Genomic DNA, 144,179 nt, shown 5'->3' on the forward strand with positions numbered 1-144,179 from the left:
TAAAATCTTTAGATGAAATGAGTGTTACTGTTACAGTTTTTCTTTGTGTGTGTATGTGTGTGTGTGTGTGTGTGTGTGTGTGTGTGTGTGTTGTATGTAGTGTTCTTGGAGACAAGGTCTCATAAGCAGCCTTCATTAAACTCAAACAACAACACTTCTGCTCCTACCTCCTGAGAGCTGAGACTACATGTGGATGCCACCCTCCTCAGCTATAAAGTGTGACTGTGGAGGACATCTTCTCTTCTTCTGATGACAAACAAAAAAATCATAATAAATGGTACTCTAAACTAAAAAAGACAACAGTTTTAACTGAAAATACTGTAGTCTTCATATAGTTTGATGCTAATTGGAAGTCAATTTTCTGTAGAATATGTATCAATAATGAGATGGTTTAACTAAGAAATACAACATTACACTTGATCTTAGCCAAAAGGCTGGGAAGGGATGAAATACAACATTAAAGAGATAAACTGTGCTACACATAGTGCAGAGTCACCTGGGGAAGTACTGTTACATTTAAACAGGGTGGCCCACAGAAGAAAATAATTGCACTGTCACCATTTTCTGGAGGTGATTATAAAGTTACAGCTTCTCAAACTACTGAGTATCTAATCAAACATGCAACCCCAAACTGCAACATGGTGGATAAATACTAACCAGATATGTGGCAAGACAAGAAAGAAAATGAAGCCAACTTAGTCGAGGGAAAAAAAACGGGTAGTTTTAAAGGGATAGTTTTGAAACGGAGTGTGAGTTTGGTAATGTTGAGAGAAGGGAGGCAGAGATGGGAAGGCACAGAACTGCCACCATCTGCTGGAGCTGTAGGTGACTTCAGAGTCCAGTAGGTAGTTTGCAGCTTGCCCAACCAACGATGCGACCTTAGCCTGAGCGTGAGGTTAGCCCTCATGCAGTTCTTGCTATCGTGCATGAATTATTCCAGTTTTCACAGCAATCCTGGCCCAAGTTATAACCTCACTGGGAGCAAAACATCTACTCTAGACAAGCAGAACTGTCACATTATGGTAGCTGGGTGGATGTGTGTGTGTGTGTGTGTGTGTGTGTGTGTGTGTGTGTGTGTGTGTATGCGCGCGCTCGCGCGCGCATGTGTGTGCATAAACAATGTCAGTTCAATGGAAGAGCTTGAAGGGGCTCAGGACCCCATATGTACAACAATGCCAAGCAACCAGAGCTTCCAGGGACTAAGTCACTACCTAAAGACTATACATGGACTGACCCTGGACTCTGACCTCATAGGTAGCAATGAATAGCCTAGTAAGAGCACCAGTGGAAGGGGAAGCCCTGGGTCCTGCCAAGACTGAACCCCAGTGAACTAGACTGTTGGGGGAGGGTGGCAATGGGGGGGGGGGAGGGAACACCCATAAGGAAGGGAGGGGGATGTTTGCCCGAAACCGGAAAGGGAATAACACTCGAAATGTATATAAGAAATACTCAAGTTAATAATAAAAAAAAAAAAAGAAAAATAAACAATGTCAGTTCAAATGCCAGAGTCTTTAAACTATTTGTATTAAGTAAGATTCTGTAATTTTTCTTTAAATAAGTGCCTAGAATTCTGTGGAGGTTGTTTTTGACAATATTTTTTTGTTTCTTTTTTTGTGAGATAAAATTCAACCTTAAACAAAACAACCCCCGCCCCTTGCTAGAAGCTCCACATTTGATTTGTCAAACACCTTATTTTATACTCTCTCTTAAAGGTAGGATGATAAAGCCAAAGAGAATGCCTGTGTCCATGGAGAGGGAGGGAGAGGAAGCCGTGAGCACACCAAGGGCTTGTTTATGTGAGGAAGGTGGAGTGCTGTGGGACTCCTTATGTGAGTGTTGGACACTGATGTCCAACCAGAGGGGAATCAGAGTTTGAGAAGTGGTGGGGGGGTCACATGTGGTAGTCACAATTAACCTGCGTCCAGGGACCCTGGAGGACCAACGAGACTCGTTCATTCTCTGAGGCATTTGGTTTTGACTCCTAGGAGTTTTATCCTCGTCTTTTTGATTTCTAGACGGCATCTAAAGCTGGCAGAGTAGCCTTCCATGGGGTTTATGCACATTGCACAGCTTGTTTTGAATTCAAGTTTGGGGCCGTGGTGGTTGTTTCAGAAATTGAAAAATTATAGCATTTTCAAGCCAGGTTAGTAGTTTTGTTGCGAATAGAATCCCATCAAAATTTTGGCTTTCACTTAATATCAGTTTCAAGTCAAAATCTCTTCTGATTAGTGTTCAAGCAGCCAGCGTAGTGTTCTTGCTTGATTTTGTGTAGCGTATTTCTTACTTTAATTGTGTCCATTTTAAGGACTTCTAAAACAATTGGTTAGAATAAAAATGATAGTCATTTTGACAGGGATGTTTTGAGAGAGGCTTTCTGGGCTCTTGGCCCAGAGCTTGACCCAAAGCTAGTGTGTCTGAGGGTCACCAGAGCCATCCTGAGCCAGTGGCTGAGTAGATTAAGGGAAAATGTGAACGAACTCTCAAGAATAGGAAGGCTTCCAAGGGAGGAACGCTGTGGCACTGTCCTGTGCAGGCATCTTTTCCTGGCCTTGTCTGTCTGGTTGTGAACCTAAGCTTCAAAGGCTGGGCCCTCTCTTATGGGTCTTACGGCAGGAATGGGAGAGTGAAATTATCTTTGTTGAGACTGGTCACTTTGAGTAAAATGTTGGGTAAGCCAGCAAGGAGTCTACATGCCCTGCTCATGCTGGTCAGTCTGATCAAAGAAAACTCATTAAAATCAAGAAGCACATTTCATCTAATGCCCAAATATAGCACAATTAGAATTTAATCAGTTGTCTGAATACACACACAAATCAGATTAAAGACAGTGAGGCTAACTGAAGTATATAGCTTTGCTAACTGCAAGGAATTGGATTTAGTAACCTTAGGGAGGAAAAGGTTCATTTGGTTTACAATCTCAGGGTACAGCCATCATTTTCAGGGAGGTAAAGGCAGGAACTCAAGCCACCTCTCATCCACAATGAAGAGCAGAGGGAAAGTCAAGGCTCACTTGGCTTCTCCAGCTTCTCCCGTCTGGTTCAGATCAGGGCCCACCCCGCACTGCTGGTAGCTGTGTGAACCGTACCTGGCTCATGCCTCCAGGGCCATGGGATTCTTGAGCTGGGTGGGTCTGTGGTGCATGGACAGTTCACGCTAAGCGAGAGGTGCATCACTGCAGTGAACGTCTTAGATGAACAGCATTTACCTTCTAGGGATTTAATCCTGGAGCCATTTTCCTTTTCCCCAACAACTATTTGTACACATCTGCTTTTTTTTAGATTCTCTATGTAAAGTTCTAGAATACACATAAACAGCTGTAGCTGAGCTGTGAAACGTTACTCAGCCTGGCTGATTCTGCTCTCATGCAATGAATTGACTATGGCCATGGAGAGAAGTCAGTGACTTCTGTGGCTGCATGTTGATCCATGTCTGTGAGAAAGCAGGAGTAGCAGATCAGGAGGAAGTGTCCTAGTACAGAGCAAGATATTCATGGCACCACTTACCTCGCAAGGCATTTAGAAAGGAGCATATCATGTGCGCTCTTAGAATGCTTATCCTGAGAGAAACGCTTTTCCTCAGGAGAAAGATAAATTAAGGTTCAGATTCAAGGTAATGAGGATCTAGAATAAGGTGATTATCCAACAAGAGAGAGGAATGGAGAAGAATTCAAAGGCATTAAGAAGAACAAGTAGACCAGGACCAGGCACACATGTGGGCCAGGACCAGACACACACGTGGGCCAGGAACAGACACACACGTGGGCCAGGACCAGACACACACATGGACCAGGGTCAGGCACACACATGGACCAGGACCAGACACACACATGGACCAGGGTCAGGCACACACACATGGACCAGGACCAGGCACACACATGGACCAGGACCAGGCACACACATGGACCAGGGTCAGGCACACACATGGACCAGGGTCAGGCACACACATGCACCAGGGTCAGGCACACACATGGACCAGGGTCAGGCACACACATGGACCAGGACCAGACACACACGTGGGCCAGGACCAGACACACACATGGACCAGGGTCAGGCACACACATGGACCAGGACCAGGCACACACATGGACCAGGGTCAGGCACACACATGGACCAGGGTCAGGCACACACATGGACCAGGGTCAGGCACACACATGGACCAGGACCAGGCACACACATGGACCAGGGTCAGGCACACACATGGACCAGGGTCAGGCACACACATGGACCAGGGCCAGGCACACACATGGACCAGGACCAGGCACACACATGGACCAGGGCCAGGCACACACATGGACAGGCACACACATGGACCAGGGTCAGACACACACATGCACCAGGGTCAGGCACACACATGGACCAGGTCAGGCACACACATGCACCAGGTCAGGCACACATGGACCAGGGTCAGGCACACATGGACCAGGGTCAGGCACACACATGCACCAGGGTCAGGCACACACATGGACCAGGACCAGGCACACACATGGACCAGGACCAGACACACACATGGGCCAGGGTCAGGCACACACATGGACCAGGACCAGGCACACACATGGACCAGGACCAGGCACACACATGGACCAGGGTCAGGCACACACATGGACCAGGGTCAGGCACACACATGGACCAGGACCAGGCACACACATGGACCAGGACCAGGCACACACATGGACCAGGGTCAGGCACACACATGGACCAGGGCCAGGCACACACATGGACCAGGGGCACACACATCAGGCACACACACATGGACCAGGGTCAGGCACACACATGGACCAGGGTCAGGCACACACATGGACCAGGACCAGGCACACACATGGGCCAGGGTCAGACACACACATGGACCAGGGTCAGGCACACACATGCACCAGGGTCAGGCACACACATGGACCAGGGTCAGGCACACACATGCACCAGGGTCAGGCACACACATGGACCAGTTTCAGGTACACATGTGGGCCAGGGCAATGCACACACATGGACCAGGGCAATGCACACATGTGGACCAGGGCCATGCACACATGTGGGCACAAGGAAGGAAGAAAATTCTTCTGATGGCAGTGACTCGGTTCCATGCTTTGAAGAGCCAAAAATGAAGGTGAAGATAATTATTATACAAATTACATCCATTAACATCAATTCAATATTAAACTAATATCTGTTAACTGTAAGTATGATAGTTATACAAACTGTCTAAAGAACTCTTGTGGAGAGCTTTGGGGGCCCATTCTAGGAATTTGGGAAGGAATTTGACATTGGGCTGGGACAATGAAGCAGGCTCAAGGCAAATACAGCCGAGGAATGTATGGTATTCCTTGTATCCTGGTCATTCTGATAAACCCCTAGACACAGTGACCAGGAGACTTTTACTGTCATCTTTGACTACTTTGTTTATGCCTTAGGAATGTGTGTTCTTTGGATGTACCTAGAATGATATAAAAGCAGGAAGAAAGGGGAGAGCCAGACCACCTCTCTGAGTTTAAGCTTCAGCACTGCCTGGGGTCATGTTATAGAGTTGTCTAATTGTCTTTAGGGTTTTTGTTGTTTGTTTTTGTTTTTGTTTTCCTGAATCCTTGCTCCCTTCCTGGAGAACCCATCAACTGACTGAGCTGGCTCAGTCAAATACTTAAAATACAGATGTTAAACATCAGGGCTCCACTCTCATGTGTCAAAAGCTTGGAAATCATTGTAACCACCCTTGCAACAGGCAAACAGCTCAACAGACAGGCAACAGTTCCTGGGTACATCAAAGAACTATGGTAATAGGGTCATCTCTAGCCCTAAGCTGCGGACAGGAAGGTAGGCAGGAACAGAGAGCCATAGCTTACCTGGTACGCAGCCCAGAGCAGTGAGGCTGGCTACAGAGCTAGAACTCTCAGTGGTTCAGCCTTAGGATGGTCTCACTCTTCCTTGAGAGGCTTTTGATTTTACTGATTTATTTTTGTGTATGAGTGCTTTGTTTGAATGTGTGTTTGCATGCCATGTATTTACCTGATGTTGACAGTAGCCAGAAGAGGGAGTCAGATGCCCTGAGACTGGAGTTACAGACAGCTGTAAGCCACCGGGGCACTTGGACTTGAAACTGCATTCTCTGGTGCGCCAACTGCTGCGCCATCTCTGTGGCTGCATTTCCTTGAGTTTTACCCCCTTGGAAACTCCACGCACTGCTGGGAGTGGGGAGTAAATCGACCAATGTGAGATTACTCAGTGCACTGTGAACCAGACTGGCCACTAAAGGTACAACTGTACTAGAACTGTACTGTAACATAGGAGGATTCATTTTGTTTGTTGTGCTGTGTTTCTGTTTTTGTTCTGTTTTTGCTTTTCTTAAACCAATGCTCCAGCGAGCCTCGAAGAAGAGAATCACTCGGTTCAGGCTCATTAAAACACTGAGACCTGACACATTTCCTTCTTCCCACTTAATGAGGTTTAACAAGAGCTCCAAGCCCTCCATACTCCTGTGGAGGCGTCAGGAAAACCAATAACATCGACGACAAAAATGAGAGCATAGAGAAAATTTCAGACTCTTCTACCACAGTAAGTTCAAAATCGCTGCCAGTCAGATAAACAGCTCACAGTTTTATCCATCACCGTCTCTGATACCATGGAGATCATGTCTTGCTTAAAATTTATAATACACTCAGCACAGTCCAGGCTTAGCAGCACCTGAACCAGAGATGGTAGGAATGTTGGCACTGCCAAGAGGAGAAGCTCACGATGACTGCATTTAATGATTAAGAACTTTAAAAACTGGATGATAGCAGAGCAGTGGATCTTTAATCCCAGCACTCAGGATGCAGAGGCAGGGGGATCTCTGCATTTGAGACCAGCCTGGTCTACAGAGAGAGTTCCAAGTCAGCCAGAGCTACGCAGAGAAACCCAGTCTTGAAAACAACAACATGGATGATGAATGTGCGTTACGAGGACAAAGGGAACAGAGTCGATAAATAGGGTTTTGGGTGGCCCATGAGCACGACTGGCAATGACACACTGGGACCAGCTTCAGGTAGACGGGTCAGCTTCACTCGGGGTGAGTCGAAGGTTAAGTAGTTTGGGGGAAAGGGATTATCCAGGGTAGGCGAAGGTCATGGGTTGGAGGCGTAGGGTACTGGGAGCCCTCATCTGCATGGTGAAGCAGTGGTCTCAGACGCCAGCTGAACAGGTTCTTATTGGGAGAAAGGAAGCTGAACCAGCAACCTTAACCAAGGCCCCATGACATTCCGAATGTATAGGCATGTGGGGGTTTCAAACTCCTTAAAAACGGTCAGAGAAATCGAAGCCCTGCTGACAAAGGGAGTCTGCCATGTTACTCTGAGCTCAGAGGGCTATCCAGACAACAGTACATTTCGACATTAATCAGCCAGGGCAACAGGAAATGAGATCAGAATCATAAAGCAAGCACAGAGAAGAAAATGTCAAGGAGGAATCAAATGGAAACGTGAGAAAGAAAAGAACAGTAGCTCAGACAGGAAGGCCATCTGAGGAATTTATCTAGAATAAACACTGATGAGGAGAGCCGTGGGGCCGAGCTTGAAGAGAGACCAGTGGAAGCTTCCAAACTGAGAGGCAGAGAGGGAGAGGACAGTCTCTCAGGGCCAAGGGACAGGACTGAAGGTGGCCATGTGCAGGAGGGAGAGCAGAAGGCACGGGCTGGAGCAGAAGCTGTGTCACAAGGGAAAAAGGAAGGTGTGCAGGCTGCAATTTTCCAAAACCTACTTTTTTCCATGTGAGAGAGGTTTTCTGTGGGGGAAGAGGACCAAGGGGGTGACGGAGACAAAAGGGGAAAGAGAGAGGAGGGGGAGAAGAAACCTACTTTAATAAGGGTTCTTAAACACCCCAACCTCTCCTCCAGCCCACCACCCACTGGAGGAGTGGAAAGAAAGGTTATTAGCATACGAGGGAAGTGGACATGTTTAGAAATGGTTCTTTGGGGGCGATTTCAGTCATCGCTGTCAGGATGTCAGCAGTTCAGTTCACTAGCAAACACCAAACAAGCTCAGCCCACCGCATCGGTGGGGATCTGTGGAAGTGGCCACAAGCTGCCAGCATATCATAAATTCATTGCCGAGTTATTCTCTGTGAAGTCGTGACAAGGGAAGATCGGCAACGAGCTGTCAGGTGAACGAACCTGTGTGAGCGTTGTCAGCAAAGGCCAGGGCAGATCAATGCTCCCCTGTCTGTGGGCCGTACTTAGATTCTTCCTAAATGTCACAAGTCCTTTCATGTGTCTGCTTCAGCAAAACCCCCCTTTCACCTGTCTGCCTCAGTAAAACAGAGGCCATAACTGAGTGCCTAGAGACGCCAGAAATTTCCACCTCAAAGGTTTCCTAAGTTATTTGTCTCAAATGAACCTGCTTTACAAGAAATGTCAAAAGAAGTTCTTATAAGGGAAGAAAATCTATGTGGGTTAGAAACTGTCTGCATAAAGAAAGGAAGAACATTAGAGAAGAAGTAAGAAGATGATATATATTTTATTTTATCTTACTTTGGTTAATATTCTACAGGGCTTGCACTCTTCGGGAAGCAGCCCAACACTGTGACCAGGAGTGGGGTCTCATTTGCTGTAATGAATATTAACGACTGGGAAAAACAACTTATTGGAAATTATACCTAACCTGTTGAGAGAACAGAAAATTGAACAACGGGAAAACAAACAAATCAATAAAACCTCAGCTGAAGCGGAGGAGGGAGGAGGATTGGAACCCTGAGGCATTGAGCTCTTTCAGGGCTTTGTCAAACAGTGAGTCCCAGGGCCACGGCATAGGGTGCTGCGGCACAGTGCAGGGACATTCTCTCTAGCAAGGCGTGACAAGCCACACCTTGTCTGGCAATCCCAGAGACTCAGGAGGGTCGAGGGCAGCCTGGACGCACAGCAAGATCCTTGCCCTGAAGGAGGGACTCTCAGGAGCTTGTCATCTGCTCTGCAAATTCCCTTCTTTAGAGGAAAGGGGACCTTAGAAGTATGTCATTCCCTATTTAAAGTTCCAAACTACCTGGAGGATTTGGGATGACAGTTTTATCTTTGAAAAGACCTCTTGGGACTGTGTGGGACAGTTTCTAGTCTGAGTCGTAGTCCTCGGAGCGCTTTAGTTATGTGGGTCACAAGGGTCCCTCTCAGGTCTTCTTTTACGTGTTGTCCGGTTCTCCTTTGCCGCACGTGGAGCCCATTTCTCAGCACCATTTCTTTTGACCCTAACAGTCTGCATCAAGAGTAGTCTGTAGCGCAGGTCCCAGTTAAAGCCACTGAGGTGCCTGGTGACGATGGAGGCTCAGGAGTGCCCCTGAATAGCTGGAAGGCTTGCATGGAGGGATCCAAGGCACCTGAGATGCTAACCCTCGCCGTGTGGGTCCTGTGGGTGCTGCTGTGTAAAGACCAATGCTTCCACAGTTCATCACAGCTGAAATGGAGGCGGAGGAATAGGCACACCCATAACCATCCAGTGAATAGATCTGCTAACCAGATATGCCGAGCCTGCAAGGGATATCTGCTGACAGACTACACATGCTTTTTCCTTAAGGAGTATGATAGGCACAAATCTTTAATTCATCTAGCCTCTAAAGTACTCTAAAGTACTCTAAAGTAAAGCGGACTATCCACACCGTGGGCATTCGGCTTCTCAAGTTAGTTTAACAATTAGCCTAAAGAAATCCTGCAAAAGAAAAAAATGCATGAAACCAAGACGCATAGAAAAATAAATCCAAACAATCGTCATTGAAAACGAATAAACCAACACACGAAGCTTGGCATCGGGAATGTTCAGGGCACTATGACGTTAGCCTAAGAGGTAGGGGCTGGGAGAAGGTGCCTGTCAGGACTCAGTAGGAGAAAAGCAAGGTAAGCAGCCTAAGAAAGTTTGCCCTACTCCCCCAGTCCCCATCCTTTAAGAGCTGGGAAGTGGAATTCTGAGAAACCAGGTTAAGGTGGGGGATAATGAAGGAACTTCACTGCTTCTTGGAGTGTTTGACTGATTGCTGACACACACTGTGGCTACACTGCTGTGGAAATGGCTAAACTAACAGGGAATCCAACCAGAATCCTAGGGCTTATCAGTGTCTGTATGGAGAGGGACCCGGCTTGGTGTTCGGCTCTGCCTGCCAGCCTAGATGGATTTAGAAAGCCTGCAATTCTTCCTGAGAGGAATTCCTTCTTGGGAGCCGGTACCATCAATCAGAAGATAAGCTGTTCCTACCTTTTGGTTGGGTGGTGAGGCATGGGTGTGAGGGGATGTGGTCTGGGTTTTGCCTGTGTGGGAGGGAGTGCAGTCAAAGGGAGTCTCACAGGCAGACTTACCTGGTACTTGAAGCTGGAGGATGTGAGCCCGGACAGGAATGCTGCTATCCTGGAAAATAAGAGACACGTTAGGCACAGATCTCTGTCTCCTCTTTGGCAAAGGAGAAATTCTAGAGACACAGAGAGACTGAACATTCTCCTGACTAGAGGGTGAGGTGGTGGTGGGGAAGAGTCGGGGCCTTGGGCTAGAAGGTTAGGAGAGAGGCAGAAAGGCAAGAGCTGAAGGCAGACGATCATGGGGACTGACTCTGGATGCTGTGAGGAGACACATTCTTCTTCAGAGACAGAGCGGAGCCAGTGGAAGGCTTAAGCAAGTTTGTGAAAGATGATGTACCTGCACAAGGCAAAGGCAGGAGTGAAGCACTCGTTGCAAACACCGACATTATTCTGTCATAGACAAAGCAGCCCTGCATACAAGAGGCAAACATTACCTGTGAACATCTTTCTTTCCACTTCTTCTTGAATTTTCAGAAGAATTCGCTCTTGTTCCAAGGCTTCTATGTACTTTGAATAGCACCAAGTGGGCTAAAAAATAATTTTCAAATTTAATTATGAAAAAGTTTCCCAGATTGCCCTCAAGAAAGAAACACAAGGTAACATAGATCTTATTCTTTCATTTAAACTTTTATTTCACATATAACACATTCTAAGAAAAGTACATCTTAGCCAGGTATGGTGGCTGGTGGCTGTAATTCTAGTGTGAAAGAGTCTGAAGTAAGAGGGTTAGCGTAACTTTTAGGCTAGCCTGGGCTACATGTAAAGTCCAGGCCAGCCTGAACTATGGTGTGATATTTTGTTTCAAAAACAAAACAAATCAAAACAAAAGGGGACTATATTTGAGATTTTCTATCATATTTCTCAAGTGATAATACAGATTTTCACAATGTACATGTTAATCTCTCGCACTGTGTCCCACCATGCACCCACTGCTCTAGAGAGGAGTGTGTCCTGAAACCTTACCTGTCGGCCATAGGACTGCAGGACTAGCAAGGACTCGCTGCCTAAAGTAGGTTTTGTAAGAGAGCCTGTAGTACTTGCATACTGCTTGACTCCAGACTGCAAGTAAGAAACCAGGTTATTCCAAATTGGATAATGCCACCTTAAGCAGTTATAATACCACACACGAACATAAGCTGGAGGCTTTGCAGGTAAGGACACTTGCCACACAAGCCTAGTGACTTGAATCTGACCTTTGGGACTGGAATGGTGGAAGGAGAGAACCTACCCTCTGACCTCCACATGCACACTGTGGGGTAAAAAGCTAGGCATGCTCAGATATTATTAACCCCATCAGCACTGCAGGCACAGAGGCTAGAGGATCATTGGGCCAGGCTAGCTCCAGGGTTAGGGTAGGACCCTGTCTCACAGGAATAGAGCATGAAAGATCAGTAGTTCCTACTCTGGCTTCTGCATGTGCATGCATAGGCACCATGCACATACATGTCTGTCTGCCTGTCTGTCTGTCTCTGTCTCCGTCTCTTTCACACACACACACACACACACACACCCACACACACACACACACAAAGAGAAACGGATCACTCCAGTGAATGGAAGCTGCTGGTATTGTCTAGAGGTGTCAACAAAAGCCTTCATGAAGAAGGGAACCTATCTGACATCAATTCTGGGAGATTCAGATGGGATGAAGGAAGGCTTTACAGTCACTTCTGTAAGTTCTCTGCACATTTCCCCAGCCCACATTCTTCTATCAACAACACAGACTACCTTATGGTTTAGAAGTGTGATTGCGTCTGATGGATTTGGTCTTACCTTTGCAGCTTTGTCCTCTTCTAAGTCTGACGTTTTCCTTTTCTGCTTATATTCTTGCCTTCTTTCTAAAACACTCATGATTTTCTCATCAGTTAAATTCTTCCTAAATTCACAAAACTGTGGCCAAAACTTAAACAGAACCCCAAAAATTGTCATCTGTATATAAAAAAAAGTATGTCTCAGATTATGATTTTCTGCAGATGTACCGATTTCACTCTAAAACGCCACAATAGAGCATTAACCTCTCTATTCTTAGTCTACACCGGGCCTCCCTCCTACACCCCGCCTGCAGACTTCACAGCACACTGAGCTCAGCACATGCTTATCGGCAGAGTTTTAACCACCAATGAGAAGCCCTTTAAAACACTCACATAGTACACTTAAAAGTGGCTTTATGCTTCCCTAACCGACTGGTTGCATTAATAAAGCCCCCATTAGGTCTTTTGAAATGGTCAGCCACTCTCTGCAGTTTTATGCAAGTATTCAAAGTATTCAGTTCATCAAGAGAAACTCCCCCACACCCTCCTCTGACTTTTAGAGAAAGGAAATACCATTTTGCCTCTGGAAAAGCTCTTAAACAAAGCTGCAGATCTAAGAATAAATCTTGAGTAACTTTTAAATGATATAATCTCTCCTTTGTGTGAGAGGGAGAAAAAGTAACATTTAAAAAGCAAGCCGGCATCCTAGACCAAGCCTCTCTAAGGGGACACGGCACATTAAGTGATTAATTATGATATTTATAGAGATAAGAGTGGCTGCTGTAATTCCTGTGCTGAAGTTTTACATTAGCTCCACAGGCATATATTATTTCTAAGATAGGACTTGCCACATCAAATCGAGTCTAGCCTCTTATGGCTAAGAGTAGCTTTTACTTAATGCCTTGAAGAAAAATGAGCCATCCCATTAGGCTCCAAGCCAACTCTTAGAGTAAAAGAGGAACTTTTTTCAAAGTCAATGTTTGAGTCCTGAATTAGTAAAAGTCACTACTCATCTTTTCTAGGTACAAATATAGTTACTTGCTAAAATTATTCATTCCCTTTGAAGTACAATCTTGTCATTGAATTCTGTGGCCTCCTGGGAGCATGGATGTAAAATTTGGAGGGCCACGTCAAAGGATGCCTTAGTAGACAAAGCATTAAATGGATTCCAAATGACATCATTACCCCCATGGCTCAATGCAGCTCTCAGCTCTCCTCATCAGAGAGGCTTCTATTTATTTGCAGTAGACGGTGCTCAACACAGAACCTCACGACTGTCCAAGGTGCAGAGAGAAGGAAACTATGAAACGCTCATCCCTAAATGGAGCATACATACCACACCCCCTCCTACAAAGGCTCAGGAATCATTGCAGAGGGAGGGGAGAGAATGTAAGAGTCAGAGGCAGTTGATTATTGCAAGGAAACTGTCTTCAAGATAGAGCAGGGCAGCAGTGACAGCACGCACGACATCCGTGCAAGCCCAAACCAGACCAAATTCAGGCATGGAGATGGGAGTTGGGCACACAATTCCATCCCTAGAGGTGGAACTGCTGGCAACTGTTAGTGGCTGAGAGGAGGAGGGAGAGCCTAAGAAGGTAGCCCCTGATAGGTTGGCTATACTTGAGTAGAAGGTCACACATCTAAGATTATTTGGGCAGCACAAATTTGGTCTTGATGGGTGGGGAAAAAAAGGAAAAAAGGAGAAAAGACACAAAGTTGGGTGGGTAGGTTGGATCTGAAAAGAGTCGAGTGGGCCTGTATACATGACAGAAGCATGTTGTATGAACTCTTGACTATCTATCAATCGATGGGTAGACAGATAGAGAGTGGATACATCGATGACAGATAGAATGGTGCCATAAGTCTCTTCAGCTTGAATGCCTGTCTTCTTTTATTTGGCATCTGTAAACCTACTTCTCGGTTATCTCTGTAAATCCCGAGGCAGTCTCAGCTTAAATCCATGCATGCCATATGTCAGCCTTTCTTCTAAACGTTACTTATTAGGACCCATGTTTTCAATGGAAAGCATGAAAATTTTATAATCCCCCAAGAATTAATTGAGATTTGAGTCTAATATTAAATTAATATCACCCCCCTGAACCTATAGAACCTTAAAAGACTACCAAATTCTAAGAAAAAAAAAAAAAACCTAATGTATACAGGACTGCCTTGCTCCCTCCCTGCCAGCAGGTGAAGCATGTCTCTTTATGAATAAAGGGGGCAGTGAGAGCCTGGCCGAGTAGGGAAACCTTCAGGCTACGGTAGTGGGTGTGGGGAAGACAGAGGCTCTGCTGACCCAAGGCTAGACCAGCAGTTGTCGCTCAGGTCTTTGGCTGCTCTTGGCTCTCATTTCCAAACTGATCTTCCAAGCTCTTCTGACATGAGATTCGCCATGTCCTTCCGGTCAGAAATCACTACTCTGCATACAGACATGAAGATCAGTAAGAACCGCACACTGCTCTCCCAAACTTTACAATCCAGTAAGTCAGATTCGAGGACGGCCATTTGGAACTTAGCGTTAGAAATCTTATGGCTGGTACGAATGCAAGGGAGAGAAGATGGGGCTGCACGAAGCTCAGGACTAAAGGTAGGAAAGACCATTTATGGACTACAGCTATTTCAGTGACCCTGGAGAAGAGCAGACTGTGGTGCTGAGAGAGATAGCCATGAGGCAACCTTGGCTCTCTGTCGCAGGGAGGCAATGAAGCATTTTGAGCAGAAAATGGCATAGTCAAACACCATTTTGAGAAAAAGTGCTTTGCTAGCAGTACATTGGTTGGAGTAAGCCCAGAGACAGGAGCTTTCGTGGCTGTGAAAGGTTTTACAGATCTGAAGTGGCATTGGGGTGAAGAAAAAATGGATAGTGGTCACAAGGAGGCACGTGATTATGTTTGAAGAATTGATCAAACAGGAGGCTAAGGAAGCAAAGGAGAGGGAGAGCGGAAATCTCTGGCTCGCATCTCTGGGGTAAGGGATGCCACTCTCAGAGCTGCCCCTACACAGACAGATAATTGTAGGTCTGGAGGAAAGAGGTCCTCAAATAATGATTCTCTATTTAGGCTACCTCAGGAAACCAGACACTGCAAGCATTAGGACAGCGATCCCTGGCAGACGAGCCTCTTTGGACCCTCTTCTCAGACACAAGATCTTGAACACAGAGAAGCACGCCTTGCTCTAGTTTGTCAGGACTGCAAGGCGAGGCTGAGTCACTGAGATCATGTCCTTGGTAGTCACCATGTTTTCTGCTTCTCTCGTGTACATCCTTAATCACTCCTCTGCCAGTTTTAATGCATAATGTGGACTGTGAGTCCACCTCAGGCCCTCACAGTGAATAGTTAGGGGACAATGCTGTTTCCACGCTCCAGGGCAGTCACAGTCATCCTCCAAATCTGGTTCACATCACTTCGCTTGTGGCACACTGTTCCTCATTACCCCGATGAGAACTTACTTTTCTTAAGAAACAACATTGCTGAAAGGGTTTGCAGAATAAATTATGCCCATCCAGTCAGTGTTTTCTATTATTCATCTTAAAAAGAAGTAATGTCAGCAGGTTAAAAAGAGGCGTGATTTCCCTTTCATGAGTACATGTACTGTATGTTGGTTGAGGTTAAGTTCCACTTATTTTATGAGCTATGTGAATATTTTAATCTTTAAAAATATACACATCTTACTTTAAAGGGGATGTGAACAGTGGGAAAGGCAGGAGAAATCACGAGGAGTATTTTTATAATTTGCAGATAAAAGTGGACTGTGAAAGTCAAAGTACATTATTTAATTTTATTTATGGCATTACGAGGAAAAGAGTAGGTAAGTCACTAGTTTTGTATATTTTAGTGATGTAGGCAAATGATATCTACATTAAAGAAAGCAAACCACAGAACCAGGAGCATTAAGATCTTCTCGAGCATGAATGGTGTAAAAGCTTTAAAAGGCTGCCTTGGCTGCTGGTGTGTTTCCGCACGTGCCCAGTCATTGCCTTCACCTCCTACCTGTGCCTCTCGGAACACGTATGGCCCCAGCTCCTTCTTGTGTTCAATGATCTTCTGGGCTTGCTCAACTGGAATATCAATCTGTAGAGCTGGTGGGATACAGGAGTTAATGAAGCAGTTGATGATGGTCGTAATCTTCTTATGGATGATGGACTCATCACAATGTGAATGACACAAATCCTGAACAAAACAAAGTGGGACTGTCCTTTATCAGAGCACTCTACAGTATGTACCCCCTACCTTCGTCTTGTGAGGGAGGGCCTGCAACACCTCAGAACTATCTAAAGCCCTTTCCTTCAGGCTCAGGAGCCTAACGCTCTGCCTTGCTTTCATTTAATTCTGTCACTTGTGTCCCTAGGCAGGGACAGTGTTAGCACCTAGTATGACTCCTAACAGCTATGCTAGACACTGAGTACCTGCTCCCTGCCAGACATTGAGCTGGGATCAGTCTCCATGGAAGGGACAATGAAAGACACACTCAAGTGTCATGATCAAGTCCTCGCTGAACATTGGGGACATGCTTCGAATAGGTTACCAGTAGACGTAAAAGCTTTCTATCCCGACTGCTGCCACACTAGGACTAGGACACTAGCAGGACCTGGCTGTTGGCAAACAAGAATGCCCTTACAGTTACTTACTGTGCATCCTACTCTAGTCACCCCATCTGCATGAATTACTCTTACAACACTGTGAGAAAATACAAGACACTTGCTGGGGTGAGCAACTTGCTGGTGAAGGGGATCCTCCGTGTGATGTATGGCTACAGAGGTTCAAGACCACAGCCCTTGGCTGAACGGAGTCTGGCTGCCCGTGAAGCAGAACCTCAAGGCTGAACTTTCTTACCTCTTGATGGATAGGACGAAGGAGGGAGGGGGGCAGGGTTGAGGTTCATATCAACAGATGTCCTTCAAGGTCACACCCTAGTAACCCATCCTCAGCGAGGGCCCCATCTCTGCTTCTCAGAACAAGGCCTCCAACTGGTGACCAAATGTTCACCTTCAGCACGCAGGCAGGGCCATTTTGTAGCTCAGCCATCAGCTCATTATTCCTTTTAGACGGACTTTAAAAGTAGTGGCAGTACATTAAAATATACCATCTAGCTTTAAAGTCACGGTTGGCAGCCATAATTTTGTAATAGATAGCGTGACTTAAGTTACAGCATTTTTATGTCTTTTTTTCTTTGTAAATCAGCTGAAAGCAAACAATTTAGAAACTTCTAATTCCAGGCCAGAAATCAGTAGATAAGCTTTACTAATCATACTCCTAAATGAGTTTTATTGACTGCAGAGATGAATCAACATCTCAATTAATGACCCAATATCTTGTTGTGGATTTAGTGCTTCTGATTACTCATAATTCAGAACACTGTTTGGCCAAAATGTCCTTAGCTGTCCCTGCCTGTTTCCCATGTCATACTAGGATGCAGCTCTGTGGCTGCCATTGGTTTCAGTCGTGCAGTGACTTGGTTCAAAGTCCAGCTCTCTTACTTCATGAGCTCCACACTAGATGTGTCTTAGCGTTTCTGTGGTTTAGCATCTGCACTCATAACATGCTACTTACCACACCTTTGCTGTCCTAGAATTCTCGTGAATGATAAGCCGTGATCACAAGAAAAGCATTAAAATGATCCCTGGCAGATGGGAAACAAAGTCCTGTGTGTGAAGGAGATCTGACTGTGATATGTTACCACATTGACTGGGGGATCTAGATGGCTAGCTGGCGTCCATTCCTCCATGACCACTCCTAAGCTGCATGGTCAGTTGTGGAGAATGACCATTCTTCCATCATGGGCTCCCCTGCTAGAAGCTCCAAACAAGTTTTTAAAATAAGCTATTTAAGGGTTAGTCCAGGGGTTGGGGATTTAGCTCAGCGATAGAGCGCTTGCCTAGCGAGCGCAAGGCCCTGGGTTCAAGGCCCTGGGTTCGGTCCCCAGCTCCGAAAAAAAGAAAAGAAAAAGAAAAGAAAAGAAAAGAAAAGAAAAAAAAAGAGTTAGTCCAGCAAGACATCATCAGGTAGAACGCCTTGCAACTGCCACACTCCCTCAACACCTATTATAGATGTCAAGATTTCTGCTGAGACCTTCCTGACCTACTGTCGCTTCATCTCAACCATCACCCACTCCCAGCTGAACTGCACCTCACCAGAACAGAGCCACGAAGACACCTAGACCACGAAGGCAGCTGCTTTAATGGACCCAGAGCATAAAGTCGTTATTGGGAGGTGCTGACTCTGGGGCCTGCCTAGAGGAAGTAGGTCACTGGAATCTGTCACTGGGATTATTTTGTTGTATTTTCCTTCCTATGTTTTTTTTTTAACCTGTCTCTGCTTCTCATCTGCCAGTCTCTAAGGTTCTTCTTTCACACTCTGTTGGGCATGCTGGACTGAATATCTCAAACCTTGTGCCAAAATAACTACCTTCTCTAAGGTGCCATTTTCTATGTTGTGGTCATGGCGATATAAAGTCGGAGTGCCATTACTGACGTCACAGCTGGCCAGGTTGGTAGCACACACCTGGAATCCAAGCACTCAAGAGGCTTCTTGCCCTTAGGGTGTCTATTGCTGAGATGAAGCACCATGACCAAAATGCAGCTTGGAGTGGAAAGGGTTTATTTGGCTTACACATCCACACTGCTGTTCATCATTGATGGACATTAGGATAGGAACTCAAAAAGGCCCGGAATCTAGAAACAGGAGCTGATGTAGAGGCCATGGAGTGATGCTGCTTGCTGTCTTATCAGCCTGCTTTCTTATAGGACTCAGGACCACCAGCCCAGGGATGGCACCACCCACAATAGGCTGGTCTTTCTCCATCAATCACTAATTAAGAAAAACATGCCTATAACCTGATCTTTTCGAAGCATTTTCTCAGTTGAGGTTCCCTACCTCTTCAGTGACTCTAACCTGTGTCAAGTTGGCATCAAACCAGCCAGCACCACTGACCCCAACTTGACACACAAGCACATCACTGTTAAGCCTTTCCCAAGATCTTAATAAGAACGCGATATAAAATATTCCAAATTTTAAAAGTCCCACAGTATTTAAAAATTTAAAAACCTAAAATCAGTTTCTTTAAAAATAGCCAGTCTCTTTTTAAATTCCAAAGTCTTTTCAAATTCAGAGTCTCTCAATCGTGGGCTCCTGTCACATCAAAAATAAGTTAACTACTTTCTTACCTCAAGAGGAAAGAACCAGGGCACAGTCATCGTCTGAATAAAACCAAACAAAACTCAGAAAGTGTAAGCATTGAGACATCCAATTATTCGGGATTCACTCACTCTGGGTCCTCCCAGGGGCGTGGGTCACGTCTGCAGCTCTGCCCTCTGCAGCACACAGCTTGTCCTCTACTCCATACCTAATGCTGTTCTTGGTCATCCCATGGTAGTGGCATTTCTAAAACGCTGGGGTCTCCTGCTGCAACTGGGCTATACGTTCACCAATAGCTCTCTTGGGCTCTCTTCAGGGACTCTAGTCCTGCACATGCTGTTAAGCCTCGGCTGTTCTCCATGACCCCTTCATTCCTTAGACCAGAGCCACCTGGGTGACACTCACACTGCCAAGTTTGGCTGCCAACACGGGGACACAGCTTCTGTGTGTGACTCTGAGGAAATACTTCTCAAAAGATTTCACCTCAGTGGTGCTGGTCTCTTTTTAGTCACCTCTAACTTCCTAGCTCCAGTTAACCAGCATCAATTGTCCCAGTACAGCTAAGTTTTTACTTCAGTAGTTCTGGTCTGTTAATCACTGAACCTTCCGCCCCAGCTCACCAAATCCACAGATTCTTCACTCAAAATCGCAAAGGACCTAAGAGTCTTTAAGTGACTCTCAGACTTCCCTCAGGAATTCGCAAGCCAGGTCTCTGCTCCCGGTGCTCCTTTGCTTTACAGATCTGCATAGGAGTGACCTCTAAGAACCACTGACACAGCCAGTATCAAACTGTTTTGAAATCTCCTTTGCAGCTCTGCAATTTAGCCTCAGGCAGACTTTGGATAAGGGCAGAAAGCAGCCATGTTCTTATTCAAACTACCACAAGGCCAAGGAGGAACATCACCACAAGAGATATTAAAATGGAGACTAAGGAAAGTGACAAAACTAAATTCGTATGTTGGAGAAAAGTTGGATTTTCTGAGCAACTCATCAGTGTTGTCCAAAACACACGTAACCTGTGAGCCCACAGACATCATTCTCTCTCAACTGAAGGTGTTCTCTTCCTGCACTTTTGCATGAGACAGAATAAGTCAATTGCTAGGAAATGAGCCTATGCCCCCGGAAGCATTTAGGCCTGGGCTAGACATCTCTCCGTCCAGTCTAGACAGCAAAACAAAGAACGCCACCTCCTGCTCAAGGCAAAGATTCCATGGCTTCCATGAAGAGGTAGCCTGGAAATGAGCCGCACCTGCACCTAACTCCTCCGTGAGCTTCTTTGACTCTGAACGTGGCCACTCTCCAGCAGAAAAGCCTCCCTGGTCTCCGTCAGGCCACCCGTGGCCGGTGTCATGGCTATCATTGGTACACTTGGCCAGGAAGAAATCTTGTAGAAAAGTCTTTCTCCTATAGATATACCAACTAGGGACAGTTCCAGGAAAAGCGTGCACTACGGTGAGGTTATAGATGCACGAGGTGGAAACACTCTTCAGAAATGTCCTCACTGGACCACACGGCAAGTTCTTGTCTCAAAAACACAAATGTTTGAGGGCCACCCTCTTACTCATCATTGTAGAGCAAGAAGCGTGTCTAGAGAATGGACGGTGAGTGTATCAGTGGTTGGATACTAGCATGAAAGAAACTGGCAGTCTCAGGGTGCGTTACGCAATCCCATAAGCTACGGATATGCACGTCCTATCTTAAGGCCCCGCCTCTTCAAACAGAAGTGGTTTTCTCCAGTTCCAAATACAGTACCTTAAACTTTTGTACTTCTTGCCAAAAAAGAACTCCATTTTCCAATAAATCTCCTTTCAGGGCTACAAACCGTTGAAATTGCCTTGCGATGACTGGATTCAATAATGCTTTACGGAAAGCAATAATCTCACAGGATGAAGATATCCACTTACTCTCCACAGGCTGTCCAAATAACACAGGAAATCAGACATGTTCCAAAAGCAGCAATCAAGTCCTTAATTAGACTAAAACCACCAACTCCATTTTTCTGATTTGGCTACTGAAGTGTGTACTATGGCTGTAATGGAATCTGACAGCTCTCCTCTCGGACTCTCTGCTTTTTGTCTCTTTTTTCCCCAATGGCTCCATTGTTTTTAGAGACTAGGAAGAAAAGTTACCTGCTGACGTACATGTAACTACATTGTTAAAATTTTTTAATAGTCATTACAGTTTGGGACCAGTGAGAAAAGAGACCAGAGCAGTCACAATGCTATTGTCAGAAATAGTTACCTTGTGATTAACATGGTTGCATGATTTCTAATTATTTCTTTTATTCTTTTAGATTATAATGTTTCTAAGAAAAATAAAAAATTCTATTTTATTTTATTTTTTTTCCCGGAGCTGGGGACCGAACCCAGGGCCTTGCACTTGCTAGGCAAGCGCTCTACCACTGAGCTAAATCTCCAACCCCCCCAAAATTCTACTTTAACCCATTTTAGTAAAGTATACCTCTAATGGATAATTATATTGCTTGTTGACATATTTATGTCATGCTGTTAGGAACGGAAACCAGAGCCTTGTGCATGTAAGGCAAGTGCTTGACCACTGAGCTTCACTCATGGACTACTAATAGTTATTTTTGTGGTCTTGACACAGAACTTCATTCTGTATTCCTGGCTGGCCCAGAACTCACTATGAAGACCAGGCTGGCCTTACCTTTCTCTGCCTCTGCCTCTTGAGTGCTGGGATATTTTTGTTTTTCTCTTAATAGTAAAATTCTTCTGACTGAAGATTTATTTTATATAATATCTTAAGATCTACAAGTACACATGATATCTCAGTACTGTTCAAAGGTATTTTATCTACATCTATTTTATATTGTAACAATTTTGGAGTTAACTTTAAAAAATATTTTACCCAATTAAAGTCACATATTCAACCTCTTTTACCCTCTGATTCAAAAAGCAAATAGATTTTATTAAATTATCAAATTTATATATTGAAAATAGATTTCAACCCTGCTGGGGTTCCACCGAGTCACTGTCTTTAAGTAGGCAGCCATGCAAGGTTGCGGTGCTCCAAAGGTACCATTGTAGCTGGACACACAAACTACAGCAATGACCAAATGCCATAGCTGACAAGGCACCAAATACGTTCCCTGAAATGAATCGCATGTGACCTCAACACGAAAGTTGGAGAGAGCTCTGCAAGAAGTGCCCTAGGAACACGAGGAAAGAGTAATGAATTCCGCCTGGAGGGGGGCCTTGAGTTGGAGCTGAAAGGGGAGAGCAACTCCAGGCTGTCTGGGTGAGTAGTGGACCATTAACCCAGGCACAGGCATCGATGCCTATCACGCCTTAGTGAGGCACATGCCATACTCTCTGGACAAAAACTTAAGACTCTCGACATCTGCTCCATATTAAGATTACAACCCTATGAATAGGAACAAGTATGGATTAAAGTGGGATGTTTATTTAAAACCCACTCAACAAAGACTGTTTTAAAACCCGATTCTTAAGACACTAAAACTTAGCCATTTAACTAAAGCCTGTAATTTAAATAAATAGAAAATAATGCAAAAATATAAATCACAGTAATATAAAATATAAGCTCACTATACTTAGTATTTCAATAAAAATATAACAAAAGCAAACTTTTCAAAAGGTTTCAACAGGCCGATGGGGAAGGGAGCTGTCTGACAGATCCAAGAATTCCTCTAACGTTAGGAGAAACCTTCATCTTTGCTCTAATTTGAAAGGATCACCTGGGTCTCACTTTTCATGACCCAGTTTCATGACAAACCCTCAGGAGCTCACAGACTCACTAACAGGACTGTGTTCATCATCCATGCTAGAAAGCACAATAAGCCATTATACAAAAGCATCCCATCACAGTAATCTTAATAATCTCCAAAATTACAGCTGCTGTCCTTGTTTCCCAGCTCAGCTGTGGTTTGAAGTCAGGGGTGGGGGAGGGGTAATGAAGAATGACATAACTCGCTGTTTGTGCCTTGTGTGTTGTGTTCTTTCTGTATAATCCACTCTCCTGGTAAGTAAACGGCCACATGCCGTAAGAACAGCTTGTCTTGACAAACCCAGACTTGCATGATTAAATGTACATATATATGTCCCCAGTGCTGGGAACCGAACCTGGGTTTCAAGTGCAAAGCGCATGTTTAAAGGTCAGTGCTGTGCTGAGAAGTCAGGAGCTCTGAGGAACAGAGCTCTGTGGAGAACACTTCCTTAAGCTCCATCTGTCAGGAGGATCACAACCGGGCTCCAGGCAGAGGTTTTGACAAAGATGGTCAGGGACAATAAGTGTGTTGTGGGGAGGGGAGTATGCGAATGTGTGTATAACACTTTGACGGTGTAGAATCTATAAGGGAAGAATATAGTTACTTGCCTTCCAAACTCCGATTTTCCTGTCATGCCTCTGCAGTAACAGCTCATCTGCTATGTCTTTCATCCGTATCTAAAAGCAGAATCAAAGATTTTATCAACGTACTCAGAATTGCCGAAGTTTGAACTGTTCAGTATTGTAACAGCTAAGAAGCGAGGCGGCGGTCGGTTAGACAGGGAAGTGTTGCTGCAGATGAAGGGACTCCGGCAGGAAAGCCCCACAGGCAGCGTTCGGTGACTCCTCGTCTGCTCCATCACTAAGTACACTGCTCTGAACGGCGGCAACAGTGTGCAAGTAAAACTGTCCTCGAGTCAAAACGGAGGCCGTGGAGGAAATGACAGTTAGTGCTGTCTAGCCACTTTGTATTTCCCACAGGTGATTTAACAAGAGACCCACGATTCACGGGGACACAGAAGGTGTGGCCATCTTCCATACCCATGGGCTGCTCATCTATGGATGCAAGAACTTCAGATGCGAAATATCCAACTAAGAAACTGACTCTGTACGAGCACGTGCAGGTGCTCTCCCCTTGTATTTATTTCTCCAGATGCACTTAGCATTATAGTGTATTATGATTTTGTAATTAAGCTAAAGATGATGTCAAGTATAATGGGAAATGTATGCAGTCATATGTGAACATAGCCTCATTTTATTGAAGGGACTTAAGCATCTTCAGGTTTTTAGTATTCTATAGGTCCTCTCTGAGTACCAAGGGACAATTGTATTTGGAGGGCTTCTGATTATGAATTCTATCTCCCTTCTCAGGATACTACCTCTGCCAAATCTATGCTGTGTGTCTTTTCTTTATTATATATAACACATCTTCTTAGCAGTTAATCTAAAAAGGCCAGGTCTGTAAATCAAAACAATGTCACAGCTTGAACCCCAGGTCACATGCATACCAGGCAGGCTCTGAACCACCAACCTTCTCGCCATGCTGTGTCCTTGTGACAGTCACAGGTCAGCGGAAAGAGACCTGGTCTTTCTTGCTCGATTCCCAGAGCTAGCCCTGACTATCTTTTATAAAACTTGGACACCAATTCCCCTCCTAAGCATGGGAAATGCCCCAGCATCATTTATTAAGAATTCTCACTGCTTTGCATCTTTGGCTGAAGACCGATAGAATCAGTTTGTTTTGTAGGCCACCAAAGAATTCCAAGTCAGGAAATGACTAAAAGTTACAATAACATGACTGTGGTAAAGATAACGAGAAAATGTGGTAAATAATATCAGTCAGCCAAATTTTACTTCACTTGGGTTTGGAGAGCTGGAATTTCTCTAAAGTCAAAGACTAAGGAGTCTTTAGTTTTCCCAAAGCCTAGTAACATCTTGCCAATGAGTCAGCTCTTCCCAATACTATAAATTCTGTGTTCTTACTACACTTTTCTCCTAACTTGCCCAGCACAAAAACTAAGGCTATCTCCAGACAAGAAAATCCAAGGAGTTTGAGAAATCGAAAATAAGATAGAGGAACAGTTTTCTTTTTTTCTGATCAGTATTAATGACATATGTTTAAAAATCAAAATTATACAAAACAGGTTAACCTCTTTTATGTATACTGATGATGTTTTAAACAACCAAAGTAATATTCACTTCATATAAATAAAAAGAAAGCAAATGACCAACATGCTTTACAAAACAAAAAAAATGAATGTCCTCACTCTCTAAATTAATTCTCTAGGAAGAAGATCTTTCCAGAAGCTTTGTTTCATAAATACAAACATCTAGAAACACAGTGATGGATGCACGTGTGTGTGTGTGTGTGTGTGTGTGTGTGTGTGTGTGTGTGTGTGTGTATATGCATGTGTGTATGGAGGACGACCGTCTCCTGTGTATGTCCCACATCCTCTTAGCTTCTCAGTACCTTTCATGTCGGTATGTGCGGGCAACTCATGTTTATCTCAAAACCACATTTTATAATCTTATTTTATATGGGAATCTGAAAAGCTTTCCACAGAACTGAGCTATCGTTAAGTAGTTTAAGTCTCTATCCCTCTATGTGATGCTGCAACGAATGTGTGAGAACTTAGTAACATCCAAAACATCAACTGCCAGCCACGAATGGTGGTGCAGCACTGTGAATTCAAGGCCAGCCTGGCCTACAGGGAGTTCCAGGCCAGCCAGGCCTATGTGGAGAGACCTTGTCTCAAAAACAAAAACCAACCGAACGAAAAACCCAAACCAAACAATAACAACAACGACGAAAACCAAAACAAAGCCCAATTGCACTAATAGATACTATGTGAGCCCTTCTCTTTGCCAGGCGCCATGCTAAGGAGCCAAGCACACGTCTGGTGTGTTTGGTGTCACTCTTGAGAGAGGACTTCATTCTCTAGCTGTAGCTGGGCCTGAGCCTTGTAACCATCCTCCTGCCTCTGCCTCCAGAGTCCTGCAATTACAGACATTTGCTTCCATGGCCGGGGCAGTTGCTGTGGAGAGTCTTGTTTTTCAAAGAGAAAAGGAAACTAAGGATTCTCAGAAAGAAACCACAAGTGTGGCCGCCATGGGGGTCAGAACACGAGAAGCCTGCGCTTCTCTGTTCTCATTACTCACTGAAGGGTCCTGACTGGTCAGCTCGTGTTTCAGGTTTGGCGAGGCCCTGCCAATTGCTATTCCAAGATCATTCTGTCCATACCTTTATCTTCTGACGGGATGCAAACTGCTCACTCGAAAGAAACAATGGCAGCCACACGTTTTCCAGCCTATGCAAGACGTGCTTCTGGATCTCTACCAGCACAGATGCGTCAAGCTGCTCATGAAGAATCTTGCCCCAGCCACCACTCAGAAGCATTATCTAGAGAATAAAACCAAAACAGAACCACATGCTTTTATTTTTTAAACCAGTAAAAGCCATTAATTCATTCATTCATGTCAGGCCTTTTGTAGCAAACTGGACATGTGCCACCATTTCCATTTTCCACAGAGCATCTTCTGACTGTATCGAACACGATAGTGGTGTATGTAGCAGGGGTTGATATGGTTTTGCTTCCTATGCAATACTGGAAAAAGTACAGGAGTGAGGTTGGATTTTACTTTGTTTCTGTGTCAGGGCCTCAGCAACATTAGGCAACGGGTCTGGCTACTGAGCTCTCAGGAGTGGGAGTACATGGTATGGGATGGGGCCTAAGAGTTTTCCCTCCATTGTCTTGGTAACTATAACACAAGGCCAGTGAATGTTTCTTTTCTGACTTCTGTTCTAGACCTAATATTCATCCAACTGATCCATTTTTTTGTTTGTTTTTTTTCTTTTTGTAGGTAAGGAAAATGAGGCATTGGTTAGTTAAGAGGATCCCAACCCAGACACTGACGATGCACTCGGCAGAAGCAAACTTGGTTGTTGGGCAGTGGTAGGTTGACTGCCCTGTGGGTGTTTCTCTGACACGAAGAGACACAAAGGGCTGACATAAAGGTGGCAGCAGGCAGAGGAGAGCCTTGTGTAACAGCCGCCCACCAGATCTGTGCAGACAGCACAGACATAGCTGGTGAAACTATGGCTTGAATCTCCATAGCATCTCCGCATCCCTCTCATGGCCATTTCTGAGTGCAAATCACTGCAGTTTCCACCTGTGTCCATGTCTGTCAATCTTCTGTGTCTGTGTCTGTCAACCTTCTGTGTCTGTGTCTGTCAATCTTCTGTGTCTGTGTCTGTCAACCTTCTGTGTCTGTGTCTGTCAATCTTCTGTGTCTGTGTCTGTCAATCTTCTGTGTCCGTGTCTGTCAATCTTCTGTGTCTGTGTCTGTCAATCTTCTGTGTCTGTGTCTGTCAACCTTCTGTGTCTGTGTCTGTCAACCTTCTGTGTCTGTGTCTGTCAACCTTCTGTGTCTGTGTCTGTCAATCTTCTGTGTCTGTGTCTGTCAATCTTCTGTGTCTGTGTCTGTCAATCTTCTGTGTCTGTGTCTGTCAACCTTCTGTGTCTGTGTCTGTCAATCTTCTGTGTCTGTGTCTGTCAATCTTCTGCTCCCTAAAATACGCCCTCTTTATTTAGTTCACCTTTTATGGATAAAATTTTAATACTAATATTTTCTGTTAAAACAAAGCAGAATATTAATATTACGTAGTAAAAATAAGATTGCTTTTTCTTGAAAACAGAAACCCTGACTTGCTAATGAGAGAGCAAAGTGGCTTCAAACTCAGTGAGGAACAGGAGGCTCTGTCTAAACTGTGCTGTAAAATCCCTAAGTATAACTAACATAGATAGAGCTAAGGAAGACAGTGGCCGAGACAAAGGCCAGCCTGGAGGTACGTCTGCTCACAGCAACGGTGACTTTCCCTTCCAGCACCCTGCATGTACTATATATAGCATGCTCACACAGTAGCATCGGATGCCATGGACCCTCACACAATGGAGCACAAGCCAAACAGAAGACAAATGCTTCCCATGTGCTTATCCCAGACATCTGCTTACTGAGATACCCAGCCATGTCTCTACCGTGCCCCAGATCTGTATTTCTGGGAACTAACAGGAAGGTATTTTGTCAAAGTTGCTCCCTTCTAAAACTGCTTGCCCTTCTTTTTTTCACAGCTTTCTGCTCCTTTTACCCCCACCAAAGGGACAGTTTGTTGGCCTGGTTGCCTGTACTGTAAATATCTATGAGTTTTTTTCTTCAATGAACTTAATATTAATCTGAAATTTCCATTTTCTAAGTATAAACCACTAAGAATATGAATCCTTGTAAACTTGTAAAATTTACAAAAGCATAATACGCGTGCTCTTTAAATAGTGAAAGAAAACCAAAAGCGACCCTCATACTAAATAAGTTACTTTTAATTCCAATTTTCAAAAGCACAAGCACCGAGACTTACTTCATAGATTGAATGTGACAAGACACTCAAGCCTCACAAGGTCACAGCCCATTGTCCTGTAACTGACGGCTTTATTGTCATCAGAATCTGTAATCAGGGTCACAGCCTTGGTATGATGAAGTGCTTAGACCTACGTTCATAGTCTATGGAAAGTTTCTAGGCTGGGCATGATGGTGCACCCTCAATCCTAGCACTTGGGGAGGCAGAGGCAGGTAGATGTCTATGAGTTTGATGCTAGAATGTAGTTCTAGGATAGTAAGAGTTATATATAGAGAGACACTGTCTCAAAACACCAAAAAACAAAAAAACAAACAAACAAAAAAGAAAAAACAAAAAAAAAACAAAACTAAAACAAGAAAAAAGAAAGATAGAAAGAAAGGAAGACAGAAAGACAGACAGACAGGAGGAGTAAGCAACCCTTTTTAGGGCAACATAATCATAAACAGCATTTTTAAAGATCAAATGCCTTTTGAGGTTAGCAGGTTAAGAGAAAACAGGGGTAGAGACTAGGCTCCGTGGTCAAAATGGCCGCCTCCCTACTGTGGAAGATGCAAGGGCCTTGTCCATGCAGGTTCCCACTTGGTCCTGAGCAGCCAGAATAGCACCTGACATGGCAAAGGCACATGTTCACTCAGTGAATGAGAAATGCAAATCAGGTGAAGCTGTGATTGGACCCCCAAACTTACGAACACTGCCCTAACGCAGTCCCAGATGAGTGCTGTTTTAGCCAATAAAGCAACTTTTAAAATAATATATTTTAGAGCATGTATTACTTGAGTGAACTTTAGATGTCTATAGATACTCATGAATACCTAAACCAGACTGCTCTTCCAAAACAGCAAAACAAAAGAAAAAGAGACTGTTATACTGTTGGCTAAAAGAAAGGATTGCTTTTACACTTCAAAGTGTGCCGACATGCTCATACCTGGTTCTGTTGCTGTAAAGAAGCTGGACTTCTGGGTCCGAAGAAATATTTTTTATTAAGGTACTTGTTTTTAATGTATATAGACTTTGCCTCTCTTTGCTTTTGGTCTTTAAAAATGATTCTTCGGAACTGTTCGATATCTATCCAACACATAAGGTCGATACTGGAAACAAAATAGATTCCTTCTTAGTGATTCCTCTCCATTCAGTTAAACACCAGTCAAACTGCTGACACTCAGGAGGTGGCTGTCTGATTAGCTAACTGACTGATCAGACCAAGGAGCCAGAGGACAGCACAGCCTCATCCCCACCTAGCACAGTCAGATGGATCTGCTGTTGCAGCATTCTCAATCCTTGATAAATCTGACTTCTGGCAAGGAACACTGGGGACAGAAGTGATTTCTCAATCACTGGAGGTGTCTCAGAGCTGTCAATGCTAAACTAGTGTCTTCAATTTCAAATACGAGGACCATGGCACACATATATCATGTGATTTAATAAAAGGGACAGCTGAGAATAGTCCTCATCTTGATGAGGAAAAGGTGAAGTTTGGCCCTGAGTTCAAACTAGTTTGCCTTAAGGTGAGAGAGAAAAATATGATCAATATTTCAGTTTAGAGAACACACATTTCCAAAACTACAATGTTTGATTTATATATTAGTTAATAAAATTGAGACATTTCCCAGAAATTCTAACATGAACACCAGAAAAAAGGAAAGTTTTTTTTTCAAGCTAGCTGGTACTAAAAATCCCAGCAAACCCTGCATAACTGCTTAAAATGCCACCTGGAAGGTTACTAGCAACCGGCCTTGATGCAAAATTATCTAAACAGACCTCAGATATTTTTGTTTGGTTTTTATTGACAAAGACATAGATCTACTAATGGGAGGTAGGTGGGGAGAGCTGGACTCTCAGAAGTGTGGCAAATCTGAGAGCTCAGGGGAGAACACCACTTCTGCTTATATTCCTGGCCCAAGAGGACCCGCCTAGCATCCTCTAGACACAGAAACCTAGGAACAGTCAGGGGTCAGACACTTCTGGTCTCTGCCTGCTCCCAGAGCAGAAAACCAGTCGCCAGGATGGGAGAAAGCCAGTCTCAAGGAGTGCTGACACACAAGCATACAGGAGGGTCAAGTCACTGTCAGAGACATCAAGACCAGCTAACACCAGAGACAACCTGATGTCGAGAGGCAAGCGCAGGAATCTAAGCAACAGAAACCAAGACTATTTGGTACCATCAAAGCCCAGTTCTCTTACAGGAAAACACAACCAAACAGGTGAAGGAATTGAACAAAACCATCCAGGATCTAAAAATGGAAATAGAAACAATAAAGAAATCACAATAAGAGACAACCCTGGAGACAGAAAACCTAAGGAAGAGATCAGTAGTCATAGACCTAAGCATCACCAACAGAATACAAGAGATGTAAGAGAGAATCTCAGGGGCAGAAGATACCATAGAAAATATTGACACATTGGTCAAAGAAAATGCAAGAAGCAAAAAGCTCCTAAATGAAAACATCCAGGAAATCCAGGGCACAATGAGAAGATCAAACCTAAGGATAATAGGTATAAAAGAGAGTGAAGACTCCCAACTGAAAGGGCCAGTAAATATATCCAACAAAATTATAGAAGAAAACTTCTCTAACCTAAAGAAAAAGATGCCCATAAACATACAAGAAGCCTACAGAACTCTAAATAGATTGGACCAGAAAAGAAACTCCTCCCATCACATAATATTCAAAATACCAAATACACAAAACAAAGAATAGTAAAAGCAGTAAGTGGAAAAGGTTGAGTAACATATAAAGGCAGACCTATCAGAATTACACCAAACTTCCCACCAGAGACTATGAAAGCCAGAAGATCCTGGACAGATGTCATACAGACCCTAAGAGAACACAAATGCCAGCCCAGGCTACTATATCCAGCAAAACTCTCAACTAACATAGATGGAGAAACCAAGATATTCCATGACAAAACCAAATTTACACAATATCTTTCCCACAAATCCAGCCCTACAAAGGATAATAGCTGGAAAACTCCAATACAAGGAGGGAAACTTCACCCTAGAAAAAGAAAGAAAGAAATCTTCTTGCAACAAACCCAAAAGAAGAGAGCCACATAGTTCCACCTCTAACAACAAAAATAAGAGGAAACAACAATCATTATTCCTTAATATCTCTTAACATCAATGGACTTATTTCCCCAATAAAAAGACATAGACTAACAGACTGGATACAGAAAGAGGACCCAGCATTTTGCTGGCTACAGGAAATACACCTCAGTGACAAAGACAGACACTAACTAAGAGAGAAGGACTGGAAAACAACTTTCAAAGCAAATGGTCTGAAGAAATAAGCTGGAGTAGTCATTCTAATATCCAATAAAATCAACTTTCAAAAGGATAAGAAAGGATACTTCATGTGCAAACAAAAAACCCACCAATATGAACTCTCAATCCTGAATATCTATGCTGTAAATGCATGGGGGCACTTACATTCATGAAGGAAACCTTACTAAATCTCAAAGCACACATTGCACCTCATACAAAAACAGTGGGAGACTTCAACACCCCTCTCTCAGCAATGGACAGATCATGGGAACAGAAACTAAACAGAGACGTAGAGAAACTAACAGAAGTTACGAACCAAATGGATTTAACAAGCATTTATAGAACATTTCACCCTAAAACAAAAGAATATACCTTCTTCTCAGTACCTCATGATACCTTCTCCAAAACTGACCATAATTGGTCACAAAACAAACCTCAACAGATACAAGAGGATTGAAATGATCCCACGCATCCTATCAGATCGCCACAGACTATGGCTGGTCTTCAATAACAACAAAAACTACATAAAGCCCACATACACATGGAAGTTAAACAACACTATACTCAAAGATAACCAGGTCAAGAGAGAAATTAAAGACTTTTTAGAATTTAATGAAAATGAAGGTATAACATACCCAAACCTATGGGACACAATGAAAGCAGTGCTAAGAGGAAAATTCATAGCTCTGAGTGCTTCCAAAAAGAAACTGAAAAAAACTTACATCAGCAGCTTGACAGCACACCGAAAAGCTCTAACACACACACACACACACACACACACACACACACACACACACACACAAAAAAAAAGCAAAGCACCCAAGAGAAGTAGATGGCAGGAAATAATCAAACTCAGGGCTGAAATCAACCAAGTAGAAACAAAAAGAACTATACAAATAATCAACAAAACCAGGAGCTGGTTCTTTGAGAAAATCAACAAGATAGAGAAACTCTTAGCCAGACTAACCAGAGGGCAGAGAGAGAGAGAGAGTATCCAAATTAACAAAATCAGAAATGAAAAGGGAGATATAACAACAGAATCTGAGGAAATTAAAAAAATCATCAGATCCTACTACAAACGCCATAAGAACAATATCAACCAACCAGAGCTCCCAGGGACTAAACCACCACCCAAAGAGTACACATGGACAGACATATGACTCCAGTGGCATATGTAGCAAAGGATGGCCATGTTGGGCACCAATGGGAGGAGAACCCTTTGGTTCTGTCAAGGCTGGAATGTAGGGGAATGTCCGGGTAGGAAGGAGGGAAGGGGTGGGTGGATGGGTAGGGGAGCACCCTTATAGAAGAAGGGGAGGGGAATGGGATAGGGGGTTTATGGATGGGAAACCAGGAAAGGGGATAACATTTGAAATGTAAATAAAATATATCCAATAAAAAAAAAATCTACTAGCAAGCTATTATTACAGCGTAAATAAAAAGGAGTACCAAAAAGGATTATTGTTTTTTTACTGATAAGTGTATTTAAGAATACATATTTCCTCACCTTGAAGAATGAGACTCTAGAAATTGACGGAAATGTTCGAATTCCAGTTTGTTGTTAAGTAAGTCATTAAAGGTAAAGTACTTGTATTCCTCAGGAACATTCAGCCAATACTCTGTCTGTTTAGAGATGTCTGAGAGTGACAGTGCAGCCGTCACAGACCCGGCAGTGTCCTGTTGACAAACCCTCCATGAATAATCTTGGAATGCCACAGATTATTACAGTTTGAAACAGAGAAACCGAAGGAAACGCACTGTCTGGCCAAGGTCAGTTAGCAATTGATAAGCTGGCTATGTGAGCTCCATGCTCACATTCTGAAGTTCTGATTTTTTTTCCTGTGGCTTTTTACCCAATTCCTTCTTAATGAATATTTAGTAAACATTTACTAGACATAAACAAGTATTCTGTGCACATGTGTGTGTGAGCACAAGTTCATATGGATGGTCATGTATAAAATAATTGCTTCAAATACTACTTTTATTTCTTAGTAATATGGAAATCCCTTTTATAATAGAAGCAAAATTATAAAATTATACTATCACCCAGAGATAACTACCATCCCCATGCTTATATAGTCTCTTAGTCTCTCTATATACATAGTTTTCAATAACCTACATATGTATACATATATAAATATAAAGATCCTATATTTATATATTTATAAATTTAAAGTAAAACTATATTATATTTAAATATCTTAAGTATATAACTATAATAAATAATAAATATATTACATTCAAATATCTTGTATTTAAATATTTATAAATACATTTATTTTATATTTATATATGAACATAGCATATAATATAATATATTATATATTATATATAATAATATATAAATATATGATACATAAATATAACATGCTTATATAATATATAATTATATTTATATATTAGATATGTGCGTGTATAGTTTATTAAAATGAGGACATGATCTTGTACCTGTGGCTTTGTAATATATTCTTTATCTTAATAATATGTAATGGACATAAAATATTTTTCTATAACTCCCTGGGAACTGGAGTTACAGACCCTTGTGAGCTACCTCATGACTCCAGGAATTGAGCCCTGGTTCTCAGTGGCTCTCAACTCCTAAATCATCAGTTAGTATAAAACGCATACAATTGCCAGTGTAGCCAACTGACCTTGAACTCACAGAGATCCGCCTGCCTCTGTCTCCCTCCTGAGTGCTGGGATTAAAGGTGAGAGGTGTGTGCAGCACACCAGCTTGACGTCAGTGTTTTTATTCCATGTACTTTTATGTAACTGTGGGTCCTGAACAGTAACTCAACTTCTGTGTAGCTGCATACATTCGGTTTTACGTTTTTGTGGGTCTATTATGATTTATGTAATCAGTTGAGCTGGGCATGATGGCACACGCCTAAGACCTCCCAGCCCGTGGGAGGCTGTAGGAAAGGGTGGTGGGCTCTGGCTATGCTCAGCTGCATGCTAGGGAAAGGCCACTTTGGTTTCCATGAGATAGTCTCAAAACAAACAAACAAATACCTGTCTCAATTTTGTAAATAAAATAAGAGGTAATATCTTAACCAATCCTGTGTTCTTTTTACTAACTTTTCCAACTATTTATTGTATTTTTCTTTTTTAAAATCTGTTGCTATAGGCATGATAGCTTCCTTTTGTTCAGAGAATGCAACTGAACTCTTGTAACTTGACAACAAATGTAATTCCAGGAAATAATGGGTACAGTTTAAGAGAGTATCCTGCGGTGTAGTTCCCGATCTTAGGAGAAACAAATGGCTTGACTCCTCGTGTGGCTCTGACTTAGTTTTCTCAGCTATGCTGAACATGTCTTTATAACGCTGTGCCCTGTCAAACGTAGCAAGCATGCTAGGCAAAGGGGCAGCAGGATGGTGATTCGGAGTCCCCGTCTCACTACTGTGCACCTTATTAAGGTCTCCTCCCAGCAGGACAAATGGTGGTGAGTGTCCGGGGATTCCAAATGGAGATTTTCTATGTGTAGAGTGTCTTACCTCAGCCTTCTTGGAAACTGCTTCTTTATGCAAAGCATGTAGCTTTCTGAAGGATGTGGAATCCAGCTGCCGAGTCTCTTCTTGTAGTTCCACCTAGAAAACAAGACTTATAATACTAGTAGAGTGTGCATTATGAAAAGGGGGACAGAACACACAGTTTACCAAAATCAGTGGACTCTTGGAAAGAAGTAAAGTGCTTCCGAGGCAAGAGCAGAAAGCTCTATGTCAGGCTGGAGAGATGGCTCAGCGGTTAAGAGCACTGACTGCTCTTCCAGACGTCCTGAGTTCAATTCCCAGCAACCACATGGTGGCTCACAACCATCTGTAATGGGATCCGATGCCCTCTCCTGGTGTGTGTGTCTGAAGACAGCTACTGTGTACTCATAAACATAAAACAAATAGATCTTAAAATAAGAAAGCTCTATGTCATTAAAAATATTAGCTACAATGAAGTGACATCAGATATACACAAGGAAAAATGGACACAGTTGCTGTCAATGTTCTCTTCCTCTCTGGGCACACCACAGATAATGTAAACGTGTTGATCACAGGTTCAGCTTCAGGGAGACAGTCAAGGCTGCAGGCTGTATGAACCTAGTACTTCACAGGAGGATGACAAAAGACAGTGTTGTTTCCTGGTCTCCTCCTAAATGTATGTATTATTGCTATAGCAAAAGAGAAGGCAGTTGGTCAAATTACTGCTCACAGCAGCAGGTCTGTCTTCCTACCATGTAAGGTACCATGTTTTCTAGGCAGAGAACAAGACACTCTCCAATTTTCTATTGCAGAGAAAAGCCCATTTGGCTGGCTGGCTGCCTGGGAACTTTCTGTATTTATATAGGGTAGCTTGGATGTCTATTTGAAACTCCTGGGGACAAGTCTACATTACATCATCAGTCAGGCTTTTAGCCCTCTGGACTGAAGTTAAGGAAGATTCTAGAACTAAGAATAATTTCCCCTCTTTCATTAAGAACAGTACCTAATCCACCTTACACATTTTTATAAGGTTCATTTGCTAATACCAAAATTTTTCAGTTCAAAGCAATTATAATTCCAAATTTCCTTTATAATCCAAGGGTCCTATAGACTTCATATTTCTTTTAAGAAAGTTAGTAATATTATAAATGAGTCAAGAGAGGCTTTTAAAATATCACATGATATTCTAATTTTTGTAGTGTAATCTATACATTCATAGAGGGGATACTATGTTAATTTTTTAGCATGGCAAGAATTAAGGAGTAAAAATCTAATTACTTTGGTTACTGAATTTATTAAGGTTTTAGAGTTGTTTTAGACACAACCTAATAGGGTAAGTCTATGCAAAGTGTTTCTCTATTAATTCTATCATAATTGCTTAATTTATCCTTCTTGGTAGACATTCAAGTCCTTCGGTAGATACTAATAAACACCCTACCCCCACCCCCAGCCCCCACCCTCCACCCCCACCCCCACCCCCAACTCCCATACACAATGACCTCACACACCAGGCACCTGTGTTTACCGGATGGAAAAAAGACCCAAGGGCAGTGTTAATATGTGATTCAAAAGAAATATCTCAGGACTTTTTCTCTATCCGTCTCTGATGGTAATAAAAGTATTCCAGTGCAGAGGTTTAAAATGACATCTGTTGGGATGTAAAAAGCTGTGTAAAAACTTATCCTGTGAAGCATTAGGATTTGAAGAACTCCTGTACTTTAAATGGATGTGATATTTATTGCAGCCCATGCAGCATAAAGTGAGAAGGTTCTTTTCTGTTTGTCATGCGACCATGGTGGGGAAAGGTGAGTAAAAGACAACACCCATCTGGCCAGTTTGCATAAAGTAAAAGCTCACATTTTTCTTTTGAGAACTTTTGTGCAGAGAACTAAGGACGACAGAGATGAACTCTTTTAAGAGACAATGGGAAAACTAGCAAGAAAAAAAATATTTAAAAATAAGCAGTTAATAAGCATTTTCCTGGCTGAGCCTCAGGCCATCAGAGGCCATCGCTCTCCCACAGCACGATTGGACATCACACCTTTCTGTAAGACACCTGGTCTGACATCACCATCTGTGTCCAGGGTTCCAGAAGGTTGAGAAGGATAAACTCCTCTGCTGTGTCAAAAAGGTCTTCGAATGGGGGCTGTATTTTCATGTAAATGTCTTTCTTCTCTTCCGGAAGGAGTCCAACGTCGAGACTGGCTGTCGGAGCGATGTATGTGGCAAAAAGATACTGAGAGAGGGCGTGGGACAGAGGGAAGGGGAGAAGCACAGTGGTTAGCACACACACAGGCAAAAGCAGCAGCAAAACCACGTACGGCACAGCAATGCTCCTCCTCTCCCTTTCCACTAGAAATTAGCGACCAGACATTGTGTGGTCAATTCAATCCTGTATGCCAGGCAAATCCTCTACCACTGAGTGACAGACACCCCAGCCTTCTAAACTGCTTTGAAGTATCCTTTCCTAGTCCGCCTGCACTCCCAGCACTCAGGGCACAGAGGCAGAAAGATCAGTTCAAGGTCACTTCAGCTTCATAGTGAGATCATATAGTGAGTTGTCATAGCCAACATGGGGCTACAACACTGTCTCAAATGAAAAACAAACAAAAGCCTTAAGAAACAAAAGCCAAGGTTATATGAGCTGAAAATCTGACTATCTTCTAATCTAGATGCCAAACTCCCAGCCTGCTTAATTGCTGAGTTCCAAGAATGGCTAATTGTCCTTTTTTTGAGCATAAAATGTCTCCATCTGGTGTCCAAAGCTGTGGGACAGATATAGGAAGGTGGTAGGAGTGAATAGGAAGATAGGCCTAGGACTTCCGATGGCCTCCCACAAATGTCCATCCTGCCTTCTCAGTTGACTTGTTGCTCAATCAGTTAACATATCTAGGAAGCAATTTGATAACAGTCATATCCCTCCCACACACACACACACACACACACACACACACACACACACACACACACACACATATTATATAATTATATATGTAAGTGTGTGTGTGTGTGTGTATACAAACACACGTTTTAAGGCATAGGAAGTGCTGTTCTTCACATGACTCAGACCTGTAGGACCAGCAGAGGCCAGGACCAGAGAAAAGGTCCAGAAGAGTCCCAGAGGAGCCCACAGAGGTTCAGAAATCCAAGGGAACTATGGGGAAAGAATTTACAGGCTCACCCTGTCACCTGCAGGACCCCAGGGACTCTGGGGCTCCCACCCTACCTCCCCACATCATAGCACTTGGAATCTGCTAGAGGTCCAGAGGACTCGGAGACTTCCCTGTTCAGCTCAGTTCCACTCTCCATGCTGTTCACTCTAAGGCAAACTTTGCACTTCACCACTTGTACGTCCATCTTATTCCCACGCCTGTTCTTCCTTCTTCCATCCTTACCCCCCTCTTTTTACCCAATTCTAACTTTCCATAGACTTAACAGTGTCTAAATCTGTGCCCCCAAGAGCATCCCAACTCTCCCCTCTGACCTACTTTATTGAACTCTGGTTATTATTTTTTTTTCAAAATCAACATTTAGCCCGTATACTTATCCACCTAACTTCCTTCCCACTCCTGATCCTAGTAACTAAAATCCAAGCATCCCCACACTGTCTCTGATTGCTTATCCTCCCACAGGTGTTGAAAGCAGAGGGCCAGTGTTGCCAGCTGCTAATCCAGTGTTCGAGTAGCTCTATTACCAATGAACAGTGGCTGTTCCGGGTGCCCACAGAAGAAGACATAAGCTTACACCAGACACCCCGAGCTCCTGAGTAAGCAATTACTCTTCTCAAGGACATACTACCGCTGCCACGCCTCGTGTGAGCATTGTAAATATGTCAAGTTAAAGAATATAACTGATAAAACATAGAGCAGGCAGCAATGTTATGTCTGATGTGTAAATTCCCACACAGGAGCATAAGAAACACAAAAAACCAAGTCAGTCTAAGTCTTCCAAAAATCATTAGCCCTCATTCATCTTGTGAGAGAGAGAAGACATCCTAGACAAAAGTAACATGGTTATAAATGTGTGCGAAGACACAAAAGGTGATGAGAGAAGACAGGCAGTGGGTGATTGGGAAGAAACAATGAAGAAAAACCAGCCTGAAATGTTGGGGATAAAAAGGCATTAAGTCAACAGAACATGGGACGGTCGTAGTGTCAGATTGGCTAAGGAGAGGCAGAGAAGCCATGTCTGCAAACAGGGGAGAGAAGGCGGGCAGCACAGCGTGGACACAGACAAAGTGGAAAGAAGGTGCCAGTGCACAAGTCAGGATGGACAGGACGGTCTGAAAGACCCAGTCTGTGGGAGTGAGCACAGAGGGAGAATGTCGTTCTGAAGGCAGAACGGTCCGAAAGGCTCATGCAGACAGTATGCCAGTTACGAAAAGAGATGCGGACTAGACACTGGAGACGGCTAACGACCAAAGACAGAAGACCAGAAATAGGGACTGCCCCTCATATTATAACTAAAACACTGAGCATGCAGAGCGATATCTGAAGTTGCAAGAGAAACATTAAGTCGCATACAAAAGCAGCTTCATCCAAATAATAGCAGAGTTGTTAACTGAAACTTTGAAAACTCAAAAGATTCTGGGCAGGTAGACTTCGATTTCTGAATGGCAGCTGCCAACACTAACTGCTGTACCAACTCCTATCACGGCTGAAGGAAAAATAACTTCCCATAGCTAAAACAAAGAGCCTATGACTACTTAACCATCTCTACCAAAGACACTTAAGGAAATCTTACATAACTAAGAGGGGAAAAGCATCCAACCATGATCGACAGGAAAGAATAAACCACACTAGAATATTAAAGCAAGAGGAAAAACCAAACACTGCAAAACCAAAATATGACAGGAATTAATGCAGATCTCTCAGAAACAGTTTTGAATATTAACAGATCCTAACTCCTCAACCAGAAGGCACTAGATCACAGCAAACACTGGGAACCATGTGTTTGCTACCTCCAAGAAACACACCTCATCACAAAAGGTAGATAACTGCCTTCAAATAAGCAGATGGAAACAAGGGTCAATAGACCTAGGGATAAGCAAGGGTCACTGCTCTAACATCTGACTACATACACTTCAAAAATAGTAAGAAAAGAGAAAGGTCACTACTTGTGACTAAGGGACCAGTCCACCCAGGGGACATTATGATTCTAACATGCATGCTAAAACATGCTGCGGCCAGTTTCATGCAAAACAGTACACTAGATGTAAAGTGACAGACTGACCCAAGCACCAAGGTCCCGGGTGTCAACATCCCACCCTCACCAGCTGACCAGTCGCCCACCAAAACACAAGAGAAATACCTCAATTAAATGCATTATGGACCAAATGGACTTAACAGGCGTCTCTAGAATTCTATTCCACCCAAACACCACAAAACACACATTCTTCTCTGAGGCCCATGGAACTTTCCCCAACATAGCTTATATTAGGGCACAAAACAGATTATGAACAAATTCAGGAAAACTGAACTAGTTCCCTGTATTCTAGCTGATTACGATGGAATAAGGACATAAACCAACAGCAAGAGAAGCTCTAGAACATGCTTAGGCCCGTGGGGGCAGGGAGCAGGAACACACTATTAACAATGAGTGGGTCCCAGGGAATCGAGAAGGAAAACTTTCTTGGAATCAAAAATAAAGCCACGGCATCTGAAGACTCATGGGATATACTGAGAGCCATTCCAAGAGGATGATTTTTAGCTCTAAGTGCCTACAAGGTCAGCGTGAGGGCAGAGAGATGCTTTAGAATGGGGGTAGGGCGCGTCCTGCTCTTCCAGAAGACCAGAATTTAGTTCCAGGGACCACACTGGGCAGCTCACACCTGCCTGCCTATCGTTCTAGCTGGAGAGGATTTGACACCCTTTTCTGGTCTTAAAAGGCAAATCTTTAGACAAACTAACCAAAGGAAAGAGAGAAGACCCAAACTAATAAAATTAGAGACAAAAGGCAGCCATTAAAATGAACATGAATGAGAAGATCATTAGATGTTACCTAAAATACAGATTTCACTAAATTGGAAAAAATGTTAAGTAATGGATAAATTTATAGACACATGTGACCCATAAAAATTAAACCAGGATGAGATAAACCGTTTAAACAGATGTATAATATGCAATGAAATTGAAGCTGTTAATTTAAAAGTCTCCCAACTAAAAAGTCAACACTATTTCTATATTGATTCACTGGTAAATTTTACCAGACCTTAAAGAAGAATTAGCACCGATGCTTTCCAAACTAGTCCATAAATAATGAAGGGACATTACTCAACTCCCCTTACAAAACTAGCGTTTTCCTGATTCTAAAACAAGACAAAGATAAAACAAAGAAAATTGCAGACCAATCTCTCCTGTGAACATAGAAGCAAAAATTCTCAACAAAATACTTTCCAACTAAATTCAAGAATACATCAAAAAGATCATTCATCAGAATCAAGCCGGTCTTGTTCCAGAGTTGCAGGGTTGGCCCCATGTAGGTGAATAACAAATGTAAGTTATATGGATGGGTTCAAAGGCAGAAATCACATGCTTATCTTGATGGATGCAAACAAAAGCTTCTGAAAAAAATTCCAACACCACTTCATGTTAAAAGTCCTGAAGAACTAGGAAAAGAGCTAGAGCTCTGTTTCGCAGGTGATATACATGACTCTATCCCTAAGAGATCCTAAAGACTTTCCAGACAACTCGCAGAATGGTGGCACGTGACAAAGTTAATATACAACAGTTAGTGGACTCCCTACATACCAATGACAAACATACCAAGAAAGAAATCAGGAAGACAATATTATTCAAATTAGCTTAAAATATCTTTAAATAATCGTAATATGGGTATTAAAGACTATATCTTAAACTGTAAAAATGCCTTACAGTTAAGAGAGATTCTGGGAGACGGAAAGACTGTGGAAGGCTGGGCCCCTGCTGGATGGTTGGGCCTCAGTGTGGTACTTATTTTTCTGGTCTCCTCCATTCTTTTGCTTTCTAGCACCTCAGGGATACTATTTATTATGGCCAAGTCATTTCTCTTTGTTTAAGTAGCAGCCACTGCTGACAGTCAGCATAACCTTTAGAAGTAAAGTTTGCTCTTCTTACTGACACAGTTTCTTGCCTTCTGTTAAGCTCCTTCTTGCCTCTCCAAGGTGACACAGGCAAAGGTGATAAAGGAATAAAAATAGGAAGAAAGAATTCAGTTGTTGATTCTTTTTTTTAAAGATTTATTTATTTTATGTATATGTATACACAGTCACTGTCTCCAGACACACCAGAAGAGGGCATCAGATCCCATTACAGATGGTTGTGAGCCACCATGTGGTTGCTGGGAATTGAACTCAGGACCTCTGGAAGAGCAGTCAGTGCTCTTAACAACTGAGCCATCTCTCCAGCCCCTCAGTTGTTGATTCTTAAAGGGTATGGCATTAGTTGTCCTGGGAGATGTAAGGACGTACAGTCTCACTCTAGATAAGACCAATGACAGGTCAGAGAGGATCAACTCTCTCACCCAGTTTACTCACCCACGGTTACTGGGCCTATCTATAGGAGCACAGGTGAGGAAGTCCTCACTCATGTGTGGCCGACCTTGTATCACTAAAAAGTATCCTACTAATGTGGCTGACTCCCAGAAGCTACATCTATAGAGCCCTCCCCTCCCTCCCTCCCCTCCCTTGCTTTCACTAATTTCATTGGCTTCCAGCGTTAACATCGGAATACAAGGCTGGACAGCTTGTTGCTCTTCAGAGGACCTGAGTTCTGTCTCCTGTACCTACATGGCAAGTGACCAGGGGATCTGGTCCCCTCTTCTGACCTCCGAGAGCACCAGGTATGTACGTAGTGCATATTCATCACGCTGACAAGCATTCATAAACATAAAAGAAATGCATCCTTAAAGATGCATCTCAAGATGCCCTCTAGTAATCAAGGAACACCTTCATGACAGATGACAAAGGGAGGAGATATATATATATATGTATATATATGTGTATATATATATATATTTATACATACATATAAAACATACCTAATCAAAGAGCTAAGCACCTTTATAATTTTTATAAAGATGAAATAATTATAAGTTGATGCTACCTAACTTTTTTTAAAGATTTATTTATTTTTATGTGCTTTGGTGTTTTGCCTGCACGTATGTTTGTATGAGGGAGTTAGATCCCATGGAACTGGGAGTTATAGTCAGCTGTGAACTGCTGTGTGAGTGAGTGCTCTTAACCACTGAGCCATCTCTCTAGCCCTTTTTGATGAACTACAAAGACTATATCATGTATTTCCTGAGTAACGTGTGCGATTATGAATTAGAGCATTATTGCATTACTTCGGGTCACCCGACTCTTTCTTTTCAACCACAGAAATAGCTAACAACACGGCCTCTGTTAGAGAGAAAATGCTCCCTTCATGTTCTGCACGGTCACTCTGATTAACCATAAAGCAGAGATCCACGCACAGCTGTGGCAGACCTGATTCCAACTTAAACCTATGATGTTTTCCCCAGGCCAGCAGGGATACAGCATTGCCTGTCTGTGATCAGACTGCCTGGCACTGTACACAACACAGCTCTTAGCTCCAACTCTCTCGGAGACGCTCAGAGGTTATATAATCAGGAAATGCATGCTGCGGCCTGCCCACACCTCTCTACACCTGCGTCTGTGACTCATATTCTTGGCAAGTGTGTCAACTGGGAGGGGGGCGAAAGGCCTCTCTCATAAAAAAAAAAAAAAAAAAAATCTCTTACAGCCAGGAAATTCTGGGAGTCATTCTCTTGTTGAACCAAACTCTTAATTAGACTATTTCACTGCTAAGAGGACGAGCAAGGGAAAAGGATGTAGGGTGGGTACCACAAGACAGGAAGGAGAGCTCAACAGAGGCAGGAGAGGGACTAGCAAAATAAACTCAAAGAAACCAAGACCAAAACCAATAAAAAGAGCATGGAAGAGGAAGGTTCTGACAAATCCTTTGCTTTGTAATGGGCATTACATGAAAGTAACGCTCACTTTGGGGGTGATAAGAAAAGATCTCACTAGTAGCCCAGGCTGGCCTTGGTTCTACAATCCTCCTGCTGCTGGTTCTCTGAGGACTAAATAGCCTCACACCCACTGCACTCATTTAAATAATTTTAAGCACGTTAGTTACTTAATTTGTTTACAAATGGGGAGTTTGCATTTTTTCTTCCTTAAGGAAATCCCAGTTCATCCTTAGAAAGGATGCCTGCAGGTCAGTAAGTACCTGAGAGACGGAGCAAACAATTCACGCAAACAAACAGATTTTATATTTCCCAGGCTATTTTGCATGCTGGATTAAAATATCAATTAATAATTTTAAAAGTCATGTTGAAAGTTAATAAACATCTGTAGCATTTGCTTGCCCTGTGTAGAGGCCTAGGTTTAATCCATGGAAATAATCACTGGTAGCAGTGAGCACGGTCTTGGTATTGTGGGCGCCCTCCTTTTAGACACCATGCGATTCAGACTCATCTTTACCATGCTGCTCTCCGTCTATCCTAGCAAGTCCACATAAGCCGACTCGAGAGATGAGCGTGCCAGGCTTCCTAAGTGTGTCTTTTTTATTTAGGCAATGCAAAAAGCAAGAAACAGTGTGACATTCCACAGCTGTGCTAGTTGGATTTCTCTTTGTACCAAATGCTAGCTGATGACATTGTGGAGCAAGATTTCGGTTACGCTCTAGGCCTCTGCGGTGTGTACAAGGATGAAGCGGGAGCAAAGCATTCTGTGCTGCAGGTGAGCGGCGCTGGGAAGGAGCCTTTCCACCCACGCGGGCGGTCGGAGTGGCCTGAGGAGCTGCTGCTTGTTCATATGAATACAGGTGCAAGAGTCAAGAACGCCAGCAAACACATTGCCACATTGCTGAGTCCCTGCCACCCAGCAGCTCTCCCTTGTACTTCCTTGATATACTCAAGGCTGGGGTGTGTGGGCCTTGACCACCTGCATCGCAGCTCGCATTGCATGATGTTTGACTGTCACTGCCAGGCCGGGACTGGGAGTGAGAGAGAGAAATAGAAAACTTTAAAGCCGGAAGATGTTTCCAAACCTACATGCTGTGAGACCGTAACACTGGCTCGCAGGACGTCTGGCAGAGAAGGCAGACAAAGAGGACACTAGTGTAGACTTCCCTTTGATGGTCCCAACACGAGAAAAGATGAGTGTGCAAGGAGGCAGGCATGCTCACCCTGCTTATCACCTTAGCTGTGCACACAGCGATTCCAAAGTGCCCATAAGGATAGAGGGATGTAGTGTGCTGGTTTACAACATAATAACTGGCAGAGTGTCAACATGATTTGGTAAAGTAACCAGAGACCTCTTACGTTTCAGTGGGCAGTGTCATCGAGGGTCTTTTTTTCTTTTAAAGCTCATTACTTGACTATAATGGGAAGGTCGGCAGGAGATAGTTTGAGTTCCCCAAGATGCCTAGCAAAGGAGTATGGGAAATAAAGGCCTGTCTGCAGTTATCACCTCCTGATGCTACACAGGTCCCCAGTGCTTGAGCGGCGGCAGAACCTGCCAGGGCCAGACAGGAGGCGGCAGGCAGGTCTCCTATGAAGCCCATGTGGCCACTTCATGTAGAGAAAGAAGAAGGGGAATCTCTGGGCCACAGAAATGTACAGTCCGATTGCCAGGTGTTTTGTTGTTGTTGTTTACTCATTCATTTATGTATTTTCTTAAATACAGGAGTGCTCTGTCTGCATGTACACCCACATACTAGAAGAGGACATCAGATCCCTTTAAAGATGGTCACCACGTGGTTGCTGGTTGAACTCAGAACCTCTCGAGAGCAGCCAGTGTTCTTGGCTGCTGAGCTCTCACCAGCTGCTTTGTTGTTTTTGTTTTTGTTTTTAGTCAACTCCCTTTAACGTTTACACTAAGCAAACTGTGGGGGACTTGCTAATCCTGGAGCAGAGGTAAGGTACCGTCTTTGGGAGGTACAATCACAGGACCACGAAATAGTTTCTAAAATGTGGGTGAAATTCTGAAGGTGGAGGGTGAGGGTTTCTAGCTCTACTGTTAAGGCAACTTAGAATGGCGAGATCAGGGTGAGCCTCCTTTGTCAGGGGAATGCTATGCTGGCTCAGCCCAGCTCATGGGAGCTAAACAAGAACTTTCAAAAATTTTGTGAAATATTAAATTTAGTCATTATCAAAAGTTAAATTACATAACCTTTTAATTGTAGAAATTATATTAAAATTGAAGATAGTGAACACTTAAAACTCAGTGCACCCTTTAACTCTCACTGCCATTCACAGTTGTCACGCCATCTGCCCCTGAAGTGCTCTCTGGTAGTGTGCTGCTGTACACGCCTTCTCGGCCATGTCAGGAGCTGGAAATCACCCAGACACAAGCGCAGGCTACCCCCCTGCCAGGACCGCCCTTCACAGTTAGGTGCTAAGCAGTCACTGTCACACCACAAGATGTTCTCTTTCTGTACCAAGACTACTAAAAGACGGAAAACGGGACTGGGGTGAGCAGTAGTTCTAACATAGCTAGAAGATGCCACATCCCACTGTCGCGTGCCAGTTTATCACACTTTCCTTACAGGTTGTTTAGTTCATCCCAGTTCTGGAACTGTGGACTATAATTCAGTTCCTCTTCGTTTCATCACAGTAAAGCCGTCTGGAGGAGAGCGACCGGTGCTTCCTTACGTTTGTCTCTTCACATTCTGAAGAGTATTCAGAAAAGGGCAGACTGTGACTTCAGCCTGACCTCTTGCAGCAGGAGAGAACCTGTCGTTTATCCTCCTGAGGAAGTATGAAGAGGAAGCAGCAAAGCATGAAGGGAAATAAATCTCACATTATTGGGTCTTAGCTTGGAGCCTGTCCTGCCTCGAGAGCCAACTCTCTTCACAGGTCACCTTGAGCAGAGCACAGCAGCCGTAGGCTCAGCCAGGGCAGCCAAACGCACTGCTGAGCTTGAGGACCAACGGCAGAGGAACGCAGGAGCCTCTCAACTGTGCTCAGTAACCCTCTGCTCTTGGAATCCATATAGAACACAGGGATGAAACTGTTCCCCAAAGCAAAACGGAGCTCTAGGAGTGTTTATAACACGGATATGAATACCCCGGTACCAGATACTTTCAGAGATCGCAAAATTTGGCAAAAAGAGAAGTGTGTTTTTACAACCACTCACAGCTCCAGCAGGCACAGAACCTTGTGATCTGAGTTCATATGAGGCAGAAAAAGAAAACACCAAGTAATCCAACCTTTTTTTTTTTTTTTTTTTTTGCAAAAGGAGGAAAAAATGATGGTTTTAATGACTTCTCACATCCCAGTAGGCGCTCAAAAACATTACTGAGAAGCCGTGCTGAGAGGATGAGGTACAGATGCAGCTGCACACATGGACTCCAAGTGAGGAGCCCTGCGTTGTTCAATTAGGAATCCCAAAGACGGGGATCGGGGATCCCAGAACAACGTGGAGACCGAGCAGACTGCGGCACAGATCCACGCACGGCGGGATTGCCAGAAGACAGTGTGAGGACAATCACGCGGAGGACGTCTGGCCGCTGTGCAGCCCTTACTAACGAGAACTCTGAGCAAAAGAACTCCAGAAAATGCTAATCTGGTAACAGAGGAACACTTGCTTGAATCTGTTTTGACAAAATGAAAAATCAGAAGGAGAAATCGGAACACGCTAAGAAAGCCAGAAACAAGCCATAAACTCAAGGAACAACATGAAGTGGAGTTTCAAGACTGACTTCAGCCATTGCTTAAGACATTTTGAGCAAAACCAATTAATCAAGTATATGGCAGAGTAAAATAGACAAAGAGCTAAAAAAAGTTCCTACCAAACAGTCAAAGGCAATCTAAATTGCCCAGGGATTTTATCATCTCGATTTTTATTTATTAAAAAACTTTAACAAAAGCAGGATTATTTAAAGGAAATATTTTACCTCTGAAAATAAATATAGAAATCAGTGGAGCAATAATTCAATAGAAGCAAGATTCTAGTCACTCTTTTGGTTTAAAAATCAGCAACAAAAGACTTGTCTCTCTAGGACCCCCTCCTCCTGCCCCATCTGCTGCCGAGTGGCTATGAGAGAGACAGTCGTCAGGCCAGCTGATGTTGCAACAGAAGGAGTGTCACCACCGTCACCACCGTCACCACCAAGAAAGGCTGCCGCAGGTTACCCCACTGAAGAGTGAAGTTAAGTCTCTGAGCCCTGCAAATACTCTCTCCAGTGAACCTGTCGGGCTGAGTGAGGATCAGCCATCTCAGGAGGGTCCTGTGACACTTCCCATCCTGGGTGCCACTACTAACCACGCTGTCTCACGTGTCCCTTCTTAGACACACAGGCGCTGTCCTTATGAAAGCAGGCCAGCCAGGGGCCATTCTATCTCCAGGCAGCTACTCACAGCCATTTTGATTGTTACATAGATGCATGTCTCAGAAGGCAATATAAAAGTTATTTGAGTGAGGTAGGTAGAGGGGATGAGATTTCACTATTGTTCCTGAGAAACGTGTATTAAAGTCAGACTTGGAGTATACATGTGGTGTCTGGAAAGCTAGGCTGGGGGTGATTGGTAAGACGGGTGATGGTGTATAAGGTTCAGGGAGCTACTTCACACCCAAACAGAAGAGTTGTCAGTGACCATTGTAGAAATACTGTAACCGTGATCACATATATAGCACGCTACCGAGACCGCAAGCTTTGCCAGTGGGTCATCTCATTCACGAGCACAAGCCACTTCCAGTCCTGAATACACGAGTGGACACAAAGATCAACCTCACAGACTCACGGGTCTGATGGGGAAACGACAAGGATGACGTTTAACATGTAATGCTCAAGAGGGTATTTCAAAACATTAAGGTGAAAGATTAGCAAGGTCACAGTCACGTGTAGAGGAAATTAATACTAAAACAGCAGCTCACACTATCAGGTCTGGAGTCATAATACTCAATTCTAATCCCAAGGACTCCTAGGGAATGCCTTGGGAAAGTCTGTTTTCTAATCCCCAGGACTGGGGTGGGGGATAACAAAAGTTCCTCCCTCTCAGGTTTGAATTAAACCAGCATATGAACTTATTGCCATAGAACCTAAGTGGATAAGGGGGATGGGGGTTCAGCCTTCCCTGGATAAGGGGGTTAGGGGTTTCTCTGAGGCTCATGTTTTCTATCCATGTGTGTGGATCTTCAGGCCGCATTAGACAGCTGGGCAAACCCCAGCCGTGGGAATGAATGGTGACTGTGAGGCAGAGAGCTGGTGGTGGCTGTGCGTGTTCACCCTGAATCCACTGCCCCAGCAAAGCAGCACAAACGGATGTAAAACAACCCTGCTGACTGCTCGGCGATTCACGGTGCCAGGAAACCAAGCCTGTCTGTTAACCCGGACACCACCTCTTTATAACTAAAACCAACAAGGCAACAAAGTCGGAGAGTAACTGCCCAGCACTCAGGAAACCTATCAAGACACTGAAATTTACCATAAAGCTCTAAGGAGGCCCACGAGTTCCCACAATCCCACAGGTCAGCCTCACCCTCACCCATGTCCTTTCATCTTTGAGGAAACACAGCTTGGAAATGCAGCTGCCCAGTAAGGAAGCAATGAGTTCTGTTAGAGCACCTGGAAACACACGCCTGCCTAGAGAAGCTCTTTGCTCTGAGCGCTTTAGTGCAAGCGTCAGGACCACCCTGAAATGCGTAGATTGTCAGAGGAGTTAGTTACGGTGATGGATGGGGGAGAGTAGACTCTCCACACACTGCTCCTCTTATGTCACCTTCTCTTTTTTCTCCAAATGAGTTTACGGTAACACCCGAGGTTTGGGCAAAGCTAAAGTGAGCTCATCTGTCACTGGGAAATGTTACCAGGGCAATGCAAGCTTTACAGGAAAAGTTCTGCCTGGACTTTTCTTCTCCGACCTTTCTATGGCTTCCTGAAACATGGGAAAGGCGGAGAGTGTTCTCCAACCTTGATGGGAAGAGGACTGTGGCCCACAGCTGTGTGCACTTTGTTCACTCACAGGCCCCTGCTCTGATCAGAGCCTACTCAAAAGCAGGTATCTGAGGGCATAGCAGTAAAAGTCTCTAGGCTAAGAGTCAAGCTTTTTTTTTTTTTTTTTCTTTTTTTCAGAGCTGGGGACGGAACCCAGGGCCTTGTGCTTGCTAGGCAAGTGCTCTACCCCTGAGCTAAATCCCCAACCCCAGAATCAAGCTTTTAATTGCTGGTCTAATTGCTATTCAGTTTATCTTGGTCACCTGTGGAGCAGCAGCAGCAGCAGCAGCAGCAGCAGCAGGAGGAGGGACGAATACATCAACTCTGGGAGAATTCCCCAGGTTGGTTACACTGAGCAACCACTGGATCCATACTTTCTCATATCGCGCCACAGAGTTGAGGCGAGGAAGGCACTAAGTAGTCTCTGCACTGGTGAGCAGATCCCGCACCATGTTACAACTACAGCTTCCTAAATTCCCCGACGCATGAATGTAGGTCCTGTGACATTTACCAGCTCAGATTCTGTGCTGTTGGAAACACAATGGAAGGCAACACAGCTGGGGAAGATGGCTCTGTGGTGAAATGCTTGTCACATCCCAGTGCCCATTGAGACAGCACGCAATTGTAATTCCTGGGGTATGAAGACAGCCAGCTCCTGGGGGCTAAGTTGGGGGAGCTTCAAGTTCAGTGAGAGGCCCTGTCTCAAAAAGTGATGTAGAAAGAGATGGAGGAAGAGACCTAACATCAACCTTGACCTTTTCCCTCGGAGTTGATGAGTGCTCTGAACTTCAGAGTCGTGTGACTGAACTTAGATACTGGGCCTCTTAGGGGTTCCAGACAGAAGCAGTCTCTTATGCAGTACTGGGCCAGAGGGTGTGGGCAAGCCAGTGGGTGAGGGAAAAGCCAGGAGTGGGGCTTCCTGTTGTCAAGATGGAGCCTCGCTATGGCTGAGAAGGCTGGAAAGACTCAGATTTAGTAGGAAGCTGCTGATATGAGTGAAATGGAACGAATCATTTTTGTATGTAAGGAGTTGCCATCAAAAGAAAGATTTGTGTTAAATAAGACTAAAAGGAGAAATGCTTTCAGCTCAAAAAATTACAGAAAATGAAATAAGTTCCTTGTTTCTAATATAATTTAGAATATTTATTTTTAAAATTATTAAAGAATTTTGAAATCACCAACTGTTACCTACCAGCAAAGAAGGAGAACAGCTCATCTCCACTACACAGCGGCACCTGTTTTGTTTCCAGCACAACTGGACTAGCTCAGCAGTTAGTTCTCGCCTTCTGGGAGAGCAAGCATCTCCAAGAACACTGTTCCTGTTCTTATATTCAGAGGACTCACAGTGTAAAGCACTTTTTAAAAGAAAATTATGATATAAATACATCCTTTTGCCCCTGACTCCTGGAAGTTGTCCTTTGACCTCCTTCCTCATGGTGTGTCATGTGTGTGCCTTTGTAGACACATGTACACACACACACACACACACACACACACACACACACACAGAATAATAAATCATGAAAATAAAAATGTCTCATGATTATTATGGGTTATAGATAAGGATGTAAAATATATATTTGAATTTAATATTAAAATCCACATTAATTTATGCAAATGACCCATTCTGCACTCCGCCCTTCACTTTGTGCTGTGCACAGTCATTCAGAACTATGGGCAGACTCCCAACATGACCCTCATGCATGGCATCTTGCACCTTTGTCCCGTCGCCCTGTGGCTCTGGCTTTCCACCATCCCCTTATGTCCAGGTTCTCATGTACTCGCCGTCACTCTGCCTGGAAAACTTTGTCCTTCAGTATTTTGGCTACGGATTTAGAAGGGTGTTTCATTTTCCACCCAGTATTTCTAGAAATTGTATAGAGGAGGCTTTTCAAGTCATCTGGGCTGCCAACATACCAGAAAGAAAGGCCCAGAAGGACAAGTCACATGTTTTCTGTTTGTGTCCACAGTAAGCAGCACACAGACAAGATTCTTTATACCTACTGAGTCCAGGAAACAAAACACAAACTTGCCTGTCTTCATCTTTAAAAGAGAAAGACAGTTACCTTTACTGAGAATTTCCCCTTGTGTGAGTCTGGTTTTCCAATTCACACTTTGTCTACTTCCACATCACTCCAAGATAAGAAATTAGCATTTAGAATGTGCCCAGCAGAAGAATGGCATAAAAAAAATCACTGAAGGGCTCATAATTCAAAATTACTAAACACACATGGAAAGAATCCACTGTCAGCAGAACTAAAAGTTAGTTCTTCCAAGAACTACAAATCACAGAATTATTGAACACTGTTTATTATTATAAACACAGTGGCTTCTGATAGTCATGCTTTCTCCCCTTCTCTCTCTTCCCCTCCTCTACCCTACTCTCACTCTCCTCTCTTCCCTCTCTCCCCCCTCTCATGTTTTGAGATAGGGTCCCACTGTGAAGCCCTAGCTGTCCATACCTCCCCGTGTGGACAATTCTGGCTTCAGTCACAGAGATCCACCTACCTCTGCCTGCTGTGCTGGTATATTAAAGGTGTGCACCACCATGCCTGGCTTTTGTGCCTAATTTCTCTCCCTTGTCTGAACATAATGTGCAGCATTTTTCTGTTAGTACAGAGCAGCAGGGTATGTATGTGTGTCCACATTAAGCTATGTAAATAGGTGATAGCCACCTTGCTAAGAAACTCTCCCCTTGGCTGACTGACAAGCAAGCTGTGAATTGTATGTAACCTACTTGAGAGCACACATGCAACACTGACATAGCTGCTGGCTCGCAGCCAGCAAAATTTAGGTTCTCGGTGCAGTAGTTTGCCAGGAACTGGACGTTACTAACAAGTACATGAATATTAGAGCAGATTACAGAGGACCCAATAGTGCTATACCCAGAATCCTACACACACAGAAACTGTACAAGTGTGTATTGTTCTGTGGAGTCTGTGATAATACTCTCATGCAGGAGTAACTAATACAGCTAAAGACTAATAACACATGCTTTAAATTATTTAAAACATAAATTTTAAAATGTATGGAATGAAAAAAATGCCAGCAAGAATTCTAAAATATGCCTTTAATCCCAAGCAGAGGTGGGAAGATCTCTAAGAGATCTGGGCTAGCCTGATGTACACAGTAAGTTCCAGGCCAGCCAAGACTACACAGTGAGACCTTGTCTCAAAAAAAAAAAAAAAAGACTTATGAATGAAAGACATAATTTAACTCATTGGGTGGGCTGAACAGCAAAATGAAAACATGATATACTGCAAAGCACAGCATGATTCAGACAGGAAACCCAGGACATGACCAAACTCATTAGAGAAGCGTCAGTCAAGGACACGGGAGAGGCCAACGCATGACTCCTGAGATTAAAGAAGCAACCAAAGCCCGGGAAGATCATGGGGATAAGTACACTGTGCTAAAACACAGGACTCCAATGCCAGGGCAAGGCTGTCAGAGCAGTAAGACGGTGCCTTCTGCAAGGACAGCGTCGGCAATGAAACACCTACATCTTATAGTGCCGGGAGGAGTCCACAGTTGGGAAGGAGGAGGAATCCATGGCAATGAATGGGAACAAGGCGGGAAATAGGGGCAACATGGTCAAAGCACATTATATACACCTATGGAGATGTCACAACTCTGTCTGAGTCTGTTGTTATTTACTTAGTGTGTGCTAACTACAGAAAACACAACCATTGAGTCTATATTGAGCTAAGTCATCAGAATAAAACACATTTTCAGGCAAATGAAATCTGTGGTTTATTTTCGCTGCCTTTTCCTTTTTTGCAAATTTGACTTTTATTTATTATAGTGCTAGAGATTGAACCCAGGGCCTCACACATGCTAGGCAAACACTGGCTAATGAGCCAGATTCCCAGCTCTGCTTCCTATTTTCCTCAATTGTATGTATGCTGGTGTGCATATGTCAGAACACAGGCCAAGAATGACGCTGTTTAAGAGGAATTCTGAGCTTGTGAGAAAACTCCAAGAGGTTGGGAAGGGTATGCATCTGTCATTGTGGATGGACACGCTGAAATATTGCGGGCTCCTCTGCACCTCCTCCAGCCCTGGGGTCATCAAGGACAGTGACTAAGGGCAGGAGACAGTGAAAGTCACCAGAAAGAAAGCATTCCTCCAGCTAAGGGGCACAAGAAGATATCGGAAGTCAAGTCTGCCCAACTGGAGCAAATTTAAGGTCCTATGCACCAAGGGGGAAGTTATTCTAACAACATACTTGGAGCCCTGTGCACCCGAGAGTCTTTTTTCTGGCAGTCCCAGCCACTCCGGCCTGGGCTTCTGCAGTGAGTGTCTCTGAGTTATTCTTATGTTCCCTACCTCCTTTGCCTCAACTGTAGCTGAATGGATCTAGCTCCTGCTATCTTTACTAATGACTCTGGGTTTGTGCCTGGACCTTGGGACCGTAATAGACTCATTTGTTCATCTGATTTGAATCCTTCCTACTTCATAGGATGTCATAACATTTGTATTCCTATTACAAGGCAAATATGGGTTTGTGTTGTGCAAGATACCAAAAGTACCAATCCTATGGGTCTCTTTTCAAGCTATTGTCTAGATCTTTCTGATCAGTATAATTATGTAACCGACAGTTTGGACATAGTTTGAATCTGGTTCATAGTGTTAGTGTACACACGCAATGCTTTCACTGTGCTAATGTTATTTGTTATATTTATAATTTGCTTGCTTATCTGATAATCACACAAGTAACAATTAGATTTATCTACAACATCTCAAACTAAAACCACTCCGGATCTCCTGCTAGTAAAAAATAAAGCCAAGGGAGATGTTGGGACATGGTTCATGAATGAAGCCGTGTGAGGAGATTCCTGGGTGCTTGTGAAGAGAATTCCAAGAAACCAAGACAATAGTCTTGTGATCTCAATTTCTTCAAAAACATGGACTCGTTCTTGGATTATGCTTTTGTGTCCCTCCCAGTGTAGCAGAGAAAAGTGAGTTCACTTCAGATTATTCATTATAACTGCAGTTACTTGTTTCATATACCTCTAAGGAAACACTTGTTTTTGCCCCATGTGTCTTGTCCTTGTGATTACACACTTTACTCAGGTGAATCACATGGTCAAAGCACATTATATACACCTATGGAGATGTCACAACTGAGTCTGTTATTATTTACTTAGTGTGTGCTAACTACAGAGAACACAACCATTGAGTCTATATTGAGCTAAGTCATCAGAATAAAACACATTTTCAGGCAAATGAAATTTGTGGTTTATTTTCGTTGCCTTTTCCTTTTTTGCACATTTGACTTTTATTTATTATAGTGCTAGAGATTGAACCCTTAACCCTCAGAGTATAAACTGTCTGATGATCTGAATAAAGTGTGAGACTTTAGTCTGCCTCTTCTATCAGCTCCCTTCTCCTGGGCCCCACCATCTCTCGACCAGTAAACATGCATGTGTGTTTGTAAGCATGTCTAATACGAATTTAACATACATGTTTGCTACTTTGTAGCTTTTATTACCACATAAAGTTTCTTAGGAAGATTTAAGAGGCTGTTCGTTGTTAGTTCTCTCACTAAAACAAGCATCTGATGTGAAGAAAGGTACAGAAGTTGGTCTCCAAACCTATCAGTGCTGGGTGGCCCCAGAGGCAGGGACTGCACCTATACAATGCCAAGATTACCATTGGTTTCTAACTGTTCACTATACTGTCTTGAAGCCCTGTGGAAAAGCCTTCAAGGTATGTCCGAGACACCAGTTCAGACTCGGGGCTTGTGAGTCCTGACTGCGGACTCTCTTCTGTCTACTTTACTAGCCTGTACTGCTGCTTGGGAGAATGAAACTGTATCCAGGAAGTCATGTAGGTCCTTTGGCATCAACTCCTAGTCTCTTGACTAAGGCAGACACATAAAAAACGATGCAAAATCAATTCCATAGTGTGGTCAACATGCAGTGCCAGATGAATAGATTCCCTTGGTGGCATTATCGTTCCAAAGATCTACATCATGAGTGAATTTTTGAAAAAACCATAAAATATTTATATTGTCATTAAATGAGTGGTTTTTATACTGTGAAATAAATCGATAATACAATGATATCATAGACAGTTTCTCTACCTACAGGAACAAAATCTTTGGGTAGTATAACTCAAACTAGTTGATACAGTTTGTTCCTTCTACCAAAAATAAAACAGTAAAGTATCTATAGGAACTAGATAAAAATACATTTAAAGATCACATGGATTTGCTCCTCCCATTTCTCACAATTCAATCCTAAATTGTTCTGCACTAATCCACTTCTCCCATTCCTGCCTTGATTCCCCCGAAGCAGACCTTGGGAGAAAGCTTCAAGGACTTGGCAATCCCCAAATAGAACAATCCATTTCTAAATAACCCCAGTTATCCAGATGTCCGTTTTCTGAGCCATGCAGGAGGCTGAATGACAGCATTGCTAAAAACTGGAGAGCTTCCAAAGCCCAACAGACTCTCCTTCATATGTCCATGGAAATCAGGTTGATTATTAACATACAAAAACATCTCTCTTCACTGAGCAGTTGGAGGAGTGCTCTTTGAGTAGTGAAAACATAAAAATAACAGATGGTAGGGACAGTAGGTTAGGGGAGGAGGGTAAACAGTGAGTTACAGGTAATGGGTCAACAAGCACAACTGTGTGGTCTCAGAAAAGGAGAGATTCACTTCATGATTGCATGGAGACATCTGGGCTATGGAGGAGCCGGAGTCCTTATTCTCACAGCACAAAGTACCAAGCCGTCACTGAGTTATGAAGCAGTTACTCATGTGGAGTGGAGAGTGGGGGAGCAGCCAGTACATGCTGCTGTCCTGAGCAGGGTTATAAAATAGCAATGTGATGATAAACTAACACTGGGAGCAGCGTGTGGGGGTATGAGCCTCTGGGATGGGTCACTTGGGGTTATAAGACTCCCTAAGTGATCAACAGATAGAGAGGCAGTCCGTAGCTGTCTAGTCTTGGAGACCTCTCTCCATAAAAGATCTATAAAGAACCTAAGAATAAAATCCCCCAAAGTCAGCTGGACTCACAAGTGTTCTCATCTCTACCACCTGCCCCACCCCTGAAAAGAGGCCCCTCTCTCCATCCTTGTCTGCAGAGGAACCTCTGTTCTTCCTCCTCTAGGTTGTCCTTGTTGCTCCTTCCCTGTTTTGCTTCAGGGTGGTCTTGAAATGCTTTCTCCTCCACCCTCTGAGTGTCTGTCTCATGTGGCATGTTAGCATGGGAGCCCAGGCGCCTACATGGGGCTTGCACATGCACAGCAACCCGCCAGCAGCCTGGCACAGCCCGAGGCAGACATCTGCCGGAGGCTCAGGGAACCCTGGCCAGAACTAGGGCTCCTGATCACTGCAGTGAGCACTGCACATCCACTCCCAAGGTTCTTTTCCATCCCTACAGGCAACCCCCGAAGGTATGTTAGGAACAGGGAAAGAGATGAGGGCATTCTTTATCGGTAGAACAAGTCACTGACAGGAAAAGAAAACAAACCAAATAAAAGAAATAAAACAGAAAACTCACAAATCAGGTGATAAAGCAACACAGCCTGCTGGCATTAAACAAAGGCTTCCCAGAGCAGTGACAGGATGCCTTCCGCCCCAGCTCTCTCTTGTCTGGGGCCGAACACAGTTTTCATTTTCCAGTGTGCTTACAGCTTCGCACAGAGCAGTGCGATTTGCTACTTACTTGGGCTTGCTTGCACACTTTGAAAGGTTCGAGCGTTTCTTGGTAGAACAGCTGGTGATAAGCCTGTAGGTCAAACCAAAAGTACACACTGTGCTTCCACAGCTGCAGACGGAGAAGGACAGAGATCACCACCCAGTTAAGAGAGGCCCTCGGAGCTGCACCTCCACTCTACACAAGCACTCATTCTCATGCTGCTACCACAAATCAGCCCCAACTGAGGCTGGCCTCCATTTTTTCATCACAAACTGGCAATATACAAGATAATATTTACTGCTGTTCTCAGTGGAATGTATTTGTGCATGCGACCATCCCATAGAGTTGGTCATTAAAGTAGCAAATGTTTAAAACTAGTAATGAGTACAGAAACAGCAATGGTTCCAGTTGAAATGTAAAGACCATGCATTTGTGGCATGAAAGGGACCTGAGGGCGTTCTGATATACCAACATATGGTAAGTGCACGTCACAGGAGAACTAATATTAACTACTGGGTCACTTCGACAATGCTCATTGGGTCATATGCCCATTGATCGTGATTTTAAAAACATTACTGGAAATCATCTTACCTCTACTCATAACACAAGGTTGTTAGAATTATTAAAAATCAAATATTAACAAAAGTAAACTAAATATGGCTTATTAAATTGAGATTGAATTGTATGATTAGCCATTATCAGTACTGTATGTCAATATCTATCTGTATTTCACTTTTCTTTGTAATTTTAGTAAGGTGATAGAACAAAGAGAAGTACAATTTGGGCGGATGATTAAAGATTTACTAAGTGTGGATTGAAATTTATCAGATGGGAATCTGAACATTAGATATATTTATTTGATCACCACATTAGTTCAATGCCACTTATTTTTAAATCAAGTAAAATAATAAATCCAGATTTTAAATAATTATTTTCTACCTTGTTCCCTGAATTCTCGCAAAATTTGGTAAAGAAGAATCCAGCTCTGTTTTCTACGTATAAAGATTGCAACAAGTTTTCCATGTCAAATCCTCCCAAGGCTCCAACATTTGATACAGTTTTAACCTAGAAAATAGAACAGAAGTTCATTATCTGCCTGAATATAACGGAAACTTTATAGTGTTGTACAAAGCGAGGTTTGTGAATTCTGCTGGGCTGTCATTTTATTCCTGTAGTGTATAGATATAATTAATGCAATGTGTTAGCATCTGACTGTCATGTTAAGATTCATTTATGAAGCCCAATTATGGCAGGAGAAGCCATTCTATTACAAACCAATCTGATTCCAAGCCTGATGTCAGAGCAAATCCCTGACCTCAATTCCTTCCAAGTCTCAGTTGGTGGCCTGTCTCTACATATTTGCTGTTATTTTAGCCTTGAGGTGCTGCTATTCTAGCTACAAGTGGGTTATAAAAAGAACCATCTCCAAGGCCTCTGGTGGCTGCTTGTTAACTGTGTGTGGGGAGTATCCCTTTTTGGACAGTCTCGCCCCCACAGGTCACGGCCTCCAGAGTGGAGATGGCTTTGGAAGTTCTCATAAACCTCGCTGTTTATGACTTCTCTGCCAACGATACTAGCAACCCTAATACCTGCCTTGAAGCAGGGAGGGCTGACTGCTTCTCAAGCACACAGCGACCCCAGAAAAGAAGAGGGGAGACTGTTCATGTAACATCATGATTTGTTTCTTGGAACTCAGATTTCTTTATGCTCCCCCGAACAAAGATGGTGGGGACAGGTTTAAGTAAGATTTTTACTGCCTTTATCAGGCTGTCTCTGCCTGCTAAACAAATTCTGAAATGAGAATACAATCGTTTTTATTTAATATCTAACATTTGAAACTGAAATATCCTTATTTTAGTAGGAAAAAAATCCTAATTATGAGAAAATGAGAACTATTTACTTAAGACAATTGTACAGAAATAAGTGTTCAGATAGTGTGGGAACTGCAGAGTCTCAGGGCCGTGAGAGCTTCCTCTAATTCATTTTTATGCCCTGCATTAGATGCTTGCTGTCGAAGCAACTGTACTCTGGAAACCCTCGACAGGAGGACTACGGTCTTACTTGTGTCTGAGGCAAGCAAGACTAGGCCAGAGCAGCAGCTTTGGAAAGAGCGATCGGTGCAGGACTGGGCAGAGCAATACTACAAAAAAACCTAGGTGAAGATTTTGTGGGAAAATTCCTTTAAAACTAAAAATCAAAACATGTTGCTTAGTAGAGAAAAAAATACATATGTTTTAAAAAAAACTCAAGTCTCTAAGATCAGAGACGTTGTTTGATTAGATGAAGAACGCGGTCCTTAAACACTCACATTCATCTTCTCTGTGTAAGTGTATTTCCTCTCCAGTTGGGGCTTCAGACACTCGGAGATGTCCGTAAAAGATGTCAAGCGGACCACCGTGGTGCTCTCTGGTAGCCTCTTTGACCTAAGTAATAGATGTGAGAGCAAACCGATCAGCTGAGGGCTCTGCCTTCTCACCGTCCGCCTGCATGGCTTCCGAGAACCCGGAGTTAATGTTGAAAGCATGAGTGCATCCCTGAAACTGACCACAAATCTGTTCTGATCCCTTCTCCTCCTCAGAGAATCTGGCTGGAGGCTGGGAGGAAGGAAATGAAAGCTGTCCAGATAAAATGTTAGATGGTCACTGAGGGGGAAGTCCTGCTGACACTAACAATTGAGTCCAGCTCGATCACAGGGTATCAATTATTTCTGTGTACTAGAAATGGACAGAGCAAAATAAAATGCTCCCATCCAGAAAAAAGGAAAATATTTAAAAATCAAAATTTTAACTTTATCTTCCACATCCAGTGACTTTAGACAATTAATTATCCTTCCTTCCTTCCTTCCTTTCTCTCTCTCTCTCTCTCTCTCTCTCTCTCTCTCTCTCTCTCTCTCTCTCTCTCACTGTATATCTTGGTTAACCTGAAACTCACTGTACACACTACCTTAGGCTGGTCTCCAGCTCACAGAGACCCACCTGCCTTCCCATCCCTTTTCTTTTCTTTTTTCAAAATAATAATTACACAAAGTGCTTTTATTGCCTCAGAGAAATCTGGAAACAACAACATAATATATGCAATAATTTTCAGAAGGTCAACAACAGAAATCCCCCCTCATCATTTATTTCATTGTGTATTTACTCTGTGAATCTCATACTTTTACACAATGAACCATGGACACCTCCGCCTCCCTCTTATCTCCTTCGACTTCCCCCAAGGCCTCCTGTTCTTAACCCAAGTCTTTTTTCCCTTGTTCAACCCAGATGGTGCTGTCCTTGTGCACGAGGGCCAGGGGCCGTCCATGCCCACCAGTGGTTACACCTGACCCTCCCTCCTCTCACAGCATCAACGGACGCCTGCTCCTCACTGAGAGAAAGATGCGCCCCTCTCCTCAGCAGCAGCCAAGCCACGCTCAAGGACAGCATTTCATGGCCCCCCCAGCCCCAGCTCTTAAATGCCTCTGTCTTCTGTCTCTCCATGGTGTTGTCTGAGTCGGGTAGGGGTGTCATAAATATGTCCCCTCTGGCTGAGCACTCAGGCTTTTCTTTGAATACCTTTGATAGCCATGCATCTCTGTACTGACTGTAGTCAACTGTAAAGGGAAATTTCTCTGATGAAAGTGGAGAGCAGTCCAGGCCCTGGTTCAGATCCAGTCTCCACCCGGGCCAGCAGCTGAAACAGTTGTCACTCTGAACTGTCACTCCTATTCTATCTTTATGTCTCACTTCTAGTGTCTTACACTGTAGCCCACACTGGCTTAAAACTCACCATCCTCCTGCCTCAGCATCTTTAGTCCTGCCACCATGCCCAACTATGTGCACATTTTAAAAAGAATAATTATGGAATGTTATTCTGCATTTAAAGAATAAACTATGGATAATACAACAACTTGGATGGCTCTTATAGGAATTGTGCTGGATGAGCAAAGTCAAGTTCTAAAGATTGCACTTCTATGATTCCACTCATAGACCATTGCTGGACTGCCAGAATTATGAAAAGATCCCTCATTGTCAACAGCATGGGCTACCAGCATCATGGGTTACATGAATGTCACTCTCCCCAACCCTGGCTTGAGCACTGAGGACTGAGCCCAGCACACCATGCATACATGGCAAACATGGCAACACAAAGGTAAGTGCTTGCTGGTTGTGTGTGTGTGTGTGTGTGTGTGTGTGTGTGTGTGTGCGCGCGCGCGCCTGCCTGCATGCATGCATATGCACCACATGCATGTCTGGTGTCTGAGCTGGTCAGAAGAGGGTACCAGTCCTCTTGGATGGACGTTAATAGATGGTTATGGGCTGTCATGTGGGTGCAGGGAACTAAACCTGGGTCCCCTAGAAAGAGGACACATGCTCTTGCCCACTAAGTTGTCTCTCTAGCCCTGTTTTTGCTCTTTATTTTGAGGCAAGGTCTCAGTATGCAGGCCAAGTATGTCCTGAACTCACTGGATAGACCAGACTGACCCTGACCTTGTGATCTCCAGCCCAGCTTCTCAAACAGCTGGGCTCACAGGCCTCTGTACCAGGCCCAGTTTCCTTCCTGACAATAACATGCACATTTTACCTTTCTCAAAATAAAAAAGTAAAAGAAAGGTGATCTATTCTGCTTGGTTCACTTTCACCTTCAAAATATTTTCCAGGTACTACCATTGATCTTGAACTCGTGAAGTCAGTATTTGTTGTTAGCCAAGCATTAACTCGCCCACTCCACCTTAGATCCCCATTGTCTCCCATGGCACTGTGCTGCTCCAGGCAAGTGTTGTCCACCCCAAGACCCTTTTGTGTCCCTTCCATTTTCTTACCCATTCTTCCTCTACTAGAACCTCAGTAGCCCAGTTTTCCTGTGGTGATTCCCAGGTTTCACCATGACCCATGTTGATAACTCATGTACTTTCCTGGACTCCAAACCCTTATTTCCATGTCTTGGTCAAAAACATCAGGAGTGAAACTTAATGTAGCACTGGGTTTTTATTATGGTGACGTTGACGTTTTAACACCTAAAATCTGAGTTGGCAAGGACATGGGAACCTGGAACCCGATACACTTGGTGTGAGCCAGCCAGAGGCCTTAAACTCTACACTCCTTCATTCCTCTTAGTACTAAGTAAATGCACACCCGTGCCTCACGCTAGACGATTTGCTGCATCACTCGGGTAGGTTTTGCCCATATCTCCCCTCCACTCTCATTTTTCTGTTTCCAAGTACAGAATCGACAAAATCTCATGTAAAATGGCTCTCGATAAAAAGTTCGACTTCAATGAGGATAAATCCCATTTCTAAAGTCTATCTGCAATGCACATCAAAGGTAGCATAGATCATGTTGGAGAGAGTGTCGTGGAGATGAATGTATACCCCATGTATACTAGAAGGTTAACAAATCACTACAACTCCTGACAAGATACTTATGTGATTCCTAGAAGAACTTAACACTTCCAAAATTATCTTCATACATACATACACATGTGTGAGATACAGAAAAAGAAAAAAAATTAGCCATCTAGAAATTGTCTGCAGTAGCAACAGGAGAAGAGACATATAATCAGAAGGACAATGACTAGCCTGGCAGAGACGGGGAGCTGGGACAGGACAATATCTTCAAAGTGCCCAGGAAAGTACCTGAGGATGGGAATGAGCAGCGCAAAGGGTCTGGCAAACACTGTGAGCACAGGAGCCAGCCTGAGAGGCCACAGACTGCCAGGACTCCATTTGTAGGAAACACATGGGGAGAGCACTGAGAGGTAGGACAGGCTTGCCAGGGGTTGGGGGAAGGGACCATGGTGTGGCTGCTAAGGGACACAGGGCTTCTTGTTGGCATGATGAAATGCTCAGGAATTAGGCCAGCAAGCTGGCTCAACAAGTAAGGACCTTGTCACCAGCAAGGAAAGAATAGATTACTCCAAGTTGTCCTCTGATATCCATGTGTGCTACGTCACAGACACACATGCACATACGTGCATCCACACATCTACATACATACCCACATGTACATGCATGTACCCACACATATAGATACATTCATATACATGCTCATGCATGCATCCACGCATATACATATATATACACACATGCACAAGCATGTACCCACACATATACATGCATTTGCACACATACACACATGCACATGCATGCACATGCATGCACCCACACATATACATACATTTGCACACATACACACATTCATGCACATGCATGCACCCACACATATACATACATTTGCACACATACACACATGCATGCACATGCATGCACCCACACATATACATAGATTCACACACATGCACATGCATGCATGCACACACACAGTCAATAAATAAATAAATACTTAAATAAATAAATAAAATAAAAATTAGTTTAAGTGTTTAGGAATTATATAGTAGTAATGGTTGGTTGATTTTGCAAATATACTGAATATCAGACTGTACACATTTAATATTATGTACATTTCTAACTTTGTTGTTATATAACTTTTACTTCAAAAAAGAACAAATGTGAAGTAATAAATTACTAAACAAAGAATTGATATCAAAGGGTATTCTTCAGGATAAAGGAAAAAGGTCCCTCTGGAAATACAGTAAGGTGAGGAAACACCAAGTACTAATAGTGCACTGGGCTAAACATCACCAATGTTACTCAGGGTCTTTGAGCTCTTGACCTGGAGAAGAACTGGCTTAGAAGAGAGCTAACGAGTGTGAGAAAGGAGCCTCCTCAGATGGTCGGCCTGTGGCTGCACACAGGCGCCATCTCTCTACATGGACTACTCTCTGGGACTCTTCTAACTTAGAGTGGGCAGGTCATTCATAAGCCTCTAATACACATTACTGAATCCTAAGGAGATGAATATATATTCTTATACATACACACATATATATATACATACATACACACACACACACACACACACACACACACACACACACACAATGATCTAATCTAAAGCAATAGTATCAAAAAAACTGCACCTACCCTTTCTCAACCCTGTCGTCCTTAGAAGAAACTGGGCGCATAGACTCATTTCTCCCAAATTTTTGAGTCCCTGCATTCATTTTTGATAATTTCTTAGATTTAGGTGGTTGAAATAAACCAATTTCTTCTCCCTAAAAGTGAGAAGATAGTGAAATGGAAAGTGAAATAAGCAAAATGAAAAACTAATAAAATTCTGCATGTACACCTCAACTTGCTATGATCTCTAGCTTTCAAGCCTTACTCCACTTCCTCCTCAATATCCCAGTGAAGTAGAAATGCTTCCCTCCCATACACTGGCATTTTATGAGACCAGCAGCGTGAAATACAACAGCAATTTAGATGGTAAGAGGAGCCAAACGCTTGTTAGGTCCCGACTGCCAGCACTATGGAAGCAGTCTCTCTCTGGGGAAGAACTTGTCAGCAATCCTTCCTTCTGGAACAGAACAGGTTTAAAACTTGCCTGGGAAAGCATCAGCGAATGGGAGGCCAGGGGAATAAAACGCAGGTGCTGGCTTAGCCATAGCAAAGGTCTACAGCTTAATTACCACTGTTTCTTCCTTTTATGGGCATGTTATGATAAAGTCACTTCCCCATTCTTAAAAGTTTCTAATGGTAGGAGCTGGAAGGACGGCTTAACTGTTAGCAGCTTAACTGGCTGCTCTTCCAGAGGGCCCAGGTTCAATTCCCAGCATCCACATCAGGGCCCACAACTGTCTGTAATTCCAGCCCCAGGGGATTCAAGGCCCTCTTCCAGCATCTATGGGTGTAAGGTGTGCTCATAGTGCAAAGACATATATGCACAGGAAACACCATGCATTAAAAATTAATAAAACATATCATTTCAACAAAGTGTAAGGTGGGCCATGCACCAAGGGCAGTTGGGAGCCATTGGGCAGGCTCTAAGAAGAGAGACCTTTAAGACAGAGAACAGTGGGCAGGGGAGAGGACCCTCTAGCAACAGGGACGGACCATCAGTGATGGGGAAGACAGCGGTGTTTAGGAAATGAGCCAAGCTGCTCTCCCTGGAGCTTCAGGTCAAGGCTGGGGGTGTGGTGCTTGTCTGAAACTCCAGCATTAAGGAGGCTCAGGCAGAGAGGTCACAAGTTCAAGGCCCACCTGGGCTACACAGCAAGTCCTTGTCTCAAACAAAGCATATATAGTTTTAGGTATTAATTAACTATTAATGAGAAATACTACAAGAGGCTGAGCTTCAAATTAAACATATATTACATAAATATGGTTAGACTTATAGAAACAGCAGATAGAGTAATGGCTTCCAGGGTCTGAGGGTTAGGAGGGAGGCAGGGTAGTCTCCATGCAATGGAATCCTTTCTCAAAGCAGAAATGTTCCGGAGCTGTACAACAGCGTGCATGGACTCAAGGCTGTTGTAATGAACACTCAAAAACAGGTCCAGTGAGAAGTTGTGTGCTTATACATTTTAATCACATTAATTTTAAAACATTTTTAGGCCAATTGCTTAGCTCAGCAGTAGAGCACACAGTTGGTAAGCACAGGTTGTGGGTCCTACCCCTAAGCAACTACAAAAGACATTCTTCTACTCTCCCTCTACCTCTCCCTCTCCCCCACATCTATTTCTCTTTCTCTTTCCCGTTATCCCTCTCCCCCATCTCTCTCTCACTCACCCCCTCCCCAATTAATTGGAGGCAGGTTCTCAACATGCAGACCTTGCTGTTTTGGAACTCACTATGTAGACAAGGCTGACCTCAAACTCACAGAATTCTGCCTGCCTCTGCCTCCTATGTGCTGTGATTGAAGGTGTACCTCACCACACCTGGCCCATAAATTATTTTTTAGACGTGTGTGTGTGTGTGTGTGCACGCGCGCGTGTGCACTCTCGTGTATATGTATGTGCAGCACAGCTGTGTAAGTACACACCTTTAAGACAGAGAACAGTGGGCAGGGGAGAGGACCCTCTAGCAACAGGGACGGACCATCAGTGATGGGGAAGACAGCGGTGTTTAGGAAATGAGCCAGAAGAGGGCATCAGGCACTCTGAAAATGGAGCTACGGGCACTGTTCAGCCACCTTATATGGATGCTGGGAAACAAACCCAGGTCTGCAAGAACAAGTGCTCCTAACAGCCGAGCCATCGCTCTGGCCTGGAGTTAAAGCTTGGACTTTGTTGCGTGACTGAAAGCCCTAAGCACAGCTGGAGCTATGACACCGTAGGCAGGGGTACCTACTGCCAAGCCTGACAGCCTGAGTTCAGTCCCAGGGACCCACACAGTGGAAGAAAGGAACTGAATCCCCCAACTTGTCGCCTGAGCTCCCAACATGTGCTCTGTGGCATTTCCCCCACACATGCACACATATGTGTACACTAAACAAACACAAAATGTAATTTAAATAAATAATAATAATCAGAGTAAATGATAGGAGGAAACTAGCAAGCCACAGTGAAATCAAAGAGGAATGCCCTTCACTGTGATGCTTACACAGTCTGTATGCATGTGTCAAGTTCGTAGGACTGCCCACTAAAAGACTATATTTTACTGGTGATAAAAGTTCTACTGCCCAGAGTATTTTCTGCCAAGGATGATAGAGCACAAAGAGTGGGATCAGAACATACTGTCCAACTAGAACACACCACAGTGATGCTCTCACCTCAAGAGGACTGGTAGGTAAATCTGGTTTCTATTTCTTCCACACAAGCTAACTGCCCTCTTCCCTTACGCATCCACCACAGTTCACTGTTGGAGTTGCTTTGCTTAACCATATCGCTTATTTTTTTTTCTCCTTCCACAACTTCTCAGTTTGATAACGTCTGTCGTAAGTCATCAGACATCATCAGACGACATGCTTGCTGTGCTATGCCTCCAAGATGGCGCTTACCTAGAGCCTGGGTGACTGAGCTGCAGGGGCTGAGTCAGACGCTCAGCCTGTGCTGTGGCCTGTGATAGGCCTCAAGCAACAAAGCAGGCCAGGGGAAAGTCAAAACAGTGAGTAAGAAACCAACGAAAAGTGTGAGCTCTAGTGGGGAGAACATCACCCCGGAAAGAGACGTGGAAGTACAAGTCCTCGGGCCCTGCAGCAGCCCTGCTGACCCGCGGTCTGTGCTGAAACCTGGGGTATCTGTGTGCACATGGTCTCAGGGGGTAATGCAGCACCTGCCAGCACATTATGCACACAGATTCTAATCTGTGACTCTAATGTTTGATTTGGGTCAGAGATGTGGGCTCTAAGAAAAATTCCTACAACTACCCTCAGCTTTTTGTCTTCCTGTTCTTCACTGCGTGCCCAAAGCTCCCTCCCTCTGGTTTGGGTGTGCCACTTGCAGCAATCTTCGCAATTCCTATTAGATTTACTACGGGACTATGCTAGGCTGATCGAGGGGTATACACTCAACACAGAAAATACCCTTCTGTTCTAGAAGGATGTAAAAGGCAGTAAACAGTCCATGTGGCTGTAAATACCACAAAGCAAGCACCACAGGGCAAAGGGCACAGGCCTGAGGGGAGGCGGCCCGCTCCCCTGTATGTAAGAGCTCATGCACATGTGTGGAAGGCAGCCTTGCTCACTAAGTGATGGGGGAGTTGCCCTCTGAAAGCTGTGAGGGGTAAGACACAGGCTCTCCAGAGGAAAGTGCACAAAACACGGGGAGCAGAGTGCCAAGCCCTGTGGGTTCAATTGATGTTCAAAGATGGTCAAAGGACCCAGTGTGGCCAGGTCAGTGTGAACAAGAAGACAATATGGAAGGATGAGGTGTGGGTGCTGAGGGACCTGTGTGGCTGTGCAAGGCTGGCAATTTATTCTAAACGGAAGAGCGGCCACTGGAGAATGTCCAGCCGAGGAGTGAGTGGCATAATTGTATATTTCAGAAGGATCACTTTACTTGCTGAACAAGCAGGGTCCAGCCTTTCCTTCCTTCTTACACGGGGTGGTGTGCACAATGTAATAGCAGGCTTGTGATAGCAACCTTGGGACAAATGTGATAAAGCTGCCTTAGTCACTCTCTCATTGCTCTGATAAATTACACTGTAAGAGCAACTTAAGAGAGAATGGATATAGTTTGTCTCACAGCTTCAAGGTAATACAGTCCATCATGGTGGGGGAAGCCATAGCAGCAGGTAGGGGAAACACAGCGGGCAAGGACAGGAAACTGTTTCATCACTCTGTGTCCACCCTCAGGAAGCATCGTGTGAGAAGGAAGTGAGGCCTGGCCATAAGGCTTCAAGATCCAGTGACACATGGCCTCCAATATGGCCTCACCCCGAAAGGTACCACAGCCTGCCCAAACAGCACTCCAACTGGGAACCAAGTGCTCAAACATGTAAGTCTAGAGGCTATAGTTCACATTCAGAACACAACAGTGGACAAATACCCAAGGATAAATATTAAAGAGCGGGTCAGTCACTGGACGCCCTACCTGGACCTCGGGGGTCTGTGGAATGCAGGACTTCGGTCTTAACGGCAGGAGGGTGGCCATCTGTGGGAAAGGGTCAACATCCTTCCTCGGCTTCTCCTGACGGATGCGCCAGAACTTCAGCTCAGCACTAGCATTTTTTGCAGAAACCGAATGAGTTACACAAAATCTTGGTGCCCTTTTTATTGGAAAAAACAAACAAACAAACAAACAAAAAACCCAAAGATTCAATATGTTAAGATGAAACTATAATAAACTTTAGAATCAAAAGCCCACAATTCATGTAATTATCAGTTATTAATCCCTCCTGCCACTTTCTGTTTTTCTCTCTGCTGACTCATTTTAAAGTTGTTTTCTTTTTTTTTTATTGGATATGTTCTTTATTTACATTTCAAATGCTATCTCCTTTCCCAGTTTCCCATCCAGAAAACCCCATCAAATCCCCCCACCCCCTGCCTCGATGAAGATGCTACCCCACCCACCCACCCCTTCACCTCCCTCCCTCCCTGCCCTGGCATTACACTAGGGCATCAAGCCTTCACCGGACCAAGGGCCTCTCCTCCCACTGATGCCCAACAATGCCATCCTCTGCTACATATGTGGCTGGAGCCATGGGTCACTCCATGTATACTCTTTGGTTGGTGATTTAGTTGGGAGCTCTGGTGGGTCTGGTTGGTTGATATTGTTGTTCTTCCTATGGGGTTGCAAACCCCTCCATTACCTCAGTCCTTTCTCTAACTCCACAATTGGGAACCCCATTCTCAGACCAATGGTTGCATTCACCTCTGTATTTGTCAGGCTCTGGCAGAGCCTCTCAGGAGACAGCTATCAGGTTCCTGTCAGCATGCACTTCTCAATATCCCCGATAGTGACCGGGTTTGGTGACTGCATGTGGGATAGATCCACATGTGGCAGTCTCTGAATGGCCTTTCCTTCAGTTTCAGCTCCACACTTTGTTTCCTGTAAGTACTTTGTTCCCCATTCTAAGAAGTAATGAAAAATCCAAACTTTGGTCTTTCTTCTTCTTGAGCTTCATGTTGTCTGTAAATTGTATCTTGGGTATTCCAAGTTTTTGGGCTAATAGCCACTTGTCAATGAGTACATATCATGTGTGTTATTTTGGTATTGGGTTTCCTCACTCAGGATAATATTTTCTAGTTTCATTCATTTGCCTAAGAATTTCATGAAGTCATTGTTTTTAATAGCTGAGTAGTACTCCATTTTGTAGATGTACCACATTTTCTGTATCCATTCCTCTGTTGAAGGATAACTGGGTTCATTCTGGCTTCTGGCTATTATAATTAAGGCTGCTTTGAACATAGTGGAGCATTTGTCCTTGTTATATGCTGGAGCATCATTTGGGTATATTCCCAGGACTGGTATAGCTGAATCCTCAGGCAGTTCAATGTCCAATTTTTTGAGGAACCTCCAGACTGATTTCCAGAGTGGTTGTACCAGTCTGCAATCCCACCAACAGTGGAGGAGTGTTCCTCTTTCTCCACATCCTCGCCAGCATCTGCTGTCACCTGAGTTTTTGATCTTAGCCATTCTCACTGGTGTGAAGTGGACTCTCAGGGTTGTTTTGATTTGCACTTCCCTGATGACTAAGGATGTTGAACATTTCTTTAGGTGCTTCTTAGCCATTCAGTATTCCTCAGTTGAGAATTCTTTGTTTGGCTCTGTACCCCATTTTTTAATAGGGTTATTTGATTCTCTGGAGTCTAACTTCTTGAGTTCTTTGTATATATTGGATATTAGCCCTCTGAGTTTTCTTATTCAAACCACTGCATTCCACTCCCTGCTCCCCATATACTTAAAGCCATGTCATAATGCAAAAATGGATTTAGTCCAGCTTCGAAAGTTCCCAAAATCTCAACAGTCTCAACATTGTTTAAAAGTTCCAAGCCTCTTCTGAGACTCAAGACAATCTCTTAATTGTAACTCCTATAAAGTCAACCTAGAAAAAGCAGATCACATATGTCCAAACCATACATTATCCTTCCAAAAGCAAGAAAAGGGGAATAGTGAGGAAATAGTGGGCCAAAATAAAACTAAAATCCATCAGGACAAATTCTACGTTCTGCATCTCCATGTCTGCTGTCAGTGCTCTTCAGATCTCCAGCACCTTTCAGATTTGTCAACTGCCACATATTTCTCTCTGTTGGACTGGTTCCACACCCCGTCTGCAACTCTCCTTGGCTGGTATCCCATGACTCTGGCTTCTCCAACACAATCCAGGCTTCACCTTCACAGCTTCACACAATGACCTCTCTGTGCTTCCATGCAGGGACAACCCCGACACATGCCTGCCCTCCGTGGCTTTTCTTGATTGTAAAGGGAGATTCCACAGCTCCTTTCTCATGTCCTTGACTCTAAGGCCAGAATCTTGTATCAGAAGCTGCCAAGTTCTGCTACTTGTGGGGCTAGAATTTGACCTCCTAGCTCAATTAACATCTGCATGAGCTTTTGTTGTTGATGGTATCTTTCACTGTAAGCTTTTTCTTTAATTCTTTTTCACAAGTTGCAGGCTTAACTAGGTGGGGTCTTTTCCTGAAGTTACCACTCCCTTTATTTCATCTAGTATCAGGCTTTTCTTTAAAATTTTTATAGCTCTGTTACACTCCCTGGGTTCCTTTTCTCCCCTAACTATTTTTATGTTACTTTTTGTTCAGCGTGTCCATTCTCATTATAGATATGCATACAAGTGATTACTAATAACCACATGACACTGTCAATACCAGGCTGTCTTGAAATCTCCTCTACCAACACCATTAATCCAAAACTCCTCAATTTAGCCTCAGGCAGATACTATTTGAACAAGGGAAAGAAGCAGTCACATTATTTGCCAAAATATCATTAAAAAATAACCTCTAGGCCACTTACTAATATTCTTCCTCTCAGAAACCTCTTGAGCTGGGCCATCACATTCTACATCACTCTCAGCAGCATTGTCTTTCACATCCCTACTAAGATGGTAAGACCAGCTTAAATTATCCAACTTCTTTCCTAATCTAAAGTCCCAAGATTTACATTCTACCAGCAAGGGGAGTCCTGTTACACACACACACACACACACACACACACACACACACACACACACACTCACACTCCTAGTATCAACTTCTGCCTTAGTCAAAGTTCTAGTGCTGTGAAGAGATACCTTGACCACAGCAACTCTTACACAGAAAGCACTTAATTGGGGGTTTGCTACATTTCAGAGGTTAGTCCTTTATCGTAAGGGCAGGAAACATGGTGGCAAGCATGTTACTGGAGCAGTAGCTGAGAGCTACATCCTGATCCATAGGCCAAGAGAAAGGGAACTTTTGAAACCTCAAAGCTCTCCCCAGTGACATACTCTCTCCAACAAGGCCAGACCTCTTCATCCTTGTAATCTTCCAAAATAGTTCTATTCCCTGGTGATCAAGCATTCAAATATATGAGCCTGTGGGGGGCATTCTAATTCAAACCACTACACCAAATATCTAATAGATAAATGCTTTTCAAAGAAAGGCAACAATAAACTGGAGAAAGTATTATTTATAACTAGCTTAAGAAAAGTAAAGGAAAATAGCTTTAATTCACATTATTTTCCTTACCAATACAGAAGCAGAGGTTTTAAAACCTCAATCTGGATGTTTTTCAAATGGTCTTCTGTCCACCAGGATCCATGCATCAGCTTAAACTTTGATAAAATTTCTGCAGAAAGGTAGCGCTCCCCACTGCTCACAAGGTAGCATTTTTTCATTTTCTCAAGATGTCTTATGTAAAACACACAGTTATATACACATCAATTCAACACTCAACTTCCCAAATGTAACTGCTTCAGATAAGTAATAATCACCTCAAACCAATACTCATTACAGAGTACTAAAGGGTTGTGCAGACCTGGATTATCTCCTAGGGTGTTTGCTCTTCTCAATAGGCTGGATGGTCTTGTAGAGTTGTGCACACTCTAATCTCTAAAATTTGTAAATTGGTTACCTATGAAAAATGCAGCTGATGTCGGTAAATAAGGACTAGAAAGAAATCAGCCTGCTATTCAAAGGTCCCCAGGGAATTCTGGAAATCCTTCTATGAGGACACAGGGGACCGGGACTATGAGGATGTAAGAGACGCTCATGTCATCAGAAAGATGCTCATGTCATGCTGCTGGCTTTGAAGGTGGAGGAAGGGGTCATAAACCAAGGAGTGTAGACAATCTCTTCCATAAACCGGAAAACATAAAGAAATAGATCTCTAGAACTGTCACTTTAGGTCACTAAATGTGGGTAAAATCCTAAGGTTCCTTGCATATGACTTTCTTGACAAGTCTTACAATTATATATCATGTCACGTTTCAGAATCAACTGTGTTGTTGAGCCCCTTTTGAAGCATAAGCTCTGTGATCCAAATACTTTTCTAATAAGGACCCAGTCACTAAGAGATCTACACCAAGCCCTGAAGAAGAAATGCAGCCTAACCTACTTCAGATTAGATCAGGAAACAGACACAAGGGCTTTCTTAAAGTGGTGCCCTGCTAGGATGGCCACTCCTAGTGACCTAGAGCATGTGGAGCTAGGCAGTGCAGACTATCAGAAGAAACGCAGTGCAGACAGACCACTATGTGGCACGTGACTAAAGACCAGGAAAGCTGCTGGGATAAGAGGCCTAAATGCTGCCATTTGTACCTATCTAATATGAGTGTGGTCATAATAGCTGAAAATTGCATTTTGCATAAAATTTTTGTATCATGACACTATAAAAAGTAGAATAATTTAGAGAAGTCTAGAATTTATGGGAAGAAATAGTATTCAAACCCAACTAACTACTATTATTGGTATTTTAAAGCTAGAAAATCACAAAATTGTAATATCAAAATTTTCATAGAATAAATACCATTGTTTTTAACCATCCCAATTATAAATTACACTTTAATACTTTTTGCTTGAGTAACTAAAATAAATATTATATAATTTAGTTTTTAAAAATATTGAAAAATAAAAATGAAAATACCTTTGATGTCTTCCAGGGTCCTTAAGAACTTTCAGCCTCTCTATGTCCATCCACAGCCACCAGTACCTCTCTCCTAATGTGCCTTTTAGAAACTTCTTAAATCTTTCAAATTCCCTTCTGTTGCCAATGTCATAGGTTTTGTGAGAAATACACCAGTCTGCCCTGCTCTCAGGCCCAACACTCTCACTCTCTGAACTTAAACTTACATTTTCCTCCAATCTATCTTCTGAGGTTTCTTGTACAACTTCAACAGGGGGTGAAACTGTAGCCTTCTGGCTAGGCACAGGCTTGGCTTTGTCAAATATCACATGGGCTACTTTGTAGTAGTTGACATAGCCTGGAGTGTCACTAAGGGACTGGCCTGTGATATGATGGATGGCTTCTCTCAAGATAAAGATGATGTAGGCGTTTAGGAATTCGTCAAACGATGAGAAGTGCACGGTCAGGTTTCTGTCGTCGCCCTTCCTCTCCAGGTATATTCTCAGAAGAGCTTGAGAAGGTGTATCTTTCATTGATATAGAACCTTCTTCTTCCTCCGGCTCGGAAACTATTTTAGAGGATTTAGACCGGCCGTTTGTTGTCCTGGGGTGAATTCCATCATCAAAAATCTCTGTATTAAATTATAAAAGGCTAATAGGTTAGATATGAACACAAACTCATCTACCTACCCTCAGAGAGGCTCACAGAGGGTGGCAAGTGGGGCCATCACCAGGAATAAGTACACGAGCCAGTAACTTCACAGAATTCTCAAGCCTTGTCAGGAGGCCATGAGGAAACTAACCTTGCCTTCCTGAAGACATCCCAAATAGTTATAATAAGGCTGTCATGCATATAATAAAAACTGTCATGCATATAATTCTTATCATTAATATGACACAATAACATAGGGACTTATAAAAGCTTAATCCCCTCTAAGATACAATTTCAGTTCCTATTTTCTCTTTCAGAATTTGATGGTATATGTCTCACATGTCACTCTGTCCCCCCACGCTATAGGTGAGGTAACTGTCCCCAGGGTGTTCCCTGCTCTCCTCCCAACTCTATAGATGGGGTAACTGTCTTCAGGGTCCTCCCAACTTGACAGATGAGTCAACTGTCCTCAGGGTGACTACTTTCTCCATCCAATCTGAAATCTCCACAGAGTAGAAACAGTTCACTATAACTTTGTATTGAAAATGAATATAACTCCCATCTTGGAGCAGTTTCTTTCCATTTATATGGAATGTTGACAACATCCATAAAACCTCCCCATAGTAGAATTCATCTGTTTTATAAGAAGAAAAATAGTCTAAACTCAAAAGTAGAAGACAAGTTCAATCTCTATCAATGAGTATTTCCCTTTTGTTATTACTGCTATTGTTTTTGAGACAGTCTTTTTGCCTTGGCTTTCTGAGGGCTGGGATTCTAGCATATTCCAACAATTCCAGCCCATCTGCTTTTTATTTTAATTTTATTTATTTATTATATATGAGTACATACACTGTAGCTATCCTCAGACACACCAGAAGAGGGCATCAGATCTCATTACAGATGTGGTTGCCTGGGTTTGAACTCAGGACTTCTGGAAGAGCAGTCAGTGCTCTTAACCATTGAGCCATCTCTCCAGCCCACCCACTTGCTTTTATGTCAGAAATATTGTATCCACTTTATTGCAAAGACTTAATAGGAATTCATAAAGTATGATAGAAAAAAAAAAGACAAGACAATGACTGGCTGCAGAAACTGTGGCAATCTCTAGGATAGCAGTATATATACACACATATATATGTGTGTGTGTGTATGTATAATCAATATATAATATAGTATATACTATGTATAATCAATATATGTATATATTATGTATAATCAATATATAATATACTATGTATAATCAATATGTATATACTATGTATAATCAATATGTATATACTATGTATAATCAATATGTATATATTATGTATAATCAATATGTGTATATTATGTATAAGCAATATATGACATATGCATATACATTATGTGTAATCAATATATAATATATGCATATACATTATGTGTAATCAATATATATCTATATATATTGTGTATAATCAATATATATAATATATAACGAATTCATGCAGCTAAATGCTAGGCATGCTCATGAAAGCCTGCCATGCCAACACACAGAAGCTGGGAGAAGGAGCACTGTGATTTCAAAGGCAGCCAGAGCTACAGAGCGAGCCTTCAGAGTTGACTAGTCTGGTCTATATACAGTAACCTTGTCTCAGAAAACAAAATCACACAGCTAATAAATGTCAGAATCCACCTCCACTTTTATCATAATGACTTCTTGAAATAGTAGAAATGAACCAGGAGCCATTGTCTATGTCTGTGATCCCAGCATACAGGCAGCTGAAGTAGTAGGATTGTGAGTTTGAGACTAGCCTGGGCTATATAAAGAGACTCTGTTTTCAAAACCAATGACAACAAAAGCAAACAGCAGTGAGAAAACACTAACGTGTGCTGGGCGGGAGAAGCCGTGTGGAGGAGTAAAGGCAGCCCGTTCTTGGCTTACCAGAAACCGTGGCAACAGCTGACGATGCACTTTCGTGATGGGGCAAACAGCAGGGTAATGAAAATGTCGTCACTGTCTTCTCACTCTCCTTGGCGAGTGTAAACCAGTCTTTTGTTTGAGTATAGGAGGCCTAGGAAGAAGAGACATCTGTTTAACATAACGTTAATGGGACTTTGCCAATTGAGACTCCAAAAAATTGTTATAAATCAATTTATAGAACATAATGATCTAGATAATTATTTTACTAAGAAAATTTTACTAAAACTTCAGTAGATGTGAACACAGATGTGAGAGAGATGGCTCAACCGTGAGGAGCACTTGGCGTTCTTCCAGACGACCCGAATCCAGTTCCTAGCACAGCTTGGTTCACAGCCGTCTGTAATTACTACTCTTCTGACCTCCATGGGCACATAGCAAAATGGAAAGTCTAGGGGAAGAGTGTCCAGTGTCCCTCTCATTTCTCCTTTCTCTAGTTGTCAGCTTGCTACTCAAGTCTGGGACTTGTCAGAGAGACAGGGCTCATATGGACGAGCTGGGATCCCTTTGTCTGTTATACACATTCCATGGGCAAACCAGACCACACAACAAGACAATGCCTGAGCAGGAAATGAAGGGAAACGTCCCTGAGGCCACTGAGTCCTTGATGCGAGGCTCTAGTGCAGATCCGTTGCCTCTCTCACTCGCTTATTTATTTTCTTAGCCTTTGTATGACAGTATATCTCTATATATTGCTCTGGATAGCCTCAAACTTACCAGGTAGCCCAGGCTGGCCTTCCTGTAACTCGAGACCCACCTGTCTCAGTATGCCAAGTACTAGGACACAGGTGTACCTAGCTTACATCCAAGTCACTTATTATTAATAATTGTAAATTCATTCAACATTAACTTGAGCCACCTCTCTAGTCCAAGAATTACCCTAAGCCCTTGGAGAAAAATAAGGTAATTAAAGAATTTTAAGAAACAGAGTAAGATGAATTTGTCAATTTATTAAAAGGGAAGAAGTTGGTAGTCAGTCTAATTTTCCACTCATTGCTTTAAAGAAATGGGCCAGTTTGTGTTTATATGACACAGTGAAGACTCAAATAAACATCACAGTGATCACTGAAAGTTTATCTGTTCATTAAAAATAAATGCTATCTAGTCTGGTTTAAGTAATCTGAGGTTACAGAGATATTTAAATTCTCAAAATTCAAAAGCTTTGACAAATACATGGCAGGAGAAGTCATAAGTCAGAGAACACCATCCCAGAGAATGGGGATGGTGGGGTAAATCAGCTGCATCTTCAGTGGTGACAATGTCTGCTCTCTCTTGTCACAAGTGATTTCCCTACCAATAAACATTTCATGGTACCCCGACATTTCTATAATACATAAGTGAAAAGATGGTGAAAATAAGTATAACAGAAAAGAAAGTGAGTCTTTAACACCTCCTCAAGCATTATTCAGCAGAGAAAAGGGAGCTATAAATACTGTGGACAGAAATGCCCAGACTACAAAGGCAGCTAGGTGCAATATGAAGAAATGGAAAATTAATATTCAAATAGCACAGACCTCGCTATGTTAGTACAAAAGGAAGTGACCCATGGCCATTGGTAGAAAAGGAGGTGGCTTCTTCCCATCTGATCCCTTCAGCTGTGGGTCTAGAACACTCTGTTGAAAGAATTTTGCACTGTGCAACACAAACAAGAAAGGCACTGTGTCACACACACAAGGAGAGCACTGTGTCACACAAGGAAGGCGCTCTCTCAAACACACAAAGAAAGAACTGTGTCACACACATCAGGAAAGCACTGTGTTACACACATACACACACACACAAGGAAAGCACTGTGTTACACACATCAGGAAAGCACTGTGTTACACATACACACACAAGGAAAGCACTGTGTTACACACACACACACACAAGGAAAGCACTGTGTTACACACATCAGGAAAGCACTGTGTTACACACACACACAAGGAAAGCACTGTGTTACACACACACACACACAAGGAAAGCACTGTGTTACACACACACACACAAGGAAAGCACTGTGTTACACACACACACACAAGGAAAGCACTGTGTTACACACACACACAAAGGAAAGCACTGTGTTACACACATGCACACAAGGAAAGCACTGTGTTACACACACACACACAAGGAAAGCACTGTGTTACACACATGCACACACAAGGAAAGCACTGTGTTACACACATGCACACAAGGAAAGCACTGTGTTACACACACACACACACACACACAAGGAAAGCACTGTGTGACACACACACACACACACAAGGAAAGCACTGTGTTACACACACACACACACACACACACACAAGGAAAGCACTGTGTTACACACACACGCACACAAGGAAAGCACTGTGTTACACACACACGCACACAAGGAAAGCACTGTGTTACACACACACGCACACAAGAAAGCACTGTGTTACACACATGCACACACAAGGAAAGCACTGTGTTACACACACACACACACAAGGAAAGCACTGTGTTACACACATGCACACAAGGAAAGCACTGTGTTACACACACACACACACAAGGAAAGCACTATGTCACATACACACCAGGAAATCATTGTAACAAACAGGGAAAGCACTGTGTCACAAACACAAGGAAAGCACTATGTCACACACATAAGGAAAAAACTATGTCACACACACAAGGAAAGCAGTGATACACACACACACACACACACACGCACACAAGAGAGAAGCACTGTGTCACACAAAAAAAATCCTGTCACACACACACAAGGAAAGTACTGTGTCCCACGCACACAAGGAAAGCATTGTATAACACAGAAAACGAAAGCACTGTGACACACACACACACACACACACACACACACCACGTAAAGCATTAGGTCAGATAGGCACACAAGGAAAGCCCTGTGTAACACACACACACTCAAGGTAATCTCTCTGTCACACACACAAGGAAAGCACAGTGTCACACACTCACACACAAGGAAAGCACAGTGTCACACACACAAACAAAGCAGTGTCACACACTCAAGGAAAGCACTATGTCACACACACAAGGAAAGCACTATGTCACACACACACAAAAGCACTGTTCACACACAGAAGGAAATCACTGTGTAACAGTCACAAGGAGAGCACTGTTTCACACACACACACACAAGCACTGTGTCACACACACAAGATAAGCACTTCTATTTGCCTTTCTGATGGAACATATGAAACCAGTCAGCACACACCCATAAGAGACCTTACTGGTTGGGAGGAAGGTGGGAGTGGGAGCGGGGTAGCGCTTTAAATCGATATTCCTTTTCATTGAACAAAAGGATTCTGTTCAAACCCTCACTTTACCTGGCCCAGGGAAACGTAGAACGTCTTCATAATCCCGGAATTGTCCTCTTCAGTGCTGGCATGAGGTGGAGTGGGCGGTTTTCTCAGGATCCACGGAGAAAAATTTGTACCTACTGTGAAATTCATGCCTGAGCTGCTCCATGTTGCTTGCGAGATCAACTTGGCTAGCCTGTATTATAGAGATCAGGATCGCAAGGGCTTACTCAGAGAGGTCTGCAGTTTTCTCTGCATTTTATTTAAAATTATTATTCTAAGTCAAGTTCAAATTTTAGTAACTTTGGGATTTTCCATGTTCACACTTGAATAGGGAAATCTCAGCCTTATACTAACATTCTGGTTTTTAAAAAAAAAAAAAAAAAAACTTTAACTTTTTTTTCATGCTTTGCCTGTATGTGTGAATGTCTCGTGTGTATGCCTGGTGCCCACGGAATTCATGAGTGGGCACTCGAAGCCCTGAAACTGGAGGCAGGGGTGGTTTTGAGCTGTCACGTGGGTGTCACGTGGGTGTCACGTGGGTGTCGCGTGGGTGTCGCGTGGGTGTCACGTGGGTGCTGCAGAAACTTGCTGCTGAGACAGCTCTCTAGCTCCCCAGATTGTTTTTACTGTCACACTAACTAGTATCCTGTCCGTGATCCTTACATGACGAGCACATACGAGGAGCAGGTAAATTTTAAAATAAGATGATCAAAGAGATGCGACCGTAAAATCTCTTTTTAAAAGTTGAGTGATTTTAGTCAATTTTTTTATCACTCCTATTCTACAGATAGGATCCAAACTCCAATCAATGCCACCAAAAAAATACCAATATCACCTCTTTATATGCAGAAAACAGAAGTTTAAAAATTGCAAGCACCTGTATTCAAAGTAGCAATCACTTTCCAGAAATGCCGGAAGTCTTTTCCTTTTGATCCAATTAATACCTTGTTCGCGCTTGAGACACTGTTAAGAGAACATGGAAAGAGAAGGTAATCTTCTGGTTGTCGCTATAACAGTGTGAAGATTGCTTGGCTAGAATGCATGGAGGCCTGGGTTCAATCCCAGCACAGACATAAAGCATGGTGGTGCGCAGCTGTGGTCACAGGAGTGAGCATGGTCGTGCCCTGCTGTGGTCACAGGTGTGAGCATGGTGGTGCCCTGCTGTGGTCACAGGAGTGAGCATGGTGGTGCCCTGCTGTGGTCACAGGAGTGTGAGCATGGTGGTGCCCTGCTGTGGTCACAGGAGTGTGAGCATGGTGGTGCCCTGCTGTGGTCACAGGAATGTGAGCATGGTGGTGCCCTGCTGTGGTCACAGGTGTGAGCATGGTGGTGCCCTGCTGTGGTCACAGGAGTGTGAGCATGGTGGTGCCCTGCTGTGGTCACAGGTGTGAGCATGGTGGTGCGCTGCTGTGGTCACAGGAGTGAGTGTGAGCATGGTGGTGCCCTGCTGTGGTCACAGGAGGGTGAGCGTGGTGGTGCCCTGCTGTGGTCACAGGGAGTGTGAGCATGGTGGTGCCCTGCTGTGGTCTGGGGTCACAGGTGGTGCCTGCTGTGAGCATGGTGGTGCCCTGCTGTGGTCACACAGGAATGTGAGCATGGTGGTGCCCTGCTGTGGTCACAGGTGTGAGCATGGTGGTGCCCTGCTGTGGTCACAGGAGTGTGAGCATGGTGGTGCCCTGCTGTGGTCACAGGTGTGAGCATGGTGGTGCCCTGCTGTGGTCACAGGAGTGTGAGCATGGTGGTGCCCTGCTGTGGGTCTCAATTAACTTCTATCTTTCTTGTTTCTCATGGTAGATGATAGATCACTGATAGCAAGGCTTAGCGTTTTTATTTCCTATTACTTAAATCTATAAATTTCCCTCTAATGGCTAATTTAGATACATTCCCAAATTGTGACAGCTTATGTTAGTTTCTTGTTTTCTTTGAAACTATGGGTTATTTGAAGTATGGTGCTAAATTAGTTCAAATATTTGGATATCTTTCCCACAATTTTTGTTACTGATTGATGGTTTAATTCTGGGGTGATCAATAATATATCTTGATTATTTCATATCTTTTAGTTATAATTTGTTTTAATGCCAGCATAGCATCTTTTTTGCTAATTATTCCAAGTGTACTTTGAAAAGAACATGTGCTTTGGCTCTATGGGTAAAGGGTCTCTAGGCATCAACAGCCTGGTCTCCTTGCTAGTAAACCACAGACTTGCTTTGTCCTTGTGGGCCACCATTACTACTGATCAATGAGAGCAATGTTTTCATCTCAAACCTTCACACTGGTTGTGGCTATTTCCTTGCTAATGTTTGATTAGCACTCACCATGCATTCTGGACCTCTGTCGTTAGGTGAAGTCCATCTAACCGCAGGGGTTCAGAATGCACGGTTAGTGCTGGTTGTGATGTCTATAAATTGATATTTTATTACTGTCCAATCTCCCTCTTAGTCCACAGCAGGAGTCCTTGCTCTGAAGTCTACATTGATACTAATCAGCCTCACTTTCCTTAATTAATAATTTTATGGAATATGCTTTCTTACTTCTAATATATTTATTCGATACTTAAGATTGGTTTCTTGTAGACCACAAATAATTAAGACTTCTTTTTTAATCCCATCTGACTCTAATTTTTAATTAGGATGATTAGACTACTTAAATTATTGCTGTGACTAATTATTGTTGCTACTAAATATTTGCATACCTACTTAGAAAAGTCTTAGTTAATAATTTTTATAATTTAATTTCCCTGATCCACCTGCAAAACAATTCTTTAATGTAATTAATATTAGCATTTACTTACTGTGATAGAAGTTAAGAGAAGTATATCTGAATTTGGAAAGAGGAGAATTTGAGTAGAGATGTCTGGAGCTATGAGCATATGTATTTTAGCCTAGTTCTACCTAGCTCCAATAGCATTTAAAATATTCATCCAACATTCGAAATGTAAATAAGAAATACTCAAGTTAATGAAAAAAATAAAATAAATAAAATATTCATCCACTGTCAGTGATCCATGTAATAAAGCCCAGGGGTAGCTAGCAGCTCGATTCAAGGCCTGCTTCAGGGACACACAGCTGGTGGGTTAGCCAGGTTTCAATATACATTTGCTGACCTGAAGCAAAAGAGACAAAACCTAGCAGCTGGTAACAGACTATAAAGCCAGGAACTCAGGGGCAGGGTATAGCTGGGGGTTCAAAGTCATCTCAGTTCCCCGCAGTAAACAGGATAACAGGATTGGTTTAAAAAAAAAAAGACCTAAAAGAAATTAACTTCCTTTGTGCACACATTCCCTAGAAGGAAACTAAACTATAAAGAATAGACATATTTATACTGTCCTAAATACACTTGACATTTTATATATGCAAGGCAAATTGCTTGCTTCTTATATTGGTTGATGAATATCGACAAAACTACATGACTAAACTGGCCATTACATCAAAACAGGTGACACAGTGCCTGAGAGACACTCTGTGTAAGTACGACACACTAATAAATGTCCCTGTACCTCAAAAACTGCAGTTCAACAGACTTCGTGTCAATCTCACCCAATGCTTTCTTTTTAAAAAATCATTTATTTTTATTCTTGGTGTATACGTGTTTTGCCTGACTGTCCATATGTGCCCCAGTGCATGCCTGGTGCCATGGAGGCCAGAAGAGGGCCTCAGACTCCCTGGAACTGGAGCTGTAGATAGAGCCATGGTGTGGGTGTGGGGATTGAGGTCAGGTCCAGCAGCTTCTAACTGCCGAACTCCCACTCCGGAGCTCGGGCTCAGCAAATGCTTTCTTGCCCTTACAGGACACACACTAACCTAACCCACTGGCTTACCATGATGGTGTAGTTGACATTGATGGCCTCGTCTTCACAGGGGACACTCTTTTGCTTAGCTTTGCTGTCACTCTTCCCTTTTCTTACAACATCATAGATGGGATTCCGTGGTTGCTGGTTTTGCAGAATTTTTTTCAGTTGCTTTTCCAGAAGTTGTGGTGCATCATTAATTACTTCAAAAACTCCGTAGTCCACATTAAATCTAATTGCCTCTGAAAAGGTCTGTGATATAAAGTATAAGCATTTTTAAAATTTAAAATAGATTTTAATAAACTTTAATAAAATGTAAACTCATTGGCTCTAGGAGGACCTGATGTCACACATTCTTCTTCTCAACCGTTGTTTCTCTTTGCTTTTAGAATCTCGGAAGTCCCTTGGCTAGAGGATAGGGGATCCACTGAAGTCTTCCTTACCAAAGACGTTATGCCATGGGGAATTATGCCAAGGTGAGATGTAGCAGAAAAGTGTACTTGTATGATCTTACTCCCATGATTCTTTGAAACTAGAAAAAAGATTCGGCTGGCTTCTATGAAGCAGTAGTGCCCTCCCAGAAGGAGATGGGCTCCTGGGCAAGAATGAAGAAAGGAAAAAGAAATAATAATCCTATTGACGTTTAGCCCCAGGAGTCACAAAAGCTAACAATTTCTCTTTCCCAAAAGGGGACAATTAGCCACAATATGTTCTTCATTTAAGATTATGTCAGCACCATTCTTTACACAGTGACAAAGAAGTGAAGGACACCAATACTCTGAGGTTCTCTCAGTAAGCACTGAAGGTTTCCTAGTTTTATTTAAAGACAGCCAGTCAATACACAGCTATCAGAAGCCTCATTTGAATGCTAGCTCTCTGACTTTGGGCAAAGCACATTAAAGATTTTTAGACCTCCTATTTTCATAAGAGTTAATTGTGTGTTGACTTCTGTGCTCTAGTTTTGTCCTTTAAGCCTAGGATCAGATCCCCTTTTCAGACTACTCAGGGCAGCGTCAGTGAACTGACGACTCAGAATGTGCAGGTGCTTAGCTAAGCGGTGATGAGATTAAACTCTTCCCTGCTGCCCTGAGGTTCCCCAGGCAGTGTGTTGCTGTATATGCTATAGTTATGATGCAATAAACTGCAAGCATCCTTTTAAAATTTAAGCCAACACACACACACACACACACACACACACACACACGACTCTTGACATGTCCTATGGTGTCACATCTCAAGAGTCCAGAACGTTGCCCATTCTAGGGTATTTAATACATAGACAACAGCCTTAAGATAAGTGTCAGTCTACAGCATAAAGCACCTTAGAACTTGACTCCAACATGACAGGTCTAACTCAGTAAGCACAATCTGGATATTGCCTGTGAGGTTTCTTTAATAACCACATTTTATTAGTGACCTGCTATATCTGTCTTCTGAATGTAGGAGTCAAACAGACAATTTGTGCCTAAATGTCAAAAATACAATCTTCGATACTGACTAAAGAGATTAAGCAATCCTGTAATAACAAGACTTGTTTGGGTAAGGGAGGGAAATGAACTAAACGTGTCAGAGACGGACATCACGTTTACAGGGAGGGAAAAGGAAACGTAACAAGGGCCATCTGGGAACGGATCCGCCCAGGCCTGAGCATCTGCACACCTGAGTGGAGCCAGGCTGTCTTTATGTGTTGTTTTCCGTTCTTTTTTCTGTCTTATGTCTTAGGACATAGTAGCCAGATGAACAGAAAGATATGATAATCCCAAGTAAACCATGCCAATGAGTTAGCTCTACAGACAAAGATGATTTTCCTACTAATCAAAATGTTCAAACAATGGAGATGCTCTAATTGGCGGAAATAACAGACAGAGGAACTGCTGTTTGTCTGTGATGGATACCTCACTGCTGTCACCAAGACGCCTAATTCCTGAGGCAGTTGTTTACAGAGCACTAATGCAGAGGGTGTTTAAGGGACAGTCACTCCATGGATTCAGAGCTATGAAGTGATAGACTGAGTCACAGAAACAAGCCTGACTGGCCCGATAGCACAATTTCCTTCTTCACTACACTGCCTTTCACAGGAGGAAGCTAGTGTGTGCGGCCATTTTTTCTCTGCAGGTGATGTGCTGAGTACTGACCTAGTGAGGTTAGGGAGCTTCAAGGTCACCATTTTGATCTTAATGTCTAGCCTCTTGTTTTCTCTCTCTTACTAATAAAGGCTCAGATTTATGAAGGAACACTGCAGAGTTAAAATTGTCCTGTAGTGACTGTAGGTGACTAGAATAGCACAGGGGACAAGAGAAAGAAAGGCTTGAGGGAATGGGTAGGAAGATCGGATAAGAGAGGGCTTTGCATGTCAGAACAAAGGATTTGGGTTGGTGTTCTGGACAACAGGGGGCATGGCAGTGCCGTAAAGTAGGGAGCAGTATAGATCACTGCAGTTCCCCTGTCAGGAACTTGAGAGCTGGGGAGTTTGACTGACCCCATAAGTGAAGAGAGCCATTGCCATACTCGGGGATTAGGTGTTACTGCATAGAAACCGCCATCTAAGCCAGTTCGCCGTGGTGGTTATTGGCTCTGTGTGAAACAAACCTGAGTCGAAGAAGAGTTACTGACCTCTTTGTGATAGAACAGCAAGTGCCCCAGTGTGCTTGCCTCACAACTCTGGAGTGGTGGTTAAAACCCTTTAAACCCAGGGACGTTTAGTCAGGGCTCGTGGTGGGTGCTGTATACCAACTCACTCAGAAGCCATCCCAACCTCCTGGAGTGTACAACCTAGAAAACTAACAATTTTTTTTCAGACTCCCAGTTTCACAGTTTGAAGTATGGCCTAGGTCATGCTGTGTATATGCACTAACGTGGACTCCGAACAATGTGAGGAGGTAAAACAGGTATCGCCATGTAGGAGGAAATGCCGAGAATGCACTTTAAAATGAGGAGAGTTGCTGGTCCAAAGTCATCTAGGGCAGGGAGAAGCAATGCACGTTAGTAAAATCAGAATAAGGAAGATGAGGCAAGAGGGTCCAGAGTTCAAGGCCAGCCTGGCCTAGGTAATGGGAAGCAGGTTAGCTAGGGCTGGAAAGTGAGACCCCATTTCAAACTAACAGATTCTTGAATACGGTTTGTTAAACCATCATACTGGGCACAATGACGAGTGCATGCAGCTTTGGCTGCTCAGGACTAAGGCAGGAGAAGTGTTTGTTCAATAGGAAGCCACCCCAGCCGGGGTAGTCTGGAGACCCGTGTCAGCCATGCCAAGCCAGCCTGGACGGCATAGGTTTTTTTTTTGTTTGTTTGTTTGTTTGTTTGTTTTAGAAAAGTGTTTAAGAATATTTAAAGCCAAGTATGGTAGTGCATGCCTTTAGTCCTAGCTCGTGGGAATCTAAGCAGGAGTCCAAGGTCATCTTTGGCTACACACTGAGTTCAAGTCCACCCTGGGATACAACAAGATTCAGTCTAAAAAAAAAAAAAACAATAAACAAAACAAGATTATTTAAGGTTTAAGAATCTTTGCCAGGAGTAATGTTTTTCTGCTTTAAAAGCTATGTGTTAGATTATATCTCAGAAAGCCCTTAATAGCACTATGATTCCAAAATTACAAAATGTCAAATAACAAATTCAAATATTTCTCCCAATACTTTATTTCCATAATATCAAAAATTGTAAATGTTTAGGTGTCAATTATGATCCTAAACGTAGAGATGCAAAGATGGATAAAGCACGACTTCCTCTTTTGAAGGAACATGTAAACAAACACCCACTATTTTCCTATGATAAAGTCAACAAGACATTAACTTACATTAAGATCCATGTAAATGCGAATGCCAAGGTCCACTAAGACAGGAGCAATGCTAGGACATGATGTCCAGTCTGGTTAGCAGGCTTGAAAACAGATTTGGCTAAGCTAGAAACTACGCAGGAAAGAACAGGCAGAGCGCTTCTGTGGAAAAACGCTGGGGGAACTACTTCACCTTCGTGGGTTTTAACTCGAAAACCTAGAGGTGCCGCCTATGCTCAATACCCCGTTTGCTCATGACTCTCTCTGCAGGACAAGTCTGCAGCTGTCTCAGGCAGGGTATCATCACTGTGATGAAACACCATGACCAAAGCAACTTGGAGAGAAAAGGGTTTATTTGCCTTACACTTCCATATCACCGCTCATCATCGAAGGAAGTCAGAGCAGGAATTCAAACAGGGCAGGAACCTGGAGGCAGGAGCTGACCCAGAGGCCATGGAAGGGTGCTGCTTACTGGCTTGCTCATCCTGGCTTGCTCAACCTGCTTTCTTATAGAACCCAGGATTACCAGCCCAGGGTGGCAAATGGGCTGGGCCCTCCCTCATCAATAACGATTTTTTTTTTAATGTTCTTCTACTAGGTCATTCATTCCTACAGTACTGAATCTGTGTTCAGTGGCCGAGTAGGATAGATGATGTATTGTGATACTGAGGGAGCATGGACTACCCAGCCTGGAGTGAGCGCAGCACAGAGCATCCGCAATCCAATAGAAAATATTCATAAACACACAGAGACACGAAAGAAAGACTGTCTGCCAGAGGCATCAGCTCCAAAGCTAGAACTAAGTCAATCATACTTAATTAAAATTAACCCTATAGAGTCCTTGAAAGCACTGTAAAGGGCAACGTCATCTCCAGCGCCATTCAAGTTAGCACAGCCAGTCTTCTGTCAGCATGGAAATGAGTCGCTGACTCTACAGTTACTGACCAAGTGGTGCTGTAGGCCTATGTCTCATGCTTATGCTGCACACAATATTCATATTTAGTGATGGAACTGCCCTCACATAACGAGATTATTACATTATTAAGAGACAAGCAAGGAGGCTAGTTAGATGAGTCAGTGATTAAGAGCACTGGTGCCCTTCCAGAGGACCAGGGTTCAATTCCCAGCACCCACATGGCAGCTCACAGCTGTCTGTAACTCCAGTTCCAGAGGACCCAACACTCTCACACAGACATACACGCTGGCCAAACACTAATGCACATGAAATAAAAATAAAGATTAAAACTAATTCTCAAAAGAGAGGCAAGAAGATGAGACCCATCAGGGTATGGCAGACTTCCACACTACATCTCGCAGCCCTGGAGGAGACATGTTCATGGAGTGATACAACGCACAAAATCCCCTTCTGTCCCCTTGTTCTGTGTGCAAGCGTGCTCATCTCAATTTATAACCGTGTGCACGTTCCAGTGTCACCTAAAAGGCACAAGAGCAACAGTGAGATGCACACAGGGACTCACTACACCGGGATGCACATGGGGACTCATTTAACTCAGGACAGCCAGGCATAGAAAGCAGAACACTCAAGTTGGGGCTTAAAGAAGGAACTGGCAGTCATCAGATAGATTAAAAAAGATGAAGATTTCATCAAAGAAAGAGCCAGTGCACCAAGATACAGGAGCTCAGAAGAACAGGGCGCCCTGGGCAAACTGCAAGCAGCAGGGCATTGCTGAAACTCAACAGGTGCAGGGCACAGGCCAAAGGCCTGGAGAGAAGGCGGAGGACTGGCTCACGGAGGACCTGCTGCTTCCCAGCGGAAGTGGTCCGTCGTTCACAGTGGTCCCCACACTACACAGCTCCCTGACCAGCTGCAGCAACCTTTGAGAAATGCCAGTTCTCAGGCCCCTCCTTAGAGCCAGAAACAGGATGGAGCCCAGACCTCTCAACTCTTGGAAGCCCTTTGGTAGTTCCAATGCCCGCTCCAGTCTAAGAACCTTCGTGTAGATGGATAGGGTGCGATTGAAGAAGTTTTAGCCAGAGGGAGCAGAGTCTGGGTTATGATAAACTCGAAAGGCCACGTTCTGCGCTCTCCCTTATGCTGAGGCCTGTGCAGTCACGCATGGAGTGTTGCAGTCTATGTACATGAACGAGAGAGCGCGAGGCCTTCAGTGCAACTCACGTTCAACAAGTCCTTACTTTTCTCTTGTCCTTTCTAAACCTACCTACAAAACCACTAAAGTGAATTCAGAAATAACAGTAAAAGACACGAGAGGGACACAGGAAGGACGGACACTGGAAAGCTGGGTGGATGGATTTTCACAACATGGATTTAATTGTACAGCAGAAAAGTCTCCAGCTTGTGCCTCGGAGCCAGACAAGCTCCTCCGGACTGCCCCTTTCCTGACTTAATTTTCTCATTCCGAGGGTGTCATTCTCTAAATGTTCTAAAACAGATTGTCCTGAAGGTGGTGAGAGCTAGCTTTGTGGTACTAGTCATCCATGTGCGGAAAATATTGTCACAGAAAAAGCAAGTGCTTGAAAATATTTTTACCACAATAAATCGTTGGTTCCACATTTCTCTGAAAAGAAAGAGGGGGAGGGAAAAAACCTGTGAATAATTAGTGTTGTGCTTAAACTGCCAGCCCAGCACCACTGAAACTTACTGGTGCCAAATTATTTAGCTGAACAGTATTTAAATTAAAAACTAATGACTAGGTTAATTTAACACATGTCCATCTCTGCTCCAATTCTGTCTCTGCTAATTGGGCTCCAAAGCTGTATTTCAAACATGAATCCACATCAGCGAATAAAAGCTATCTAACTTGAATATAACAAGTTGGTTACCAATAACAACTTCTTTTAATCTAACTTTTATTGGCGTTTTAGATGTTGAACTATAAATTGTTTACCAGACATCCAACAATGAGACGGAAGGAGTAATATGCCACAAGAAGTGTACAGAGGACATCCTTAGCTAAGCAAATGAGTTACAGTGGCGGTCTGAGTGTTTTACGTGAGGGCCTTGGGTTTGGGGGTTATGAAAACACCCGTAGGTGTGAGCACTGAACTGAACCGTTACCTGGTGTTCTGTCAGCGTGCCTTTGAAGATCAGTCTCTCCAGTATTTAGCTTTTGGCAGTGGAAGACCCAAGCCCTCCATCTCCCCTCAGCCCACCTTTCTCCATCCCCATCACCCAACGCTTCCTTCTAGCATATAACTCTTTCATAAAGCTGCAAGAAATTATAATAGTTTACAGACTAAAAAAAGTGTGGAGAATCAGGCCAAGAAGGAGTTACGGTAAAATTCCAAAAGTGCATAGCTAAGCATAGTCTGGCGAACACATGCACACCTACCCTTGCAAGCAGGGTATAGAGCAGGCCACCCCTTCAGCTTCTGCAAACCATAAATGTCACAAATATTTGAAACCACCCACAGAGAACCAACCTAAATCTATGTGGGCTCATCTACTCAATCCCACAACAGTCACTGAGCATAAAACACACAAAACAAAACCAAAGGGAAAAATGTTTTTGCACTATAGCACAGAAGAAAACCTAACGAGCAAACACTTGTCCATAAAGAGTTGACAAAAAGAAAAAAAAAAAACCAGACACCAAATGAAAACAATATCTGAATGTGAACTTGGCTTGAGAACAAACACAACCGAGTTATGAAAGCTAAGATTTGGAAAGTGCCATGATCGTTTATAACAGAGGCGACTGTCCTGGATTTCCCCCATCAGAGACAACATGGGCAGGCAGGCTACCAGCCATCAGGCTCTGGATCTTGCGCGTCCCAAGAGGGCAATGGTGTAATGGAAGGAAGTGTGAGGGGAGCCAGCGGCTGATTCATGGCCCATTTTTTGCCATGGCCATGGCCCTGCAAAGGTGGGCTGGGGTCTCAGAGCGCTCGAAAGCCTAGATTGACCTAAGGCCCTGTGACTTTAGCTACCTCTTCAGGCTCAAACATTGGTTGTGTACAACGTGATGAGGAGGTAGGAGAGGAGGGAAGGGAGAGACTAAAGAAGCGTTCTCTAGTTTAAAGATTTTCCACGGAAGATGTAGAAATGAGAGATAAATGATCTTTAAGATGTTGGGAAAATGCAGAAGAGACCTGGCATGTCAATGTACAGTTCGGACACTAAGCTGAAATAAACAGCAAAGAAGGAATTGACATTTTTTTGTTTTGTTTTGTTTGGGTAACTCCGGCCTTCCACCATAGTATACAGTCAGATGATAGATTAGATAGACAGACAGACAAATGATAGATAGATAGATAGATAGATAGATAGATAGATAGATAGATAGATAGATATGGATGGAGATAGATGGATGGATGGATGGATGACAAATTCTCTCTTTCTCTCTCTTGGTTTGTTGTTTGTTTTTGTTTTGTTTTGTTTTTTCAAGAGAGTGCTTCTCTATGTAGCTGCCCTGGAACTCAAAATATAGACCAGGCTAGCGTCAAACTCACAGAGATCCACCTGCCTCTGCCTCTGCCTCTCAAGTGCTGAGCTGAAAGGTGTGTGCCACCAGCACCTGGCTAAATTCTCTGTTTTATACAATAAGAGTGTGGGATAAGATTCATCCCACATTCATCAATATTATGATTTTCTAATTATTTGTCATAGGAAATCATCTTAAGGGAAAATGTTAGAGAAAAATTTTCTTCCTTTTTCCCTCCCTCTCTTCTAATACAATACTCATTTCCCAGCCTCTACCTGAAAACCTCCTGGTGCAGGAAAGTTTACTACTTCCCAACTAAACAAACAATCTTATTATTTGAAAACTAGATTCTTATAAATGGGGTTCTGCCTGCCTCTGGATTCACAGGGTATTAACAAATTAAAATTAAAAAGAGCTTACCCCATTCTACCCTTGCCACCAAGCCCCTTCAACCTAGCCCCTGCCACCAAGCCTCAAGCCATGCTAAACACTGAATGTCTTTCAACCCTTCTACGTCTGACAAGGTTTCCTGAATGCTCACAGGCCGAGTCCCCCAGAGACCGGCTTGGCAGAGTGATTCTCAACACATGGGACACAGAGCAATATCACAATATTCTAAATGTAGAACAGTTCGGTCTTTTCTGAAAAAACGCCAAGGGCCTTCTATGCTCCAGATTATTATTTTTTCTTGATCTGAACTATACTTCGGTTCACACACCCTAAAAACACATTAGCTTCGTTTGTTTTACTTCATTTAATGTATCAGGATAAGCACGAGGCCTCCGCCTGCTCTCCAAACGATCTGTTTGTGTTCTGTTGCTAGTTCTCCAGGACACTCACAGCGTTCTGGCCATGTGGCCTTGGGTGTGCCGTGGGAGAGCACCCTCCATGCTGACACGGATCCATTGCCGCCTGTACTTCAGGGATGGAAGATGAGCGGTAAGGTTAAAGGAAAAATAAACTCTCAATACATCACACACATTACCTCGCTCTGCCGCAATCTTAAAAGAGGCACTAGTTTTGTTTCTCAGAGAAACACAAAACAAAGGTTAAGCATAAATAAAAGGTTACAGCATTTCTAAAACCACAGGGGTAACGAGGGGAGGGAACAGGTCAACAGCAGCTCCATGACACTCCTTCCTCATCACTGCAGTGAGACCCCAGCACAGGATGTGCAGCTCATGTGACTTGGTGGGTTAAAGGACACAGAAGGCAGGAAGACAATGTCATACAAGTGCTGCGAAGGTAGTGTGGGCAGAAAGATTAAGTTGAGGCCACACTGCAAAGGTCGTGAATTCCACACTAAAGGGATGTGCCGTTCAGCCGGTGGGCTATGACGAATTGACCCTACTGGTTACAATTAGCAAACCAGTTGAAAGATTTGAAAATTATTTTCACATATAATGATGAGGGCTTTGGATGCCACAAATAAAGCATATCAGCAGGCATTGTTTCAGAGGGAGTCGGAAAGGCCTGTTAAACACCAGTGACACAGGCAAGAACGTGACACAAATGACGCAGAGAAGAGTTCTCCAGGCCAGATCTACTTGCTGTCTTAAGTCAAGGTCACTGCGGCTATGAAACACCATGACCAAAAGCCATTTGGGGAAGAAGGACACACTGGCATTACATATCCTGAATCACAGTTCAATGAGAAAAGCCCAGGCAGGGACTCAGACTGGGCAGGCGCCTGGAGGAGGAGCTGCCGCAGAGCCCATGGAGGCATGCTGCTCACTCCTTGCGCCCCATGGCCTGCTTAGCGTACTTTCATATAGAATCCAGGCCGCCAGCCCAGGGATGGCACCAGTCACTACTTTTTCCTTTTTTTTAAATTGCTTTTTTAAATTTACATTTTAAATATTATCCCATTTCCTGGTTTCCCCTCAAGGAACCCACTCTCCCGCACATACCCCTGCCTCTATGTGGGTGGCTCCCTCACCCACCCACCCACCCACTTCCTCTGTCCTCCCCACCCTGACATTCCCTACACTGGGGCATCTATCCAAGGCCTCTCCTCCCGTTGATGCCCTCCCAACAAGGCCATCCTCTGCTACATATCCGGATGAGGCCATAGGTCCATCCCTGCGGTTTCTTTGGGTGGTGGTTTAGACCCTGGAGCTCTGGTTGGTTGGTATTGTTGTTCTTATGGGGATGCAAACCCCTTCAGCTCCTTCAGTCCTTTCTCTAACTCCTCTACTGGGGACCCTGTGCTCAGCTCAATGGTTGGCTTCCAGCATCCACCTCTGTATCTGTCAGGCTCTGGCAGGGCCTCTCAGGAGACAGCTCTGTCAGGCTCCTGTCAGCATGCACTTCTTGGCATCTGCAGTATTTTCTGGGTTTGGTGTCTGTATATGGGATGCATCCCCATGTGGGGCAGTTTCTGGATGGCCTTTCCTTCAGTCTCTGCTCCACACTTTGTCTCTGTATTTCTTCCTGTGAGTACTTTTTTAATTGGATATTTTTTATTTACATTTCAAATGTTTTCCCCTTTCCCCCACCCAAACTGTGTTTTTGTTCCACCTTCTAAGAAGGTCTGAAGCATCCACACTTTGGGCTTCCTTCTTGTTGAGCTTCATGTGGTTTGTGAATTATATCTTTGGTATTCCACATGTTGGGGATAATATCTGCTTGTCAGTGAGCACATACCATGTGTGTTCTTTTGTGATTGGGTTACCTCCCTCAGAATGATACTTTCTAGCACCATCCATTTGCTTAAGAATTTCATGAAGTCATTGTTTTTAACAGCTGAGTAGTACTCCATTGTATAAATATACATTTTCTGTATCCATTCCTCTGTTGAAGGATAACTGGGTTCATTCTGGCTTCTGGCTATTATAATTAAGGCTGCTTTGAACATAGTGGAGCATTTGTCCTTGTTATATGCTGGAGCATCATTTGGGTATATTCCCAGGACTGGTATAGCTGGGTCCTCAGGTAGTTCAATGTCCAATTTTCTGAGGAACCTCCAGACTGATTTCCAGAGTGGTTGTACCAGTCTACAATCCCACCAACAATGGAGGAGTGTTCCTCTTTCTCCACATCCTCGCCAGCATCTGCTGTCACCTGAGTTTTTGATCCTAGCCATTCTGACCAGTGTGAGGTGGAATCTCAGGGTTGTTTTGATTTGCATTTCCCTAATGACTAAGGATGTTGAACATTTCTTTAGGTACTTCTCAGCTATTCGATATTCCTCGATATTGAGAATTCTTTGTTTAGCTCTATAGCCCTTTTAAAAGAAGGTTTATTTGATTCTCCTGAGCCTAACTTCTTGAGTTCTTTGTATATATTAAATATTAGCCCTCTATCAGATGTAGGATTGGTAAAGATCTTTTCCCAGTCTCTTGGTTGCCATTTTGTCCTATTGGCAGTGTCCTTTGCCTTACAGAAGCTTTGTAATTTTATGAAGTCCCATTTGTTGATTCTTGATCTTAGAGCATAAGCCATTGGTGTTCTGTTGAGGAAAATTTCCCCAGTGCCCTGTGTTTGAGGTTCTTGCCCACTTTCTCTTCTATTAGTTTCAGTGTATCTGGTTTTATATGGAGGTTCAAGATCTACTTGGAATTGATCTTTGTATACAGTGATAAGAATGGATCTATTTGCATTCTTCTACATTCTGACCTCCAGTTGAACCAGCACCATTTGCTGAAAATGCTATCTTTTTTCCATTGGATGGTTTTGGCTCCTTTGTCAAAAATCAAGTGACCATAGGTGTGTGGGTTCATTTCTGGGTCTTCAATTCTATTTCATTGATCTACCTGCCTGTCTCTGTACCAATACCATACAGTTTTTATCACTATTGCTCTGTAATACAGCTGAAGATTATGGATGGTGATTCCCCCAGAAATTCTTTTATTGTTGAGAATAGTTTTGGCTATCCTGGGTTTTTTGTTATGCCAAATGAATTTACAAATTGCTCTATCCATCTGTGAAGAATTGACTTGGGATTTTGATGGGGATTGCATTGAATCTGTAGATTGCTTTTGGCAACATGGCCATTTTTACTATATTAATCCTGCCAATCCATGAGCATTGGAGACCTTTCCATCTTCTGAGGTTTTCTTCAATGTCTTTCTTCAGACACTTGAAGCTCTTGTCATACAGATCTTTCACTTGCTTGGTTAGAGTCAAACTGAGGTATTTTATACTGTTTGTGACTATTATGAAGGGTGTTATTTCCCTAATATCAGCCTATTTATCATTTGACTAGAAGAAGGCTATTGATTTGTTTGAGTTAACTTTATACCCAGCCACTTTGAAAGTTGTTTATCAGCTATAGGAGTTCTCCGGTGGAATTTTTAGGGTCACTTAAGTATACTATCATGTCATCTGCAAATAGTGATATTTTGACTTCTTCCTTTCCAATTTGTATCCCTTTGACCTCTTTTTGTTGTTTAATTGCTCTGGCTAGGACTTCGAGTACTATATTGAATAAGTAGGGAGAGAGAGGGCAGCCTTGTCTAGTCCCTGATTTTAGTGGGATTGCTGCAAGTTTCTCTCCATAGTTTGATGTTGGCTACTGGTTTGCTGTAATTGCTTTTACTATGTTTAGGTATGGGCCTTGAATTCCTGATCTTTCTAAGACTTTTAACATGAAGGAGTGTTGAATTTTGTCAAATGGTTTCTCAGCATCTAATGAGATGATCATGTGGTTTTCCCCCCTTTGAGTTTGTTTACATAGTGGATTACATTGATGAATTTGGGTGTATTGAAGCATCCCTGTTTCCATGGGATGAAGCCTACTTGATCATGATGGATAATGGTTTTGATGTGTTCTTGGATTCGGTTTGTGAGAATTTTATTGAGTATTTTTGCATCAATATTCATAAGGGAAATTGCTCTGAAGTTCTCTTTGTTGGGTCTTTGTGTGGTTTAGGTAGAAGCATAATTGTGGCTTCATAGAAGGAATTGGGTAGTGTTCCTTCTGTTTCAATTTTGTGGAATAGTTTGGACAGTATTGGTATAAGGTCTTCTATGCATGTCTGATAGAACTTTGCACTAAGCCCATCTGGTCCTGGGCTTTTTTTGGTTTGGAGACTTTTAATGACTGCTTCTATTTTCTTTAAGAGTTGTAGAACTGTTGAGATGGTTTATCTGATCCTGATTTAACTTTGGGTCCTGGTGTCTGTCTAGAAAACTGTCCGTTTCCTCCAGATTTTCCAGTTTTGGTCAGTATAGGCTTTTGTAGTAGGATCTGATGATTTTTTAATTTCCTCAGTTTCTGTTATGTTTCCATTTTCTTTTCTGATTTTGTTAATTTGAATACTGTCTCTGTGCCCTCTGGTTAGTCTGGCTAAGGGTTTATCTATCTTGTTGACTTTCTCAAAGAAGCAACTCCTGGTTTTGTTGATGCTTTGTATAGTCCTTTTTGCTTCTACTTGGTTGATTTTAGCCCTAAGTTTGATTATTTCCTGCCATCTACATCTCTTGGGTGTATTTGCTTCTTTTTGTTCTAGAGCTTTTAGATGTGCTGTCAAACTGCTAGTGTATGCTCTCTCTTGTTTCTTTTTTGGAGTTACTCAGAGCTATGAGTTTTCCTCTTAGCACGGTTTTCATTGTGTCCCATAAGTTTGGGTATGTTGTGCCTTCATTTTCATTAAATTCTTAAAAGTCTTTAATTTCTTTATTTCTTCCTTGACCAAGTTATCATTGAGTAGAGCATTGTTCAGCTTCCATGTGTATGTGGGCTTTCTGTCATTTTTGTTGTTATTGAAGACCAGCCTTAGTCCATGGTGATCTGATAGGATGCATGGGATTATTTCTATCTTCTTGTATCCATGAAGGCCTGTTTTGTGACTATATGGTCAGTTTTGGAGAAAGTACCATGAGGTGCTGAGAAAAGTTATATTCTTTTGTTTTAGTATGAAATGTTCTATAGATATGTTAAATCCATTTGGTTCATAACTTGTTAGTTTCTCTGTGTCTCCACTTAGTTTCTGTTTCCGTGATCTGCCCATTGATGAGAGTGGGGTGTTGAAGTCTCTCACTATTACTGTGTGAGGTGTAGTGTGTGCTTTGAGCTTTAGTAAAGTTTCTTTTATGGATGTGGGTACCCTTACATTTGGAGCATACAAATTTCAGAATTGAGAGTTCATCTTGGCAGATTTTTCCTTTGACAAGTATAATGTGTCCGCCTTATCTTTTTTGATAACTTTTGGTTGAAAGTCAACTTTAAGGGGTTGGGGATTTAGCTCAGTGGTAGAGCGCTTGCCTAGGAAGCACGAGGCCCTGGGTTCGGTCCCCAGCTCCGAAAAAAAAAAAAGAAAGTCAACTTTATTTGATATTAGAATGGCTACTCCAGCTTGTTTCTTAGGACCATTTGCTTGGAAACTTTTTCCCCAGCCTTTTACTCTAAAGAAGAATCTGTCATTGTCACTGAGGTGCATTTCCAGTATGCAGCAAAATGCTGGGTCCTGCTTACATATCCAGTCTGTTAGCCTATGTCTTTTTATGGGGAATTGAGTCCATTGATATTTAGAGATATTAGGGACCAATGACTATTGTTTCCTACTAATTTTGTTGTTAGAAGTGGGATTATGTTTGTGTGGCTGTCTTCTTTTGGATTAGATGAAAGATTACTTTCTTGCTTTTTCTAGGGTGTAGTTTCCCTCCTTGTGTTGGAGTTTTCCATCTATTATCCTTTGTAGGGCTGGATATGTAGAAAAATATTGTGTAAATTTGGTTTTGTCATGAAATATCTTGGTTTCTCCATCTATGGTAATTGAGAGTTTTGCTGGATACAGTAACCTGGGCTGGCATTTGTGTTCTCTTAGGGTCTGTATGACACCTGCCCAGGATCTTTCATAGTCTCTGGTGAGAAGTCTGGTGTGATTCTGATAGGTCTGCCTTTATACTTGACCTTTTTCTCTCACTGCTTTTAATATTCTTTCTTTGTTTTGTGCACTTGGTGTCTTGACTATTACGTTATGGGAGGAGTTTCTTTTCTGGTTCATTCTATGTTGAGTTCTGTGTGCTTCTTGTATGTTTATGGGCATCTCTTCAGGTTAGGATAGTTTTCTTCTAGAATTTGTTGAAGATATTTACTGGCCCTTTGAGTTGGGAGTCTTCACTCTCTTTTATACCTATTATCCTTACGTTTGATCTTCTCATTGTGTCCTGGATTTCCTGTATGTTTTGGGTTAGGAGCTTTGTACTTCTTGCATTTTCTTTGACCATTGTGTCAATGTTTTCTGTGGTATCTTCTGCCCCTGAGATTCTCTCTTAAATCTCCTGTATTCTGTTGGGTCTATGACTCCTGATCTCTTTCCTAGGTTTTCTATCTCCAGTGTTGTCTCCCTTTGTGATTTCTTTATTTTCCATTTTTAGATCCTGGATGGTTTTGTTCAATTCCTTCACCTGATTGGTTGTGTTTTCCTGTAATTCTTTAAAGGATTTTTGTGTTTCCTCTTTAAGGGCTTCTACCTGTTTACCTGTGTTCTCCTGTATTTCTTTAAGGAAGTTATTTATGTCCTTCTTAAAGTCATCTAACATCATCATGAGATGTGATTTTAATTCAGAATCTTGCTTTTCTGGTGTGTTGGGGTATCCTGGACTTGCTGTGGTGAGAGAACTGGGTTCTGAAGATGCCAAGTGGCTTTGGTTGCTGTTGCTTAGGTTCTTATACCTGCTTCTTGCCATCTGGTTATCTCTGGTGTTAGCCGGTCTTACTGTCTCTGACAGTGGCTTGACCCTCCTGTAAGTCTGTGTGTCAGCACTCCTGGGAGATCAGCTCTCTCCCAGAAGGATTTGAGTAAAGAGAGCTGAGGCTCAAGGTCAGCTCTGGGCATATACCGAAACTGAAGGATCACATCCCAGACTGCTTCTCGGCTCCTGCATACAGAGGGCTCCAGTCAGGTTCCTCGGGGCAGAAGTGGTGCTCTCACCCACGCTCCCAGGTGTGTCAGCACTCTTGGGAGATCAGCTCTCCCCTAGTGGGATCCAGGCACAGAGGACTGTGGCACAGGCTCAGCTCCAGGCACGGACCCAATCACTACTTTTAAAACTGCCCTACAAGCTTGCCTACAGACTGATCACATGAAGGCATCTCCTTAATTGAGGTTCCTCCTCTCAGATGACCTTATCTTGTATTTAGTTGACATAAAACCAGCTGGCACCCTTGGCATATTCATTTTTAAGAAAAACAGAAGACTGGTTAAGCTGGAAAAGACATAGGATGAAAAAGGAGAGGAAACAAAGATCAGGAGGTAGAAAGACCAAATCATACTGGCATTGGGGTTTTAATCCTGGTTAATGGGAAACCATGAGCACTGTTAAAAGCAGAGTGGGAAGAAACATGATTGAATTTGTTATTTTGTAATACTTTATTGAAACCATAATACACAATATTTACAGGTGCCTAAAATACCAGTACCTGATCCAAAGAGAGAGAGCTTGGCTTGGCACACTTCCTCTTGGTAACATGTTGGCTTCTGATTCTCAGAACCCAAGCATTACTAATGGTCTAGAACTCGCCAGGACCTCGACTTGGGAATCCACCATTCCTTCTCCTTCCTGTCTTCAAATTCTCTTTGAAAATGTGTGACAGGTCTTTCCGGTTGTAGCGTGAAGAACCATCAATTGACAGGCTGGTTGCATGGTACAAAACATGCAAACAGAGCTAGAGAAATGAAGATCTGGGGGTGGAAAGGCTGAAGGAATTAGAAAAAAAAGTGAAGCAGAGCCCAGGCAGGTCACTGCACTGGATCCACCAAGGGCCGACCTGTGTGTGTGTGTGCATGCATGCGTGCACTCACAGGTACATACTAGGGAATGGAAGTTCGGTGTAGCCTTGCCCAGCATACACAGAGATACATAGTAAGTTCCGGGCCAGCCTGGGACACAGGAGAACACGCCTTAAGAAAAAAGAAGGCGGGGTGCGGGGGAATGGAGCACAGGTACCCTGTTACCACTTGACCTAAGGCTTCAAAGAAAACGCACAAACTGCAGATGCCAATTTTGACTGTATGGCAGGACTGTGGCTCAATATTTCCATAAACTTTATAAAGTTTCTTCTTCCTTTTAAAAAAAAAGACAGTCAAACTATGTAGTTGAGGATGGCCTCAAATTTAGGGCAATCCTTCTTCCTCAGCCTTCCAAGAAGCTGGGATTACAGGCATGAGCGGTCATGCTTGGCTTTGGTTTTCTGTTACTTTTATGTTGATTTCTACAGTTCAATACAGATTTTCTAGATACAGTAGGGGACTCTTTTTCTTCCTGGAGCAAAGAAGCACCAAGACAATCTCAAATGTTAGCACCAAGATATAAATGTTAAGAAAATGAAATTTAAGATTTAAAGTTTGTTGTTGTTACTGTTACTGTTGTTGGTTGGTTGGGACTGGGAATTGAACCTGTGAGCATGTTAGGCAAGCACTGTACCACTGAGCTATACCCTTACACTTTGCCATGGCCATGCCTTCTTTCTTCTTAAGGCGTGGTCTCCTGTGTCCCGGGCAAGCCATGAGATTATTATGTATTTCTGTATATGCTGGACAAGGCTACCCCAGACTTTCCCAAATTTTACAAAATGCACTTCTTTGGGAAGAACAGAGATTTGAAGAGCCTGAGGTCATGGAAAGATTATATAATCTGGAAAAGCAGAATTCTGGCAATTTTGTGTTGCTACTGGTGGGTTATATAACAGGAGTAGATGGTGAGCTCTGGAAAGAGAGCCAAGGAGAATGGCCTGAGGATCCCCTGGGAATGTTTGAGAGCTGCCCCGTCTGTTTCTGGAAAGGGAAAAGATATCTGGGCAGCTTGGACTAACTTTCCTGCTGGTTCCACTGTCCCTAGTTGTGTCAAATCAAGAAGAGAGCACGAAACTACTTTGAGAGAAGAGAAATTCACAAAACAAGCACTCCCACATGGGTTGATCCTTGGTACAGACCGCAAAAGAACATGATACTCGGCTTTCTCCTTAAAAGACAGTGTGAGCCGCTAGGCTTTAGCGCAGCAACAGTTTAGGTCCACTGTTCACAATTATTTGTTTCTTCTCTATACTCCAAATCCTTTCTAGTTAACAAAAGTTTCGTCTGCCTGCTTGGTCTTTTTGAGACAAGGTCTCATTTAGCTAAGGATGGCTTTGAACTTCTGATCCTACTGATCTCACCACCCAAATGCTGGCACATTACAGCATGCACCAGCACCATGGGCGGGGTGAGCACTCTATCAGCTGAGCTCTGTATCCAGCCCTTTCCTTGTTAAAATGTTAATAGAAGAAGATGTCATGCTTTTCTGAACCTTATGGAGAAAGCTTCTTAGCTAACGTCCTTTGCCGAGCCATTCCCCACCTATCTTACTTCTACAGGACACCATAAACCATTTCAGGAACTCTCGCTTTATGCTTCTCAAATCTCGTAATACCTCCCCTGTAAATCATTGCTATTGAACTCAAACTCTATTAACTGGCATCCAGCTATGTGTCCTGAATCTTATTTTCTACTAATATAAACTCTAGTTGCCTTAAATACAAATTCTACTTTAATACATTCCCAAGAGGATAACAACAATAGCCTAGAGTTTAGAAAAAAGAAGTCTAATATGCTGCCAAATGCAACTGGCCAGGACGTCGTACAGGTGCCTTTTGCTACTCAGAGAAACACCAGCTTTTTTCAGTAAGAATATTTCTAAGTAGGACTCAAATCCAAATATGTGAGTATAAAGAGAGATAAATTGAGCAAATTTTCTTAATCTTTATTTTTATTTATTTTTCTTCTTCCTTCCTTTCTTTTTTTTTGGGGGGGGGAGGGGAATCATTCTATAGCCCATGCTGGCATTTAATTATGTCAATTCTCCTGCCTCAGGTTTTAAAGTGTTGAGATTAGAGTTGTTAGAGGTGTGATTAACCACACATCCACAGTTTACTTTAATTGACCTTCATTTTTATCATTTTAACCTTGAGACCAGGTCTCACTATGTAACTCTGGCTGGTCGGGGACTTTCAGTGTAGGCCAGGCTGGCTTTGCACTCAGAGATCCACCTGCCTCTGCCTCCTGAATGCTGGCATTAAAGCATATGCCACCTCATCGAGCCTTTAGTTGATCTAAGAAAATATTATATTTGATAAATACGTCTGATAAATAGTCCAGTGGTTAAAATATTTTGTTTTGGGGCTGGTGAGGTGGCTCCATGGATAAAGGGATCAGCTGCTCAAACCTGACAGCTTGAGTTCCACGTAAGCTAGAGAGAGAGAACTCCACAGTGTTGTCCTCTAACATTCCCACATCTGTACCATGGTGTGAATACACACAGTCATGCATGGTGGCATGTATGCATGCACTCGTACATACACACATACAGCATGCAATCACTCACACACACATGCATGTACACACTCATACTGCATTCAGTCATACATACACACACATGTACACACACATACTGCATGTGCTCACACATACACACACACATGTACACACACATACTAATAATGCTTAAATACTTTAATAATATATCCAATAGTACATCATAATGTACTCACAGGAAGACTTAAGAACTCATTAAAGTAGTCCACAAGGAAGTTGTCTGTTGCCAAGTAATTTTCCTGCAAAAACACAAAAACACATTATGGCCATGTTTTGCGCATGTCTATATTACCATAGCGTAGATCTTTGAGACCTTTTAAGTCAGGTACACACTGAACTCTCACTATAAACCTAACACAGTCCCTGGAAGGGACAGGAAAATGGACAACAACATGAACTGAGCACTCAGGGGGCACGGGATTGAGAGTTCAAAGCCAGTCCCAGCTGTGGAATGAGTTTAAAGTAAACTGGACAACCTGAGACCTTGCCCCAACCACCACCACCATCCTTAACAAAAAAGAAACTAGATTGGAATATTCTCTCAGAAGACCTTGCTACTGCAGCCAGGGAGCGCACAGAACGTGAAGCGTGTACTACCGCATAGAATAGAGTCTCAGCAAATACACGTGCCACACGGCTTTCCCAGGCTTCGGAATATGCACTCGTAGACCAGAAGCAGAAGGTATACACGATGCACTAACAGGTCAAAAGCTTTCCCAAAACCTGATGGATATAATCCCCATAACTCTGCAGAGAGAGAATCGACTTCATGGAGTTGTCCTCTGACTCCCACATGTGCACATGGTGTGCACGCACACGCACACACACGCACACACACACACGCACACACACACGCACACACACACACACACACAAATGAATAATACAGATTTAAAGTAAAAAAGAACTAAGGAAGATTTGTTAAAGACAGTAACAAGAATTTTGAGTTAAAACAAAATTAATCGTGTGGCATCCTTCGCTGCCCAGCAGAAATGGCAAGCTAAGCATACTGTCCAGTTTCCTGTCTGTAAGCCAGGGGTTCAGTTTTCAGGGTCAAGCTCCTGCTTGACTTTGAACACAGACTCTTTTGCCAATGCATATGTTCTGAGCACAGATTGTGTGTGTGTGTGTGTGTGTGTGTGTGTGTGTGTGTTTCTGTAACTGTCTCTTCCACCAACAGAGCCACTTTTAAAATTGGCAAAATCAAATGAGCACTGCCAAGAACAACACTGCTCTCGCAATCATCAAACACCTTGCTCTATTAGTCAGTGTTTCCATTGTGTCCAGAGCACATCATGGCTCACTCAGCTGAACAGTACATGTGGTTATTTTATTATTCATAATTATATTTCAATTTTGCAAATCTAACACGAAAGTTGAAACATGACACAATGCTATTATTTCCATATGGCTGATAATTTTCTTTTTATTACTAGCCAATTTTTAAAAATTAGTGAAGTAGTGGCTGGAGAGATAGCTCAGTTGGTAAAGGGCTTGCTGTGCAAGCATTCCTCAGATTTGACTCCAATCCCCAGTGCTCACATAGGAAGCTGGGTGTGGTGGTGTGTACTTGTAATACCAAGCCTGGGGAGGCAGGGATGGGAGGAGCCCTGGGGCTCTCTGGCCAGCCCACCGAGCCTAATCAGCAAGAGACCCAGCCAAAGAAGGAGGGGGGAGGAGGAGGAAGGGAGGATGGGAAGAGGGGGAAAAGGGGAGGAGAGGGGAGGAGGGAAGGAGAGGAGAGGAGGGGAGGGGGGAGGAGAGAAAAGCAAAAGCAAAAAAACAGTGGCTAGGCTCCTGAGGAACACCACCAAGGTCTACACTCACGTATCTACACAGGCATGTGTGCACGTACACATATACACCAAAAAGGAAGAGGAAGAAGAAAGGAGGAAGAGAAGGAGGAAGAGGAAGAAGAAAAGGATTTGTTTTGGTAACTTTAGGTAACTGCAGAGTCTGAAGAAACTTATAAATAAATCTAGCTTCAAGATTCAAGATGCACATCAAGGAATTTACTAGAAATCTCAACCCAGGGTTCAGTCTGCTCAGACCCCAGGTGTCTCAAGCAGATGAGCTCACAGGCTCGTTTCCCACCGCCAGCTCAGCCTGCTTTCTTACAGCACCCAGGACCTCCAGGCCAGGGATGGCCCCATACACAGTTAACTGCACCTCCTTCAGCATTCATCAGCTAAGGTGTGGGACATCGGTGGGCAGTGTCCCACAGGCCGGCTTACAGGCCCGGCTGATGCTGGCTGGCATTTTCTCAGTTGAGAGTCCTCTCCTGAGATGACTCTAGCTTATGTCAAGTTGACAAAAATGCTAGCCAGAAAAATAACATTTCAGCTTATCAAGCTTCTGAACTTATTTAGGGAAGCACCAAGTTAACTCTTAAGAAACATATCCTGACTCAATCAGTAATTTTTAGTTCACCCAGGTAGAAGGCATTTGTGTCACAATCAGAGTAGCCAAACCTGTGTGGAGTTGGTAAATCCAAAGTGAAGTGATTTGAAACAGCAGCTATGTCTTTCAGATGAAATTTATTTTATTAAATTCTGTAAGTAATTTTTAAAGTAACCAAATTTTATAATACCAAGCCACAGGATTATGAATCTGTGAATAAAAATGTATATTTATATTAATTTTACAAATTAATGTAACTGTGTTATCTTAATAAATATATTAATAGCTGTAGGGTATAAAATTCCTTGTTACTTTTTCTAAAATATGCATTTCATTTTTATCGTTAGTGGATAACTCTATGTATTGCAGAGAGCCTGGTGGACCAGCAATTCTTAGATAACCCTCAGGCTCACAAACTCACCTCAGCTCAGTGGTTCTCAGCCTTCCTAATGCTGCAACCCTTTAACACAGTTTCTCCTGTAGTGGTAACCCCCAACCTTAAAATTATTTTGTTGCTACATTATAACTGAATGTTGCTACTGTTAACAAATTGGAATGTAAATATATGTTTCCCGATGGTCTTGAGGGACCCCTGTAAAAGGGTCCTTCAATCTCCCAAAGGGGCCCACAGGTTGAGAACCACTGCCCTAGGTGCTTCTGGTTCCGAGTCTGTCGCGGTGTGTGATGAAACACCTGCTTTGTTTTCATTTTCATAATCCATCTCAGACATGAACTTTTCCTGAAATACACGAAGAGTAAATCACTAAAAAAGAAACCAAAGGCCATCCAGTGTGGTCCCAGCTCTCATTGCTAAACTCTCCAGTTATAAACACATCTACAAGTTGACATAACATTTCTAAGTGTCTCCTCTTGGCTGCCGAGCTCCTCTTGTATCCCGGGGACACTGGTGGCCTGCCTTTACTCCATGGTGAAGGGGTACTGTGGCACAATCACGTGTCATAGAGACAACCATAGAAACCTAAAAGTACTCAAATACATCAAAATAGGCATTTCTTTTGGGAAGCTCTAGCTTAGCTTTTATTGATATTAAGTACTGACAATTATGTTGATTGGGAGCAGCCAAGACAGGTGAAGTGAGTGTAGCCTACAAGTGCTACCTGCTGTGGCCTTAGTGCATTTCAGCAGGAAGTGAATTCACACTTACTCCAAGGCAAGTGCCGTGTGTGTGTGTGTGTGTGTCTGTGTGTCTGTGTGTATGTGTGTGTGTCTTTTTCTGAGACTGAACATAGAATCTTGTGCTGGGAGCACGAATTCTACCACAAGTTGCATCTCTAGCCCTAAACCAATGAAGACCTGAGAAGCTATTTACTTCCAAAGCCCTTGAATTATATAAGAAAAAAAACCCTAATCTTTAATCTCGTTTAGTAGCTCTGCTTTTCTCATTAAATTTCCATAATCCAATTATTTGAACATTTTTTAATTAATTAAATGTCTTAATTCAGATTGGTATCTTCCGAATACCAGACAAACTGTTGATTAAAGGAACTATCAACAACAACAATAAGTTGTTCTGTTTCCCCATTACGTCATCCACAGGTGCAACGTCATGCCCAGGTGACGGGAGGGGCCTCTTTTAGCGCTTAGTACTCTTGAAACCTGGCTTCCGGTGTCCTACAGGCGAGCCTCCTGTGAGACTTAAGTCAGCCAGTCTGTTCACCTTCGGTCCAGACTTAAAAGTTTCTTACAGGAGGAGGGGTGGGGTGAATAGTCTGCGCATGCGTGCCAGCGATGGCCGCTGCTGCTGATGGAAGTAATCAATTGTGCTACGTTCTCGAGGCAGCATTCGTCACGACTGTTTTTACATAGTGTGAAAGCTGGAGGTCACAGCTTTCACCTCCAGGTGTTCATTCTGCTACTGTGTGGGTTCTAGGAATCAATGCACATTGTCAGTCTTAGCAGCAAGCCCCCGCTGAGCCATCTCACTGGTCCTCAGTACAATGCCTTCCTCCCCATCATTAACTCTAATCTCAAATCACAGCCAGTAGATTTTAATCTATTAAACCCTGACACCCAAGGCTCTCTCCCTGTATAAAAGTCCTTCCAATTCTAATTTTAAAAAGAGAACGGGCTCTCCCTTTCTCCCCTTGTCCACGTGGGGGATGTGGTAGTGTCTCTAAATCTTAACCTCACAATAAACATACACAGGTAACTGTTCTTTCTGCTTCCCTGGAGAGGTTAGTTAGTGTTTCCGTTTATTTTTTCCTGCTGTAATAAAACATGATCAAAAACAACTTAGGAAGGAAAGGCTTTATTTCCGCTCACAGCTCTTCAGTCCATCATGGTGTGCAGTCAGGGCAGGGGCTCAAGACAGGAACCTGGAAGCAGGAACTGGAGCAGAGGCCGAGTATCAATACTGCTGACCAGCTTGCTCCTCCTGACCTACTCCGTTTGCTTTCTCATACACCCCAGAACCACCTGTGCCCAGGGGCGCCACCTACACTGGGCCAGGTCCTTCCACAACAGTTATCCGTCAAGAAAATGCCTCCCCACCTGCCATGCCTACAGGATAATCTCATGGTTTCTCAACCAAGGTTCCTTCTTCCCAGATGACTTGAGCTTGTGTCATATTGGCAAAATTAACAAAAAACTAACCAACACAGTTATCCCTCCAGGCAGAAGGGATGGGGCTTTGGGAACTCTGATGTGTGTCGCAGTACAGGCTACAGTCACTGGCTATCTTGTTTCTGGAGGGTCTAACAATCTACAGTTCCAAAACACTAGAAAATTGATCCCTGTCCTGAGTAAAGGCCTCCATTGGGGTCAGTGACCCCCAAACTGCAACACTTTCCAAAGTCTCTCTGGGATTTGTCTCGGGTTCCAGAAGATGTCCCCACAGTGCTCTGGCTCCTAACTCTGTAATGTCTTCAGGGAAGGGGGGTGAAGGGAGATAGGACCTGAGATTCCTGCATCAAGCCGCCCTGGCCTCCGTGGTTTGCATGTGAGGTCCCCTGTTACCAATCTGAGTGTGCTCTGACTGGCTTGACCCACCATGCTCCATTGGAAAACAAACTCAGCGATTAGTCAGGAGATCATGTAGTCACCTTCCTGGTGACGGGGCCTATGGGGCTTTTGATACATTTAGATAAAGTTGATATTTTTATACTTAAGAAATCTTTTTGTTTACTATAATGACATCCAAGTTATAAAGATATCAAAGTGAATCCAAGAAAGTCAAGCCTTCGTTGAGAACAGACACCAACTCTCACAATTAAGTTGCTGCATATGCGGTTTGAAGCTAGAGTCCCTTTCCACACGTACACTTCTTGAGGACTTCCTACACAACTTCTATATTTACATAATTTCTAATCTCCCTCTCCTGTGACTGCCTCCTGCCCTCTCCTTCCCTTTATGACCATGCCTTGTGGCATTATTTTATTATTATTATTATCACTGTTATTATTGTTATTGTTATTATTGTTATTGTTATTATTATTATTATTTGTTACAACACACAGAGAGATAGCCTACTGAGTCTGTTTTTGTCACTCATGTGTATGTGCTTAGGGTTGGCCATGTGGGGCTGGATAACATGCCAGGGGCTCATCCCTGGAGAAGACGGATCCTCCCCCTCAGCAGTCATTGCTTGCTTGTACCTCTTCATTCCCAACGCCCCACCCTGTTCATGTTGGCATGTCAACTGGTGTTGTCACTAGGCAGGTCTCCTTTAGGTCACCATGTTGTTGAGGTTGGGTTTTCCTAGTACAAACAAGCTACTTTTAAGGAACACAAGTAGAAAACAATCAGGATTTAAACTCACTTACATCCTTAATGTATCTGTCTTACGGTTAAGAATAATAGGAGTCACTCTCACCACCTGACTCGATGTGTATATCACAATGTGTCATAAGACGATCTGAATTCATGCCTCTTGAATCATTTGCATAAATAAAAATATTATCCACAAAGAACATAAAAATATCTAAGTTTTTGTAGCAAAGCTCAACCAAATACCATAAAGACGCTAAGCCCGGTACAGTGGCACACGCCTACACTGCAGTCTCAGCACTTGGCAGGCGGAGGCTGGGGGATAAGGAGCTCAAGGCATCTCATTTACAGAGAGTCAGGGGCCAGCCTAGACTACCTGACACTCCATCTCCAAAATTAAGTAAATAAATGAAAACTGACCCACTGAACCAAGTTCATCATCTGAGTGGCATATTCTATAGATTGTGCTCTGGGGGGGATAAAGGTATGCAGAGACATTTCTGGCCTACAGATTTGTTAGGAAACTTCAAATTTTATACATAAAATGTTTAAATAGCTGGGCATAATGACTCATGCCTCTAACCCAGCATGTGGTAGGTAGAGACAAGAAGATCAGCCTACTATACACCACGCCAAGGAAATGTATAATCTACATAGAGTTCCAAATTCACCAGGTCCACATAACAAGGCCCTGCCCCCAAAACAAGCCTCTCACCTAAAAACAGAAGTTTAAATACACACAATGTCCCTGGCAGACAAGTGGTTAATTCCAAACGAGTTCCCCTATGCTTTGAAAATGAAGCCCCTCCAAGTGGAGAGCTTGAGAACCTTTGGAACACCCACAGTAACGGTGTAGGTCTAGATTACTGAGTGAGAAAATAAGAATAAAATGACTATAAACATAGGAACCCCGAAACACTGCTTCTTAAATGAAATACAAAGTTTTTGTCTGCCACCAGGGTTCCCTCTGATTATGACTCTGTTATCCTTGAGACGCCTCCTCAGGATCCAAGGTAGTTGCTCCTGCTCCAGCGAGAGGAAGAAACCTGGTTACCCTTCCCTTCAGCACTCACACGAACTTTATTTAGAATCTCACTAACCCAGCTTCCAATGTGGCTCGACCAATAGCAAGCCTGTGGTGAAGGGTCAGCTACCTGGCCACTGGAAACATCAGCTTTCCAAAGTAGGGCCCAGCATTCCTTCTCACGGCCTCTCCCCGGCACCCGGCCGCCTGACAGCACTTACCTGCAGGAGAGGCAGGAAAGCCTGGCTTTACTCTGGAGAATAGATTAACTGCCATCTTTTTCTAAGAAGATGTTGTTTATTGATAAAAACACCAGCACTCATTGGAGAACCAAAGCCAAGCATACGTTTGAGGAAGGTCAATTAAGGAGTCAGCCAACACTTGGGTGAGCATGCGAATTTGAGGACCTGGTCACAAACTGGTCTCCATAGGAAGCTGCCCAGTGCCAAGGCAGTCTGCGTGGTGTCGGGTTTGGGAAGGTTTTTGTGGAGATGAGCTGGGCCAGAAGGAATGTGCCACATTGTGAAATGGATGAGGAAGGGTAACCCAGTCAAAACTGACAGCAAGGCAAACAGAGCAGCTTGGCCAGAGCGGAGCATGTGGAAGTGCTTTGCAAGCTCAAAGCAGGATGGATGGAAAACTTATCCTAGAGAACAGGGTTAAGGAAGGCTGAACGTTTGAAGGGCTCCATGGGCCATGAGATAAGTAGCCTCAGTCACAGTTTACTTCTGTGAACTTTGTCCTCCTCGGCTATGAAATGTGGGAAATGGCCACTAGCTCGGAGGGCTGTCTTGGGGTTAAAGGTCAGTCTGTGGCCAGCATTTGGCAGTACTAGCTATTCATCAAGTGTCTTACAGTGGAGTAAGATGGTAACTTTGGAAAGAGTTAACAGCAGTGTGGCAGCCATGGCAAGAATGATGAGCCTCCAGGACAGCCAATGCTCACAGTTTGCATCCGATGCTTTAGACAAAGAAGAACTGGTTAAGAGAAGGGACGTGGAATTGGTATCACTTAAGACTACAGTCAAACTCTGTGCCTGGAGATGAAGCCAGAGCTACAACAGCAGGTCTGAGGATGCAGAGACACACACGGCTAGGGAGGAAGGTTGGGGCAGATCATCAGGGGAGGGAGGAAGGCCCACAGACAACTGAACAGCAGTGTACCAATCACCAAAACACAAGAAAGCAATGGAAAGGCAGAATCAGAGCTGGAGAATGCAGGCGAGGGGTCTGAAGAGGTGACACAGGGCATTGGATATGCAAAAGCATGGAAAGTGTTGTCTGGACACAGACATAGTGCACACATCTGCAATCCACCCAGCACTGGGGAAGCTGAAGCAGCTGGATACAAGGTTTGAAGTTATCCAGGGCTGCAAGTTCCAGGCCAGCACAGGTTAGGTAGTGACGCCCTGAGCAGATGTGGGGATGGTATATGAACTTGGAATTCTCAAGAGATAGGCAAAAGAGCTCACCCACAAACTTCTGGAGAGCAGAGCCCCGAAGGTCAGTACATCGTAGGAGTGGGAAGAGAGAAGCTGGGAAGGGGGGAGAAGACTGGGATTGAGGCCTGGAACACTGCGGGTACCCAAGGAAGCAGGGCAAGTTAAAGGTCTTCAAGCACAATCACTCAAATGTGAAGTGGTGCGCTGCTAGACTGGCCTGTATGGAAAGGAGAAGCTGGATCGGAAGCCCTGCTGCATGAAGCACTTGAGGTGCTGGAATAACTTAAATTCTGCAGTAAGCGGGCCTCTGCCAATGTATGGGAGCACTTCTGAGGTGCTGTGTGTACCTGTGTGTTGGTGTACACACAAGTCTGGAGTTTCTCTTTTCTCTGCCTCTTCCTCCTCCTCCTTCCAGGATCTGCTAACTTATCCCTCTCTCCTATGTTAGCCCCAACTGGACTGTTAACGTTTTGAGACTTAGCCCCAGCATTTAGGACAATACTTTGAATACACAATCACTCATGTTTGTTGAATAAGAAGCCAGAAGTAAATAGGCCAACAAGAGAAGTAAGTGCTGGAGGACATTGGTAAATACTAGAAGTGACTGGAGCCTAGCCTCCGACCATGTAGGAGTAAGAGTCATCTCTACATCTGTCTGTGCCCTGGGGCAAGCTCTTCATGTTTTCGATAGGCTTCATGGAATATTCTCTAAAAACAGCACTCTGCCAAATGACAAATGGATGTGGCAAATATTTAGTACGCTCAATTTCTCCAAGAGTCTGACCTGAGAACAATGCATCGAAGACATTTTAAAACAGTTATAAATGTATTACTTGTTTCTGTTGTTGTTTGTGTTTGTTTTATTTAATTGGTTTTGGTTTTTTGGTTTTGTTATTTATATTATTTGATTGGTGTTTTTTGGAGGGGTTGGTTTTTGGAGGGTTTTTGTTTGTTTTTGGTTTTGTTCTTTGAGACAAGGTCTCTCTATGTAGCCCTGGCTGTCCTGGAACTTACACTGTAGACCAGGCTGGCCTCAAACTCACAGAAATCCTCCTGCCTTTGCCTCTGTCTCCTGAATCCTGGGTTAAAAGCCTGAGTGCTACCATGAGGGGTACCATGAGGGGTGGGGGGATTTTTTTTTTTTAAGAGAGGATCTCACGTAGCCTTGAATTTGCTATGTCACAAAGGATGACCCTGAACTCCCAATCCTTCCACTCCATCTCTAATGCTGGGTTTACAACTGTGAGTCACTTTACTGCTCAACCCCCTTCCTCAATGTCATCTACTAATGTTTACTGCAACCAGGAAGCCATGGAGAAATTACATGAGCTCTTTTACAGGAGACAGCTTTGACCTGAAGAGAATGTAAAAAAGACCTATCCGCTGTCTTGCCACTGTGTCTGTTGCCTGGAATGGCAAAAGGAAAATCACATAGCCTTCCTTCTAGAATCCAACCTTTTCTATTAAAACAAAAGGCCATGGGGGAATCACCAAGTAGCCCATCTAAACTGTACTTACAAATTCTTCTTCTGTAACTTCTGGCGGCTCTGAAAGGAGACAAAACGTTACCTTTTCGTACTCAGATCTTCCTTTTAGACTAAGTGACTTGGCCCTACTGTATATACATCCCGGGTGAGCTCAGTAAAATGTTCATTATCCGCGTATGAATTAGATTTTAAGGTAGGATTCAAGGTGGAGACGGGGAGGAAAGACCTCTGGACTCTGGCTTAGGACCCACTGTGACCCCAGAGCTAACCTAAGGCCCCCAGTTGCAAAGGGAGAGCTTAGCGAGGTGGAGCTAAGGTAATAGGGACCTCCCAGGGGGCTCCTATAAAAGGCAGGAAGAGCCGAGGCAGCGGGCGGAGGCTGGGGAGAGGCGTGGGGCTGGGGTCGAGCAGGGCCTGGGTGCGGGGGCCCACCTACCGGCCGAGAGCCGCCTTTCCGGCATGTTGTCCGGGGGCCCGGCTGCCCGGCCCCGCTGTCTGGGGAGCGACCGCCGCCCCGCGGCGCGCGGCCAAGGAATGCCCGCTCTGTGCTGCCTGCTGTTGCCATAGAGCTGCACAAAGCAGAGGCGCCTGGGCCTGGGGTGGAGGCTGGGGAGCGGCCGTTACTGTGGAGATCGCAAGGCTCTGGGTGGGGAAGGGCGGCTGGTGGGAGGGAGGGGAGCTGGGGGCAATGGGGGTGTGTGTGCAGACCTTCCCACGGGGAAGGACCGCAGAGCCAGGCCCCAGTCCCCTTAGTACTGGTCAGACGCCTGCGGCCAAAGGTAATACCGCTGCGTTTTTATGAACACTGACCACTAAACATTACTGGAACTGGAAACCGCAGATTACAGATACCCTGTAATGCGTCAGGAAAGGAGTTAGGAAAACAGAGCCCTGCGTGGTGACACACACCTGTAATCACAGCAGTTAAGAAAGGAAAGGAGGCAGGAGAATAGTTAGCGGGTGATCTCAGCTACATAAGAGTTTGAGGCCAGTCTGGGCTACAGTAAAGCACACACACACACACACACACACACACACACACACACAATTTAAATAATGAAAATTTAAACTAATATTCTGAATACTAAAAAAAATTTTTTATAAAACTTATAATATCCGTATCTGTAGTTCTGAATTTCCCCAGTGGTGCTAAATAAACCCCAGAGCTTGTCCCCTACCCAGCTGTACTTCCAATGCAAATGTCTAAAAGGAAACATACCCCACCCCACCTATCACTCCACACCCAACTCACACCCATTCTCAAACCAGGTCGTAGAGCTTCATCTTCCGGCCAGGGTTGGGGCAAAGACCTGCAAAGCCCACACTAGGAAGGTGAAGGCAGAATGATTAAGGGGTTCAAGCCCAGCCTGGGCTACATAAGAACCTATCTCAACTAAAACACGAATATAGTTTCATCTTGGGGCATAAATCTTATGATCATTAAATGATAAAAAGTAACTCAAGCCAGAAGTTTCCTTCCCCACCCCCCGAAACTTTTCCTCCAAACCCCACATTCAGGCAAACATTGGATTCAGCCAATTCTACCTTAAAACATGTCTGTATTTGGACTCTCCTGTCATTTCCCACACACAGCCTTAGTGCTGGCTCCCATCTGGTCTGTTGTAAGCTTCCTAACTTGTCTGTCTTCCAGTCTTAGCTTCCAGCTAGGAGGTCTCCTTAAATCCATTATCCATGCTGAAAGCAGAGCCAGCTATCTAAATGCAAATCTGACCTACTCTAAAACCATCGTGGTTCCACATTTGCCTCCTCAGTGTGAGGCAGGTATCCGCGTGCCCTTCAGACAATGGGTGCCTGTGTTCCAAGGAAGCAGACACCTGCTCCCTGGTTGTAGTTATTGCAATTTCAGTATGACACAGAGAAAAGACAACAGTGAAATACTGCCCTCGTCAGACAAAATCAGAAAGCCAAATGAAACCAAGAGAGCAGTGGAAGGGAGCAAAGAGGTGAAGGGAGATGGGGCAGGGGTTCCCCCAAAGTCCTTGTAGACCCAGCAGAGACTAACTTTCATGATCGAAGTGCTACTTTGGCTGCTGTGCAGAGGATGTAGGCAGCTCAGGTCCAGGCTGATGGTCGTCAGGCAGCACAGCCTTCAGGCTTCATATCTCTATGTAAGGGGAGAGCTGAGAGGCTGGAGCGATGGCTGGGCAGTCAAGAGCACTGGAGGATCCAAGCCCAGAGCCGGCATGGTGGCTCAGAACTCCAGCTCCAGCGATCCCACCACCTCTTCCTGCAAGGAAGCATAGACGCTTGGGCACATACACATAAATAAACGTAGAGCCTAGAAGATCTGACAAAATGGCTGTGGGGAGAAACAGGTATTGGGGGATGAGTCTTGAAGATTTTTGTCTGAACACACAGAAAGGTATGGTCGTCAGCAGACATGGGAAGGTTGTGCAGAGCCACTGTCAAGGAAATCCCTAAACCAAGATTTCCAGTTTGCAGTTGACAAGGGACTTCAGAATGCGGGATACCAACTTGAGAGAACACATTTTTTTTTTCTGCCACCCAAGAGACTATAATGGCCCTCTCTTTACCAGGACCGTTCCCTCCCGTGTGTGTCCCCATGGATGGCCATCATTGGCTTTTCCTCTTGTTCTTGCAAAGCAATACCTTAAAGCCACAGTCATATTACAGCCACTGAGTCAGAAATGTACCTTCTGGGCACTGGAGGCCCCATCAGATGTCAGCCAGTTTCTGCTACACCACACCCAGGACCACGAGTCGCCTGCTGGACTTCTGGAACTCCTCATTCCAGTCACCTGCCCTGTGCTCTGCCCACACTTACTCATTCTGGCCAGAGAGCCACACTGATAACTTAATCTGTTTATCATGGATGGTGTCTCACCAGTTGCCCTCTCTTACCAGGAGCCCTGAATGAGAACTTGAATAGAACAGCATTGTTCTTCTGGGTTTATAGTTTAGAAAACAGATATAGAAAGGGTTTGTTTTTTTTTTTTTAAAAAAAAAAAGTTACAGAGAGCTATTAATAAATTTTTCACATTCCAAAGCCCTTGCTCTTAGATGTTGCGCTGACTAAGTCAACTTGACAGAGCTAAAAATCATTAGAAAGGAGACAGCCTCAATTGAGAAAATGCCTTCATATGGTCAGGCTGCAGGCAAGTCTGTAGGGCATTTTCTTAATTACTGATTGATGTGGAAGGATCCAGCCCATTGTGGGCAGGGCCACCCCTGGGCTGGTTGGTGGTCCTGGGTTTCCTAAGAAAGTAGGCTGAGCAAGCCAGTAAGCATCACGCTCCATGGCCTCTGCATCAGCTCCTGCCTTCAGGGTCCTGACCTGTTTCAGTTCCTGTCCTGACTTTCTTTGATGATAAACAGTGATGTTGAAGTGTAAGCCAAATAAACCCTTCCCTCCCCAACTTGCTTTTGGTTGTGGTGTTTCATCGGAGCAACAGTAACCCCAACCGAGACGGATGGCTCTGTTGTATGGCCCTTTTCCAAAACAATCTCCCAAAGTTAAAAACAGCGTTGGGATCACAAAGACAATAGCTTGAACCCAAAAGCCTAGACTATAAACTTCAAAATTTTTGGAGCTTTTGTAACTTCAATGATACATAAGTCATATGCTACCCAGTCCACTCATTTCAAGTGTGGAGTGCCAGCACAAGGTTAGGGCATTTCCAGTAGCTTAAAGAAACGGCCCAATGTTTAAAGCATGTCTCTACTCTGTAACCCGGGGCCTGCCTCCTGACTCTGCCCCTCCTGTCTAGACATCGCATATAGATGGGATCACATCGCTCCTGGCCTTTGGGTCTGGCTTCCTTCAGTTAATGTTTTCAAGGCTCAGGGACATTGTACGTTTTTATAAATAAGTAGTATTGTTATTGATTACCGGTGGACACTCGGGTTTCCGGGTTTGACCATTAAGGGGAGGGATGCGATGGATGTTCATGTACGATGGCGGTGTGCAGATGTTTTCATTTCTCCTAAGTACCTAGCAGAACTGGTGGGTCAACCGGCAACTGAAATGTCTGAGGAAATGCTACACTGTCTCCCACATTGTCTAGACCAGTTTATTACTAGGCCAACACTTCTCGCTTGGATTATTCAGAAGTATCCTCTGACCTTTTCATTATAGTGGTCCTCTTGGGTGTAAAGTGCTACTACCTCTCTGTGGTCTTTAGGTCTAGCTCCTTGGTGACTAAGCTCTCTTGACTTTCAGCACATTGTATCCTGTCCCTATCTCCCCTGATGCCCCAGTTCTAATTCAGAGCTACTCAGAGACAACTGCACTCCTAAACCAAGGGTGCGCACTGCACACGAGTTAACCCAACACCCATCTTCCTGAGCAACAGCCTCTGTACAGACCCAAGTGGAGTCTTCCTCTGCTGTCCCTACAGTGTCCTCTCCCTTGCCTTTCTCTGCTGTGCCTACAGTGTCCTCTCCCTTGCCTTCCTCTGCTGTCCCTACAGTGTCATCCTCTCCCTTCCCTTGCCTCTGCTGTCCCTCTTACAGTGCTCCTCTCCCTTGCCTTCCTCTTCTGCCCCTACAGTCTCCTCTCCCTTCCCTTCCTCTGCTGTCCCTACCGTGTCCTCTCCCTTGCCTTTCTCTTCTCTACAGTGTCCTCTCCCTTGCCTTCCTCTGCTGTCCCTACAGTGTCCTCTCCCTTGCCTTCCTCTGCTGTCCCTACAGTGTCCTCTCCCTTGCCTTCCTCTGCTGTCCCTACAGTGTCCTCTCCCTTGCCTTTCTCTGCTGTGCCTACAGTGTCCTCTCCCTTGCCTTCCTCTGCTGTCCCTACAGTGTCCTCTCCCTTGCCTTCCTCTGCTGTCCCTACAGTGTCCTCTCCCTTGCCTTCCTCTGCTGTCCCTACAGTGTCCTCTCCCTTGCCTTTCTCTGCTGTCCCTACAGTGTCCTCTCCCTTGCCTTCCTCTGCTGTCCCTACAGTGTCCTCTCCCTTGCCTTTCTCTGCCTCTCCCTTGCCTTTCTCTGCCCCTACAGTGTCCTCTCCCTTGCCTTCCTCTGCTGTCCCTACAGTGTCCTCTCCCTTGCCTTCCTCTGCTGTCCCTACAGTGTCCTCTCCCTTGCCTTTCTCTGCTGTCCCTACAGTGTCCTCTCCCTGCATCCCTGCAGTTGCCTTTCCTTCTGCTGTCCCTTCCTCTCCCTTGCCTTCTCTGCTGTGCCCTACAGTGTCCTCTCCCTTGCCTTTCTCTGCTGTCCCTACAGTGTCCTCTCCCTTGCCTTCCTCTGCTGTGCCTACAGTGTCCTCTCCCTTGCCTTTCTCTGCTGTCCCTACAGTGTCCTCTCCCTTGCCTTTCTCTGCTGTCCCTACAGTGTCCTCTCCCTTGCCTTTCTCTGCTGTCCCTACAGTGTCCTCTCCCTTGCCTTCCTCTGCTGTCCCTACAGTGTCCTCTCCCTTGCCTTTCTCTGCTGTCCCTACAGTGTCCTCTCCCTTGCCTTTCTCTGCTGTCCCTACAGTGTCCTCTCCCTTGCCTTCCTCTGCTGTCCCTACAGTGTCCTCTCCCTTGCCTTCCTCTGCTGTCCCTACAGTGTCCTCTCCCTTGCCTTCCTCTGCTGTCCCTACAGTGTCCTCTCCCTTGCCTTCCTCTGCTGTCCCTACAGTGTCCTCTCCCTTGCCTTCCTCTGCTGTCCCTACAGTGTCCTCTCCCTTGCCTTCCTCTGCTGTCCCTACAGTGTCCTCTCCCTTGCCTTCCTCTGCTGTCCCTACAGTGTCCTCTCCCTTGCCTTCCTCTGCTGTCCCTACAGTGTCCTCTCCCTTGCCTTCCTCTGCTGTCCCTACAGTGTCCTCTCCCTTGCCTTCCTCTGCTGTGCCTACAGTGTCCTCTCCCTTGCCTTTCTCTGCTGTGCCTACAGTGTCCTCTCCCTTGCCTTCTCCCTTGCCTTCCTCTGCTGTCCCTACAGTGTCCTCTCCCTTGCCTTCCTCTGCTGTCCCTACAGTGTCCTCTCCCTTGCCTTCCTCTGCTGTCCCTACAGTGTCCTCTCCCTTGCCTTTCTCTGCTGTCCCTACAGTGTCCTCTCCCTTGCCTTTCTCTGCTGTGCCTACAGTGTCCTCTCCCTTGCCTTCCTCTGCTGTCCCTACAGTGTCCTCTCCCTTGCCTTCCTCTGCTGTCCCTACAGTGTCCTCTCCCTTGCCTTTCTCTGCTGTGCCTACAGTGTCCTCTCCCTTGCCTTCCTCTGCTGTGCCTACAGTGCTCCTCTCCCTTGCCTTCCTCTGCTGTGCCTACAGTGTCCTCTCCCTTGCCTTCCTCTGCTGTCCCTACAGTGTCCTCTCCCTTGCCTTCCTCTGCTGTCCCTACAGTGTCCTCTCCCTTGCCTTTCTCTGCTGTCCCTACAGTGTCCTCTCCCTTGCCTTTCTCTGCTGTCCCTACAGTGTCCTCTCCCTTGCCTTTCTCTGCTGTCCCTACAGTGTCCTCTCCCTTGCCTTCCTCTGCTGTCCCTACAGTGTCCTCTCCCTTGCCTTTCTCTGCTGTCCCTACAGTGCCTCCTCTCCCTTGCCTTTTGCCTTTCTCTGCTGTCCCTACAGTGTCCTCTCCCTTGCCTTTCTCTGCTGTCCCTACAGTGTCCTCTCCCTTGCCTTCCTCTGCTGTCCCTACAGTGTCCTCTCCCTTGCCTTTCTCTGCTGTCCCTACAGTGTCCTCTCCCTTGCCTTCCTCTGCTGTGCCTACAGTGTCCTCTCCCTTGCCTGCCTTGGAGTTCCTGAAAACCACAGGCAGTGAGGGTGGACTCCCGGACCACAGCTCTGAGCAGGCTCTGTTCTGGTTTTGATTGTATTCTTACCACATCACGAAACTACACTCATGAATTAGAATGACCAGTTAATCCACTGGAGTGTTTTCTGAGATACTGCACAGCCCGAGGCTAGTGCTGGACCACGCCATCGCCAGCCTGATGAAGATTTCCATGTTCCTCTCAATCAACATCTTTTTTTGTCATTAAATTATATACCTTATCTATACCTTATCCATACCTTATCTATATTGCAGAACAATTACCCACACCTGCATGACATTTAGTAGGAAAACAATGCTTTTTTGCTTTTTTTTTTTTTTATACTTCCTAAATTAACAGTTCATAATTTTTGGAAGAACATAATTAGTTTAATATAGTCATTAGGTAATTTCTTAGCTTATCCAAGTTAACTACCATCTGGACCTGCTGGTTTAGATTTGCTCTAATTGTCAGTGGATTCCACTCCGTTGCCGTCTCTGGTCTGTACTGATGAGATTATTCCATTTTGCTTTTAACCCTTTCCTAGTCAGAGTTGGAAAATGCTAACAGTATGCATGTTGTGATTTTTACAGGTAAAGAATACCTTCTTCTGGGGGCTACAGCGATGACTCGGCAGTTAACAGGACCTGCAGGGTTTCAGAGGACCTGGGTTCGATTCCCAGCACACACGGAGCAGCTCACAACCATCTGTTACTCTAGTCCTAGGGGGTCCAGTGAATTCTTCTGGCTTCAGCAGGCACAAGGCATGCATATGGTGCGCAGACACACATGCAGGCAAACACTTACAACATAAAGGAAAGCAGTCCCTGGCTTTCCTCTCTTCTCCCTGCCCCTCCTGTGTTTCTTCTTCCCAAACTCATTTTCCTCTTTGAAAATGAACTTAAGCTCTTGGTGGTGAGTTTATGTGTAGCATGTTTTGCCTACATATGTGTCTGAGCAGCACATGTGTGCCTTGATACCCACAGAAGCTAAAAGAAGACAACAGATCCCCTAGAACTGGAGTGAGCGACTATTGTGAGCTGCCACATAGAGGCTGGGAACTGAACCCGGGGCCTCTGAGAGAGCAGCCAGTGCTCCTAACCCCTGAGCCATCTCTCCAGTACCCTTAAGAGATTATTTTGAACTAAGTTGACATCTCTGATAGTTTATCTAACAGATAAACTATGAAGTAAATGCTCAAATAATATGTACTAAGCGGCCCTTTTTAAGATTACGAATGTTTGCGTACATGTATGTATGCCTGTGCACCATATGCATGCCTCATACCCACAGAGGCAAGAAGAGAGCATGAGATCCCCTGAACTAGATTTACGGCCACCACATGGATGCTAGGAGGCAAACCTGGATACGAATCAAGAAAAGCAAGTGCTCTTACTTCCTGAGCCATCCCTTCAGCCTCTCAGCCCTATTTAATGAAGAAACTGATATATGATTTGAAGTTATGAAAGAATAGTTTGTCAAAAGGTCTCACAATTTAATGCTCTAAGTACATATCGGTTGTTGAGGGCAGGGAGGAAGCCCGATAGCTTGAATTTCTTATTTACTAGAAGCAAAAACAACAGGAAGTGGCTCCTAATAAAGGAGAGAGCAACACACACAGAGGTCCCTGATGCAGGACGGGGGCTGTCACTCCAGTTCCAGGGTATCTCATGTCTTTTTCTGGCTTCTGTGGGCACCAGGCACACATGTGGTGCTCAGACACACATACAGGCAGGCGGCAAGCCAAGCCCAGTATCTAACAGCAAACAGCCAGCATTTGAACTCCAGCTCTAAATTCACCAGTGAGGGTGGAACATACCTCTCATCTCCTCTGGATATTTCTTTTCTGGAAAAAAAGCCACTGCTAACAGCACCTTCTCCTGTAGGATTGGTTGTTCCTACCACGTATGTGTACAGGCATTTAGTTCACTGCCTAGCCAAATTAAAATGGGCTACCAGCTGGGAATATTGACAAATGCTTTTTAGCCCAGCAGTTGAGAGGCAGAGAGACAAGTGGACCTCTGTGAATTTGAGGCCAGCCTGGTCTACACGGAGAATTCTAAGCCAGCAAGGTCTATGTGGTAAGACCCTGATATATATATATATATATATATATATATATATATATATATATATCCAAACAATAAAGACATATAAAAGTTTCATTGCTTACATTGTGTGTCTGGCTCTGGCTCCTTCGGTCACCATGTACATGTCACTATGAGATTACAGGAACATAAGTGGAGAAATGGGGGGAGGAGGTAAGAAAACACAGCCCTGCCCCTAGAGTATTTATCCTCTCAGGAAATAATTAAAGAGCACTTATACTTGATCACAGTGAGAATCTCAGGAAGGAGTCAGCACCTCACACTTCCCTGGCAGCCAAGGGGGAGGCCAAGGGAGCCATGTTAGGGTCCTTTGATACCGGCGACCCCTTCTCCCTGCCTCATCATGCTGTGTGTTCCTAACCTCACCAAAGATGAAGTGCTGTGGAAGAAAGGGTCTGCCAAACTCGGGGCTTCCCTTCAGACAAGGATTGGGGAGCACACTGAAGAGAACAGAAAAGCTCTGATACACCCTGGGACCACAATACAACCGGAGGTGCCTTTGCTGAAGGAGACAGCCAGCCTGGGGCGGGAGAGGATGGCCAAAGGGAGAGAGCGTGCCTGGAAAAACGAACATGGTGGAGTCAGAGCAGCAAAGATGTGGCTCAGTTCTGACTCACTCGGAAATGAACAACTTAAAAATATCTGCAGTCGAAGTCTCCTGTGCCACCTTAAAGGAAAAGGAGGCTTGGATAGAGTCCCCGTGTCAAATAACGACCAACTGTTACCCCGGTAGCCATTCAACTAAGCCGCTGTGCACAGTCTACTCTGCAGGAGACATTTTGCTGACAGAGTTTCAAAGGTTAAAGAGTTCTGCTCTTCAAGAACTTACTAATGGTGGCAGAGAAGGCTTTAATGGCAGTAAACACAGTAGAAAGACCACACACACACAAAAGGATAAATACACGATTCAAAGGAGGTAAAACTTTCATCTCGTCGAACATACCAGAAAATGACGCACAGAAAGAGAAAGACGGATGGCGGGGTTAACTAACAGTCCGTACAGCAAGAGAGGGAGGGAGTGGGAGAGAACATGTGGGAGGCTGAAAGAGCGAGATGTTGTGGTGTTTGGAATAAAGTGTGCAGAGTGATCACGGGAGAGACTGCCGAAGTCTGCTCTTCAAGAGGAAGCATTGTGGTGCCCAGCCCCGGTTTAGAGCAGACAACCTGCGACTAGATGTTTGGAGTAGGCCTCTTGGGAACATTCGCAGTAACGTAGGCAGGATGTGACTAAGATCCTAACCCTCTCCCTGCTTCCGGCAAGAAAGAAACCACCGGAGGGAAACCATTGCCAACATGATTCCATTTTCTTAGTGCGCTCTTATCCATCTCCACAGTCTGTGATGAGGGAACCAGGAGCGCAGGACAAGTGGGCATCACAGTGAGAAGCACGCACAAGGGTCCAACAAAGACCTCTGCAAATGATCACACACTTGCAAGCCAACCAAAATATTTTAATTATGAACTCAAAGCAATAACTTTTCCACACATTTATTTGACACATATTTTTAAAGTAAAGTAGAGAAATACTTCTATCTGAAAATGTCATAGTGTATGTCAAATTCAAAAGCTATCTTTACTTGTAGAATGCCTTTCACACCATACATAAGTCTTTGGTGCCCTCTAGTGGAGTCTTAAAAATTAACTGCTCTGTATTTAATTTGATCTTATTTGTGAATTTCACATCATGCATCCCAATTCGACTCATCTCTCTGTCCCTTCATATCTGCCCTCTGTCCTTGCAACCTCGCAAAACAAAATGAAATTAGAATTTTAAAATCTTGTTGTGGAATCTGTAGGGTGTCATAGTTGCGAGTGTTCACTGCAGTGAGTCATTTGAGACCTCTGGCTCCCTATCTATACTGGATCTTCATAGGGACTCCTCTCCAATATCCTGTTGTTGTCCTGTGTCAGCAGGATCCTGTAGCTTTGGATCTGCACGACAGACACTTTCACACGCTCCAGCAGATCATAATAGGGTAGATTAGTTGGGGGAGGGGGGTGGCAACTCAAAGCCCTGGATCTGGGCCGCAGGTAGCTGAGCCCATGAGCTCCCCTGCACCATCACCACCAGGGGGAGCTCTCCGGCACTGCCCTCCAGCTGGCTCACCCAGGGCTGCAGCCAGCAAATGGCAGGGTCACCTCTCCTGCTCTCACGCCCTCAGGGGCAGAGGATCCCACCACAGAGCCAGCTCAACCATGCTGCCCGGGCAAGGCACAGGGCTCTCACTCCCAAGTGCTCCTGCCTGACTCAGGGGACTTGGAGAAACTTGACCTTTCCATTCCATGGTATACAAGGGGTAGGGCCAGCTCTCACTTGCTCATGCCCTTGAGGCTGCCCAGGGGTGGGGCCCTGCACTCCTACCACCTGGCACAGCTGTACTGTGTTGTCCAGGCCAGGTGTGGGGGCTGCTCTCTTGAGTAAGCAGTCAGTGAGTGGCAGGGCCAGCTCTCCCTCCTGCTCTTCTGACTGGGAGGACAACTCTCCTACCTACCACAGGGTGGTAGGGCATCTTTCCCTTGCCCATGCCACCAATAATCTGATATTTATTATTGTTCTTGTTGTTGTTGTTGTTGTTGTTGTTGGCAGCATTGGTGTTCTGCCCCCATATATGTCTGTACGAGGATGTCAGATCCTCTGGAACTGGAATTACAGACAGTTGTGAACTGCTGTGGGTGCTGGGATTTGAACCTGAGTCCTTTGGAAGAGCAGCCAGTGCTCTTTAACTATTGAACCATCTCTCCATCCCTAGTCTGACCTTGTAACATGCCATTTAGCCAGAAATAATTTAAAGAAATAATGTAAACAGGAATGTAATGTATTAAATGCCCAAGTCCTCAGGGAATCTTTGTATCATGAATTAATAACTGTGGTTCATGCTAAGGCTAAGCCAAGGGAATAGAACTTAGCTTTGGGTGTTGGAAAGATGGCTCAGAGGTTACAACGTAAGTACAACTCTTGCACAGGTCCCATCGCCCACCGGGCAGCTCACGACCTGTAAGTCCAGGTCCATGGGATCTGACACCTTCCTCTGTACCTGCACTCCTGTACATACACACACCCAGACATGTAAATATACACAAAAATTAAAAATAAATGTATTTTAGGATGTAAGCTTTACAGAGTATTAAAATGTTTCTAGTATAGCGTACATTGTATGCATATATGAATTCTAAAAAGTTAAATGTATTAAAATAAATGTTTCCTTGGACTAAACATACGGTTTGGTTGGTAAAAAGAGCCCTGAGTTCAAACCCCTCATTAGGATGGCACACACTTATCTCAGTGCTTGGGTCATCCTCGGCTGCATAGAGAGTTTGAGGCCAGCCTGGTCTATATGAGACTCCGTAGGGTTTTGTTTTGTTTTGTTTTGTTTTTAAAAAGCAGCTTAAAATTGCTTTATTGGCTTGCAATTCAAATCTTAATAAATCTGCATAAATCTGATGCTTTTAAAAGTTACAATAAGTGTGAACACCTCTCTTTGTGCCCATAGGAAAGTGAGTATAAAATGATCAGCTTGCTTTCATTGTTTCTTTATATTTGACACACCTTTCCACCATTTTCCCAAGCTCCGGGAGAGAAGACTCAGTTGGTCAGATTTTTCTCGCTCTCATGGCTGTAGAAGGGACTGACTGACTGCGGGTTGCGGAGAGGAGTAAAATATTCTCACACAGTCAAAGGTGATGCTTCACTGTGTTTCCTCTGAATCAGTCCTCCGTCGTTTCCTTGTGTTTTAAAGCAGAATGAGAATCAGTCAAGCGCCCTCATTCCTTTCTCCTGGACACTCTAGGGAACATGGAGGGGCTCACCGTGACTGTGTGGCGAGCCTTTCTCCATGCGTCCCCTCACCCAGGGACCCACAAGCGAGAACAGGCCGAACCCAAGCACAGTGGTTGGCGCTTTCTGCGGTGCAGTGTCCTTGTGCCTTGAGATCACGCTGGCAGGATCACACTGGGGATTTTGTTTCTCTCTCTTGCTTTGGGTTGTTTTAGGAGTGGGGGCTGTAATTTCTGTTCCATCTTTTGGTTATACAGCCCTGGTCAGCTTCACATGGGCTCCATAGGCACAGATGATGATGGGCTCCTGATCCTTCCGCCTCTCACACTCGGGGATCACAGGAAATCGCTGCCCTAACACACACACACGCACACGCACACGCACACGCACACACACACACACGTTCCCCACCCCTGCGTTCGGCTTCTCTTTACACTTTCCAATGACAGAGTTGTTTAAGCCACACAGGATTAATTACACACTCAAGTAAAATTATTTGTAATTAGATTCTTTTCCCTAGCAAGCCAAGAAAATTTTCTTAAACAAAACCACCTCCCATTTAAGGTGCTGTAATGACACATGTATTAAGTTCTCAGAGTTGTGCAAAGGCCTTGTCATTCACTGACCGTAGTCTGCTAGAATCCCAACCTCATCCTGCCCTCATACAAAGTAATCTCCTGATCCTCAATGTCCTGTTTTATTAAAAGGAGCAGGGTATGTCCCTCCATGGCTAGAGAGGTGGCACAGCAGTTAAGAGCCCTGGCTGCTTGTGCAGAGGACCTAGGCAAGGTTTCCATCCCTCATTTGGTCGCTCACAAACACCAGTCCATGGATCTGATGCCTTCTGACCTCTGCAGGCTCCTGCTCATACACACAGCAGGTACACACACATAACTGTGTCGAAATAGGTTTCTCAAAGAATCACAGTGAGGTATAAGCAAGGTGGTTTGTGGGCGGGGCTTAGAAGAGAGCCTTATTAGTTCGTCCCATGAGCGCTTTCGTGTTCAGCGGACATCTTGGCAAGCAGGTTACACGTTGGTTCTATGGTTTCTTCAGCGTCAAGGTTCCGAGCTAATATTTCACTAGATTTACTTTCTACAAACGAGCAGCAGCACAACTTGCTGTAATGATTGGAGTTTCTGAGCCAGAGTCTTTTAAACTCCCTTCATCGAGGGACAAAGGAAACAGTCAGCATGTGACTTGCCACAGGGAGTAAGCAGTTCATGAGGGGAAATAAGTCAGAGAAGAGGTCATACAGTAAGAGACTCGGGACCCAAGCAAATGTCCTAAAAAATACATTCAAGAGCCTCTGTGATGCAGGGAACAGTAAAGACTGAAGTAAACATTAGTAAATTGGTCCTGGTGCAAAAGATGTGTCAGGAAATTAAGTAGACACCAAGATGGGTGTGGTGGCCTATAATTCCAGTACTCAGGAGGCCGAGGTAGGAGGATTGCTTTGAGTTCAAGGTCAGCCTAGCTATGTAGTGACTTCCTTGCCAGACTGAACTTCAAAGTAAGAGTCTGTCAAAAGTAAAAGAAAGAAAGGGGGGGGAAAAGAGAGACTTTCTGGCTTAGAAAATATGTAAATTTTAAATTTAATTTTAATTATTAGTTTTAATCATTGCCTTAAGATGTGTCCAGAACTACATTTAAATATTTGTGTATAGTATAAACACACATTTTTATACAGCAATCACTTACACACACAAAATATAAGTGTTGTCACTTATGGGTCTTATTTGTCTTATGGGTCTGGAGAGATGGCACAGTGGTTAAGAGCACTGGCTGTTCATCCGAAAAACCCAGATTCAATTCCCAGCATCCACATGGCAGCAAACAACTATAACTCCAGCTCCAGGGAGTCTGATATCCTCACATAAACGCAGACAAGACACCAGTGCATGTAAGATAAACATATCATCTTTTAAAAATTCCTTTCTTGGACAGAGGTAGTTAGGGAGTTTGCAACCCCATAGGAAGAACAACAATATCAACCAACCAGACACCCCCAGATCTCCCAGGGACTAAACCACCAAAGAGTACACATGGAGGGACCCATGGCTCCAGCTGCACATGTAGCAGAGGATGGCCTTGTTGGGCACCAATGGGAGGAGAGGCCCTTGGTCCTGTGAAGGCTCAATGCCCCAGTGTCAGGGCAGGGAGGCGGGAGGGAGTGGGTGGGTAGATAGTTGGGTAGGGAGCACCCTCATGGTGGCAGGGAGAGGGGGAGGGGATGGGGTGTTTCTGGAAGGGAAACCAGGAAGGGGGATAATATTTGAAACGTAAAGAAAATATTCAATAAAAATGGAAAAAGAATAGGTATTAATATCATATTATAAGGAAGGAATAGATGCCCAGATATAGTAGTGCCTTACCTACAGAGGCAGAAAACAAGAACAGAGTAGAAATGTAGTCAGCACTAGCTTCTTGGGTTTCCTGTACTTTGGTTTCCTACCTCACCAGGATTCTTCTAAAATTCTTCACACTTTTTTTTTCTCCATCTTTATTAAATTGGGTATTTCTTATTTACATTACAATTGTTATTCCCTTTCCCAGTTTCAGGCCAACATCACCCTAACCCCTCCCGTTCCCCTTCTATATGGGTGTTCCCCTCACCATCCTCCCCCCATTGCTGCCCTCCCCCCAAAAATCACATTCACTGGGGGTCCAGCCTTGGCAGGACTAAGGGCTTCCCCTTCCACTGGTGCCCTTACTAGGCTATTCATTGCTACCTATGCAGTTGGAGCCCAGGGTCAGTCCATGTATAGTCTTTAGGTAGTGGCTTAGTACCTGGAAGCTCTGGTTGGTTGGCATTGTTGTTCATAAGGGGTCTCAAGCCCCTTCAAGCTCTTTGAGTCCTTTCTCTGATTCCTTCAGCGGGGGTCCCATTCTCAGTTCAGTGGTTTGCTGCTGGCATTTGCCTATGTATTTGCCATATTCTGGGTGTGTCTCTCAGGAGAGATCTACATCTGGTTCCTGTCAGCCTGCACTTCTTTGCTTCATCCATCTTATCTAATTGGTGGCTGTATATGTATGGGCCACATGTGGGGCAGGCTCTGAATGGGCGTTCCTTCAGCCTCTGTTCTAAACGTAGCCTTCCTATTCGCTCCCAAGGGTATTCTTGTTCCCCTTTTAAAGAAGGAGTGAAGCATCCACATTTTGGTCATCCTTCTTGAGTTTCATGTGTTCTGTCCATTTAGGGTAATTCGAGCATTTGGGCTAATATCCACTTATCAATGAGTGCATATCATGTGTGTTTTTCTGTGATTGGGTTACCTCACTCAGGATGATATTTTCCAGTTCCATCCATTTGCCTACAAATTTCATAAAGTCATTGTTTTTTATAGCAGAGTAATATTCCATTGTGTAGATGTACCACATTTTCTGTATCCATTCCTCTGTTGAAGGGCATCTGGGTTCTTTCCAGATTCTGTCTATTATAAATAAGACTGCTATGAACACAGTGGAGCATGTATCTTTGTTATTTGTTGGGGCATCTTTTGGGTATATGCCCAAGAGAGGTATAGCTGGGTCCTCAGGTAGTTCAATGTCCAATTTTCTGAGGAACCTCCAGACTGATTTCCAGAATGGTTGTACCAGTCTGCAATCCCACCAACAATGGAGGAGTGTTCCTCTTTCTCCACATCCTCGCCAGTATCTGCGGTTGCTGGAGTTTTTGGTCTTAGCCATTCTCACTGGTGTGAGGTGAAATCTCAGGGTTGTTTTGATTTGCATTTCCTTTATAACAAAGATGTTGAACATTTCTTTAGATACTTCTCAGTCATTCGGCATTCCTCAGCTGTGAATTCTTTGTTTAGCTCTGAACCCCATTTTTAATACGGTTATTTGTCGCCCTGCAGTCTAACTTGGTGAGTTCTTTGTATATTTTGGATATAAGCCCTCTATCAGTTGTAGAATTGGTAAAGATATTTTCCCAATCTGTTGGTTGCCATTTTGTCCTAATGACAATGTCCTTTGCCTTACAGAAGCTTTGTAATTTTATGAGATCCCATTTGTTGATTCTTGATCTTAGAGCATAAGCCATTGGTGTTTTGTTCAGGAAATTTTCTCCAGTGCCCATGTGTTCGAGATTCTTCCCCACATTTTCTCCTATTAATTTGAGTGTGTCTGGTTTGATGTGGAGGTCCTTGATCCACGTGGACTTAAGCTTTGTACAGGGTGATAAGAATGGGTTGATCTGCATTCTTCAACATGCTGACCTCCAGTTGAACCAGCACCATTTGCTGAAAATGCTATCTTTTGTCCATTGGATGGTTTTGGCTCCTTTGTCAAAAATCAAGTGGTGTGTGGGTTCATTTCTGGGTCTTCAATTCTATTTCACTGGGCTATCTGCCTGTCTCTGTACCAATACCATACAGTTTTTATCACTATTGCTCTGTAATACTGCTTGAGTTCAAGAATAGTGATTCCCCCGGAAGTTCTTTGATTGTTGAGGATAGTTTTAGCTATCCTGGGTTTTCTGTTATCCCAGATGAATTTGCAAATTGTTCTAACTCTATGAAGAATTGGATTGGTATTTTGATGGGGATTGCATTGAATCTGTAGATCACTTTTGGTAAAATGGCCATTTTTACTATATTAATCCTGCCAATCCATGAGCATGGGAGATCTTTCCATCTTCTGAGGTCTTCTTCAATTTCTTTCTTCAGAGTCTTGAAGTTCTTATTGTACAGATCTTTTACTTGCTTGGTTAAAGTCACACCGAGGTACTTTATATTATTTGGGACTATTATGAAGGGTATCGTTTCCCTTTCTTCCTTGACCAGGTTATCATTGAGTAGAGCATTGTTCAACTTCCATGTATATATGGGCATTCTTTCCTTATTGTTATTGAAGACCAGCTTTAGCCCATGATGGTCTGATAGGACGCATGGGATTATTTCTATCTTTCTGTATCTGTTGAGGCCTGTTTTATGACCGATTATACGTACCATGAGGTGGTGAGAAGGTATATCCTTTTGTTTTAAGATAGAATCTTCTATAAATATCTGTTAAGTCCATTTGGTTCATGACTTCTCAGTCTATGTCTCTGTTTAATTTCTGTTTCCATGTTCTGTCCATTGAGAGTGGGGTGTTAAAATCTACTATTATTGTGTGAGGTGCAATGTGTGCTTTGAGCTTTAGTAAGATTTCTTTTATGTAAGTAGGTGCCCTTGTATTTGGAGCATAGATATTTAGGATTGAGAGTTCATCTTGGTGGATTTTTCCTTTGATGAATATGAAGTGTCCTTCCTTATCTTTTTTGATGACTTTTGGTTGAAAATCGATTTTATTCGATATTAAAATGGCTACTCCAGCTTGCTTCTTCACACCATTTGCTTGGAAAGTTGTTTTCTAGTCTTTTACTCTGAGGAAGTGTCTGTCTTTGTCTCTGAGATGTGTTTCCTGTAGGCAGCAAAATGCTGGGTCCTCGTTGCATATCCAGTTTGTTAATCTCTGTCTTTTTATTGGGGAATTGAGGCCATTGATGTTGAGAGATATTAAGGAATAGTGATTGTTGCTTCCTATTATATTCGTATTTGGAGGTGAGATTATGTTTGTGTGCTTGTCTTCTCTTTGTTTTGTTGCAAAACGATTAGTTCCTTGCTTTTTCTAGGGTGTAGCTTGCCTCCTTGTGTTGGGCTTTACCATTTATTATCCTTTGTAGGGCTGGATTTGTAGAAAGATATTGTGTAAATTTGGTTTTGTCATGGAATATCTTGGTTTCTCCATTTATGTTAATTGAGAGTTTTGCTGGATACAGTAACCTGGGCTGGCATTTGTGTTCTCTTAGGGTTTGTATGACATCTGTCCAGTATCTTCTGGCTTTCATAGTCTCTGGTGAGAAGTCTGGTGTAAGTCTGATATGTCTGCCTCTATATGTTACTTGACCTTTTTCCCTTACTGCTTTTAATATTCTTTGTTTTGTACATTTGGTGTTTTGACTATTATGTGACAGGAGGAGTTTCTTTTCTGATCCAATCTATTTGGAGTTCTGTAGGCTTCTTGTATGTTTATGGGAATCTCTTTCTTTAGGTTAGGGAAGTTTTCTTCTATGATTTTGTTAAAGATATTTACTGGTCCTTTGAGCTGGGAGTCTTCACTCTCTTCTATACCTATTATCCTTAGGTTTGATCTTCTCATTGTGTCCTGGATTTCCTGTATGTTTTGGGCCAGTAGCTTTTTCCGTTTTACATAATCTTTGACAGTTGTGTCAATGATTTCTATGGAATCTTCTGTTCCTAAGATTCTCTCTTCCATCTCTTGTATTCTGTTGGTGATGCTTGTATCTACGGCTCCTTGTCTCTTCCTTTGGTTTTCTATATCCAGTGTTGTCTCCCTTTGTGCTTTCTTGATTGCTTCTATTTCCATTTTTAATTCCTTCAACTGTTTGATTGTGTTTTCCTATAATTCTTTCAGGGATTTTTGTGTTTCCTCTCTATAGGCTTCTACTTGTTTGTGTTTTCTTGCATTTCTCTAAGGGAGTTCATGTCTTTCTTGAAGTCCTCTGTCATCATGATCAAATGTGATTTTAAATCTAGATCTTGCTTTTATGGTGTGTTTGGATAGTCAGTGTTTGCTTTGGTGGGAGAATTGGGCTCCGATGATGCCATGTAGTCTTGGTTTCTGTTGCTTGGGTTCCTGCGCTTGCCTCTCACCATAAGGTTTTCTCTGGTGTTACCTTGTTCTGCTATTTCTGACAATGGTTAGACGGTCCTATAGGCCTGTGTGTCAGGAGTGCTGTAGACCTGCTTTCCTATTTTCTTTCAGCCAGTTATGGGAACAGAGTGTTCTGCTTTCAGGTGTGTAGTTGTTCCTGTCTACTGGTCTTCAGCTGTTCCTGTGGGCAAGTGTCCTGAGTCCACCAGACAGGTCACTTGGAGCAGAAAAGTTGGTCTTTCCTCTGGTCCCAGGCCTGAAGTTGCTCCTTGGGGCTCGGTTTCAGCTCTCCGTGAGGGCAGCAACCAGAAGGGCCTGCCTCGCCTTCTCTCAGGTCTCTGTGCACAGGGGACCCAGATGGTGCTAGGCGTTTTCCTCTAGAGTCAGAAATATGGGCAGAGAGTAGTCTCCTCTGGCTTCCCACGCATGTCTGCCCCTCTGAAGGTCTAGCTCTCCCTCCCCTGGGATTTGGGTGCAGGGAACTGTTTGACCGGGTCTGTTCAGATCCAGGCGCAGTCTGGACCCAGGGCTCCTGAAGCTTGACTGCCCCTATCTTCCTGTTCCCAGATGCCCTGTACAGTTTCCTCTTGGGCCAGGGGTGTGGGCAGGGGTGGGCAGTGCTTGCAGTCTCTCCTGCCCTGCAGTCTCAGGAGTGCCCCCCTGTCTGGGCGATGAGCTCTCTCCCCCACGGGGTTTGGGAGCAGGGAGCTGTGGGCCAGGATCAGTGAGGTTCAGGCTCCAGCTAGAAATCAGAAGTGTCCGGTCCCAGAGGAATTTTGCCTTTGCATGTCCTGAGTCCACCAGGCAGGTCACTTGGGCAGAAAAGTTGGTCTTACCTCTGGTCTCCGGCCTCAAGTCGCTCCTTGGAGCTGGGTTTCAGCTTTCCTTGAGGGCAGCAACCCCCACCACACTTCTCAAGTTCCTACATTGAGTCAGACCTAGTATTGAGCACCCAAAGCCATCAAGAAAACAGGGTCCCTGCTAAAGGGTTCAGGTTTGTGGGAAGAAAGGAAGAAAAAAGTAAAACCTGTCACTATAAGAATGCCCAGGCACAACCCAAAATGTAGGGTGAGGGGGGTGTTAGCCTAGATGTCACTGACAACCTTTATATATATTACAGGGACAAGCAATAGTGCTCAAAGCTGGCTACAAACTCCATTTTTCTCAGCAAAACATATTGATGTTTATAATGATTTTTAAAACTATCATATAAAAGTAGAAGTAAAAAAAAATTCAATGATATTTAAAAAAAAAAAAAAAGTTCCTTTCTTGTGGCCTCATGTAGTGGTGCAGGACTCTAATCCAAGTTCAGAGGCAGGAGGATCTCTGTGTGTTCAGGGCCAGGCTGGTCTACATAGTGACTCAGGAGACCAAGAGCCACATAGTGAGACCCTGTCTTCAAAATAAAACAACAGTAACAACAACAACGAAAAAAAGCCAAAAGCAAAACCCAAAACTCCCTCTTACACTTTTTTCAGCAATAAAATTTAGCTCTTTTGCCACTGATATATAAACAGAGTGTACTCATCCCCAAATCCCTCTTGGAAAAAGGCTCATTACAAACATACAAATTATAATGTCCATTATTAACAACTTCATTCTTTCCCATTCAAAACCTGTCACTTCTACCCAGCCCAAATCGTTTAAAATATCAGAATGTTATTATAATTCCAGATATAGTTAGACATGTGTGACTTGTAGGAGTTTGTTAAATAAGTTCCCATTTTAAGTAACTACAGTCCCCGTAACTTACATTTATTAGTATCACGTAAATTTTACTAAACCAAAAGTCTACTAAAATATCAAGTAAGAGAAAGCTTGAAATTGTGGATCACATTTGATGGAACTTCTAAAAGCACTTTATATTTAATTTCAGCTGTCAACTCTTTTTCCAAACCTAAAAGTTCACTGGCCTCAAGTTCAAATTTTTTCAAATTATTTGGAAATTATTTTTTAAATAATTGAAGGACATTTCAATACATAGTTATGAAATGCACAAGTTTATGGGGTTGGGGATTTAGCTCAGTGGTAGAGCGCTTGCCTAGGAAGTGCAAGGCCCTGGGTTCGGTCCAGCTCCGAAAAAAAGAACCAAAAAAAAAAAAAAAAAGAAATGCACAAGTTTAAAAGGTTATATGGAGCACTGAAACACACATATATAACAATCTTAAAATGTCTTTATTTAAAACATCAAAATATTAAAATGGGGATATGACAAGGTAAAATAAAATTCTTTCAAAACTCATCACTTTAAAGAAAATATACAATGGTGTGCAATATAACATATACAAAGTAGGAAATAAATCACCATCTGTTATCAATGGGAAGATTTGCATGTGTTCAAAATAGTCATAATTTTAAGTCAGACAGAACACGGGCCAGCGCGGGAGTGGTTCCTTAGTCTCTTCAGAGGCGTTTTAAGTTCCGCTTGCTTTGTGCACTCCCTGGGAGTACGTCTCTGCTACCTCTCCCCTTTGCTGACCCTCTTCTACAGTCTTCAGACCCATGATAAGCACACAGACACAACACACAAAAGTCAAAGCCGCAGGCCAGGCGGCTGCACAGCCCCCTTTTCTTATGCGGCTGATACTTAGCAGGGGATTGGCACCTCGGGCACGGCTTTAAGGCTTCGTCAGTAAACAGTGTCCTGGCAACCTGCAGGGGAAGCATGCGCACTCAGTCTTCCAGGGACTGAGTCACTTCATTTCAAACTCTAAATGCTTTTAATAACTTAGATCCGCGCTCACCTTCAAATACTGCTCCTGTTTACTCCTTAGGTGGGTGAGGGAACTGCTTGCTACCGGTGTCAGAACTTCCCCCCAAGGGGACTGAGCTGGTGCCTGCTCGTTCTGACCATTGGGTGCCTGGGCCTGCACTGATCTTAAGGCCAAGCGACTCAGAAGCCGGAGCCGAGTGGCAGCATCCTGGACACGTAACACAGCAGCCCCCTGTGGTAAAGGAAGGAGAAACAACACTGCAAAATCACCAGGCCAGCTTTCTGCCTGGCCAGGATGTAACGTTTAGGAATGGTTAATACCATCAGGACTTATCCCTGAATCGTTTCTCTTTTGGGAGGATGGGGTGGGGGTGGGGTCAGGCAGGGAATCTTTTCTCACCTAACTTTTAAGACAAAGAAAGCTTTGGAGATGGGGAGGTAGTTCTGTGGAAAAAAGCACTAGGTAGCCATGCAAGCCCAACAGCCTGCTGCGTTACATGGAACTTGGACTATAAGCAAGTCTATAGCACAGCACACAGCAGCGTAATATGAGAGAGACCCTGACCAACAAGATAGAAGGTAAGAACCAACTTCCAAAGCTGCCCTGACCTCCACATTTGAACCCTGGCTTGGTGTCTCTTCTCTCTCTCTCTCTCTCTCTCTCTCTCTCTCTCTCTCTCTCTCTCTCAGGTTTCCGTTGACAGGATTCATCTAAGCAAACTTCTCTAAGGAATCCGAGAGTATAAGAAGCGGGCATGTCACACTGCAGGCTGTATAGCCGAGGCAGCCATTCCAGTAAAACTTAGAGAAGTGCGGGTGACAGAAAGGACTGCCACAACTAAAAAGGAGAACTGGCAGCAGGGTGAACCTTTCCAAGGTTTGCTGTGGAATTCTTGGAAAGTTCTTACCTTAACATGAGCTGGACAAACAATAGGACTGCTGAGGTCCTGTGACTCAATGTCCTCGGCAGGCTTTTGTAAATTTTCTGATGCACTTTTACAGTGGTTTAAACAGCCTTGATATTTTTAAAGGAACCAAAAGCATCTCTCATCTGAACTAGATTGCCACATTATTCTAATGTTCAGTCAAGAAGTGTGTTAATTGGCTTGTACACCTTAAAAGTACACAATGTCTCTTTGTCAATTATTCCTCAATAAAATTAGAAAAATAATTAGAAAAGCATTTTCAATAAGTAGCCTGTACAGCCTTGTACTTTGTTAAGAACCTGGTGGGGAATGTTTCTCTAAAGCCCAGGCGTGATGAACCAACCACCAAGATGAACTCGCTGGGCGATGGGTCTCTCTACCATTCTACTGTAGTTGTTGTCTTGGCAGTCTCCTGAGCTGTAATTGCCCCTAACAGGAAAAACTAAAACAGGAGAAATTATAGCAGACCAAGTATCGGGAATGCAGTTAGTGGGTCATAAGAAGGGAAATGGGTAACAGCTTAAAAATACAGGCAATGAGCCAGCGCTGGCCTTTGGGGTTAGAACTTAAGCACAGCTGTACATACGGAACTCATTGGAGGGCTGTCTTTCACATATTTCTACCACTTGCAGCCTAGGCCACAGTGCCCAGTCAAGAGCTCACTGAAAGGACACCCGCAGGATTCTGACGCAATTGATGTGTACAGCATGCACGCACGCACCAAACCAATCAAGGTGTCAGCTGCGGCAAATAGAGAAGAAGCAGTTATTCCTTATTTTTCTGGATTCTGTTTGTTGTGTTTTGAATGTCTAAGAGATGGAGCACACGCCATGCCTGCTAGTAGTCTTCAAAGCACGGTTCTTGAGCTGTGCGGCAGTAGCTGGCCTCCCTTCTGCTGTGTAGCTCAGAGGCCCACTTACCTCTGCCACCTGGTGCTGGATTACTAAAAAGACTTAACTGTGAACGTGGAACCATCTAAGGGCTGATCACCCATGGTGTGTGACAACAGTGGACACTAAGTGACAATGCTCAAAAGGAAAGCAGTACCTCAGCTCAGGTATGCACTCCTGAGAGTGTGCGAGAGGTAGAGGACAGATGACACTCGGCTCTGCCCGAGTGCACTGGCCTGTGCTCTCTGAGCCCCACACTTAGTGCCTTTCTGTGACACTCTTCAATCTGAGGAAAACCACTAGATGTTTCTGTGGACATGAGGCACACAGTGAGGCCTTGATAGAGCCAGCCATGAATAATTCTGGGAGACAGTTGCACAGGAAAACATGCGTAGTGGCGTGTCGAGTGTGTCAGCGCATGTATCGCCTCAGCAGGAGAGCAACAGAAGCAGGAGGATGGAGTTACATAGCACCCTGTCCGGGGAGACGGCTCAGTCAGTAAAGGGCATGGGTGAGCATAGGATCCCCAGCTCTTACATAAAAGCTGGCCAAAACTAGCTGGGTCTTTAAGTGCGGCTCTGGCGGGGCAAACACGAGCACATCCCTGGAGCTCATGAACCAGCACGCCTTAGCCAAGCTGAGCTCCAGGTTCAGTGAGGAATCCTCCATCACCAACGTAAGGTAGAGAGCAACAGCACAAGGTATACCTAACATTGACCTTTGATCTCCACATGCGCATTCTCCTCTCTCTCTCTCTCTCTCTCTCTCTCTCTCTCTCTCTCTCTCTCTCTCTCTCACACACACACACACACACACACACACACACACAATGGCATGCTGATACACACTCATAGTCCAGCATTCAAGAGACAGGAGGATTGCCAGGAGCTTAAAATCGGCCTTGTCTATATACACAGTTCCAGGCCTTCACAGTAAGACCCTGTCGGAAACCCAAACATGGAAGTTTAATGATAATGATAATACACGTGTTACTAATACTCTTGATACGATTTCTGTTACCCTAAACCTGACCCACCCACAAATGGTGATGTAAGTCACCTTTATAGTCATAAGACAGGGGAAATCAGTCCGGAGAAGGGGAGTAGGGAGTGATCCCAGTGTGGAGAGGCAGGAGAAGAATCCCTCCCAGGTAAAACAAGTGTTGGCTGGACACAGTGACACACGCCTTTAATCCCAGTGCTTAGGGGGCAGAGGCAGGGGGATCTCTCAGTTAAGAGGCCAGCCTGGTCTATAGAACAGGTTCCAGGACAGACAGAGCTACACAGAAAAACCCTGTGTCAAAAAATAAAAAATAGCAAGTATCAGTCAAGCACATTACCTAGAAACATCACAGAATTGGAGAGCAGCAGCCTGCTTTGGCGGCTCTAGCTGTAATCCTAGTACTCAGGAAGGTGAGGCAGGAGGACCACTAGCTTGAGGACATCCTGGGCTACACAGTGAGCTCTGAGAGCCTGGAATACAGGGTCAGACCCTGTCTAAAGAAGCAAAAGGACAGGGCAGGCAGCAGGGCACACTTGGTTATAAACCTTCTAACCCAATTTTATTTTAAAGTTTGTAGTCTTTTGAAGGAGCTTTAAAAGCAAACTAAAATAAGGGGAAATAGGAGGCAGACTGAAAGAAGGAACAATAGCCCCTGTAGCCCCTTGGAAGGCAGAGACAGCTCAGTACCAACCTGAGCTCCACAGTAAGTCTCAGTAAAGACGTGGGGAGGGGGCATGCATCATTATCTTACTGACATCTACTTACGTTCTGTGGGGGTCAAGCATGTGCCACTGCGTGCATGTGAAGTCGGAAGACAACTTTGCAGAGTTCAAGCTCAGGTCGTCAGGCTTGTCAGCAAGGCCTTTACCCACTACACCATCCTACCAGCCTCCAAGGTGGCTGCCATTGTTAGAGGTTTTTTTTTTTTTCTTCTTCTTCTTCTTCTTCTTTTTTTTCTTCTTTTTCTTCTTCTTTTTTTTCTTCTTCTTCTTCTTCTTTTTTTTCTTTTTTCTTTTCCTCTTCTTCTTTTTCTTTCTTTTTTTTCTCCTTCTCCTCTTTCTCTTCTTTCTCCTCCTCCTCCTCTTCTTCTCCCCTCCTCCTCCTTCTCCTCCTTCCTTCCCCCTTCTTTCCTTCTTCTTCTTCTTCTTCTTCCTCCTCCTCTCCTTCCTCTTCTTCTCCCTTTTTCTTCTTCTTCCTCCTCCTCATTTTTTCTTCTCCATCTTTGGTTGGTGTAAATGCCCTGGCTATCTTGGAACTTGCCCTGAAGACCCGGCTGGCCTTGAACTCAGAGATCTGCCTGCCCCTGCCTCTACCTCATGAATGCTGGGATTAAAGGTGTGGGCTGCCCCCACCTAGCTATTTTTCTTTTGTAAATGACAGAAAGGATATGAGGATCAAGCCTTTTACCTGGAATTACCAGGTGGGCTGCCAACATAACCAGGAGTCTTCCTTAGAGAAGTTAAGCAGAAAATGGATGGAGTAACGAGGTTTACAATTTAAATATTTACAGGCACTGATTTGAAATTTTTGTTTTGCTTTGTTTGAGACTGGGTCTCACTGTGTAGTCTTGGCTGACCTGGACCTCACTGTGTAGAACAAACTGATCATAAACACAGAGATCCACCTGCCTCTGCCTCCCAAGTCCATGCCACCAACACCAAGCTGTTTCAAACAGGTTTTAAAGTTTGTCTGATGGGTTGATGGCTCAGTGGTTAGGAGCACTGACTACTCTTCCAGAGGTCCTGAGTTCAAATCCCAGCAACCACATGGTGGCTCACAACCATTGTAATGGGATCCAATGCCCTCTTCTGGTGTGTCTGAAGACAGCTACAGTGTATTCATATACATAAAGTAAATAAATATTTTTTTTAAAAAAAGTTTGTCCATCATATATAGGGCAACCATCTTAAAAACACTATGCAGGGCCTGGTGAGATGGCTCAGTGAGGAAGGGCACTGAACTCTCTTAAGCTGTCTTCTGATCTCCCAGGGACCCTCAAGGGACTCTTGTGATTTGATGTCCATATGTGTGCTGTGTCACAGGAGAACACGCACACACATGCTCGCATACACACACAAGCAGTCACGGTGCAGCCACGCTGGGAAAAAGCCTCACAGTAACATAAGACTTGTCCTTACTCTCTCAGTGAAAGGAGACATCCACAAATTACGTGTAGATGGTCTTTCTTGTAAAAACACTTTTTTAAAGATTTATTTATTATATATAAGTACACTGTTGCTCTTCAGACACACCAGAAGAGGATCACATTCCACAGATGGTTGTGAGCCACCATTTGCGTTTGAACTAGATCTCTCCAGGTGGTCTTTCTTATGTGTTTATGTCATGCTCCATCTCAGTTATTAGTCAAATGAGAAATGTAGGGCCAGTGAGAGGGCTCAGTAGGTACAGGTGCTTGCCACCAAGCCTGAAGACCTGAGTTCAGTCACCAGAGCAAGAAGAAATCAGACTTCTACAAGGTGTCCTCTCGTGTCCACACATGCAATGTGGACACACACACACACACACACACACACACACACACAAATAATTTTTAAAAATAGGAATGTATTTATAGTACTTACTAGAAAAAAAGGTAATGCAGCAAATGCTCAGTTGTGTGGATGCCCACGAAAGGTCTCAAGTTGAATCTATCACCAAATATAGCTGCTGCCATTTTCCATTTAACACAAAGCTGCATGTCTGTGAAAAACTTGGAAGTTTCTCTAAGACTGGCCTCATCAGGTCGAAGGAGGACAAGTTGTGGCTCGCCTCAATCTGCCGAGAGCGCCCCCTGCAGGCCTCTGAAGACACCGTTTCCCTGCCTACCTGACCTTGCCCGCTCAACAGGGTCTTAGGGTCTTCTTTTGGTTCCCAAGTATTTGCTTTTAAATGTCAAGGAGAAAGTGCGAGTGAGTCCCTTAGCACACCTGTGCTGTAGTCGCTTGTCCAGCTCTACCATCCCAGCACAGGATCCAAGCAGCAGGGGTCATGACAGAAATGTCTGTCTTTGTAATCTGAGCCACTACACAATGCCTGGTGTTCGATATGCACTTACAAGACTGGTTTTTTTTTAAATGCTACCGGGGTGTCTAACTATGAAGAGGCTCTAGCAAAAAAAAATGGTATTCAAATATGTCGACAAGCCACCGTGCAAACAGCTTGAGCATCTGCTGAACTCCATGGACTACATGGGGTAGCTTAGAAAAGGTAGCACTTATGAGGGGGTGTTTGCTGCAGAAACTGTAAAAGACAAGCCGCGCCTGGTGCTCAGGGACTCGGAGTCACCGGGTGCACACCCACTCCGGAGGAGCACTGCCCACATTACCTGAGCCTTGGCTTTCAGCTGTGCGATGAAAAGCTTCCTCCTCCTGTTTGCCCTTTTATCCTGAGCCACAATTCCACGCCAGTTTCTGCTGACATTCCAAGCACTACAACAAACAGGTCAGTCTGTTACTGTATGCTCTCCAAAGGTATAGGTGTTTATAACTATAACCCATTAATAAAAATGACCTTAAGGACTTGGGCTGTAAACCTAAGCTTTCAATTACATAATAATATGATCAGCTCATTGCTCCATACTAATTTACCATATGAAAATCCCTATTAAAATACTAAGCACATAAGGGCATTACCTTGTTAGCTCACTGTTTCATCTGTGTTCATCTAATTAAAAACTATGTCTCTGGTGGGTATTGGGAGGAGGAAAAGAAACGTGCTATGGTTCTCAAGTGGAGGTCAGAGAACAACTCATGTGTATGTCCCGGGGGGTGCTGTCACATGCTCGGACCTGCTGAGCCATGCTGGCAACCCAGTTAAGTGTTCACTTAAGGCCAGCATGAGCCATGGGTGGTGTTTATACCCGAGAGTTGGGGAGATGGGGCAGAAGGGCTGCTGTGAACTCAGGCCAGGCTGGGCTGCATATTAGTTCAGGGCCAGGCTGGGCTGCATATGAGTTCAGGGCCAGGCTGGGCTACATTGAGATCCTGTCACAAAAATTACAGTGCCAGCAAAAAATAACAAAGCAGACATGAGCCACGGGTCCGTGTGATGTTCGGTTATAAATCCGGAGCACAACATGCAGCAACTGATTATCATCTTTAGTGTGAGCAATTAATTTCTCCTATTCTTGTATCTAGCAGATCTCTGTTACTTTTGGCCAAATAAACATAGGGATAACCCTTCACTGGAAATTCTAAGTGCCATATCACAGATATGGCTGTCATAGCACCCTATATCCAATCCTGAGGGAAACCCTACTGACAATCGTGTCCCTGTTTTATTTACAAAACCCATGGCAGAGAACAGCTTCAGCCCAAGACTCTCCATTTCTCAGCAGCTTCAAGTACTTATGAAACTGAGCTGATGAGCTGGTCTTTGTTGTCTTAGCAAATCACTTGATCACAGGATCAAACAAAGGAGGCACTCCTCTCAAAGTCAGTCTATGCCCTTTATCACACAAGAAGTGGACAGAAGTCACATTGAAGGGAAGCCAGAACCAGAGGGTTGGCTCAGTGGATAAACTCAGGTACCACACCAGCCTGGAAACCTGAGCTGCCTCACACATAAAGGTAGAAGTAGAGAACTGACTTCACAAAGTCGTCCTTTGACACACGTACACACACACACACACACACACACACACACACGCCCTCCAGAACTATCTCAACTGATCTTCATCCATCATGTTACCAAGAAGCATGCCATCAAGATTATAAACACATAATACTCCAGAGGTTGATGTATGACCACTATCAATGGCTCATATAAGCAACCACCCCAAATTGTCAGCCAGCATTCTGACTCTCCTGTACTAAAATACTCCAATGTAGTGAGAAATTTTGAACTTTGGTTTATTTTAAAACACAGAAATAATATAAGAACATGTTTTCATTTTAATCCCAGATGTAGGGCTATGGGTGCTTCAGGCTTTCCCCAGCAGCTCACTGTGATTTGCCCCATGCTCTAGCAGAGGTGTGATTTTGCCAGCTACAGATAGTTTCTGTGATTGTATGATATTTGGAATTCTGGGAATTTTTCAGAGGGTATTTAAATGCTAGAGCTATGATAGGTGGGGTTCAGGGGGGTTGGTTGATGTTTGTTAATGGTTGTAGTTGTGCTCAAAGAAGAAACAAGAAGAAATTAGATTCAAGGATCCCACACACACACACACACATACACACACACACACACACACACACACACACACACACACACACCCTCCCTCTCTCCACTTCTATCCTTCTTTATCTCCTACCTTGTGATGGTGATGAAACTATGGGGAAAAGGATGGGAAAAAGAAGAACCCACAAAGTAGCAAAGGTCAACTCCACCCTAACATATAAAACAACATTCCTGTATTCAACCATGTTTTTGTTTTGTTTTGTTTTGTTTTTTGGACAACTTAGTATTTGAACACACACTTTGAATGGCAAACACGGTTGCACACACATGTGTGCACGCTATCCACCAGCGCTATAGCAATATGAGCTTTACCAAGTATACTCTGAAAAGCGGGAGAACCTTAAGAGTTTTAGGAAGATACTAGATGAAGGTTCAGAGAGCCAGTGGAGTAGACCTCCATCTAGTCCTGGACTGCTAGGAGGTGACAATCTCTCTAGGGGTGTTTCCCCATCTGTAAATTACACAGATATACAAGATACCTCAGAAAACTTCCATCTGCAAAATGCTACAATTTTCTACAATAGCCTGGAATGTGCCGGGTAAAGACAGGCTTTGGGCACAGTGGCCATAAAAACAGCAAGAACATAATCTACACTTGACATCTTCCCCATCAGGAAAGAGAGTCACAAGGTGACAAGGTGGCTCATCAAGATAAGAAACTTGCCATCAAGTTTCAAGTCCCAGCAGGAGAAAACTGATTTGTGCAAGTAGTTCTCAGACCGCCACATGTGCCACAACATACATGCACACACATGCTACAGTTAAATATTTAAAATAGGGTCACTGACTCCTGCATGGACTCCCATATAGTTTCTATTCTCCTGGGCATGACAACTTCAGGGTCCTGCCTTGGGATCCTTGCAGCCCTCCCCACATGCCTGCATGCAGTCTGGTTTGTGTAGTCTTTGTCTCCAGTCTGCAATCTCCATTCCCAAGCCTCTACTTCTCTCTGCAATCATGCAGCAGCTTCCAATCCCTAAAGACAGCCATCTTTCTCTGCTGTGTCACAACCAAGAGGAGACAAGGCGCAC

General features: G+C 43.9%; 2 protein-coding genes across 4 annotated transcripts in view; both read right to left on the reverse strand.

Moving 5' to 3' along the window:
• Positions 1-9,168: 9,168 nt before the first annotated feature.
• Rgs22 (regulator of G protein signaling 22) lies at positions 9,169-113,753 on the reverse strand. Its single transcript, XM_032885513.1, has 27 exons — positions 113,625-113,753; positions 103,287-103,349; positions 83,666-83,887; positions 80,726-80,811; positions 79,873-80,041; positions 76,523-76,652; positions 73,990-74,599; positions 72,594-72,755; positions 69,001-69,175; positions 64,613-64,743; positions 59,963-60,077; positions 58,594-58,719; positions 57,682-57,783; positions 37,099-37,293; positions 35,082-35,174; positions 33,092-33,261; positions 29,251-29,413; positions 26,157-26,315; positions 23,525-23,593; positions 20,924-21,085; positions 16,028-16,207; positions 12,061-12,216; positions 11,251-11,346; positions 10,722-10,815; positions 10,538-10,624; positions 10,291-10,339; positions 9,169-9,649 (listed from the first exon to the last, which is right to left on the reverse strand). Exons 1-26 carry the CDS (start codon positions 113,751-113,753, stop codon positions 10,335-10,337), a joined length of 3,849 nt encoding a protein of 1,282 aa, XP_032741404.1. The 3' UTR covers positions 9,169-9,649; positions 10,291-10,334.
• Positions 113,754-134,592: 20,839 nt separating this feature from the next.
• The window catches only part of Fbxo43 (F-box protein 43), a 13,654-nt gene continuing 4,067 nt past the window's right edge, over positions 134,593-144,179 (reverse strand). For 2 of the 3 annotated variants that reach the window (XM_032890821.1, XM_032890820.1), the window contains exons 3-5: positions 141,293-141,395; positions 135,181-135,381; positions 134,599-135,088 (exon numbers count right to left, since the gene is read on the reverse strand). In XM_032890821.1, the coding sequence (XP_032746712.1) occupies positions 134,840-135,088; positions 135,181-135,381; positions 141,293-141,395 (553 nt within the window). In that variant the 3' untranslated portion in view covers positions 134,599-134,839. Of the gene's footprint in view, positions 135,089-135,180; positions 135,382-141,292; positions 141,396-144,179 lie in introns of all 3 variants that reach the window. The other variant, XM_032890822.1, reaches the window with a different exon arrangement.

This window comes from Rattus rattus, chromosome 1 (genome assembly GCF_011064425.1).
Source record: "Rattus rattus isolate New Zealand chromosome 1, Rrattus_CSIRO_v1, whole genome shotgun sequence".
Taxonomy (NCBI): Eukaryota; Metazoa; Chordata; class Mammalia; order Rodentia; family Muridae; genus Rattus; species Rattus rattus.

Coding starts and splice junctions, on each gene's coding strand:
- Rgs22 (XM_032885513.1), bottom strand. CDS start 113,753: ATGGCAACAGCAGGCAGCACAGAGCGGGCATTCCTTGGCCGCGCGCCG. Junction 29,414..33,091: donor CTAGAGTCTCATTCTTCAAG/GTGAGGAAATAT, acceptor TTTTGTTTCCAG/TATCGACCTTATGTGTTGGA. Junction 10,816..11,250: donor TGCAGTCCTATGGCCGACAG/GTAAGGTTTCAG, acceptor ATTATTTTTTAG/CCCACTTGGTGCTATTCAAA.